The 144,179-nt window shown below is 37.2% G+C and overlaps 5 protein-coding genes and 2 long non-coding RNA genes across 14 annotated transcripts in view; 6 read left to right on the top strand and 1 right to left on the bottom strand.

Moving 5' to 3' along the window:
• The first annotated feature begins 71,616 nt into the window (after nt 1-71,616).
• LOC110910892 (polyubiquitin) lies at nt 71,617-74,298 on the top strand. The gene is made up of 2 exons (XM_022155465.2): nt 71,617-71,775; nt 72,739-74,298. Exon 2 carries the CDS (start codon nt 72,739-72,741, stop codon nt 74,110-74,112), a length of 1,374 nt encoding a protein of 457 aa, XP_022011157.1. The 5' UTR covers nt 71,617-71,775; the 3' UTR covers nt 74,113-74,298.
• A 3,341-nt stretch (nt 74,299-77,639) lies between these two features.
• Nucleotides 77,640-79,781, top strand: LOC110913357 (replication protein A 70 kDa DNA-binding subunit B). The gene is made up of 8 exons (XM_022158193.2): nt 77,640-77,755; nt 78,105-78,232; nt 78,330-78,414; nt 78,498-78,561; nt 78,741-78,952; nt 79,025-79,340; nt 79,441-79,521; nt 79,614-79,781. Exons 1-8 carry the CDS (start codon nt 77,640-77,642, stop codon nt 79,779-79,781), a joined length of 1,170 nt encoding a protein of 389 aa, XP_022013885.2.
• A 17,327-nt stretch (nt 79,782-97,108) lies between these two features.
• Nucleotides 97,109-103,509, top strand: LOC110910889 (CRIB domain-containing protein RIC10). Its single transcript, XM_022155464.2, has 5 exons — nt 97,109-97,375; nt 97,505-97,631; nt 97,723-97,820; nt 97,946-98,030; nt 102,980-103,509. The coding sequence occupies exons 2-5, from the start codon at nt 97,574-97,576 to the stop codon at nt 103,171-103,173; spliced, it is 435 nt and encodes a 144-aa protein (XP_022011156.1). The 5' UTR covers nt 97,109-97,375; nt 97,505-97,573; the 3' UTR covers nt 103,174-103,509.
• On the bottom strand, nt 99,669-101,871 carry LOC110910890 (phosducin-like protein 3). 8 transcript variants are annotated; one of them, XR_002576554.2, is made up of 6 exons: nt 101,512-101,871; nt 100,938-101,081; nt 100,684-100,839; nt 100,189-100,491; nt 100,010-100,081; nt 99,669-99,934 (listed from the first exon to the last, which is right to left on the bottom strand). XR_002576554.2 is itself a non-coding variant. In XM_035984203.1 (4 exons), the coding sequence occupies exons 1-3, from the start codon at nt 101,683-101,685 to the stop codon at nt 100,701-100,703; spliced, it is 450 nt and encodes a 149-aa protein (XP_035840096.1). In that variant the 5' UTR covers nt 101,686-101,869; the 3' UTR covers nt 99,669-99,934; nt 100,684-100,700. The 8 variants fall into 8 exon arrangements, 2 of the variants coding, with proteins under 2 accessions (XP_035840096.1, XP_035840095.1); XR_002576556.2 differs by having other exon boundaries at nt 99,669-100,081; nt 100,189-100,384; nt 100,473-100,491; nt 101,512-101,870; XR_002576557.2 differs by lacking the exon at nt 100,010-100,081.
• Nucleotides 103,510-104,836: 1,327 nt separating the features above from the next.
• LOC110914839 lies at nt 104,837-105,448 on the top strand. The gene is made up of 2 exons (XR_002578636.2): nt 104,837-105,210; nt 105,292-105,448. It is a non-coding gene; the product is annotated as an uncharacterized LOC110914839 (long non-coding RNA).
• A 17,613-nt stretch (nt 105,449-123,061) lies between these two features.
• LOC110914838 lies at nt 123,062-124,414 on the top strand. Its single transcript, XR_002578635.2, has 2 exons — nt 123,062-123,414; nt 124,185-124,414. It is a non-coding gene; the product is annotated as an uncharacterized LOC110914838 (long non-coding RNA).
• A 14,070-nt stretch (nt 124,415-138,484) lies between these two features.
• The window catches only part of LOC110910886 (homeobox-leucine zipper protein MERISTEM L1), a 5,980-nt gene continuing 285 nt past the window's right edge, over nt 138,485-144,179 (top strand). Inside the window, exons 1-12 of the mRNA XM_022155463.2 lie at nt 138,485-138,751; nt 139,338-139,551; nt 139,951-140,068; nt 141,061-141,249; nt 141,358-141,804; nt 141,889-141,990; nt 142,167-142,367; nt 142,476-142,650; nt 142,765-143,036; nt 143,121-143,216; nt 143,285-143,662; nt 144,042-144,179. The exon at nt 144,042-144,179 is cut by the window's right edge and continues 285 nt beyond it. Of these exons, the coding sequence (XP_022011155.1) occupies nt 139,352-139,551; nt 139,951-140,068; nt 141,061-141,249; nt 141,358-141,804; nt 141,889-141,990; nt 142,167-142,367; nt 142,476-142,650; nt 142,765-143,036; nt 143,121-143,216; nt 143,285-143,650 (2,166 nt within the window). The 5' untranslated portion in view covers nt 138,485-138,751; nt 139,338-139,351 and the 3' untranslated portion in view covers nt 143,651-143,662; nt 144,042-144,179. The remainder of the gene's footprint in view (nt 138,752-139,337; nt 139,552-139,950; nt 140,069-141,060; nt 141,250-141,357; nt 141,805-141,888; nt 141,991-142,166; nt 142,368-142,475; nt 142,651-142,764; nt 143,037-143,120; nt 143,217-143,284; nt 143,663-144,041) is intronic.

Raw genomic sequence — 144,179 nt, 5'->3', positions numbered from 1 at the left:
TTTTGACAACTAAACATTAACTATGTAATATCCAAAACATTTTGACCAATTTACACAAGTTAAGTTCGTAAGCGCGTTGAGGGCGATACGGAGTCTTCGTTCCGAGTGTAGCGTGGCCATTTAAATTGGAACTTTACCTATAACAGAACAACGGGAGTTATTATCATCTATATATGAATACATCATACTAACATAGATTCTAACTTCCAACAAACACGATAACCATACTATCTATCATTTTCATTCCTGTTCTCTTTTTAGACTAATATTAACATTCTTTTGTTTGACCCGTTCATGGTATAACATCATACGGCAGGGAGTCCCGGTAAGTCTTCGGGAAACACATCCGAAAACTCGTTAACGACTTTAACATCTTCTAGCCTTGAAGTGCCTTTGTTGAGGTCTACCACATAAGTTAGAAACGCCTTACTCCCATTATGCACATACTTAATTGCTTGAATAATAGAGCAAAGTTTTGGGTCGACATCCCTTTCCCCTTGGATACTCACTTGCTTCTCCCCCCCCCCCCGGGTGTTAAAATGTGTGACTTTTCTTTGACATTGAATTTCGGTATGGTTATGAGCTAACCATTCCATACCTATTATAACTTTGAATTCTCCCAAAACCATAGGTATAAGGTCTATATTGAATTCTTCATCCTCTATAACAATCTCACAATTTCTATACACATCAAGCAACAAATAGCTCTTACTATCGGCTATTTCTACTTCTAAGGGCACCGACATCTTTTCAATTACAAAGGAAGAATGGTGTATAAGCTCACTTGATATGAATGACCTACTAGCCCTAGTATCGAATAATACGTACACATGCATCGAATTTAACCAGAATATACCTGACACGACATTCTGAAACATTCTTCCCCGAACCTTTGGGGTCTCGTCCTTCTTTCCACCCTTATCCGTCTTCTGTTGGAGTTTTGGGCATTCCGCTTTTATGTGACCCGTTTGAAAGCAACTGAAACAAGTTCTCTAAGGATTGGGACATTTATAGTACGGATGTCCCTCTTGACCACAGTTATAACATCCCTTCTTGCCCATCAAACACTCCCCCGTGTGAAGCTTTCTACAACTCTTACATTTGGGCATACTACCCTTTATCCTTTCTTTCTTGCCATGGTCTTGAAACCTCGGCTTCTTTGACGGCTTGGATTAGTGGTCCTTCTTATTAGATCATCTTGTACCGAAACTCAGTTGATATTCAATACCTTTGCGTTTATACGTTGAATCTTTCTCGTGCCTATCTATATCTCGGTTTGCTTTCCCGGTTGGATTCCGCACAACCGGGTCAGTTCGTATACAAGGATTAGGCGACTAGATCCTCCGCTAGTTGGACCTTCACCCTCCCGTCGTAACGTTCTTGAAACCATTGTTCACTTGCTCCGATATCTACTACAATCTTTAAAAATAAATCTTTCGGTAGACGAAACCGATTCCTAAACGTTTCGTCAATGTAGACCGGATTTTCCATAAAATAATCATTCATTAACACTTTGTTGGCATGTATACGATCACGATCCACCATTTGCTTCTTTGTTCGGCTCAAACGTTAAAGTTCGTTGTACGCCATCTCGGTGTCATCGTCGGAAGACGAAGAGCTATCAGTGTCTAGCGGAAATGTACGGTTGGAAATTCCATTTTATGTAGAGTGTAGAGATGGTATTTTTTGTGGATTTAAAGGTTAAAGTGAATGATTTGTATAATGTACGGGTGGCGTCGTTTAACTTTCGGTAGTCTATGCATACACGCCAACTGGTAACGGTACGGGAAGGGATCAATTCATTCCTTTCGTTCATGATCACCGTCATCCCACCCTTCTTTGGGACGACTTGGGTCGGGCTAACCCATGGTGAATCGGAAATAGGGTATATCACCCCGGCATCTAACAACTTAAGCACTTCCTTCTTAACAACCTCTTGCATGTTCCGATTTAGGCGTCGTTGAGGTTGCACCACCGGCTTATAGTCATCTTCCATGAGTATCCGGTGGGTACAATAGGCGGGGCTTATGCCCTTGATATCCGAAAGACGCCATGCAATGGCTTCCCTATTCTCTCTCAACACCTCTAACAACCTACCCTTTTCTCCCTCCTCTAACTTAGACGAAATAATAACGGGAAACTCGGACCCCTCACCTAAAAACGCATACTCTAAGTGGGATGGGAGAACTTTAAGTTCTAATGGGTTGGGCTTCTCTAGAGGTGTACTCCCACTCTCACTTTTGATCTCACTCAATTCTAGCACTTCGGGGACTCACTCGTCCTCTTCTACTTCCTCACCCTCACTCACAACCTCCTCTACCTTCTCAACTACCTCATCTATCCTACTCTCAACTAGATCGGCTCCACTAATATAGTCAAAGCAATGGTCGACACAAGATAAGAAAGACTATATGAAATAGACCGAATGACAAAGACTACTAAGATCATCGGAACCACTAGGATGTTCCATGGAGCGTGCTATCTCGAAAGTAACTCTCTCCTCACCGACTTGGAGTGTGATTTTCTCGTCAAAGACATCGATGATGGCCTTGGCGGTACACAAGAATGGGCGTCCTAGAATGATAGGTACCTTCTCGTCGGCTTCCATATCAAGAACGACAAAGTCTACGGGAAAGACGAATTTATCCACTTTGACTAGAAGATTTTCAATTATGCCACGTGGATACTTCACCGACCTATCGGCTAGAGACAAAGACATGCGTGTAGGGGACAACTCTCCTAGACCTAACATCTCATACATGGAATATGGCATTAGGTTTATACTGGCTCCTAGATCGGCTAGGGCCCTACACTCGGTATCACTCCCAAACAAGCACGGGATGGTGAAAAGGCCCGGATCCGTCAATTTTTCCGGGACCTTATTCAAGACTACGGCGGAACATCCTCCACTAAGGGGGATGTTAGAAACCTCTCCTAACCTATCCGTACGTTTTAGAAGATCTTTTAAAAATTTTGCATATTTCGGCATTGATTGAAGGGCTTCTATGAAAGGAAGGTTGATCCTAAGTTGCTTAAAGATTTCTAAGAATTTCCCGTACTCTTTGGAATATGTTTGGTTTTTAAGACGGGAAGGGAATGGAGCACGGGAAATATCAACATTAGGTGATGGAACAACTTGAATGGGCCTCTTTTCTACACTCTTCTCACTTGAAGGCCCCCCGGTGTGTGCGGTACTTGCTAGGATTAACCTAGGTTGCACTTTACCGGGCGCCACCATTTCAATCTCTTCATCTACGGGGTCCTCATCTTCTATCTCAACACTCTCGGGTCTCACTACCTCTCCTAGGTCCTACCACTACGGGTTGAAATTGCCTTCAAAGTGCCAGAAGGGTTGGGCTTTGTGTTGCCCGAGAATTGACCTGGAGGTCGTTCTTGCAACTGGCGTGCAATATCCCTAACTTGCCTTTGAAGGTCTAAGAAATTCGAATGATTATTCTTTAAGAAAGTAGCGTGTTCCTCTAAGGTACGTTGGGTAGCTTGATCCTTAACCACTAGCTGGGTAAGAAGTTCCTCTATCCTAGACAAACTACCATTTGACCCCTCATTCCTAGGTTGAACCTCTTGGTTTGACCCCTCACCTCTGAACTGCCCACCTGAACCTGAACTAGCAAATTGACCTGTTTGACCCGACCCCCCACTAGAATAGAAACCTGGCCCCCTGCTTTGATATTGACCTGATGGAAAACCGGGGGGGGGGGGGGGGTTACCTGAAGAGCGATAATTGTTAGCACGCCAATTAGAGTTACTATTATTGAACGGGTTAGTTGGACCCCTATTTTGACCCGCTATATACTCGACCTGTTCTAGGGTAAGGGTTGGGCAATCTACGGTGTCATGACCACCTCTACAAACTTCGCACCTATCGACCTTCTTCTTAATTTCTAGCAACTCTTTGGTGATATAGTCAAGTTGAGATACTACCTTTAAGTCTGAAACGACTTGGTTTACTCCCCTAGAAGATGAGGAAGTAATCACAGGATTGGAATTCCTGCTGGTAGCACTATGATCTATATCAGCATGAGCGAAGCTCTCAAAGAGATCATTGCAGTCAGCCACAGTTTTCTTTCCCATTAGGTGGCCTCCTGCAGATGTGTCGAATCGGGCCTTGCACTCAGGGGTAAGACCATTGTAAAATTTTTCTACTAAAGCCCAATCCGACAGACCATGTTTGGAACAACGTGTGAGTAAAGTTTGAAACCTCTCCCAAAAGTGATATGGTTCGCCAGGCTCCATTCTGAAGGAATGGATCTAATCTCGAAGGCGAGAGGCCTTCGCAGGTGGAAAATACTTAGCAAGGAAGGCATCCCTAAGTCCAGCCTAAGTAGTGTAAGTACCTGCTGGCTGCGAATCGATCCATGTGGCTGCGCGACCAGCAAGCGAAAAGGGAAAGACTTGGAGATAGCAGGCATCAAGATTAACACCTTAGATGCTGAAGGTGCTACACAGACGAGTGAGACGGTTGATATGTGCTGGCACATCCTCATCATCACGACCATGGAACTGACAAGAGTTGTTAATGGCAATCATGATGTATGAAGGAATTTGCCAGGACTTATCATTGGTGATTTCAGGAAGGGTGATGGGTGAGTTTGCGGTAAAACCCGCGGTGGAGCGTTGGTGGACGGTTTGGTTATGAGCCATTTGGTGAACTGGTGGTGGACTAGGGTGACTGGAGGGTGGTGGGGAATTGTGGGGTGATGACTTCGGGGTGAAGTCGTAGTTCGGTGGTTTAGATTGAAGTGTAGAGTCAGAAGGGGCTGAAGATGAAGTTGAAGATTTTCGAACCTGAAAATTTGGTGTGGAGAAGGAAGACTTGTCAATTGGCGGCTTCACTGGTCCCTGCGAACGCGTGTGGGGCATGAACTGCAAAACCAAGAACAAACAAGTAAGACAACTCCAACAAAAGACTCGAACAATACGAAAAAGACACTAGAATTACTTGGACTCCTACGACTCACAAACACACAAAGAGCACGTAATGATATCATTTGAAATCCAAACGAAGCAGTTAACGCAATTGCCAAGAATCCCCGGCAACGGCGCCAAAAACTTGATGTGGAAAAAGTAGTTCAACTAAATAAACTAAAACAACCCTAATTTAGACTCAAGTAATAATAATCTAGACTCTCTAACTCGAATAACTACTCACCGGCAAGTGAACCGATCGACTCTAGCAAAGAAAAGTAAGTCCGGATGTCGAACCCACAAGGACTCTAATTAATTACGTTAACGACTCTATTTAGACTAGACACTAACACGACTTAACAATTATTGTGTTTTAAGGGGGGGGGGGGGGGGGGGTTTACTAAAATCCTAAAATTGAAATAAAAAATGGAGTTAAACTAAGATACGAACGAAGATTAAGGTTTGATTCAGATGAGATTAACGACTACCTAGACTTGAATCCAGTTTAACAAGGAATGGACTTCTAACGGTATTATTGTTGTATGGAGCCGGGATCGTAAAATACTAAACCTTAAAGTATTTCAATGCTAAGACTTCCCGACCCTTCTCAGGAAGAAACCTAGGAAACCCTACAAGGCTGTTGTGAATACCGACTATTAGACTTCCTCTCAGTCCTCTAATGATTCTAAAAGTGCCCTGATACGACTATCTACCTCTCAGCGCGACAATCTAAGGCAATTCTAGGTTCTGACTTGGTTTACTAGACACAAATGTAATTAGGGAACTAAAACCGACTTCTCTCAAAATCTATCTTAGCTATATATTTCACTGAGATCTAATAACTAACTCGAGCCTCTCAGCGACAAGTTAAGCAGAATATTTACTTCTAATTGTATTTTAGTTACTGTTTCTAAGGTTATCGGCCGATTTACCCAAAGATCACCCGAACCCGCAAGGATACAAATAATCAACACAAATTTATTATGCGAAAGACATTCACCAAAATCTATGTGAAACAGTAAATAATCAACAATCGAAAGTAAATACGCACACGCACCAAATCAGAAACTCTAGAACACTTTACTTTCAGAAATCAATCCATAATTAAACAATCATAACCGTTAAAAGATCCAAACTTTAATCAAACCATTGTCTTGTCTAGGTAGTATCTAAGGTTTAGCCAAGACACATGTTGTCTATAGCAAACAAATCAAGTTCAACACAAGAATTCATTGGAAAAAGTATCGAAAACACGAAATTAAAGAAAACCGGGAGATAAAACCCGAACAATCTTCACTTCCACGCTCCAAGCTTCAACCGTATGATTCCCGCAAGCTTAAACACTCCGAAAAACGTGAAATCTGCTCCAAAAGTTGCCCTAGGGTTTCTTGGTTCGTAACCTCTTTAATGATAATGATTATCATTCTTTAAATACCAAACCCTAATGAATAACAAATGATTCTCGAACTACCACCCAGTCGCGCTACGCGACGGGCATCACCTTTTATGGTCGCGCAGCGCGACCATGTGTAATTCCATATTTTCTTGTTCAGTTGCTGGCGCTACGCGACTGTGTCTTCTCCCACCCGTGGCGCGACGCCACGGGCATATTTTCACAGAACTTTGCTTGATATTTCCAGCTCTAACACCCCAAAACTTTTCAAAATAATTCTAACACTTTTAGACTTGTTCCAGGATGTAATGTTTCAGCACTCTAGCTTGTTTCCACTCAATTTCCAGCCGATTAACATACCAAGACCTGGAAAACCGAACTTTGATCAATAGCACGTAATTCTAAATAAAACTAGACTATAAACAATGATAAACTATACAAAATATACACGAATAAAGGATGTATTTTGCAATACATCAGATACGCTCACAGATATGAGCGATAGAGATTTGAATGTGGAGCCAGATTATTAACCCTTATTTATAGGATTAGAATATATGGTTTGATTTTTGATTTTTGAATTTTGAATGTGGAGCCAGAATTTTGAATCTCGACAGATGTTTATTGGGAACTGATGTTTGATTATAAAATGTTGAGGGCAGATGTTTAAACAAAAGTTTAAATGATATTTTATATTAGGCTTTATGTGGGCAGACCTTTCCTCAGCAGACGTTTGGATTTTGAATGTGGGCCAACTTTGAATTTTAAAGTGATTTATATATTAGGCTTTATGATGTAATAATGACATAAGAAAAGCATTGTTGGACAGCCTCTCCAGCTGACACCTCAGCTTTTCTTATGTCATTGGGATTTCTCCTTTTATAGAAAGTATAGATAGATATAGATACTATATAAATAATTTAAATATTAAGAATATGACAATTATATGTATTTAGTCATTTAGATACTAAGCCCTCGATGAGCTTTTTATTTGAATTGGCTTACTATTATATTATACGTATGAATACTATGTGTCCATAAATAGTAATTAATAAATTTTGAGTATTTGTTGTTATTTTTATTTTCATATTTTATTCATTTAATGTGATTTTCAGTAATAAATAGGAATTAATAAATTTTAAGTATTTGTTTTTAAGGAATACATAACCTGGTTAATCACAAGTCATGTAGTAATAAGGAAAACATGGTTAAAAGCACCCTTTATAAACCTGGGTAAAGTTGAGGGACTAAAATGGTTAAAATGAGAAATGGGTTTTATTTATTAAATTTTAAAACACCAAAACACACACCTTTGTGTGTGTTCTGGTCGCACAAACCACAGGAGCCAAGAGAACTCTCAAGCTCAAACCCTAATCAACATAATCTCATCAAACTAAAGGGGCAAATCAAGTCCAAATCGAAATCTAAGCTCAAATTAGTAATCACCTCCATGAAGGGATCATATGAAATCGAAAATTTGGCTTGCATGATTGATGCTCGTATGAAATTAGGATGAAATCATGTCTAGGAGTAAACCCTAGTCAATAGTTTGTTGAATTAGTGCTCATAGATATGAGATTCATAACCACCCATTTATGTGTTAAATGGGTTTTGTAGAAATATGTTGAACACTAGAATTATGATTGTCAAAATAGTGTTAATTGAGCTTATGAAGTAAGTCTAGATATTGATGTGTAAACTAGATATTTGAATTTGTGAAAAATGTTCGTACATGGCAAAAGTAACTAGTTATGAACTTGATTATGAATGTGTAAAAATCATGTCCTTTAGGTGTTTGTTAAAATGCCTAAATGAAAGTTAAATGTTAGAAATTTGGAGCAAAAACGCATATGTGAAAGTTATGGCGAAATATGCGTTATGTGAAATAATTAGAGTTCTAAACAAGTTGTTGGTTAAACTCTATAGGCAAAGGAGTCGAATCATCAAGCGGAAAGCCGGGCCGGATACGCGCTTGAAAGGAAAGCTCTAAAGGTACGTAACTATGGTTTTGTTACATTATGCTTGAGTATGGATTGTAGTTAGTAGACTTTGAATTAGCATAATATGTGAATTTGGTATATTGTTAAAGTGACGAAACTCACTAGACAGGTCAAAATATTGGTTAGAATAAGTTTGGTATGTTATTGAAATGGTGGTTTCCATTAGACAACCAAACGGGTTAAAACAATGTTCAATTTGGTAATGTTGAAGTGACTTGAATGTCACTCGTTGAATATGAATTATGAAAGCGTAGGCTGAGGACGGACACACCAGAAAGATTAGTTTTTCTTAAAAGAACCCATGATATTGGGTCAAAAGTTTAGAATCATAATTTGTTGAAATCTCATAAATAGACATGCTTGAAACATCGATAACAAGTGTGACACATTGCGCGCATAAATACATGGAATGGAAGTGATACGCCAAAGTTCACAAGCCCGGGGAATGGGTAATTATGTTTAGAAACCAATAATGATGAATAATGTAAAGTATGACATATAACTAAACGGGTCGAATAAATAAAAAGGGGATTTATAGGCTATCAGCTTATAAACCGGATTTTTATGCAAATAATGATGGTAAACGGGTCCGTATTTAAATTACGGACACATAGGAAAAAGAATTACGTAAAACGGACATGTAGAACGAAAGTTATGAAGTTTTAAAGTTAGGATTTTGGTTAAAGTTGGAGCTGGGCAAGTGCAGCAGCAAACAAACGAAAATTCTGTTGAAAATAAGGCATCGCGTCACGCGACACGCGACACCCATCCGTTAATATCGTCGCGTCGCGCGACAGGGGTCGCGGCCCGCGACAAATCAACTAGCAATCCCTCGCGGCCCGCGAGGGCTCGAATGGCTGCAAATGGTTTGAATTTTGTTTATTTAACTCATGGGACTTGTTTTAATATATTTTAAGTTATCAAAACTAACTTTCATGTTGGTTTTGTATTTAGGTGATCGTAGTAAGCACTCGGATGAAAATCAAGCATGTATCAAGAATCGAACACTCATCTTTTGAAGCTTCCGCAATGATCTATCTTGTTTTAGTTAATGTGAATCTTGTAAACACTCGATACTACATTTTGAATGTTTTAAAACTAGTAGGGATGTTAACTTGAATACTTTAATCATGTATGATCGTTAACTTAACCAAGTTTTTGTAAAGTCACATTTTTATATAAGAGAAGTGATTGCCGAAGATGGCCGATGGAGGTAATGATGTTGCAAGTTGCAAAAGGTTAATTTGTTAATGGTAGGAGAGTATACTGAATTGTTAGTGTTAGATTACTATATATATAATTTTAGCATGATATTAAAATTACCGATATCCCACCTCGATAACCGATATCTCAAATATCGGTCCTTGACCGATATAACATTATTAAAATTACGTGTGATATAGGTTTATCACGGAAGAAAACTCTGCCACCCCGGGTGGCCTAACCGAGTCTCGATAACATTATTTCACATGTAAGTGGGCTGGTTTGGATGAAATATGAAAGTTATGGGTGGCTTTACGTAAAATATAATATTCTACAAGGGTCATTCATATTGATTGATATTCATTCATAATAATCAATGTTCTTAAACCCGGACCGGACTGGCCGGTCCGACAAGTCGGGCCGAGATCCGCTGCTTACGCCGGTCCGATTCCCCACAACAAACCGTTCTTGCAGTTGGCCGGCGGTTCGGCCGGAAATTCAGTGAATGGTCGGACTGGTTTCAGTGAGCTCTCAAACTTGCCGGCAACCTACAGTGACCTCTCAAACTTTCCGGTGGGAAAAAAAGCAAAGGGAAGAAGATGGAATAGATTTTAGGTTTTAAGCTCTCAAAATTTCAGATGAAAGAAAGAAAAGTAAAGGGAAGAAGATGGAATGGGTTTGGGTTTTGTGCCTTTTATTACCTTGGTTCAATAGATAAATGAATAAAAAAATACTAAACTAATCTAGTAGACTGACTTTGAAATGACCATTCGGTATCATCTTTAGAAAATGACTGATCCATTTTTCTATGTTAATATTTATTATTAGTTTTATGGATAGATTTCTTTATTAATACTTAATTAGTTTTATAGATAAAAAATTGATGGGACAGATTTCTTTATTAATATTTATTAGTTTTATATATAGAAAATTATATAGCAAATGTTAGTATTTGCCCTTTTATTATTTGATTACATTATTACATGTTTTTATTTATTTATCATGTAGTTGGCTTTAGTTCTTTATACAACTTTCTGTCATAATTTTAGGGGGTGTTTGGGATTGCGTTTTCAACCTGATTATTTGATTATTGTGTTTTGAAATCGCAAAAAATCTATTTTGAGTGTTTGGTAAAAAATTAATAAAAAGTGATTTTTTACGTTTTGTAGAGTTCAAAACGTGATAATCCATAAGTAGGTCACCCCTTGCTGCAGGAAAACGTGATAATCCAAAAACTGATTTTTTACGTTTTCACTTATTTATTTTTTTGAAATATATATACTTGCCAAACACTCAAATAGTTGATTATCTGATTATTGTGATATCAAACAACATAATCAAATCCAAACAATGTTGATTATCTGATTATTGTGATATCAAACAACATAATCAAATCCAAACACTATCTTTCTGCAGCACGTTTTGTTACAGCTAATTATCTGATTATGATTATTCAAAACGCATAATCTATTTTCAAAACTCAACCCCAAACACCCCCTTAATCATATTGTAAAAAATATATAGCTTGTTTCTTCAAAAAGTAGAGTTATAATTTTAGAAACATAATTAGGTACAAATATTATCATCCGGTTCATAATCCGGTCGAACCGGTCAGACCGGTCCTGAAAACATTGATAATAATAAAGTAGGAAAGGACGGGTGGACCTAGATCTAGATCTGGATCAAGAACAGAACCAACCACTTCCTCTTCTCTCCTCTCCTCTCGTCGATTCACTATGATGTTATGGATTCTTCACACTCAGATCGCCTGCTGCTGCTGTATTTCTCAATTATCATCAGGTAAATCAAAATCAAAAGTTGTATGCTTTCGTTAGATCTGTCACCTCTCGTACGTTAAGATCTACATAAATACTAATAAAGATGTTAAATTGAAACTGGTTTGTGCTCTGAAATACAATTTGTGTTTGTGATTTTTGCTTTTACTAGACTTAATTTCACCAACTAGGAGACATACCCCCGTTTAATTGATTTGGAGATTCATCGACTTACCTGTTTGTTTGTAAAGGAGATTATTATTTTGATGGGGCTGTTTATTGTAATTGAATATTTGATATTTCAAGTCCCTCATTTTAGTTTAAGATCTCTAGTCTTTTATGATCAAGTAAGTATGAGATTGAGATTACAAAAACTTCAACTTTACTCTTCATTAAACAGAAAATCTCGTCTTTTTAGCTAGCTGATACTGTGGGATGAATAACTTTATCATTCCAATGTATGTATAGGGCTTATTTTCAGCGAATAATCAGTTATAGTTCTCTATCTCCTTTGGGTTTATTACTCCCATCCTCTTCTGTCTAGTCAACCGATTGAAAAAATACAACACTTCTAATGAATGACTCATTGTGCGTCGTGCCAGTTGATTCTCTGTTATGTATCCATGTTTTAAGTGAGTGAATGCATTAGTGTTTTGCTAACATAAGAGTTGTGATGTTGTTGTATGTATTAAAGGTTTGGCTCTTATTATCTTAAAGCTTACTTATACATGCAGCATGGCCAGGCCAGGAAGGTACCAAGAGGTTCTATGGATCGCTAAACTGATGAATTTAGGGTTTGAAAAGGAGATGTTTGAGCGTGAGCATGGATATGCTTAGTAACTAACTAAACTAACTTGGTTAATTGTTTTGTTTCTGCTTCTGTTGGAGTTTGCTCCCTGATTTTGGTGTCTGCTATAGGTTTTGCACACAAGCATACGAATTAATAGATGTGCGTTCATTACCAAATTGCCACTTTCTAGGCCACCATCATGGAAACTCATTACTCACCGTGAATGTGAAGTTGAAACTTCTCATGGTACAACAATCAAGAGTACCACCATGTTTCAGGTATTATTTGAATCTGTATTGACATTTTGTTTGTGCCTTCTGGAAGGGTTCAAAAAAGCCAGATGTTCTAACGGACGCACTGTGTTTGTTGGAATAGTTAACGTTTTGTGCTTTCCCTAACTAATGCGCGTTTATTGAACTGCGAATGAAGGAAGGGAGTCAACAAAATCATCCTAATATTGGCGATTTATTCATAGAAGAGTCGTTGAATCCATATGCAGATGACCCTTATGCATTTGACTAGAGGTAATATCTGATACCTTACATGAAAATAATGTGTTCCTAAACTTGGATTTAAGGTTCTCTTATGCGTTGAGTTGATGAGAAAATATTACATGACAGAACTGCTTAGACAAATATGAACATGCACCATATCTTTTGCTAATATAATAAATAAAACATTTTGGGGGTCACATGGCACATTCTCATGCCACTATTTGGTGGACCCAGTTTTCTGTCGTCTTCGGGTTTTATTGACCCGATTATTTGCAACAAAGATTAAACCCATGTATGCAAAACACCTCTGCTCAATCACAAACCCTAGACTTCATCTTCGTCGTTTCCCTTAGACTTCATGAACAAGTGACGGCCATCAATCGGTTTTGTTTTAATTAATAGCAGTCTAATCTTCTTCTCACTTTGTCCGCAATCACGGTAAGTTTATTTTTCCCATTCGTTTCAGAATGCCTACTGATCGAGAAGCCATCGAAGAAGGAAGAAGATCGGAGATGGGGTTCACCAAGTCCGATGTTGATGCTGTTCTATAGACAATTCCGTGATGTTTTGTCGCGTGATGAACATTCTTGGGTTTCTTCTTTTTATGCATCAGCAAATCCCTTGGTAAGCTTCATTTAATTCCACGAATAGTTCTCTGTTTTTTTCTTGAACGTCGACATATTTTTGAATCATGGATCATCTGTGCTTGAATTGCCTAAAAGTTGAGTTTAAAAAGTCAAAAATTAGATATATGTGCTTCCAAGTTCATGTTTCATAAATCATACTTAGATAATTTATTTAAGAGAGACTAACTGCTCTGGTTCAATTTTTATTTTGCATCTTTATGTTAAATAAAATTTGTTAGTTTTTGTGTCGATTAAGTGGTTTTTTTTTTCTTTGCAAAACTCGGAGATGGATTTAAATACATATACATATGGTAAAATGACCATTGCAAAGGAATCTGTTTTGAGTCACAACAATTTTTCACATTATTAGGTGATTTAAATGCCATGATTTCTATGCTTTTGATTCCCTGAATCAACTTCTCGACAGTTGGTTTTATTGTTGCTACATGTACTGGTTTTTTTCTATACAACTGCTTACACTTTTCCAGTTTCTTCGATGTCTTTCTATTACATTCAGATTATTTGTATATTTTTATGTGAGTTAGATTGCACAGGCTGTATATGATTGGTTTCCATTACCGTTAAGATTATTTGTATTTCTCAACATCTATATCCTTTGATGCATTTATTTTGTTTAAAAGGGTTGATTATGAAATGTCCATGATGTTCTGCTTGCAAAGTAACAAGGGTCTTGGCATGTAATTTGAATAACGGGAACTAAAATTCTTATATTCTATTGATTGTCTACTTTTACTAGCCACTGTTTTGGTACTTGTCTTTTTTTTTTAATCCATAACTTGGTTAAATTGTATTAGTTATTATGAGTTCTATATGTCTTGACCGGTGCCAAGTTCTTAATTTTCACACGATATTATTTTTTTATAAGTTAGAAAAGTGCGCTTTTTTTTCACTGTTTGTTATCAAAGCATGCTGCTAAAATTACTTAAATAGTTACAAATATCTATTAGGTTCTGTATAGTGATACAAGTATCACATAACCTTTGTATTTTAGTGAATCAGTTAGTGACACACGGATAGAACATTACATATAACTATTACACTTTATATGAGTCAACAGGATGAACCGTTAAACGATCTGCTCATTGATTTATTTTTTCTTTCTGTTTTCTAAATCGGGATTTTTGAATGTTGTAGATAGAAGAAATAAAATCGTTTTATGTGTACTATGCCTGATGATGCCATGTTCTTGTCATCTCACAGGAAAGCAGCTCAAGCTGGAAGAGAATTTCACGGTGCAAACAAGGAAAAATTAGGTGTGTAGCTTCAATATTATTTAAATAAATGTTTCTGTTTTGTCCTGTTTGGGGTAAATGTAAAACAACACCGGGTGTCGGAAGTAAGGTAACTGAATTATACGTTTCTCATGATCTAGTCTGATATTGATTGTCCTTGTGTGGGGATTGTCTAAAACATTTTTGGGATCAAGTTCAACAGTGTGTAAATGAATAAATTCAAAGATTAATGTAAAATGGGTGGGTCTGGCCTGTTTACTGATGGTAATTCACTAGAAGAAATCAAGCTTTCTTTGTTGCACTCATAATCTAATAAACATACAATTGAGTGTGGTGAACTTGATGGAGTTGTGTTAGGTTTATGGGGGCATGCCACCATCAATTTATGTTACAAATTCTTCTAGGTTTAGTGGTTAGTTTAGGTAGGGATAGTCATTTGGTAGCAAAAACACAGTGGATTAGGAGATTAGGAGTATGTTTTTTAGTTAAACGGCAAACCAGTTAAGGTTCTTTTTTTTAAATAAACAATACCACCGCATCTAGAATGTGACTCTCTCATTGCAAAACATGAGATGAGTATTTAATAGGGAAAAACTGGCTTAAAAGAATCCTTCAATTGTCTTAAAGTATTTTTCTTTTCTTTAATTTCAACTACATTATGGGGCACTGTTATGATGAACTGAAGAAGGACAACCCAATTTCACTTTTGACTATTTTGAATTATTACTATTATATATATTATATTATATTATGTTATTTATTAGTTTTATATATCAAAAATTATATAGCAAATGTTAGTATTTGCCCTTTTATTATTTGATTACATTATTACATGTTTTTATTTATTTATCATGTAGTTGACTTTAGTTCTTTATACAACTTTCTGTCATAATTTTAATCATATTGTAAAAAATATATAGCTTGTTTCTTCAAAAAGTAGAGTTATAATTTTAGAAACATAATTAGGTACAAACATTATCATCCGGTTCATAATCCGGTCGAAATCCGGTTCATAATCCGGTCAAACTGGTCCGACCTTTGACCCTGTAAGGCGACCGGGTCGACCTCCGGTCCGGTCCTGAAAACATTGATAATAATAAAGTAGGAAAGGACGGGTAGACCTAGATCTAGATCTGGATCAAGCACAGAACCAACCACTTCCTCTTCTCTCCTTTCCTCTCGTCGATTCACTATGATGTTATAGGTTTATAGGACGTGACAACAGAAGCTGTTTCTCCGATGGGGTTGTCCTGAGCAGCAGCGGCGCCGGCAACGAGAGCAGCGGTGGCAGGGGATTCGGTCAGCAAGTAAGTATCTGAACATGTGTTTGGCTAATTGTTTCGAAAAGGTGCAATTTGTATTTTCTTGGTCAGTTGTATGTTTGTTTTAAGTTCTTTGTGATTTTTGATCGAGAAATAAACGTATAGATCTCTAGTCCCTCATGTTAGTTTAAGATCTCTAGTCTTTTATGATTTGTGATTCATCGACTTACCTGTTTGTTTGTTTGTTTGTTTGTTTGTAAAGGAGATTATTATTATTTTGATGGGTTTGTTTATTGTAATTGAATATTTGATATTTCAAGTCCCTCATGTTAGTTTAAGATCTCTAGTCTTTTATGATCAAGTAAGTATGAGATTGAGATTACAAAAACTTCAACTTTACTCTTCATTAAACAGAAAATCTCGTCTTTTTAGCTAGCTAATACTGTGGGATGAATAACTTTATCATTCCTATGTATGTATAGGGCTTGTTTTCAGCGAATAATCAGTAATAGTTCTCTATCTCCTTTGAAGTATTGATTCATATTGAAGTATTGATTTTCAGGCAAGACACATTAGTCAGCGTCTTCTTCATGGACGAGATCTGTTCCTCTTTTCCCTTCAGAAGGTACCATTCGGTATTGAAGTATTGATTCATATTTCGATGAATATTTATAATATTTCAAATTTAGTCAATGTTGAGTTTGATTATAAATTAAGCGGCACATCTAACATGTCGTACTTTTATAAAAATTGCTTCATGTTTAAATATTAATCAAATCTTGAATGATTATATTGTTATATTAATACTTATTATGTATAATGATGAATAGGTAAAGCTTTCGTTGAATGATGTTGGAATCAAAAATCTCTAGTTGGATCAAGTAAAGCTTTCAGGCAAGACACATGGAGGATTATGGTTGTCTAAGTAAGGCTCTACAAAAAAGTGGCTTGTGTTTGAGGTCTCGGATCGGATTAAGTGAAGGCGCCTTTGCAAATACTTGGTAGTTAGATTTAAATATGGTTGGAACCCAACTTATGTCGTTTTAACCATATCCGTCTCGGCATTGTATTAATTTTTATAGTTTTTTTCGATATGACGGTATAAACACTACTACAAAATGTAGTATAAGACGATGTTGAAGTTTTATTTTAGACGGGGTTAAAGCAATAACACCGTCTTAAAATCAATATACATATCTGTTTTGGAATGTAGGGAACCAAACATTCAATCAGTGAATTGGCCATGAACTAGTCTAATGGTTCTTAAACATTTCCTCCACAACCTCAAGGAAAATATTTTTGGGTTACCCAATGAGAACGAAAGGGTACCAAGTTTACGACTTTGAAAGTAGGTGTAGAATCACCTTCCATACATCACCCCACATGAACATTGACCACTAATGAGAATGACATGAACAAACAAGACCATTAAGGGAAAGAACAGATCTCGCCCATCACATCTTAATGACTACACGGTCGAACTCCCGCCATCCATACCCCAAGCACTACCAACCAAGATAGGAAATCTTTATTTCCTATAAAAAAATTACTAATTCACACAATGGTTTGTTAGCGGTAATCAATTTTAATTATGAGACCAGAGGGGATGATGAGGGTGTGCGGGAAGGATCACCGCATAAGGCCCATATATAATAGGGTAATTATGGGGAGAAATGTCACACCCCTCCAAAGCCCCACCCCGCCTTGGAGGCGTGACATGCCCAGGATCATAGCCACCAATCATATTGAACAACGTATTTAAGTAAATAAAACCAACCCCAATACAATTGGTGTCAAAACATAGTTTGAGTTTACAGCGGAAGCAAAACATAAGTTTAATATAAGTTTTCCCACAACGACCATGCCTCCTTGTGCAACCTCCTTAAGCTAGGGACCTAACGACCTGCAAGGCATGTAACAACGAGTCAACAACAAAGTTGAGTGAATTCACAGTTGGTTCACTGGCTTACTAGCCTGTATCGCGGTCTCCCAGACATGTGTGCGAAGGTTAGTATCCGTATCATATCGTATCGTATCGCATCGTGTCGTGGCCCTACCGGCATGTGTGCGAAGATTAGTGGAGTGGCATCCTACCTCTGGAGGATGGCCATGCCTTGTAGAAAGTTTGTGAACTCACCTTTGTTTTTGCTTCGCTTGGTTTGCCTATCTTCTTTGATTGTGAGGGTATGGGATAGAGTTTAGCCTACTGATAAGCCTAATAGTCTAATGCACACGAAATTAGGTAAGTAACCAATACAGCATTTACGACAATTCACGAGATTAAACCCTCACAACGATTAACAAAGTGCAATACTTAACAATTCAGCGGATTCACAACGAATAACAGAGCATAGTCCGAATTTGGATAATACTCAAATATTCAAGTCGAAATCACGACGAATAACAAAGTATAAACTCAATTTGAGCAGCACTTAAACAATCGTTGGATAGTTTCAATCGATCGGACGTTGAATCGTAATAGCGATCGAATTAATACCCTGAATCGTAGCATCAATTAGTGATCGTGTGTGTTAATTGTAGTATTTTGACTATAACTCAGCGTAGAATTGGAATTTCTACGTCGAACGAACAACAGGATGCAAGTGCCAGGCCCTTCTATTTATACACAAAAATTGCACCTCCCGCTAGTCGCGGAAGAATCCGTGTCGCGTGCCTCGTGTCGCCTGTGGTGACATTTTTAGGGTAGGGTAGGTACGTGTCCAACTAGCTCAGGTGAGTCGACAATTCGTTAAAATTCAATTTCCACGTAAATCTGTAAAGATAATATCAACTAGGTTTTACCCCCCTGAGTTTTAGGGGCCCTAATCCTGATTCTGATTGTTCTGGAAATCTTAGGGTTTCTGCAGAATCACTTGGGTTTCTCAATTTGGGTTTCCTATTAGACTAATAATAAATAGGACTTTTAGTGAGAGTTGCTACAAGAAATCCCACCCCAATTAAAAAAACTGAAGAAACCCATTAAATGGCTCTTGTTTTGCCATGTCGATTATGTAACAAATGTCTCTAAGGGCATTTCTGGAACTTCACTCTAATTTCACTTTATCACTTTGTACAGAGTAGTGACATACATCTCTCAACTTTAACATCCCATTCATATATATATATATATATATATATATATATATATATATATATATATATATATATATATATATATATATATATATATATATATCTTCTCTTCTTTAACACATCACTCATATCTCTTTCTTCTTCAATAAATTTTCTCAATGTTTTGAAAAGAAAAATTTACAAAAGGAATCAGAGATGAATACCGAATCCATTGTTTTTATTTAATCGGATCTTGTGATGATCAAGCAATGTTTAAATGTCACACCCCGATTTCCACGTGTATCACCGGTGGGCCCGGTGGGGGATTACCGTGACGTAGTTGGCAACAATATAGTCAAACCACACAATTATATGAATGCACAGCGGAAGCATAAAGATAAATATAATTCAACCTTTTGAATGTAATATCAAGTGTATTACAGAAGTCGAATTGTATCCACAGGGGATCATAAATAAAATAAAGTATTGTTCAGTCAAATACAGCATCAAGTTTGCGAGACTATTCGTGATGCTAGGAAGCTATTACCAGCCAATTTCGTGTAGTACCTGCACTTAATCTTTTGGGGAAAATACGTCAGTTTACACTGGTAAATACGTTCAACTGACACATTTGAAAATGTTTATTAAAATTGATTTGAATGCACGAGGCACAAACTCTTTTATAACTTGGGAAAATTATTAAAATCTTGTGAACGAATTACATGTCCTTTTATGCGTTCAGTAGCCCGGATCCTATCCGGGTTAAAGATTAATAGACACACCACATTGCGTAAAACCGTAGTGTAAAAACCAACGGCTACGTCTTCTAATAATAATAATGTCGACATAATATACCTGGTGTACGCCTACACCGGGATGTCGAGGTCGTGGCCATTTCGTAAAATGATGCCAAGGATATCCGGGACAACGGTCATTAACCCCCCAAAGGCTTTTAAGTAACAAGACTGTTTAAATGAGCCGATCACATTATTCAATTAACCACCTAAGCGATGGAAGATATGATGCTCAATCAAGCGGTATTAATATACCGTATCCCAAGCCCGTATAAGGGAAAATAAGTTAAAGTATTTACCTTTGCAAGTATATTCCTTAATGGATTACGTCACAGATAGCTTTTACTGGGGCTCCTATTCTGGAACGAAGGTTTTAATTAACCTATTAGAATCCTAACGGGTCTTTATATTGGCCGTAGCCTAGACCGGTTGGTTCCGAAATATAAATACGGTTTAATCGCGCGAAAAGGCGAAAACCGAGAATGGAGTGTGATTCTGACCCAACAAGTTCAGAGACTTGTTTTATATGGGTTTAAGGTTCACACTCTGGATTTCGGGGTCAAAATAATATGGTTTGACCCATATCGGCTAATTTATGAAAACTAGTCTCATAAGCCGAATCGTGCGCGCAATAGGCGCAACGGGTAACCGTAGGAGTCCTACGCTTGTTTCCTAAGTTAATATGCCTTAAAGAGGTTGTGGCATCAGTAGGATACCTTCCGTGATGCCCATAACGAGTTTTAGTTAATATATCGCCCCGTAGGGGTTTTTCGGTCATTTTAAAGATTTTTAAAGAGCTTTTCGAGTTCTACAGGAAATCTGAGTTTCCCGAACAGTTTATATAGTCCAAAATACTTTAATTATTATTTAAAATCAGTAGCAACTGGAATCGGGTCAAAAGACCTTGTAGAACTCAAGTTTTGGCCGAAAAGGGCATATTCGGTATTTACCGAACCGTAGCCATAACCGTAGGTTATGAGCAAGGTAAAAATTATTAAAAATCTTTAAAATTCCAAAAATATTATTTTACAACAGTGGGTAAAAGTTTTGGTGACGAAATCTTGGTTTAGTTAGGCGTTATGCTAATTGCGCCGTTTATTACAAAAGTTTACTTTAATTGCGCTATTTAGCATAACTCCCATTCTAGACCTCGGATTGACGTGAAACTTTAAGGACATGCTTATAATTTAGAAAGCAAGGTTATGGTCCGTTCACGTGTCCGAAATACTCGTTTTATTCTAAAAAGGGCGTTACGGTCAACTTTTAGGCGATTAACGGAAATGCGTAAAAGACTCGGACAAACAATGAACCGGTCATAGAGGTCTATACCATCATGTAACCTGGTCCTAATAGAGTCCTAAGGCATATCTTCATTGTACTAAAACGGGTCAGAACTGAAGTCAAAGCAAAAGTCAAACTTTCGCGACATTCGGTTCCGAACCGGGTCAATATAGCAAATGGCCGAATCAAACGAGCGTAAACAAGTTTATATACTTAATATCATGTTTTATGAGTGTCTAAACAGGTTGCATATCATTTATATCACAGATTATGCAAGAATCGCAAAAATAGCTTTCTGTTGACTTTTTAAGCATTCGTTTGACTCGACATTTGAGCTAGTTAGAGTGGTGATCAGAGGGAACCCTTTTAGAGGTTTATTACCCACATGAATACCAACTCATAACTACTTTTGATCCGTCATAAGACTGAGCCATTACGGATTTATTTTGAAGTCAAACCGTAGTTACGACGGTTTGGTTTTTAGCTACATTACTAAGTAAAATTGAACCACAAAGGATCTAAACGACTTACAGAAGCTTAGGCTTGCTTAGAGAACAGGGAAGAACACTTGAGAGCTCTTAGAATGATCAGTAGTTGAGTGTTTGAGGTGTGTGTTGGTTATGAACCAAACATGCCTATTTATAGTGTTCAAAATGCCTTAAGATCATTACACATTGGTCTACAGCTGGTCATGGATGATGGGCAGGTGGCCTAGAGTGTTATGGGTCGTGTAGGGGGCGCCCATGCCTCATTTATTGATGGTTTGATCGTTCACTAGCTCAAAAGGCATAAAAATCCAAGGTTTCTGCATCTGGGCGTCCCACGCGGCCCGCATGGAGGATCCATGCATTTTGTACGCGGGCCGCCTGATGTTTAAAAATCAGGCGCGTATCTTAGGGGGCTCGCGGCCCGCCTCAACTTAACCCAAACTCTAATGCGGCCCGTGAGAGGGTTATTTTCCAGAGATTTTAAATCTTTTGTAATGATTATCAGAATCTGGTAATTAATAACGAAATCTTTCGTAATTATTAACCTGACCTTTCGGGTTTGAAGGGGTAACTTTGCGGTTTGGCCCTCGATTATTTACAACTAAGGGCCTCATGTTATTTACCCGCATTGTTAAGTCCCCGGTTAGTGTATCAATTATTCGGAAAGCCTTAAGTTTCATTGTTGACGCTTTTAACCCTTCTCATACGAATTCGATCATAACTTTCTCGTTTTAAAACGAAATCTCGCGGAATTTATACAGTACATTCTAGTGAGCGTATAATACTGTTACAAAGCCTCGGGAGCGTTAAAGGGTCACTCAGAGGTATAATTAAACATGTTGACACAGTTAACCCCTGTAGCTTGTAATCTCTCACTTTCTTCCGCGTTTCGCTTCCGTGCGATCCATGATTTATTCGTTTGAAGGTACAAGCACCACTTAGGGTTACTATATAGTATATTTACCCTTGTTTGACATTTATAACCCTCGAATTTATATACTTTCAAGGTTTGTCAATATTAGTCCTTTATTTAATATCAATGCCACGTGTAAACAAATGACACGTGTTAACACATCATTGGACACCAAAAATTCGAGGTGTTACATTAAAAGATCCGATGCTTGCGTGAGTCAAGATCCAGCGATTTAAAAGATCTGGTGCTGGTTTAAAGATATGGTGGTGGAAAACAAATCCGGTGGTAAACAAATCAGGTAGTTAATCATTCGTATTGTTCATATTTTTAAAACATAGTTATAAGAGTGTGTTTTATCGTTTTGTGTTGTGTAGATCTAAATTTTTTAGTGACTGAATAGTTTATCTTTTTGTGTTTTGTGAAGTTGTGGGGGTTTTGCATGTGTGTTTGAGGGCTTCGATGATGCGATTTTTTTGGTTCAAGAAAAGTGTGAATCAGTCACCAAAAGATCCGAAACAACAACCAATATCTAAACCGAACATCCAAGATCTGAAAAAAAAAATTGGTGTGGTTCAGCGACCAAGATTCGAAAGCGGACAACAACCATCTAGATCAAGTATGTTTTTAGGTTTAAGAAAATATTGTTTAAGAGATCCGGTTTTCTTATGCGTATTTGTTTAAAATTTTAATTATGTTTCATTTTCTTGATTAATTTATTTTGATGTCAATTGTGGATTGAAATGGCACAAAAAGATAAGTAAAGTAGATTTGGTTACTGTTTATTTTGGTGTTTATCTTTTTAAATTAGTTGGGTGTTAATAGATAGAAACATACTTGATTTTAATTATTTGACGTTATAAATCTCCAAGATCTAGTCATTTCTTTATTGTAACACAATGTAACAAGGTGTTAGAAATGTAACAATCAAAGCAAAAAATGTCTGTTACATTTTTTTGTGTTACAAAAAATAAAGTGCATTATTACACTTTTTCAGATTATTGTAAAAATAAAGTGCATTGTTACATTATTTTTCTTCAGATTATTGTAAAAATAAAGTGCATTGTTATATTATTTTTCTTCAGATGATTGTAAAATAAAGTGCATTGTTACATTATTTTTCTTCAGATGATTGTAAAATTAAAGTGCCTGTTACGAAAATAAAGTGCGTTGTTACATTTCTTGTGTTACAAAAACAAAGTGGTTGTTACATATGTGACGTAAAACTGATCAATACAAAAATGTATGTTAACATTTTTATGTTACAAAAATGAAGTGTGTTATTACAAATGTGACGTAAATTTATCATGTAAATATGTAGGTTACATTTTTACGTAATATAAATGTCGAGGTAAATATAAAAAAGAAACAAGATCTGATGTATATTAAAAGAAAATGAAAAAAAAAAGAAATACATGAAAAGTAAAAGTATGAGAGAGAGAATATACAAAGTCAAAAAAAAAAGTACACTAATTTCTCTTTAATATGTCAACAATGATTACTGAAAATTGAAAATAACAAATTATTATTCTCATAATACCCATAATACCCTTGATTGTACTTTTGTTATTATTTTAATAAAAGTATTATTACTTTTACAACAATTTGATCAGCACCATCTATAACAACTAATCAAGGGTAGATATAAAGTTTTTTGAGTTTCTTTAACTCAATAAGGTTTTCAATTTATCCTTTCCCTATATATATATAGGGGGAGGTTCATTTGAGAAGAATCTTCTTGCTTGAAGAAAAATAAATTAATCTAGGCCCTATATTTTTTTGATTAATGGTTGTGAAACAAGATATAATTTTTGTCTAATTTTAATTAATGTTTTAATTAATAAGGGTAGGATAGACATTTTGATGTAGAATACTAATAAATATTAAAAGAGTTACTCAATTCTTATTAATACCACCATAACTTGCTCCTTCACCACCATTAATGTGTTGGTCCTACACCAATTTTATTAGAAATGACCAAATTATTTAAAAGTATTGGGGTCCTACACGTATTTTATTATGAGTCGTAAAATTATTTAAAAGTGTTCGAGTCCTACACATTATGTACCTTACACAACATTGTTTTTTATGGTGTAGGAAACGTTGAATATGTAGGATCATGTGCATGATTGTTTCTATTGTGTAAGGTGTAAAACTATTTTATAGGATGACTCATTTAATGATCATGGTTCATTAATTTGAATAGCAAAAATAAAGAATAAACTCATTAAATGATTTAATCAAATTACCTTTGTACCCTTTATTCTTTTTATTCTTAATTTATAATTTCTTCTCATTTGAACTCTCCACTATATATATATAGGGGCTGGTAAACGTACAAATGCGCTTATCGTACATTACGTACGCTACAATCTCAGCCGTCAGATCATCTTCCCGCATTGAAAATAGCATGTTGTTTTTTTGTAACTATTTCGCATGTTGGTTTTTTAACATGCGATTTCTTCAAAATTACCACATGCGAAATTGTTACAAAAACCAACATGCTATTTCATCAAAATTATCATATGCGAAATTGTTACAAAAAAACAACCTGCTATTTCATCAAAATTATCACATGCGAAATTGAATTACCACATGCGAAATTGTTACAAAAAAACAACCTTCTATTTCATCAAAATTATCACATGCGAAATTGAATTAACACATGCGAAATTGTTACAAAAAAACACCTGCTATTTCGTCAAATTTATCACATGCGAAATTATTACAAAAAAAAAACAATATGCGATTTTCATTGCGGGAAGATGATCTGACGGCTGAGATTGTAGCGTACGTAATGTACGATAAGGGAATTTGTACAGTACCCTTTACCTATATATATATATTGTGTGTGTGTGTGTTAATTTAAAAAAAGTATTATACCCATACCAACCCTAAGATAGACCTATTTACAAAACAATTTTTATGGTTTAGAAGTTACCCCATTGACATTAGGTTTAGTGAGCAATACCAATTTGATTTTAAAAAATATTAATAATAAAACATAACGGAAGAGCACATTTTTTTGAGCTCAAATAGGGTACATGAATGACGTGATGTCGTGGTCACAATCAAATTTAATCCCAAATACAACTATAGATAGCGGTAATAGGGTATCGAACTCAGGGAGTATGTGGAAAGTGTGTTGATTTTATAGCTTTGCAATTAACTACAATTAACCTAATTTGCAGAAAAATAAAGATCAATGAGTTGGATTGTTGTTTTCGAAAACTAAATTAATAACTAAATTGCAAATCATAGAGTGTTTTTGTAAACAGATTAGGAACAAGCGACCATCCTAGATTTCAGGTTTTAATCCACACTAATGTTTATGCTTACTAGAAAGAACCACATAGACATGGCTCGTGTTTGATTATCTGTTTGTGATGAAAGAGAACTAAGTACTCGGATTATAAAATGCGAGGTTGTTACTCGATGATCAATTGACAATTATCCAACCCTAATCCCTCCCATGATATCTCGATTGCCAGCGGCACCAAGAACGTATGGTTTAGGTTAAAATCAAACAATAATCAACAATTTACAAACAAATATCCAAACACCATAATAAATCAAACAAACATTCAAAGTTATTATTCTAGAAATTCAAGCACAAACATAGTGTTTCAAAAGCAAACCTTACATCTAGGATGATCACCAAAAGTTTAGCCACGCATGACTTGGTACATCATCTTCACACAACGATTAATGTTCATACGAATCGAATACACAAACCGAATGATAGAAATTGTCTAAAACCAAGCCAAGATAGCCAAAATCGCCCCCAAGGTGTTCTCTAACCGTCCAATGATGAGAATACATGAAAAGACACCATAAAACTGATTAAATGAGGGCAGTTACGTTTTCCTCGCAGCCTCCACCGTAAATTACGGTACCACCGTAAGTTACGGTGGACCAAAAAGTGTTACGGTGGGTCTCTACTGCCTTACGGTGGTCGAAAAATGCTGGGGTCTACCGTAAATTACGGTACCACCGTAATTTACTTACGGTAGGCTTTAGCATGAAATTTTGTTTTCAGCATAACTTTTTCGTTTCAACTCCGTTTTCTTCACCGTTTTCGCCTACGTTCTCGTAATTTCGTCCTCTATAATGCTATATTCTTAATTCTTCAGTTCTAAGAAATTATTTTCTTCATGTATGCTCCATCTTTCAATCTCTAGTCCAACCGCGCCTATTCCGAAGCTTCATTTCCACACTTTTAGGCTCCGAATGTACCTGAAACATAAGCAACCGTAGTCATCTAATTCAAGACAATTACATGATTAAATGAGGGATTAACTTGTCATTTAACACCATTAAGGGTTGTCCTATGGACCACCCGTCACATCCCCACACTTAACCGTTGCTTGTCCCAAGCAACCCATCAAAAACCATTTTCAAATGCACAAGCGATCAACATAAATCAAGCGTAAACATGTTATCCTTTTACTAACCCCTTTTTAACACCCAACCAATGCACCCCTCGCTATGTCTCTCATCTCGGCAACAAGTAAGCACTAGCAACTATGAGCTAGACACACAAAAGGCAAACGGGTGGTTCACAACTATAGGCTTGTACCTAAATCGATCCTTCTCCTAACAAGTGCCAAACATGAATGCAAATCAAAGGGCTTTTAGGTTGTAACGTGGCTAGGTGTACGGGTAGGAAATGGAATATATATGTAGTAGCGAAGGACTTAACCCGGTCTTTTATTACACAATGAAACAAACAATAAACATGACATAACTTCTATATACAAGACAACTCAACATCACTTTTTTTTTTCTTTTTCATTGCTTTTTCACTTTTTTTTTCTTTTTTTTTTCATTGCTTTTTTTCTTTTTTTTTTCAATCAAATATTCAACATAACACTATAACATATCTACACACTACTAAAACAACTACTAACACTATAAGACCGGGTTAAGTCGGGTAAATTTTTGGGAAACTAGCTAAGGGGTAACAAATGATCGGCTTTTAGGCACAAAATGGGCAACTAAATGTCCAAACCCCCGCCCCTCTCGCAACCATGCTCATATATATAATTAATGAGGTCCAACCCCCCAAATCCCACACTCGCACTCACCAAGACGAGGCTACCAAGTTGCCGTTATCCTTTTTACATTCACATTCAACTAAGGACTCAAACCGTATCAAGGCACAAGTTCTTATGCACCCCCACCCGTTGCCACTCTCATCAAGACAAGTATTATTTATTTACATGTGTGGCTTCAACTCTCACCAAGAACAAAAGGTATTAAGGGTTGCCGGTGCATCATTTGGGGTTAATCCATGGTGTTCAAATTCTCACATTGTTTAGCTTGATTTAAAAATTTTCAAAAACCTCAAAATTTCTCCCCATCCCCACACTTGGGATACATTGACCCCAATGTACGGTTTAGGGAAGATTTGATCGCTTAACTCTTTAACATCACCCAAAAGCTGTTCAACTCAAACCACAAATTTCTTTTTGTTTTTTTTTATATATATAACTAAAAACACCACCAACTTTCACAATCCATATACACATCAAACACATTAAACACCACCCATCCTCCCAACCATAAACAAAAGCAAACAACTAACTACCGAAATTTCAAAGCTAAAGAACATAACAAGACTAAGGAAAGAGTACATTGACCTGGTGAAGTTTGACACAACCGATGTTGTAGACAATCCGACTTCCTATCATCACCTTCACACAACTCTCCGCACATCTTCCCCACACTTATCTAAAAACACCTTGGGTTGCCTCCCAAGTAGCGCTAAAGTTTAGGTCTTCAGCCCGACCGTACCTGATATGTCTCAAGGTGGTCTCAATGCACATTCACCTTTTTCGTTGCTGATGTAAGCACGGGGTTTGATTCTTCTATTGCGTGTGTGCTTTGTCACGTCCCATCTTTCTTTGCAAAATTCTTTAAATCCACATTTTCCTACCGAATTTCCAACAAATGCTCGGTAGTTTACTCTCCACTTCACTACTTCGTTTTTTGTGCCCAACAAATCCAAACTCTCCCATAAACATAACTTATGAATGAAATCTCCCACATCATGAAGTGCCACCTTCCTAGTTTCTAAACATGCATCCTTAACACTCTTGGTTTCCATAACCACCATAGCCGGAGAGTTGTAATCAACTTTGATTGGTTCGTCAAGTAAAAGGCCCTCAACTTTGCTCTCCATAGGTGGTTCCTCCACAATAATTTCAATTGTATATTCCTCATTTGGCCCTAATAATTCAGTTTCAAGTTCGGGAGGACTCACAACCTTTTCTTCTACATCATCCATAGGTGTCATTTGTTCAATCTGCACATATATCCAGTGTTGTTTTGCTTGACGTTTTTCCAATATCGACGTCCCTGGCCTCATCTCTTTCACCTCTTTTGGTAACAAATCATATTTCCATTCCAAAAGTTCTACTCGTTCCTCCATTGACAAATGAGGTTTTGTTAATTCTTTTTCAACATGAACCATGTGTCTCTTTCTCATCATCTCGTCAAGACTTTCAGATTTATGTGACTGATAGTGCAAAGTAGGTTGTTGAGTTACACATTCATAACCATACTGATCAAATGTATACTGAGCATGATAATAGTCTTGATCGTACATCTGAGGGTCTTCATATGAAAGTTGGTAATATTCATCATAATAATCACCGTAATCGTACTCCTCTTGGTAACTCATTTCCGGATCAAATGCCAAAGGTGATAGCTTGTGAGAGCTCCTAGTACACATGCACCTGTCAATACCTGCACACTAACACACCCAGCGTAAACCAGAAAAATAACAAACTTAAAAAGAAAGAAAATAACACACGTTGCGCACTACTCCCCGGCAACGGCGCCAAAATTTGACGTGATGTCGTGGTCACAATCAAATTTAATCCCAAATACAACTATAGATAGCGGTAATAGGGTATCGAACTCAGGGAGTATGTGGAAAGTGTGTTGATTTTATAGCTTTGCAATTAACTACAATTAACCTAATTTGCAGAAAAATAAAGATCAATGAGTTGGATTGTTGTTTTCGAAAACTAAATTAATAACTAAATTGCAAATCATAGAGTGTTTTTGTAAACAGATTAGGAACAAGCGACCATCCTAGATTTCAGGTTTTAATCCACACTAATGTTTATGCTTACTAGAAAGAACCACATAGACATGGCTCGTGTTTGATTATCTGTTTGTGATGAAAGAGAACTAAGTACTCGGATTATAAAATGCGAGGTTGTTACTCGATGATCAATTGACAATTATCCAACCCTAATCCCTCCCATGATATCTCGATTGCCAGCGGCACCAAGAACGTATGGTTTAGGTTAAAATCAAACAATAATCAACAATTTACAAACAAATATCCAAACACCATAATAAATCAAACAAACATTCAAAGTTATTATTCTAGAAATTCAAGCACAAACATAGTGTTTCAAAAGCAAACCTTACATCTAGGATGATCACCAAAAGTTTAGCCACGCATGACTTGGTACATCATCTTCACACAACGATTAATGTTCATACGAATCGAATACACAAACCGAATGATAGAAATTGTCTAAAACCAAGCCAAGATAGCCAAAATCGCCCCCAAGGTGTTCTCTAACCGTCCAATGATGAGAATACATGAAAAGACACCATAAAACTGATTAAATGAGGGCAGTTACGTTTTCCTCGCAGCCTCCACCGTAAATTACGGTACCACCGTAAGTTACGGTGGACCAAAAAGTGTTACGGTGGGTCTCTACTGCCTTACGGTGGTCGAAAAATGCTGGGGTCTACCGTAAATTACGGTACCACCGTAATTTACGGTAGGCTTTAGCATGAAATTTTGTTTTCAGCATAACTTTTTCGTTTCAACTCCGTTTTCTTCACCGTTTTCGCCTACGTTCTCGTAATTTCGTCCTCTATAATGCTATATTCTTAATTCTTCAGTTCTAAGAAATTATTTTCTTCATGTATGCTCCATCTTTCAATCTCTAGTCCAACCGCGCCTATTCCGAAGCTTCATTTCCACACTTTTAGGCTCCGAATGTACCTGAAACATAAGCAACCGTAGTCATCTAATTCAAGACAATTACATGATTAAATGAGGGATTAACTTGTCATTTAACACCATTAAGGGTTGTCCTATGGACCACCCGTCAATGAATTCTCAGAGACCACTGGATGAGCCCAAGACTTTTAAACAAGTTGTACAAGATGAGAAATGAAGAAAGAAATACAAGCACTCGAGGCGAACAAAACTCTACGTGAAGAACGCTTTTCTCCATGGCGACCTAAGCGAAGAGGTCTACATGAAAATTCCTAAAACTTGTAGACTTAGAAAGTCAATCTGTGGTCTAAAGTTTCTCAAGGTCTTGAAAATTCCCTGATTTCACAAATAGCCGTCTTAATGCAACAAACTGAATAACTAATCTTGTAGATAAAACTCTATCATGTTTGACACACAATATACACACATTGTTCGAACTTACTTCAACAACTTGAATAGCTGACTTGCGTAAAATTCTATGGTTCATGGCGGGTTAAAACAGGCGATGATCGAAAGAGTCATTCCCCTGATGGCACCCTTTCTGGCCCCATGTTATTTGAGTCTAAACTAAAATGATGGTTGTAAGTGAAATTTCTAAAAGTTCAGTTATATGATTCTTTGGAAGATTTTACTTTCGGGCAATGAGATCAAAATAAGTATACACTATGTATTCTACAAGTTAAGTGTATCTAAGATGGATTAAACATCATTGTGGTGGGTTCTCCATTGCTTTAGATCATATATGCTTTGAAATTTTGAATCCATATCAAGGCAATCATCATGTCTGTTTTTTCTTCCTTGAGGATGTCATATAAAGTCTCAGACAAATTCTTATTCATCCTCTCGTAGAGATCTAAAACATGTTTTCCTGTAACTATTTCAAGCAATAGAAAGCCAAATCCGCCCGTAAACATCAAGCTTTGTGGAAATCAAACCATTTTCAACAATTTGCTGCTGCTTAGCGCATCGTCATAGATCCGGTCACTTGCAAACTCTTAAATAAGGTACCATCTTGATATGAATCAGAGTACTAACGGGTTGGATTTTTCAAATTGAAACAAAATGGCCAGGAAACGGTAATTCGAGATACAGAAAACACCACCCGAACTAATCTTTGAGCAAATCCTAAACTCGAATCAAGATACAACTACACCACTCAATTCTAATTTAGATTCCAAAGAACACCATTCAAGTTTGCTATACTTGAACTAGGAATGGATAAAAATATGTTTATTCAAACATAGAGAAAACATAATTTTATAGTTTATTTATTTTTTAACTTGATCTTTCTTTTAGTAATAACTTGCGTTACTTTAAAAAAAAATTCTAAATTCACATCTATGTTTATTCCAAGTAAATTTGCCTATGCGTTGTGACAATACGTTATTGAGAAGAAAAAGAAGAAAATGTATAATTGTAAAACATTAAATAGTTTTTCTTGCGTCTCATTTTATATTATTTTTGACTAATTAATTAGTCATAAAGGCTATCATCATTCACACTAAAATTTTTGCCTACACACATCAAAATTTATCCTATACGTTTTGAAATTTATCGTACACAAGTTAAAATTTATCCTAACATCTCGTAATTTATCCTACACTTTAAATTATTATTTTTTTCTTCTTTGGAAAATTATATTTTTGAAAATAAGTTACAAATTTAATGTTATTAGCTATTAAAAAGGAAGACTACTAATTAATAATCTATCTAAGTTTACCAATATACCCTTACACTAATATTAAATACAAAAATTAAATGAAGCATTCTTATTGGTTGAAAATTATTCTTTTTTATTCTTATAAAAAATTTCTTCTTATTTGAACCCTCCACTATATATGTATATATATATAATTATTGTATTATTTTTATTTATATAAAAACTTTTACAATTTAAAATAGGGTACATTACATAAATATATGTTATATAGTAAATAATAACATCATAATAGATTTTTATATAGTTTTATGTATATATTTCTCAACACACAATTTATAAATAATATTATCTAACCATGAGGAGGATGTGACCAAATTTGAGGCGGAGCCAGATGTGTCGCAGCCTCTAACCCCTACCCCAGGAGCGGGAGCCGCGAGCCAGTCAAGTGGTATCGGTGTTTATTAATTTGGCAGCAGAAATGAGACATTAAGATCATAGTTAGGAAATAATTTCAGAGTTTTAAAACACCAAAATTTTATAATAAATAAATGGGATAAAACCCAAGTTTCATTCATAATACATTTGTAGGGATAAAACCCCAATTGCTAAAAACATAAACTTTTATTTAGGTAACTTTTATAGTCACTTCTTTAAGCCTTCAGTGCTCCAGGCTGGCTTCTATTAGCTTCACATTAACTTGCCTGAAACGCGTTTTAAAAAGATTTTATCAGCAACAAATACTGGCGAGTGCATCCCAATTTAATCAAAACAAGCTTTTATAACTTTACAGTATTGAGAGAGATTACAATGTTTATATCTACCAATATACTCATTCAGTATTTGTCATGTTGGCAGTTCCATGACTGTGGTCATGTTACTCATTGGCTAACTCATTGTCCAATAGTAACGTTTTACTAGTAGTGTATACAAAACCCCACATACCGACAACAATTGTAGAATACAAAGACTCAATCACTGTAACTATAACTGAAAATATTTGAGGTTTTGGTAAAACAGTTTGGTAGAAAAAGAGAATGACTCACATTGTAGACTTAGGTGTTTCTATAGCTTCGGGTTGCTTTTCCTGATTATTTTCTATTAAAAACAGACAATGCACAAGTGTTAGTAAGATAACCCAAATCACATTAGCCATACAACACGAGACAGAACTCCAACGAACTTAGTCAGGTAGAGCCTCGACATGCGTTACGGAGCACTAGATCAATCGGGTAGGGTAACGAATTAGTGATCGGGGGTTAAAATACTTACAACGAGGCAGATCTTCGTGTTTTAGGGGTATAATACCAAGTAGCTTTTAGCTATAATAGGGGCTTTGAGAGAGAAAGAAAATGAACAAGAATGAAAGGCAGGGGTCTGCCCCTTTTATAGCTGAAACAGAGGTCTCTCACGCCCCGTGAGAGCCTCGTCTCTTTCCTTTGCGGCCCGGGTGGGGCACCCTAGCTACGGCTAGGGTTGCCTTCTCACAACATAGACTTGCCACACATAAGACACGTGGCGCAAGGGGAAGTCCGGCAACCATAGGGGTCTCGCGCCCCGGGAGCCACCTGGTGGACTCGGTCGCGGCCCGCGAACGACCTAAATTTAATATTTTATTTGATTTTTATAAAAACTAAACTTATATGAGTCTAGTTCTCGTATACGGGTGTAATTATAGCGTTTTTCAAGGGTTGTTATATCCTCCCCACCTTGTTTTAAATCTCGTCCTTGAGATTCACTGGAACAGGTGTGGATTTTTCCTTTGCTTTTCAGACTCGAGTTCCCATGTATATTCTGGTCCTCTCTTCGAATCCTATTTTATTTTGACCAGAACTAATCTCTTGTGTTTGAGACTCTTGATTTTTCTATCTTCGATCCGAATGGGTTTCTCTATAAACTTAAGCTTCTCATTTACCTCTATGTCCTGAAGAGGTACCACTAATGATTCGTCTGCTAAGCACTTCTTGAGGTTACATACATGAAATACATCATGTATTCCTGCCATTTCCTCTGGCAGTTGTAGCTGATAAGCTGCTAGTACTATTCTTTTGATAATCTCAAAAGGTCCAACATAACATGGGCTTAGCTTTCCTCTTTTAATGACAACTCCTTTCTATGGAGAAACTTTTAACAATACCTTGTCTCCAACTTGAAATTCCAATGGTTTTCGTCTGTTATCTGCATAACTCTTTTGACGATCTCGTGCTGCTTTTAGTCTTTACTTGATTTGAATAATTTTGTCCGCTGTCTCTTACACTATCTCTGGTCCAGATAGTTTCTTTTCTCCAATCTCTTCCCAACAGACTGGAGTTCGGTACTTTCATCCATAAAGGGCTTCAAATGGTGCAGCATTAATGCTGGTATGATAGCTGTTGTTGTAGGAAAATTCTATTAATGGTAAGTGATCGTCCCAATTTCCTCCAAAGTCAATTACACAGGCTCTAAGCATGTCTTCCATTGTCTGAATTGTCCTTTCGCTTTGTCCGTCCATTTGAGGATGATAAGCTGTGCTTAGATTCAACCTGGTTCCCATTTCTTTTTGGAAACTTGTCCAAAAATGAGATGTAAAATGGCTATCTCTATCAGACACAATGGATAAAGGAATTCCATGTAATGAAACTATTTCATTTACATATAACTTGGCTAACTGTTCCATACTGAAAGTTCCTTCATAGGTAAGAAATGAGCAGATTTGGTTAACTTGTCTACAATCACCCAGATTGTATCATTACCTTTTCGTGTCTTGGGTAATTTGGTAACAAAGTCCATTGTTATCAATTCTCATTTCCAAATTGGCATTTCTAATTGCTGCAATAACCCTGAAGGTTTCTGATGTTCAGCTTTAACCTGTGAACATGTTAGACATTTAGCAACATAGTTTGCTATATCCTTTTTCATTCCTATCCACCAGAAATTCCTTCTTAAGTCTTGATACATCTTATCACTACCGGGATGTATCGTATACTTAGATTTATATGCTTCTTCTAAAATTCGGTGACGTAGGTTTCCTTGGATAGGTATCCGTATCCTTTTCTTATAGAATTTTCAAATTCCATCTGCTCCTTGGTCTAATTCCTTAATCATTCCTTTTAAACCTTCAGCATCGTCATTAATTACTTTTTCTTGTGTCTTTCTAATTTGCTCATTTAAATCTATCTGCAGATTTAGTCTAAGAGCGCGTATTCGTTTTGGCTTTTCATGATACTTTCTACTTAAAGCATCAGCTACTACATTAGCTTTTCCTGCATGATACTGGATATCACAGTCATAATCACTAAGAATTTCCATCCAACGTCTCTGTCTCATATTTAATACCCTTTGCCCAAAAACATATCTTAAACTCTTATGATCTGTAAATACAATGAACTTACTACCATAAAGATAGTGTCTCCAAATCTTAAGGGCAAAAATTATGGCTCCTAACTCTAGATCGTGGATTGTATAATTCTCTTCATGTTTCTTAAGCTGTGTAGAGGCATAAACTATAACCTTTTGACATTGCATCAGCTGTAATAACTCTCAGTAAAATTAATACTTATTATGTTAATTGCCCAATAAGGAAACCCTAATTAAGAAACCCAAGTAATATTACATTAACCCTAAAATTTTCAGAACAATCGGAATAAGGATCAGGGCCCCTAAAACTTAAGGGGGGTAAACCCTAGTTGATAATATCTAAACAGTTTAACGTGTAAATCGAATTTGCATGCAAGACCAATTCAGCAAACCTACTGGGACACAAGGCTACCCTAGGGTAGATTGGTGCCTCTCGCGACACGCGACAGGACCAGTGTCCCCTGTCGCGACACGCGGGGGAACCAAAATCTCAGTATATATAGAGGGGGTTGGCACTTGCATTCTGTTGTTCGTTCGACGATCAAATTACAAAATACGCTGAGATATAGTCTAATTACTACAAACACACACGAATCACGAAACGCTGCCGCGATAAACAGGGTAATAACTCGATCGCCATTACGATTCAACGTCTGATCGATTGAAACTATCCAACGAATGTTTAAGTGCCACTCAAATTGGGTTTATACTTTGTCATTCGTCGTGATTTTCGACAGGATGTTTGAGTGCTGCCCGAACTCGGGTTATACTCTGTCATTCGTTGTGAATCCACTGGATGTTTAAGTATCGCACTTTGTCAATCGTTGTGAGGGTTTAATCTCGTGAATTGTCGTAAATGCTGTATTAGTTACTAACCCAGTTTGTGTGCATTGTTATTTAAATTAGGTTAAACAAGGCTAATCAGTAGGCTTATACACTGCTCGTTAAATCTGCAATGTGAGTCATTCTCTTTTTATCAACTGTTTACAATACTCCAAATTATTTTCCAAAGTTATAATTACAGGGATTAAGTTTTTGTAGTCTTCAATTACAGCCGGTATGTGGGGTATTGTACACATTACTGCTGTTTTTATCAGTTTAGGTGGGCGTACCTAAATCATGATACGTCACTTTTAGGTGAACGGACCTAAATAGTGATATACGTCACTTTTGGGTGAACGGACCCAACAGTGATATGACCACAGTCATAGAAACGAGTCGAGTGACAAATACAGTGGGTAGTTGGTTGACATATAAACATTGTAATCGCTCTTAATACTGTAAATTATAACAAATGCGTCGTTTTAAGTAAAATGAATGATTCACTCAGTATTTCCCGCTGACAAAACCTTTTTCAAACATGTTTCAGGTGATCTGTTGTGATCCAAGAAAAGTGCCGTGAAGCACTACAAGCTTAGAGAAGTGGCTCAATATAAAGAAACATGTTTTGAGAAATAAAGATTTCCCAATGAAATCATGTTAATGTAAATTAACAGGGTTTATCCCTAAATTATGTAATAAAGTAAACGTGCATTTTTAGTATTAAAAGATCCTTTCCGCTGTCGCCTAAATTAAATATCGCGGGATTTCCTGCCCCACGACTCTGGACCGGGTCAAACCGGGGCCGAGGGCCGTGACATGAAAAGGTGGTATCAGAGCCACTGATTTAAGCAAATTAAGTATTCAGCAAAATACTTAATTCTACTGATTGCCATTCTGTGATTATGTGTTTTATTAACTGACTATCTGTTAATTACAGTATGGGTAAACAAAGACTTTCGGCTATCTATCATAAATTAGATACTTCACCTAAAGAAAAAGGAACTTCATCAAAATACCCATCAGAAATTGTGGAAGGAATCTTTGTCCGTAAGGCACAATATGAGAATCCTCTTACCCTAGAGAAAAGAAATTCGATTATTAGGAAAAGTCAGGAAAAAGGAAAGAAACCACAACCAAAGAAAGTGAGGTTTAATCTGGAAACCCAGGAAATAGGCAATAATCCACCTTAGGAAGATAAATTAGATGAAAAATAGGCAGATCTTTATATGCTAGCAACGGTAGCAGTAAATAGCAACCTTTAGAAAACTATTAGTACCCAGAACCAGTATTAGCACCAGTACTACCTACAAGCCAGAAGCTCTGAAGAAAAGTTATTTCTGTAAATAAATAAGTCCTAGTGCGTTTCAAATTTCAGTTATCCTTTGTATTAAATTAGTCACACGGTATACAATAAGACTTAAATATTTATTTATGAAATTTTGTTATAAAATTTTAACTTAGCATTTTTGTGCATTTTGCATATATGCTAAACAGCATGAATGAGTTATCTGAAGCCCTTCAGAATCTCAATCTCTATCCTGTACCAATAGAAGTTTCCAACGACTTCACTGGTTACATTGCTGATTTGGAGGAACCTATGGAATTTCAAGCTCCACCTCCGGAGAAAGCAAAACCTAAGAAAAGAAGAAGATATGTAGGATGGAGGAAAGTGCGTAGGAGGAAACCAGCAACTAGGAAACTTCCCAAAATAGAAAATCCTATGGATAAAGGAAAAGGGATCGAGACCGGAGAGAGTTCCAGGCCAGCAGGGATAGAAATCGGGGAAAATTCTAGGCAAACGGGAATGGAAATCGGGGAAAGTTCTAAGCAAACTGAAGACTTTCCATTTCAGGTGGAATTAGATCATCTACTGGCAAGCTGTGATATCATTAGACCCATCACCAACAATCTCTACCCTTATCCTGCTGAAACCCAACTTCCAGTGAATTTGGAACCAGCTATTCCAGACCCTCTGATCCACACCCAACCTTTAGGAGAAATGGACGAGTGGTGGACTAACGATTGGGAGTTTCAAAACCTTCTTAATAATCCTTATACCTTTTTCCCTCAGTTCGACCCAGAACCTATCCCGAACCCACCAATGAGTAACGAAAACTTAGCCGAACTCCGTCAGTTTGGCGAAGAACTGATAGGTACACGGAATAGGATCCGGGAAATGGGAGAACAAATCTCCTGGAAATACGACGAGAGGGAACGTCGTTCCTAAAATGCCAGTTGACAAAGGAATAGTGAGTTGGAAGGCTGTATTTGTATAATAACAGTAGTAACAAAAATATAACTCTGTAAAATAGCTCAGGAATAAAACGTTGTAAGATAAACAGTGTGTACGGATGCCTAATATAACCTATAAAATAGAAGTCGAGAAATCGACAATTTTGGCTATATGTGTGTTGTAAAAGTTTATGTGGTTATGTGTAATTGATTTGTATATTTGATTATTGATTATTTGACACTAATAATTTACACCTATAATAATTACCAGATGGAAAACGCTGGTAATGAACCAGTTAATGAAGTAAATCAATCTGAGCAAAATCAGGAAAATCAATTTATGACTAGGCAAGATATCGAGAATATCGTTGCTCAAGGGATAGCCAATGCTATTCCAACAATCCTGGCTGCTGCTCAGAAACCTGCTGAACCGCAATAAATTATTCCTAGTAAATGTACTCAAGAAGATAACTTCAGTAATAGCGTAAACGGAGGCGGCAATAATGATAATCACAATAATGATCCACGGCAAGCCCCACTCCCTAAGAAAATGAAAGCTGCAACACCTGGTTGCACTTACAAAGAATTTCTTGCTTGTAAACCAGCTGAATTTGCAGGCAATGAAGGGGTAACTGCGACACTGCGTTGGTTAGAGAAAACCGAAGCAGTACTTATGATAAGTAAATGTACTGAAGAAGACAAAGTTATGTATGCTTCGCATCTTTTCAAAGAAGGGGCGCTAGAATGGTGGAATACGGTACTTCAAGCCAAAGGAAGCAATGTGGCTTATGCCATGAACTGGGAAGAATTTAAGCAACTAATGGAAAGAAAATTCTGTCCCGAATATGAAAAGGAACAAATGGCAAATAAGTTCCTGAGCCATCGTATGGTAGGTATAGATTGTCGAGGATATACTTCAACATTCTTTGAATATGCGAGAGTGGTACCAAATCTGGCTTTGCCAGAACCGGTGCTTATTTCCCGTTATATTTGGGGATTAATTGGAGAGATCCGTAACATCGTTAAAGCTGCGAGACCACGCACCATTGACGACGCTGTGGAATTAGCTAATACGCTAACTGATGAACTGGTGCGCACAAGAGAAGAAGATCGAAAGAAGGAGTTGGCTCAAAAGATTACCCAAGGATTTTGTATGGGTAATACTAAGAAAAGAGGAACGGGGCAATCCTCAAATCCTCCTTTTTGCAGAAATTGTAGGAAGAAACACTTTGGAAGGTGCAATGTGACCTGCAACTTTTGCAAAGCTATAAGACATCGGGAAGAAGAATGTAGAAGGAAAACAATAATCTGCTACAACTGTGGAGAAACTAGACATTTTCAAACAAAATGCCCTAAGCTAGTTAAAACAACAGATGACAAAGCCAAACCGACCGATAGAACTATCAAGAAGAATGCACGAGCATTCCAGTTGACTACTCAAGAAGCAGAACTCATTCCAGATGTCATAGCTGGTACGTTTTTAGTCCACGATGTGTTTGCAAAAGTATTATTTGACTCTGGTGCAAACCAAAGTTTTATAAATACTTCGTTCTGCCAAGCTCTTAATTTACCTTTAACCACCCTTAGGCAGATTTTTACAGTCGAAACGGCAGATGGAAATTCTATTAACATAGATAAGGTTTTGCAAGAAGGAAAGATAGAACTTTTAGGCCATAAGTTTTCTGCAAACCTGTTACCCATGAAGTTAGCCGGGTTCGATGTAGTATTAGGAATGGATTGGTTAGTAGCCAATCATGCTAGAATTCTTTGTGATAAAAATTCCGTAGAAATTCGTACCCCCACAGGAGAAATAATTTTAATTACAGGAGATAAACCTCGAAAGCAACTGAAATTTATTTCAGTGATGAAGTTGGTCAGTTATTCAAGAAAACAAGGAATGGTGTATATGATTTCTGTAATCATTAACACTAAGAGTAAGGACCTTCAGAAAATCCCAGTAGTCTCAGAATATTCTGATGTATTCCCAGAAGAACTACCTGGATTACCACCTGATAGAGAAGTAGAATTTAGGATTCATCTAATTCCTGGAACTACACCAATAGCCAAAGCACCTTATCGGCTAGCACCCACTGAAATGCTAGAATTGAAAAAGCAGTTAGATGAATTACTAAGCAAAATATTTATACAACCTAGTTCATCCCCTTGGGGAGCACCAGTGTTGTTTGTGAAAAAGAAAAATGGATCGATGAGAATGTGTATTGATTATAGGGAACTGAATAAGGTTACAATTAAGAATCGATACCCATTACCTAGGATTGATGATCTTTTTGATCAACTCCAAGGAGCTAGGTATTTTTCTAAGATAGACTTACGATCCGGATATCATCAATTGAAAGTACAAGAGGAAGACATACCTAAAACTGTTTTCAGAACAAGGTATGGTCATTATGAGTTTACAGTTATGCCCTTTGGACTAACGAATGCACCTGCAGCATTCATGGACATGATGAATCGGATCTGTAAACCATATTTGGATAAATTTGTAATTGTCTTCATCGATGATATACTTATTTATTCCAAAAGTCAGGAAGAACATTGTGAGCATCTACATGCACTATTAACTTTGTTAAGAAAGGAAAAGCTGTACGCCAAATTCTCGAAGTGTGAATTTTGGTTGCAAGAAGTGCAATTTTTAGGTCATGTGGTGAATCACGAAGGCATTCACGTAGATCCTGCTAAAATAGAAGCAATCACCAAATGGAAAGTCCCGCAATCAGCTTTGGAAGTTAGAAGTTTTCTAGGCTTAGCCGGATACTATAGACGATTTATTATGGATTTTTCTAAGATAGTTGTACCCTTGACTAAGCTGACCTGTAAAGCAGTTAATATTATCTAACCATGAGGAGGATGTGACCAAATTTGAGGCGGAGCCAGATGTGTCGCAGCCTCTAACCCCTACCCCGGGAGCGGGAGCCGAGAGCCAGTCAAGTGGTATCGGTGTTTATTAATTTGGCAGCGGAAATGAGACATTAGGATCGTAGTTAGGAAATAATTTCAGAGTTTTAAAACACCAAACTTTTATAATAAATAAATGGGATAAAACCCAAGTTTCATTCATAACACATTTGTAGGGATAAAACCCCAATTGCTAAAAACATAAACTTTTATTTAGGTAACTTTTATAGTCACTTCTTTAAGCCTTCAGTGCTCCAGGCTGGCTTCTATTAGCTTCACATTAACTTACCTGAAACGCGTTTTATAAAGATTTTATCAGTAACAAATACTGGCGAGTGCATCCCAATTTAATCAAAACAAGCTTTTATAACTTTACAGTATTGAGAGAGATTACAATGTTTATATCTACCAATATACTCATTCAGTATTTGTCATGTTGGCAGTTCCATGACTGTGGTCATGTTACTCATTGGCTAACTCATTGTCCAATAGTAACGTTTTACTAGTAGTGTATACTGTCACACCCCCAAAATCCACCTGCGGATAACACCCGCTTCGAGGGCGTGACTGACCAGGATCCAGCCACCAATTATACTGACTAATTGAGTTGATAACAAAAGTAACACTTACTAACCATGAGATTAGCAATTATCAAGTTCAGTGTTCAAAGTTTTAAGTTCAGAGTAAATGTAGCGGAAGCATAATTAACAGTTTTAAACAATGTTCATAAAGTAAGCATAATAAATGCCCAACACACGGGCAGACGACCACTACACATCCCAAGTAGCTGCTCCAGTCACTGGCCACCTGCAAAGCATGCAGTAAAGGGGTCAACAATAATGCTGAGTGAGTTCACTAGTTGTCCAGTTTTAATTACCAAAAACTTGTTTCACCAGTTAATTTATCCGTTTATACATGTCATGGGGAGCTACCCCAAAAGTTAGCGACTAAACTGTTTTTCCAATACCGAACACTAGGTAACCGTTTGCGTTTCCGCAGGATGCCCCGATGTCAATGTTCTATCATCATTGACGGATGCCTGAGTACATTAGTTCACGACCGATCCCATACCATGGCACGGTGTGAGGCTGGTAAGACCTAAATAGCGCTATCAACTAATAACCCGTTCGCCTGGCACCGGCGACTAATCGGTATTATGTAGTAGGGACTTGAGTGATAGAGTTGCGTTTAGTGCCGTTAGTTGCATTCCGTATAAACAGTAATTAACTAAAAAGGTTTCCCAATACAAGGGAAGATAAAGTAAGTTTGTTTCCCAATAACTAGGGAAGGAATGTAGACGGTATCCCCTTTACAAGGGGATAGGGTTGTTTCAGTCTCGTGTCCCAAACCACCGGGACGCATGCTTTTAAGTTGTGAACTCACCTTGGGTTGCTCGGTATGATACGTTACTTGGTTAAGTATGTGGGTCACCACGTCCTAACATGGTTACCAAATATGGGTCAAGTTGGGTACAAGTAAACACGTATAAAACACACTTAACATAAATGCAAACAACTACAGTAATAGGCATACATGCAGTCCAGTCAACAGAAGGTCCAACATACAAACAGTGGGGTTATTGGGCCTAAACAGTAACAGATACACAAGCAGTCCAGTTAGCAAATAATCCAACAAGTTCTTTGGCCCAATAACAGCCCAGTCGAGACAAGGGTGACTCGCAACCAAGGTTGCGACTCGCAACCGAGGTCTCGGTTCGTCACGTTTTGATTACGAGTCGCAACCGGAGATTACGACTCGCAACCAGCAGTTCTGACTCGCAACCGGACTCGATACGCGTTGATTACGACTCGCAACCGGGAGGTCTCGACAAATCCTGCTGTGGTCTCGAGTCGCAACCAAAGATTCCGACTCGCAACCGTGATTACGTGCACATGAAGACCTTCTAGAACCTGTCACCTTGTACGAACCAATAGAAATGCATTTTTATGAAACAATTATGTACTATCCACTAATATTCCACCAACATGTTTTCTTGTCTAAATTATCATCAAAACAGATCAAACAAGTATATTCAAATATTCATCACATATTCAAACTGGTCATCATGTATGGTTCTCACATCCAAACTCATTCTCGACATTATGACCCTATAGCTATATCATCAATCTCATGAATATTCCTAGACCCATCTTCAATTATTATTCAATAAAACTCATTCATTTTGACTTAGTCGCCAATCGGGTGGCAACAATCCTATTACGAAATCATCTTTAGCAGGTAGGTTTCATGATGGAAATCACCACTTACATTCCAATAGCAACATATAATAGTTTATACAAGCAAATCCCAATACAATCTCAGACAAAACTTGACTAACTATGACAAACCCAATATCCACCTAAAGTTACCATTTAAATAGATAAATCCGTTCAACAGACATTTGTGTTTGACCCTAACTAACGAAAATAGCATCTTAGCATTTTATTATCATATAAAATCATCAAATCACAAAGAAAAATAATTTAATCAGTTTCAAATATAACTTCTAATCACTGTATGCATCTCACAAGCAAGCATTTATCATTCTTAAGCAAGTTAGAAAACATAAGGGTACCAGCAGTAGAATAGCACTGACCGAGAGGGTTTTGAACATTGTTGCCGCTGTTACACCCACTAACCGGAGCTCCGACAGCCGCCGCCGTCGTCGGCTCCAGTCATCACCCTCCTTAGCTGCCACTTGCTGTCCCGAACCAGAAGTACCCGGGCCTCGATCGACTGAACCAGTCACGGCTGACTTGTCACCCAGAAGAAAAGGAACGAGATGAAGAGAAACAGAGAGGGTTTTCTTACCGGTGAAATTCATCAGGACCGGAAGTGCCACCACCGTCGCCATGGCGGCGCTGCCATCTCTGGTTCCATTTGCGCTCTTTTTCTCTCCCTTAAATCTTCGGAGGCGGATGAAGGTGCAAGGGGTGTGGAGGTGCTGTGAAATGAGACAAATAAAAAGGGAAGATGTGCTTTGTGAGCGTGTAGAATGGTATAAGGAGGGAAGAAGGGTTTCAGGGGTTTGCTTGGTTGGCCATGAAACACCGCCGGAAAGTTGGCCGGAATATATCTCCGGCCGCCGGAGATTAGAGAGAGGGCAGGAGGTGTGCAGCTGGGTTTCTAATAAGGTTTTGGGGTTTATGCAAGAAGGAGGGAGGTGGGGTTTAAGTTTATTTAAAGGGTAGGGTTTTAGGAGAGTTGGGTTGGGCTTTGGGCTCGTGTGAAAGGACCCGCATACCCAATTGCCCGGTTTAAATCGCGAATGATTATAGTGGTTCAACTCGTTTATCTCGCCGCGATTTGATAATGATAATAATAATAATAATAATAATAATATCAATAACAACGACAATACTAATAATAATCAAAGGCTCGTCTCTCGACGGTCCGGATCGAGGTTTCGAGTTGTCACATTCTCCCCATGTTACTGGAATTTCGTCCTCGAAATTTAAGCAAAGGTCACACGATGCACTCCATATGTATACATAGATTCCATTACTATACGCAGATACAAGCAGTTTCACGAAGGTCCACAAAACGAACATATAAGACACATAGTGCATAAGGTCACATAGCACGTAAACAGCACGTAACAGTCACGTAGCACAAGATCCACAGAGTTTGTACGTATTTCACATAGTATAAAATTTCACAAATTTAATTGTAACATCCAAGTAATGTACCGGAAAACCCGAAGTGTCACATTATCCCCAAGTTTCAGAAATTTCGTCCCGAAATTTAGCGCACAGCCACTGACAAGCTAGTGTGTTTAAACGTTTTCGTGGGGTGTCACATCACCCCCTGTTGGTTTGAATTTTCTTTCCAAAATTCAGCTGTAGCCTCAGTGCTGGAAGTAACGTTTGCAAACAACTGGGGATACCTGCGCATCATCTGGTTTTCCCGTTCCCAGGTAAACTCTGGGCCACCGCGTGAGTTCCAACGAACTCGGTCTGTTGGTTACACTACGCTCGAGGGTGTTGATTTCTTGATCCTTGATCTCAACCGGTTCCTTAGCGAAGCGTAGTTTGTTGCTGATCACAAGTTTCTACAAAAAGAACAACTAATGTTTCGTCTGACAGGCATTTCTGCAGATTATGTACGTGAAAGACGTTGTGTACTGCACTCAGCTCTTCAGGCAGGTTCAGTCTGTAAAGCTACCTTACCGATCCTCCCGGTAATTTCGAATGGTCCAACATATTGCGGATTAAGTTCGTTTAGTTAGTCAAAACATACCACACCCTTCCAGGGTGAAACTTTAGGTAGAACCCAGTCTCCGACTAGGAATCCTAGAGGTTTCCTACGCTTATCCGCGTAGCCTTTCTGACGGTTTTTGAGCTGCCGCCATGCGTTGTCTGTCCTGGGCAATCCTACCCGTTGTGTCAAGTGCAAGTTTTGGGCCGGAAGTTTGGCTTCCGCCCAACATAGGGGTGACCGGCATCTGCGTTCGTGCAATGCCTCCAATTGTGTTGCCTGAATGCTAGTGCGGTAGCAGTTGTTAGAAGAGATTTCTACATAAAGGAGGTGTCACTCGTATCTAAGGTCAATACACATGTTCTCAACATGCCCTTGAATGTTTGGATGGGGCGTTCGGCCCGACCACCAGTTTGTGGGCGATACACGGTGCTCATGTCTAACTGTAAGCCAAAGGTTTTTGTATTCAGTCCGAGACGAATTGGGTACAGAACGTAGGTTTCAATCAAAAGTGATAGAAGTTGGCACTCCATGCCCCCACAGCTACTTCTATTAAGTAGGTGGTTGTAGGTTCGAAAACTTATCGGTTTCTTTGGTTGCGCGACGATACAAGCAGACATTTCACCAATGCCTTGGATAGGATAAGGTAAGATAGAAGCACCTCATAGAACATCTTTCAATTGCTGGAGTTGTGGATTATTGTGCGCCTTCCTAATGTTAGGTGATACCCCTTTCGAGTCAAAATCGTGAGGGGTTTCGCGTATGGTCGAGAAAAGCGGGCTTTTGTGACGTTAAAACGTTGCGCGTTGAAAACTTAACACATACGGTTTTTGTAGAATCCCAGGGTAGAGCGTAGGAGTCATCCGGATTCCCACTAGTTTTCGGAATAGATTCAGTCGTCGCTGAAAGGAACAATCGTAGGATGGAATAAATTCGAGCGTCGAAACTAGGTGTTGATCGTATCGAGTTCAAAGAACAGTGCTTGCGATACCCGTTACCCCCGGGGTATCCTTGGCTTGTCTCTCCAACAAGTAATATTCGTGGGAAATAGTCCGCCCAAACGAGGATTTGTGCAGAGGAGAGTAGGATAAGGATCATGGAATCTGTGAATAATAACACGAGTAGGGAGATAATGCAAGAGGGGTAGTCATAACTGCCGCCTTCAACTTGAGACAAAACATGAAGGCTTTGGGATCGGCAATAAGGATTTATCTAACGCCAATGAGGTAGCTGGTCGTATACAAGTTGTATATAGTTAGAGAATGTCGCTTGCCGATATGGGGCGTTACGTCAATGTGATTAGCACAATATGAAGCGGCTAGAGAGGAATGACCATCACGCGGGTCCGTAGGTCTTAACGTCTACAAAGACGTCTAGCAGGATATGATTTCTCAGATCGGTAGGGAAACAAGTTTCGAGCGGATTAGTCTAAGTCATGCAATTGAGCCTGAAGTAGTGCTTGCATAGTCGGGGGGGGGGGGGGGGGGGGGTTGATGTGAGACTGCGGAAACAGACCTTCGAAAAGGCATGATTGAGGTAGATGTTGCCATATTTCAGAGTTTATGAGGTTTGTCGACTAACGGTCTATCTTGCTGAATTCATAATTCTGGAGAGAAATCAGGTCAAGGTTTCCATATGAAGAAACGTGGATGCCGTGATTAAGAAACGATGGAAGTGAGGATACCGTCTTAAGCAATAAACATTGGTTCGTACGGAAGCTAGTGAAAGGATTCGTAGGATTAGAAAAGTCGTCAAAGAATAACGGTTATGGCAAATGAAGGATAAGGTAAGCATCAAGGTCACCGTACTCGTCGGTGGGTTGACTGGCTCGTATCCTTGTCTAGCCACGTCTTCAAATACACCGGTTCGTAGGAAGGATATCAACTTGCTGGGTCTTGGGGCGTGCTAAGATATGAGCAAGGATTAACCATGTAACGAGGAATTAGGAGGAAATAACTTCGTGGTCGATGGAGAGGTAATGCGATTGCTGGCACCACAAAGAGAAGCACACACCACCCAGGTTTTACGTGTTGGAGACGTGTGAACATAAACTCGAAAGGTGCAGACTTACCAGCAAGTTTCAAGAATCCAGGTGAGCAGTCGGGTGAGAGGACAAGTCCCACTACTTAAGGCGGGAAAAGAAATATGCAAGTAAAAAGGATGCGAATGACGCTGTTTCCCTTTCTAACATCCCATGATGTAGGGGTGGCTCCCCTTTGTCGATTCGTTCTGGTAACTTCTCTATGTGTTTCGTAGCAGGCCTCTCTTAGGTAAGTATATCGAGTAACCGTTCACCGCGTCGTTTCGTCCCAAGGTGTACTTATTGAGCTGGCCGTTACGCATTTCCGCACCATGATCAATTGTCATCGCTTATGTCCTGATTGATTCGCAAGGGCTGGCTCCCATGAGCCGCTGACTAGGGTTAAGGATTTGATTGGAGTCAATTCGCTGATGTTCGTTGTCGGTGACTAGGGTCGTTCAAATGCTGAAGCCAGTAGGGTACTACGTTTACCCTCTTGTCCACCGTTCTTGCAAGTTGACTGAGTAATACATGGTATGTTGAGATAGTGTTGCAGAAGTGATTGCACTTCGGGATTTAAGACGTCAACACGTTAAGTTCCAGCAAGCGAAGAAAGGTGAGAAGGATATAGACCAATCATTGTCGTTTCAACATCCAACCCGGGGATGTTCGTACAAGCACCTAATGTTCTACACAGTTCGCTAGGCGTTCATATGGGTGTTCAGGTGATACTCGATAGCCTCGAGATTCGAAAGGGTGCAGTGAGAAGTGAAAAGATCGTGTTCGAGTAGGAGACAATCATTGCTACGGCTCCTATGGACTGTTGTGTCTCTCATCATACAAATAACGAAACGGAACCCCTTTTTCACTTGTTAAGCCTCACTGGGACTCGCATGCACCCCACATTATTATTATGTGTGCACCCACAATAATATTGTGATTTGCATGCTCATCTCAGCTCCTCCTAACTCGTGTCAAATGGTTCCCCAAACTCGAGTGCCAAACAGAGGTTATCAAAACGATAAATTCACAGAAAACACAGCATGAGTGTGATGTCGTAATGTAGCGAGAATGAGATAGAAGAGAGAGGTGTATCTATCTAATTAGGCACACTAGTATGTATAGCTAAACAGGAAACATAAAGCAAACAAGTAAACACTGGTCCGAGCTATGAGTCAAAAGTGTCGAGCCTTGCACTTGGAGTGTAGTGTCGTCGCGAGTCACGGGTTATAGTCTGGTTTTTCTCAAAAAGATTTTCCCCTTTTTAAAACCAAGTTCACTATAACCAATGGCTCTGATACCAATCTGTCACACCCCCAAAATCCACCTGCGGATAACACCCGCTTCGAGGGCGTGACTGACCAGGATCCAGCCACCAATTATACTGACTAATTGAGTTGATAACAAAAGTAACACTTACTAACCATGAGATTAGCAATTATCAAGTTCAGTGTTCAAAGTTTTAAGTTCAGAGTAAATGTAGCGGAAGCATAATTAACAGTTTTAAACAATGTTCATAAAGTAAGCATAATAAATGCCCAACACACGGGCAGACGACCACTACACATCCCAAGTAGCTGCTCCAGTCACTGGCCACCTGCAAAGCATGCAGTAAAGGGGTCAACAATAATGCTGAGTGAGTTCACTAGTTGTCCAGTTTTAATTACCAAAAACTTGTTTCACCAGTTAATTTATCCGTTTATACATGTCATGGGGAGCTACCCCAAAAGTTAGCGACTAAACTGTTTTTCCAATACCGAACACTAGGTAACCGTTTGCGTTTCCGCAGGATGCCCCGATGTCAATGTTCTATCATCATTGACGGATGCCTGAGTACATTAGTTCACGACCGATCCCATACCATGGCACGGTGTGAGGCTGGTAAGACCTAAATAGCGCTATCAACTAATAACCCGTTCGCCTGGCACCGGCGACTAATCGGTATTATGTAGTAGGGACTTGAGTGATAGAGTTGCGTTTAGTGCCGTTAGTTGCATTCCGTATAAACAGTAATTAACTAAAAAGGTTTCCCAATACAAGGGAAGATAAAGTAAGTTTGTTTCCCAATAACTAGGGAAGGAATGTAGACGGTATCCCCTTTACAAGGGGATAGGGTTGTTTCAGTCTCGTGTCCCAAACCACCGGGACGCATGCTTTTAAGTTGTGAACTCACCTTGGGTTGCTCGGTATGATACGTTACTTGGTTAAGTATGTGGGTCACCACGTCCTAACATGGTTACCAAATATGGGTCAAGTTGGGTACAAGTAAACACGTATAAAACACACTTAACATAAATGCAAACAACTACAGTAATAGGCATACATGCAGTCCAGTCAACAGAAGGTCCAACATACAAACAGTGGGGTTATTGGGCCTAAACAGTAACAGATACACAAGCAGTCCAGTTAGCAAATAATCCAACAAGTTCTTTGGCCCAATAACAGCCCAGTCGAGACAAGGGTGACTCGCAACCAAGGTTGCGACTCGCAACCGAGGTCTCGGTTCGTCACGTTTTGATTACGAGTCGCAACCGGAGATTACGACTCGCAACCAGCAGTTCTGACTCGCAACCGGACTCGATACGCGTTGATTACGACTCGCAACCGGGAGGTCTCGACAAATCCTGCTGTGGTCTCGAGTCGCAACCAAAGATTCCGACTCGCAACCGTGATTACGTGCACATGAAGACCTTCTAGAACCTGTCACCTTGTACGAACCAATAGAAATGCATTTTTATGAAACAATTATGTACTATCCACTAATATTCCACCAACATGTTTTCTTGTCTAAATTATCATCAAAACAGATCAAACAAGTATATTCAAATATTCATCACATATTCAAACTGGTCATCATGTATGGTTCTCACATCCAAACTCATTCTCGACATTATGACCCTATAGCTATATCATCAATCTCATGAATATTCCTAGACCCATCTTCAATTATTATTCAATAAAACTCATTCATTTTGACTTAGTCGCCAATCGGGTGGCAACAATCCTATTACGAAATCATCTTTAGCAGGTAGGTTTCATGATGGAAATCACCACTTACATTCCAATAGCAACATATAATAGTTTATACAAGCAAATCCCAATACAATCTCAGACAAAACTTGACTAACTATGACAAACCCAATATCCACCTAAAGTTACCATTTAAATAGATAAATCCGTTCAACAGACATTTGTGTTTGACCCTAACTAACGAAAATAGCATCTTAGCATTTTATTATCATATAAAATCATCAAATCACAAAGAAAAATAATTTAATCAGTTTCAAATATAACTTCTAATCACTGTATGCATCTCACAAGCAAGCATTTATCATTCTTAAGCAAGTTAGAAAACATAAGGGTACCAGCAGTAGAATAGCACTGACCGAGAGGGTTTTGAACATTGTTGCCGCTGTTACACCCACTAACCGGAGCTCCGACAGCCGCCGCCGTCGTCGGCTCCAGTCATCACCCTCCTTAGCTGCCACTTGCTGTCCCGAACCAGAAGTACCCGGGCCTCGATCGACTGAACCAGTCACGGCTGACTTGTCACCCAGAAGAAAAGGAACGAGATGAAGAGAAACAGAGAGGGTTTTCTTACCGGTGAAATTCATCAGGACCGGAAGTGCCACCACCGTCGCCATGGCGGCGCTGCCATCTCTGGTTCCATTTGCGCTCTTTTTCTCTCCCTTAAATCTTCGGAGGCGGATGAAGGTGCAAGGGGTGTGGAGGTGCTGTGAAATGAGACAAATAAAAAGGGAAGATGTGCTTTGTGAGCGTGTAGAATGGTATAAGGAGGGAAGAAGGGTTTCAGGGGTTTGCTTGGTTGGCCATGAAACACCGCCGGAAAGTTGGCCGGAATATATCTCCGGCCGCCGGAGATTAGAGAGAGGGCAGGAGGTGTGCAGCTGGGTTTCTAATAAGGTTTTGGGGTTTATGCAAGAAGGAGGGAGGTGGGGTTTAAGTTTATTTAAAGGGTAGGGTTTTAGGAGAGTTGGGTTGGGCTTTGGGCTCGTGTGAAAGGACCCGCATACCCAATTGCCCGGTTTAAATCGCGAATGATTATAGTGGTTCAACTCGTTTATCTCGCCGCGATTTGATAATGATAATAATAATAATAATAATAATAATAATAATAATAATATCAATAACAACGACAATACTAATAATAATCAAAGGCTCGTCTCTCGACGGTCCGGATCGAGGTTTCGAGTTGTCACATATACAAAACCCCACATACCGACAACAATTGTAGAATACAAAGACTCAATCACTGTAACTATAACTAAAAATATTTGAGGTTTTGGTAAAACAGTTTGGTAGAAAAAGAGAATGACTCACATTGTAGACTTAGGTGTTTCTATAGCTTTGGGTTGCTTTTCCTGATTATTTTCTATTAAAAACAGACAATGCACAAGTGTTAGTAAGATAACCCAAATCACATTAGCCATACAACACGAGACAGAACTCCAACGAACTTAGTCAGGCAGAGCCTCGACATGCGTTACGGAGCACTAGATCAATCGGGTAGGGTAACGAATTAGTGATCGGGGGTTAAAATACTTACAACGAGGCAGATCTTCGTGTTTTAGGGGTATAATACCGAGTAGCTTTTAGCTATAATAGGGGCTTTGAGAGAGAAAGAAAATGAACAAGAATGAAAGGCAGGGGTCTGCCCCTTTTATAGCTGAAACAGAGGTCTCTCACGCCCCGTGAGAGCCTCGTCTCTTTCCTTTGCGGCCCGGGTGGGGCACCCTAGCTACGGCTAGGGTTGCCTTCTCACAACATAGACTTGCCACACATAAGACACGTGGCGCAAGGGGAAGTCCGGCAAACATAGGGGTCTCGCGCCCCGGGAGCCACCTGGTGGACTCGGTCGCGGCCCGCGAACGACCTAAATTTAATATTTTATTTGATTTTCATAAAAACTAAACTTATATGAGTCTAGTTCTCATATACGGGTGTAATTATAGCGTTTTTTAAGGGTTGTTATATCCTCCCCACCTTGTTTTAAATCTCGTCCTTGAGATTCACTGGAACAGGTGTGGATTTTTCCTTTGCTTTTCTGACTCGAGTTCCCATGTATATTCTGGTCCTCTCTTCGAATCCTATTTTATTTTGACCAGAACTAATCTCTTGTGTTTGAGACTCTTGATTTTTCTATCTTCGATCCGAATGGGTTTCTCTATAAACTTAAGCTTCTCATTTACCTCTATGTCCTGAAGGGGTACCACTAATGATTCGTCTGCTAAGCACTTCTTGAGGTTACATACATGAAATACATCATGTATTCCTGCCATTTCCTCTGGCAGTTGTAGTTGATAAGCTGCTGGTACTATTCTTTTGATAATCTCAAAAGGTCCAACATAACCTGGGCTTAGCTTTCCTCTTTTAATGAATCTGACAACTCCTTTCTATGGAGAAACTTTTAACAATACCTTGTCTCCAACTTGAAATTCCAATGGTTTTCGTCTGTTATCTGCATAACTCTTTTGACGATCTCGTGCTGCTTTTAGTCTTTCCTTGATTTGAATAATTTTGTCCGCTGTTTCTTACACTATCTCTGGTCCAGATAGTTGCTTTTCTCCAATCTCTTCCCAACAGACTGGAGTTCGGTACTTTCGTCCATAAAGGGCTTCAAATGGTGCAACATTAATGCTGGTATGATAGCTGTTGTTGTAGGAAAATTCTATTAATGGTAAGTGATCGTCCCAATTTCCTCCAAAGTCAATTACACAGGCTCTAAGCATGTCTTCCATTGTCTGGATTGTCCTTTCGCTTTGTCCGTCCGTTTGAGGATGATAAGCTGTGCTTAGATTCAACCTGGTTCCCATTTCTTTTTGGAAACTTGTCCAAAAATGAGATGTAAAATGGCTATCTCTATCAGACACAATGGATAAAGGAATTCCATGTAATGAAACTATTTCATTTACATATAACTTGGCTAACTGTTCCATACTGAAAGTTCCTTCATAGGTAAGAAATGAGCAGATTTGGTTAACTTGTCTACAATCACCCAGATTGTATCATTACCTTTTCGTGTCTTGGGTAATTTGGTAACAAAGTCCATTGTTATCAATTCCCATTTCCAAATTGGCATTTCTAATTGCTGCAATAACCCTGAAGGTTTCTGTTGTTCAGCTTTAACCTGTGAACATGTTAGACATTTAGCAACATAGTTTGCTATATCCTTTTTCATTCCTATCCACAAGAAATTCCTTCTTAAGTCTTGATACATCTTATCACTACCGGGATGTATCGTATACTTAGATTTATGTGCTTCTTCTAAAATTCGGTGACGTAGGTTTCCTTGGATAGGTATCCATATCCTTTTCTTATGGAATTTTCAAATTCCATCTGCTCCTTGGTCTAATTCCTTAATCATTCCTTTTAAACCTTCAGCATCGTCATTAATTACTGTTTCTTGTGTCTTTCTAATTTGCTCATTTAAATCTATCTGCAGATTTAGTCTAAGAGCGCGTATTCGTTTTGGCTTTTCATGATACTTTCTACTTAAAGCATCAGCTACTACATTAGCTTTTCCTGCATGATACTGGATATCACAGTCATAATCACTAAGAATTTCCATCCAACGTCTCTGTCTCATATTTAATCCCCTTTGCCCAAAAACATATCTTAAACTCTTATGATCTGTAAATACAATGAACTTACTACCATAAAGATAGTGTCTCCAAATCTTAAGGGCAAAAATTATGGCTCCTAACTCTAGATCGTGGGTTGTATAATTCTCTTCATGTTTCTTAAGCTGTGTAGAGGCATAAACTATAACCTTTTGACGTTGCATCAGCTGTAATAACTCTCACTAAAATTAATACTTATTATGTTAATTGCCCAATAAGGAAACCCTAATTAAGAAACCCAAGTAATATTACATTAACCCTAAAATTTTCAGAACAATCGGAATCAGGATCAGGGCCCCTAAAACTTAAGGGGGGTAAACCCTAGTTGATAATATCTAAACAGTTTAACGTGTAAATCGAATTTGCATGCAAGACCAATTCAGCAAACCTACTGGGACACAAGGCTACCCTAGGGTAGATTGGTGCCTTTCGCGACACGCGACATGACCAATGTCCCCTGTCGTAACACGCGGGGGAACCAAAATCTCAGTATATATAGAGGGGGTTGGCACTTGCATTCTTCTGTTCGTTCGACGATCAAATTACAAATATACGTTGAGATATAGTCTAATTACTACAAACACACACGAATCATGAAACTCTGCCGCGATAAACAGGGTAATAACTCGATCGCTATTACGATTCAATGTCCGATCGATTGAAACTATCCAACGAATGTTTAAGTGCCGCTCAAATTGGGTTTATACTTTGTCATTCGTCGTGATTTTCGACAGGATGTTTGAGTGCTGCCCAAACTCGGGCTATACTCTGTCATTCGTTGTGAATCCGCTGGATGTTTAAGTATCGCACTTTGTCAATCGTTGTGAGGGTTTAATCTCGTGAATTGTCGTAAATGTTGTATTAGTTACTAACCCAGTTTGTGTGCATTGTTATTTAAATTAGGTTAAACAAGGCTAATCAGTAGGCTTATACACTGCTCGTTAAATCTGCAATATGAGTTATTCTCTTTTTATCAACTGTTTTACAATACTCCAAATTATTTTCCAAAGTTATAATTACAGGGATTAAGTCTTTGTAGTCTTCAATTACAGCCGGTATGTGGGGTATTGTGCACATTACTGCTGTTTTTATCAGTTTAGGTGGGCGTACCTAAATCATGATACGTCACTTTTAGGTGAACGGACCAAAATAGTGATATACGTCACTTTTGGGTGAACGGACCCAACAGTGATATGACCACAGTCACGGAAACGAGTCGAGTGACAAATTCTGTGGGTAGTTGGTTGACATATAAACATTGTAATCGCTCTTAATATTGTAAATTATAACAAATGCGTCGTTTTAAGTAAAATGAATGATTCACTCAGTATTTCCCACTGACAAAACCTTTTTCAAACATGTTTCAGGTGATCTGTTGTGATCCAAGAAAAGTGTCGTGAAGCACTACAAGCTTAGAGAAGTGGCTCAATATAAAGAAACATGTTTTGAGAAATAAAGATTTCCCAGTGAAATCATGTTAATGTAAATTAACAGGGTTTATCCCTAAATTATGTAATAAAGTAAACGGGCATTTTTAGTATTAAAAGATCCTGTATTAAAGACTTCCGATGTCGCCTAAATTAAATACCACGGGATTTCCTGCCCACGACTCTGGACCGGGTCAAACCGGGGCCAAGGGCCGTGACATCAGCACACATCCATATCCTAATTTAGATGCGTCACAATAGACTACAAAGTCTTCAGTTCCTTCTGGTAACGCGAGTATCGGTGCATTGGTTAACCTTCGCTTTAAAATCCTAAATATTTCCTCCTGTTTTGGTCCCTATTCAAACTTAACTGATTTGCAAGTCAGTTTGGTTAATGGAATGGCTATTCTAGAGAAATCTTGAATAAAATGTCTATAATATCCTGCCAGTCCTAGAAAACTTCTTACTTCCGTTGGTGATTTAGGGACTTTCCATTTAGTAATCGCCTCGATATTTGTGGGATCCACATGAATTCCTTCATGATTAACCAGATGTCCAAGGAATTGCACTTCTTGCAACCAAAATTCGCATTTTGAGAATTTAACATAAAGCTTTTCCTTTCTCAATAATGTCAGAAGTATATGCAAATGCTCTGCATGATCTTCCTTACTCTTGGAATAAATTAAAATATCATCTATAAAGATAATTATGAATTTACCCATGTATGGTTTACATATCCTGTTCATCATGTCCACAAATGCAACTGGGGCATTGGTTAAACCAAATGGCATGACTGTAAATTCATAATGACTGTACCTTGTTCTGAAAGCATTTTTAGGAATGTCCTCTTCTTGTACTTTCAACTGATGATATCCTGAGCGTAAGTCGATCTTAGAAAAGAATCGGGCTCCTTGAAGTTGATCGAGCAGGTCATCGATTCTTGGTAGTGGGTACCGATTTTTAATCGTAACCTTGTTCAATTCCCGGTAATCAATGCATATACGCATCGATCCATCCTTTTTCTTGACAAACAGTACCGGTGCTCCCCATGGTGATGAACTAGGCTGTATAAAACCTTTTTCAAGTAGTTCGTCCAACTGTTTCTTCAGTTCCTGCATCTCCGTTGGTGCTAGTCGATATGGTGCTTTGGCAATCGGTGTCGTTCCTAGTATTAGGTGAATTCTAAATTCAACCTCTCGATATGGCAGTAATTCAGGTAACTCTTCTAGAAAAACGTCTGAGAGTTTAAATACTACAGGAATATCTTTTAACTCTTTTCCTTTAGTGTTAATGATTACTGAAATCATACATACCATTCCTCCTTTCCTTGCATAACTTGCAGCTTTCATCACAGAGATGAACTTTGTGGTATTCGTTGGTTTGTCTCATTTAATTATGATATTTTCACCATTTGGTGTACTTATTTGCATCGACTTTTGATCACATAAAATACTGGCATGTTTGGCTACCAACCAATCTATTCCTAATACGACATCAAATCCGGCTAGATTCATTGGAAAAAGATTAGCAGTAAAATTATGGTTTAGAATTTCTATCCTTGCTCCCTGCAAGATTGCGCTTATCTTGATAGAATCTCCATTTTCCGTCTCCACCAGACAGTCTTATTGAAGTCTAGTTAATGGTTGGTTGAGAAGTTTGTAGAAAGAAGTATTGATAAAACTTTGGTTTGCACCAGAGTCAAATAATACTTTAGCAAAAACATCATTAACTAAAAACGTACAGGTAATCACATCTGGAATCATCTTGGCTTCTTCAGTTGTCAGAAGGAATGCTCTGGCATTCTTCTTGGGTCCTTCGGTTGCCTTAGCTTTGCTGGTTGTCGCTAGAGCTAGTTTCGGACAATTCGGTTTGATATGACCAGCTTGTCCACAATTGTAGCATAATCTCATGCTGGCTTTCTTCCTGCAGTCTTCTTCCTTATATCCAGATAATTTGCAGAAGTTGTAGTATATTGAGCACTTTCCTGAGTGCTTCCTTTTGCAATACCTGCAGCAGGGTGAAGAGGAAGAACCTGCTCCTTTCCCGCAATAGGAATTACTATAACGAAATTCTTGGGTAAGCTTTTGAGCTAGGTTCTTTCTCTGGTTTTCCTCTTGCAAACGTACCAACTCATCAGTCAGGGTGTTAGCTAGTTCCACTGCTTCTTCTATGGTTTGGGGTCTAGCTGCCTTGACTACGTGTCTGATTTCACTGATTAATCCCCAGATGTAATGGGAGATTAATACTGGTTCTGATGAGGCCAAGGTTGGTACTATCCTAGCATATTCAAAGAATATGGTAGTGTATTCCCTGCAGTTTATTCCAATCATTTTATGATTTAGGAACTTATTAGCAATTTGTTCCTTTTCGTGAGGAGGACAGAATTTTCTATCAACTATCTCCTTAAAGTTGGTCCATTCCATATTATAAACCCTGTCACTTCCTCTAGATTGGAGAATGGTATTCCACCACTCTAATGCTGCATTCTTAAATAGGTTAGAAGTATACATGATTTTATCTTCATCCGCACATTTACTTATTTTTAAGACTGCTTCTGTCTTTTCTATCCCGCGCAAGGCTAAAATGGATCCTTCATTGCCTGAGAATTCTATTGGTTTGCAGGCCAAGAATTCCTTATAAGAACAACCATATGAGATGGTCCTTCTTCTTTTTGGAATAGGTGCTTGGATAAGTGGTCCGTGATTTTCGTTCACACTGTGACTTGGTTCAGTAGGTGCACGTTTACTTCCGATTACAGAATTATTATTTTCTGCTTCTTTAATAGTCTTGATGATATATGGCATAGCATCTATGATTCCTTGTGCTACTATATATTCGATGGCACTTTTATTCACTTGGTTCCCGTTATTATCATTATTCTGGTTTTCCTAATTTACTTTGTTGTCCATCTGAATTGCAAACATTTATCAGGTATTAATATCACAGAATAAGATTAACACACACAAACATTCAAACAGATTGAACCAAAAACGTCGAGCATTGCGACTTACTCTTTTTATATATCTTATATGCATCTAGTACAAATTACAACTGGAACTTAAATACTAGTAACTATGCATCGGTATATATTGGTTTATCTAGTTTAGTTGATATCTTTTTATCAAGGTAGCAAAATTACACACACACACACACACACACACACACATATATATATATATATATTATTTTAGGTGCTGGCTTGTCTAGAATTGCATCTCACGCTCGTCATACTTCCAGACGAGTTTCTCTCCTATCTGACGGACCCGATTTCCCTCTTCAACTAACTCTTCACTCTTCACCATATGAGTTCTCCGTAAGGGTATGGAGTATTCAATATATCCTGGTTTGGTTTGGTGCGGGAATTCTAGAGATCTCATTGGGGTCAAATGCTGGGATCGGGAATTGGTTCTCCTGGTTTGGTTCTAGCTCCATGGGTTGGTTGGGAAATACGGGTAGAAGTTGTGGTTCAGCTACTTGATTAAGATTAGGGTCTGCTGCTGTATTTGCTAACATGTGGAAATCAGCTAGTTGCCTATCAAGTTCCTTCTCCTATGATGGTCTAGCTTCCTGATTTTGGGTATTCCTCTCTCTATTTTCCTCCTCCCATGATGGTCTAGTTTCCTGGTTTTGGGTATTCCTCTCTCTATTTGCTATTGCTCGCTGTTGTTGGAATTTTTCATTCTTTTTCTCCTTTCATGAGCTCCTCTACTAAACCAACCTCTCTTTTCAGGGGGAAATGGTTCCTCGGACTGTGCCTTAAAAATAAAGATCCTCAGAATCAGCGGTGTATCCTGAAGTTGGCTGGGATGAGGTTCCTTCATTCTTTGGGGAATGAGGCAATTGACGGTAAGCGTCAGAGGTACCTTGCTCACTCATACTGTAAACTAGAAATTGTCAAATAACACAAAATAATAATATACATATTTACACAGAGTCACATAAGTTATTTCCTAACACAATTGGTTAAAATTTAGGTATTAACAGGACACCTAAATTGCTTAAACCAGTGGCATGGCTCTGATACCACCTTCTGTCGCAGCCCCCGACCCCTACCCTGGAGCGGGAGCCGCGAGCCAGTCAAGTGTAATCGGTGTTTATTAATTTGGCAGCGGAAATGAGACATCCGGATCGTAGGTAAGAAATAATTTCTGAGTTTAAAAACACCAAACTTTTATAATAAATAAATGGGATAAAACCCAAGTTTCATTCATAATACATTTGTAGGGATAAAACCCTAATTCCTGAAAACATAAACTTTTATTTAGGTAACTTTTATAGCCAGTTCTTTAAGCCTTCAGTGCTCCACGGCTGACTTCTATTAGCTTCAAATTAACTTACCTGAAACGCGTTTTAAAAATATTTTATCAGTAAGAAATACTGGCGAGTACATCCCAGTTTAATTAAAACAAGCTTTTATAACTTTACAGTATTGAGAGCGATTACAATGTTTATATCTACCAATATACTCATTCAGTATTTGTCATGTTGGCAGTTCCATGACTGTGGTCATATTACTCATTGGCTAACTCGTTGTCCAATAGTAACGTTTTACTAGTAGTGTATACGAAACCCCACATACCGGCAGCAATTGTAGAATACAAAGACTCAATCACTGTAAGTATAATTGAAAATATTTGAGGTTTTGGTAAAACAGTTTGGTAGAAAAAGAGAATGACTCATATTGTAGACTTAGGTGTTTCTATAGCTTCCGGTTGCTTTTCCTGATTATTTTCTATTAAAAACAGACAATGCACACGTGTTAGTAAGATAACCCAAATCACATTAGCCATACAACACGAGACAGAACTCCAACGAACATGCGTTACGGAGCCCTAGATCAATCGGGTAGGGCAACGAATCAGTGATGGGGGGTTAAAATACTTACAACGAGGCAGAGCTTCGTGTTTTAGGGGTATAATACCGAGTAGCTTTTAGCTATAATAGAGGCTTTGAGAGAGAAAGAAAATGAACGAGAATGAAAGGCAGGGGGTCTGCCCCTTTTATAGCTGAAGCAGAGGTCTCTCGCGCCCTGCGAGAGCCTCGTCTCTTTCCTTCACGGCCCGCGAGGGGCACCCTAGCTACGGCTAGGGTTGCCTTCTCACAACATAGACCTGCCACACATAAGACACGTGGCGCAAGGAGAAATCCGACAACCATAGGGGTCTCGCGCCCCGCGAGCCACCTGGTGGACTCGGTTTGCGGCCCGCGAGCGACCTAAATTTAATATTTTATTTGATTTTTATAAAAACTAAAGTTATATGGGTCTAGTTCTTGGAAACGGGTATAATTAGAGTGTTTTTCAAGAGTTGTTATAAGATGGTTCATGGCTAGTAAACTAAGACGATGATCAAAAGAGTATAAAGTAACTAGGGCATAGTTCTGCACCTGATGGTACCTTTGTGCCCCCATGGAAGTCGAGTCGAAACCAAAACCAAAACGATAGTCTTAAGTGAACTTCTAAAAAAATAATAAAAAGCATTGTACCTTGGGGCAATGGGATAAAAATAAGTATGCATTATGGTGCTTATTTATGCCATTTATATCCAATTTTTTTTACGGATAGATAAGTTTAATTCAAGATGAGTACCATGAGGCATGAAGTTGATGTTATTGACTTCTCGCGTTGCTCCACATAAGATAGAAGAAAAGGTTGGTAATTTGTTTATCCACTAAATATTATTAATTCCTTGTCATAAGATAGAAGAAAAGGTTGGTAATTTGTTTATCCACTAAATATTATTAATTCCTTGTCATAGTTACGTTAGATACATTTGCTTATGAATTTGTTTGGTTGACTTGTGTTTTTTTATAATTTTTGTAAAAATTAATTATGTTTTTTTTGTTAAACCACTACACCCCCTTATGAATGAGTAGTTTAGCTAGTGTCTTCTTGTATTTGTGGTCGTTAGTTGACGACCTTACAATAACTTTCGCGCTTTTTAGTTATTCCATTACACTTCCTCTATCATTATTACGGGCTGAATCAATGTAATATTTTTCAACAATCATTACTATACTAAGGGGGGGTGGGGGTGCTCCAGTAGCCATCACTCACCACACCTAATCACCAAACGCCACATCATCAAACCAAATTCTATCATCACTGATGGATTTTAGTGGGGGGTGTCTATCACTAGTGATGAAATTTTTTTTTGTTTAATAATAAATTAAGATTAATAATTTCTTTTAAATAAAAAACAATATTACTAGACATATTTTAGGTTACAACTTAAAAAAAGATACATATAGAATACCTACTACTTGTCCGAATCCGGGAATTTCAAACCTAAAGAACCTACAAGTTCAATTAAATCATATCTCAACCGAAAGTGAAGTTCTTCATTGTGCAAGTCTTGTTGGATATTTTCGGGAATGGGAGCTTGTGTGGGAGGATCTGGCACCCAAACTGGAGATATTGCACGTCCATCTTCTTTAATTAGCATATTGTGCAATATGATACATGTATATACTATGTTATGGATTGTTTTTTTACTCATTGCACGAACAGGTCGGTTTAGTATGACCCATCTACCCTTTAAAACATCAAAAGCACTATCAACATCTTTTCTTGCCGATTCTTGCAACTTCTTGAACGCCTTTTCTTTAGCCTCGACAGGAAATGAAAGAGCTTTCACAAAAACAAACCATGATGGGTAGATACCATCCACAAGAAGAAAGGCTCGTCCATAATCTCTTTCGTTTACCATAAACGGACAAAAGGGTGCGATACCATCTGTTACGCTTTGAAACAAGGGCGACGTGTATAAAACATTGATGTCGTTGTTTGAACCAAGAACATCAAAATATGAATGCCAAAACCTTAAATCATTCGACGCCACTGCTTCAAGTATGATGGTCGGTCTTTTTACGTCACCCCTAACATACACCCCTCGCAACTCTCTTGGACAATTTCTCCATATGTGTACAATCGATGCTACCGAGCATCCATGGAAAATGCCATCTAGCCTCATGCACGGCGTAAATACGTGTGATGTCGTTTCTCGTGGGTTTACGAAGAAACTCTTTGCCATACAATTTAATGATCGCGTTACAAAAGAATTGCAAACATTGACGTGAAGTTCTTGCCGACATAGCTAAGTATTCATCAAATCGGGAGGGTTACCTGTCGCTAGTTGGCGAATGATGAATGTGCATTTTTGTACCGGCGTGAAACTTCGTTTGCCCCTCCCGTCGTAATGTTCTTGAAACCATTGTTCACTTGCTTCGATATCTACTACAATCTTTAAAAATAAATCTTTCTGTAGACGAAACCGATTCCTAAATGTATCCGCATTGTAGATCGGATTTTCCACAAAATAATCATTCATTAACACTTTGTTGGCATGTATACAATCACGATCCACTATTTGCTTCTTTGGTCGGCTCAAACGTTCAAGTTCGTTGTACGCCACCTCGAAAAATTCAAGCGTGGCATCGTGGAAGACGAAGAGCTATCAGTGTCTAGCGGAAATGTATCGGTTGGAAATTTCATTTTATGTAGAGTGTAGAGATGGTAATTTTTTTTTTTTTGGTTTAAAGGTTAAAGTGAATGATTTATATATAGTGTTTAAGGAGTTTTTTTTATATAAAATTCAAACATGCAACGGTCCAAACTCCTCCAACCTTCAAAAAAATGCAACGACTACTCATTTCTTCACGTGTGATATACTCAACGCGTTATAAACACCACGTGTGGTGGACATGGGTGGCGACGGTGTTCCTCGCATGGTCACCGGCCACCACGGAGGCGCCCAACTCCCCTAAGTATCTAGTGCCACCTCATAACTACCAAAACCAAAATTGACTTCACCACCATACTTTTAATTTCACCCACAATCTGTAGGACAACCTAATAAAATCCAACCCCAAGCTTTATTATCTTGTCAAGAGCTTTGGTGGTTGCGGTGGATTGAACTCGACGATTAGGAGGCTTTGTGTTCTACACCCCCCTGGTGAGAAGAAAACTGTCAGTCCCACCCAGGCCCCACCTGTAAGTATGTGAGAGGAGGGGGTGTAGAAAGTAATAGGGGGGTGTGTATAGTAACACCCTATTACACATACACATTCATCCTAAAGCACTAACATCTTACATCCCCAAGCCCAATTTGTATATATCTGAATTAGTATTCTTTTACTATTTTATTTATAATCATTATTATACACCATATTATATTTGGAAGTTTTTGATAAACTAACGTTCTTTGTAACTTATTTTTTTTATTTTGTTATATACTATGGTAAAATCCAATGTCTACCTACTTTAGAAAATAAATAACTTGTAGTTAGTTATACATATATAATCTATTTATAATCAATAATATGTATTTGTAATCTCTAATCTGTAATAATAATAATAATTATAAGGAAAAATAACAAGTTTTGTCATTTATCTATATACCCATTTTCAGGGGGTGTCATTTTTAACGAATTTTGAGAGGTTTTGCCCTTTATAAGGAACTAGGTTATAACCCCATGTATTACACGGGTTGAATAAATAAATTTTATATACTAAATAATAAAACAGTATATCTTTAGAAACCTTCTTTATTGCAACGGTTGAATAAATATAATTTTATATATTAAATAATAAAAAGTTATATTGAATAAATCTAATTTTATACATCAATAATAAAAAGTTATATCTTAAAAAACCTCATGTATTACATAATTTTGTAGAGTGAAAATAAAAATATTTAATATATTTACACAAAGTTCGGTTTTCGTGAAAAAAATAGATTATTCTGTTGTTGCAAAATTTGTTAACGAAGTCTCAATAAATTTAACCCCTTTATTTAAAACTACGTAAATGTATAAATGATAAATAATATTAGTTAATTTTATTTTAAGTTTCGTAAAACCTGTTTGATACCAAACTAAACAAAATGGTCAAATATATAGTTAAGATCAAATTAGATATTAAGTTTGAATGTCAAGTAAATAGATAAATATAAAAGTAATAATTAATTCAAATAAATAATAGAGTAAATTACGATCTTGGCCCCCATGGTTATATCACTTTTACCCTTTTAGCCCAAAAAATAATTTTTTAACATCTAAACCCCCAACGTCTTTTTTTCTAACCTTTTTGTCTTTTTTTTCTAACCCTCTTGGCCCTAACATGTAATGGATGGGGTTAGTGTTAGGGGCCAAAAGGGTTAAAAAAGAAGACGTTGGGGGCTCAGATGTTAAAAATAACATTTAATGGATGAGGTTAGTGTTAGGGGCCAAAATGGTTAGAAAAGAAGACGTTGGGGGCTCAGATGTTAAAAAAAAATTGAGCTAAAAGGGTAAAAGTGATATAACCACAGGGGCTAAAATCATAATTTAGTCTAAATAAGAAGATTAAATTTAATAATAATTATCCATAAGATATTAAACTAAATAATATTTAGTAGAAGGATTATCAATAATTAATTAGAAAAGATTAAATTAAAAAAATAATTATCTATAAGAAATGTCCTAATATGATGACAAGTGTCCTAAAAGTGGTTTCTTTTATTATATAGTATAGATATAGATTTTGTTGCACGAACACGACACGAAATCTTATCGTGTCAGATTTTCGAAACACGAACACGAACCTATTAATAAACAGGTTACACGAACGACCTGTTAAGACACGAAAAAATTACCAACATATCATACAACCTGTTAGGACACGAACATGACATGTTAAGACACGAATACGACCTATTTAAGACACGAACACGACCAAATTGGGGAAGCTGTGAACCAAATTGGGAATGGTGGTATTTATGAGAGAGATTTAAAAATTAGGGTTTGGATTATGGAAAAAGAACCACGTGTGTTTGTGTATAAGTCATCCCAAGCCCCATGACTAATAACCCCATGTCCACACCCACATATAATTTTTTTTAAATTTTTAATTATTAACATGTACCTAACAGGTCTTAACAGGTTAACGGGTATTAACCTGCTTAGACACGAAACCTGTTAAAGTCTTATCGTGTCGACCTGTTTTAGATACGAAACATGTTAAGGTCAATCAGGAAACATGATAACTTCGTGTTATCGTGTTCGTGTCAGAATTGTCAGCCCTATACTAAAGACTTAATAATCAACATCCCGCTCCAACGCGCGGGTAAGCATAAACTCGTTCCTATACAAATTCCAATTCCAAATCATTTCGTGAATCAAACGCCACCTAAGAAGATATTAATCTCATAATCAAATTATTATACCAAATCATTGATCTGGGCTTTGTATTACTCAAATTAATGTTGTTATATTTTTATAAAACGTATGGGCTTGCTTGAACCAGGCTCAAGGCATGAGTGAACTTTTTTTAAATAGCTAACATAGTCAATTTCAAGCACTTTTGGGACACCAACTGGATTAAACGCAGTACTTTGAAAGTAACCCGAGTCCACCTGCTCGTAGACACAACAGTAAAGTTACTGGTAAAACCTGTTGGTTTCCTTAAGTTTTCTGTCATTGTCCACTAATGCCTTATTCTTCACCAAATTAGAAGTTGAACCTGCGTAATACAATAAGGCTATGTGATATACTTTCACGCCCCTTAACTACACGTACTTGACCCTCTTTCACTTCACCTCACAACAAGGAAATGGTTTAACCCCCATTAACGCCCCTTAAATTAAATAAAATACATATATATATATATATAGCATGTTGTGTGTGTGTAAATTTTGCAATGCTTGCTTCTCTCTCTCTCTCTCCTAGTTAACTTCTTAACATATGAAGCTTTTAATGACTCTTAACACTCTTCAGGAGCGGTATAACAAGTGTTAACGGATGCCAACTAGTATTAACACGTATGGATGTTGAAGAACCAAAGAATCGAGTTAAGGCCGGAGCCTGAACCGAGGGTTTGGATCTTGTGAGAGAACTTGGGAAAAGGTCCTGCAAAACAGAAAACCGTTAGGCTCGCCGCAGAGATGGGAGGGCCCCTCTGCGACCACCCTTTGGTGTGAGGATAAGTATTGGTAGAGAGAGAAAGTAGAGAGAGAAAATAAGGACGAAGGTTCAGAAAATCGTACTTGGCTTTGTACTTGATGGGGTATTTATAAGGGTCAACGGAGGTCCGTCCTCGGAGTTAGGAGGGAACGGGTATGTCAGATATGTTCGTTCTCAGCGGAGTCCGGTTCGTCCCAAAGGATCATATCCGGCCTCGGATATGTATCTTCAAGTCCCCCAGTTTGTTAGGTTCCGTAAGGGACTTAGCAAAGTGCTTGTGTAAGTTGTTTCGTTTGCATGACGTGTCGTTGCTGGAGTGGTCCATATTAAATGGCATGGCGTGATTTGAATGGTGCTGAAGTGGCGTGGGCGATTGAAGTTACTTGATTGTTAGTCACCTACATGTGACGGTTGCGAAACCCTATGTTGGGAAACGTGAGGGTCAGTTGAAGTGACGGCTCGACTTGACCACCCCGTAACCGACCTATTCTTCTTATAAAAAGCAACTTTTACCACTTCATTTTTACCCTTTTTTCTTCTCATCTTCTTCTCCTCCATTGTTATCCTCTAGTTTTTTACTTAAACTCATCTTCTTCAAGGTGCGTCTTTTTTTTTTTTTTTTGATAATATGGCTCCGGGTAAAGACAACCTATCGGATAGTGTGAGCTTGCTTACCCAACGTCAGTTGGATAAGTTTATTCGTGAGTATAGGATTCCGTTAGATTTGAATCCGGTTCTTCATTCACAGGAAGAAACCATTTATCCTTTCCGTCAGGGAAAGTTTCCCTTTTACACCCGCGTTTGCAATTTTGCAAATTACCGGATCCCTTTCTCTAGGTTTTTGATTAGGGTACTTTAATTTTTTCGAGTCCATATTTGTCAAGTTAACCCGTTCGGCCACAGCCGCATAAGTCATTTTGAGATCTGTCGAGCCCTAGATCGGAGACCGGACCTGAACGTTTTCCGGTACTTTTATGAGTTTATTACTGCCGGAGATTGGTATACCTTCGCGCATCGGAAGGGTATACCTTCCCCGTCTTCCAACAAAAGGTCCAGCTTGAAAAAATGGAAGGATAATTTTTTCTGGCTGGACGATCGTTGTCTTCCGGAGGATATGGGGTGGCGTTTTAAGGACCAGACGATGTCCTTCGACCTGGGTGACCTGGGTGAGGACTTTGTCTTCGACCAGGAACTGGCGCGTGCTTTGATTGAGCACAAATCTCCTATCCGTCCCCTTCATGAACACTTTCTTTTACTGGGTCGACTTTGTTTTTCTTGGAGCGAAGGGGATAGGGATTGGCCGGTTATTCGCCGAAAGCGTGATCGTAAGTTCCGGCCCTTTACCTCCCCTCCGGCACTTTTACTTTTTGCTGATTTACTGACTCCTTTTTATGAAATGCAGGTGTCATAATGTCTCTCCGGGATGCTCTGAAGGTTCCTAGCTTTGATGTTTTTGATTTCGACCTGGAGGACCAAGGTGAAGATGAAGCTCCTTTAATGAAACAAGTGGCCTCTTCAGCCCAAGAGATTCGTCCTGTCGTTCCTCAGAACACATCCGAACAAGCTGTTGCTGACACCACTTCATCTGTTCCTACGCCCATTAAGGATACGGCTGGTTCTTCCGGATCTCAAGCTGGAAAGAAATCGATTTTAGACGATGTGGATAGTGACCCGGAGATTCGTAGTTTGGATGAAGCCCTCGAGTATCGTCCTTCTTCCGGCTCTTTGAAGAGCAAGGGTATTATGCACGAGGTGGATCCGCAAGCTCTTGTTCGTAAGATAAAAACTGAGTCTGTTCAGATCCGCTCCTCTGACCCTCTTCCGATGCCGAGGGTAAAGAAAGTGAAAAAAGGTTCCTCTCGCTCTGATGGCGATGTGATGATTGAATTAGATGAACACCTGACTGGTGGCAAGTTTTCTAGGGAAGAAGCTGCACGAGCTCGATCCGAACCAACCCCTACCTTTTCCGGTGGTTTTCTTCTTACAATTGAAGTGGAAAGTATGGAGACGGAGATTCCTGAGACTGCGGGTAAAGAGAAGGAGAAAACTCATGATGGACCGAAGGCGGTGACTTTCTCAGGTACGATTTTGGACTCGTCTTTGGGTCCGGACCGTTTTATTGATGACGAGGAAGATCAAGTGTCCTCTCTTCCTCCGTCTTGGTTCGGACCTGAGTTGATGTCCTTTTTTCGATATGCAGATGTGTTTTCAGACGATATGGAGATCGATCATGCGACAGCTGAAGAAAAGTTTATTCCGGATTGGGATATCCGAAATAAAGATTCGGTAATGGATGAGCTTGTTGCCAGGACACTTCTTTTCAATATTAGCACCCCGCTAGACCATGCTCGGAGCCGAAGGATGAAAAACCAGGATTTGGGGGCCGCGGTTTTGGCTAATCAAGCTCAATCAAACATTTTTGTGACGGAGTTATACCGGAGATGGGTTGAGGCGGAGTCCGTAAGGGAAAACTTGGAGAAAGAAACTCGTTCTCTGAAATGTAAGATTCAGAGGACTCCGGAGACGGAGAAAAAGATTACCCAACTCACTTCAGATCTCCAGGCTCAGCAAGAGAAAGTTAAATCCTTGACTACTCAGAGTCAATCATCACAGGCGGCGACTGCTTCCGCGGCTGAAGACAGGGATAGAATGGCCGCGGAGCTAAAAAATTTCTCTGAGTCCATGCAGAAGAAAGATCAGGAGCATAAAACGGTTTTGGCGAAGATGGAGGAATCTTTCAATAATGCTCGTCTAGCTTACGCGAATATGATGGCTGGTACGTACCTCATTCGTTATAATACTTTTTTCATTATTATTTCTAACACTTTCTTTAGAGCGGGATGTGCTAAAAACAGGGGAGGCTGACCTGAAGGCTCAGATTGAAGAGATGAAATGTAACCATGAAGCCGAGGTTGCAGAGATCAAGAAAGAGGATGCTATCTTAAAGGCTTCGGTAGACGATCTCCAAGTAACGAAGACCTGGCTTCTTTCGGAAGGGGCACAACTTCTTACTAAAACCATTCACAAGGGCCCGGAGATGACTGCCGCTGTGGCCGCTGTGAATAACGCGATGAGCGCCGTAGGTGTCAACTCCGGTCTTCACAATGGCTATCTCCATGCTTTAAAGAAAAAGACTCCTTATGCAGAGGTTCCGATGTTAAATCGTAACGCAGTGGAGAAGCTGAATGCGGCGGTCGCCTGTTTTGACTCTCTTGTTTTTCCGGTGGTCGAAGATCTTCCAAAGTTGATAAATGAACCGTTGTCCAAGATAAAGGAGGCTCTTACTTTTGCGAACAGTGGATCTTCGAAGGAATGAAGTGGACATGCCCAGCTTCTTGGGGTATGCACCTTGGTTAATTTTAGTTGAATAGTTGTTTCCTAAAGGTGGACATATTCGGTCATTTTGGGATACGCACCTTGTTTTATTCCAGGATGAATGTAATGATGTTATTACCATTTTGTGTTCATGACAATTATCCTTTTAATATGTACATCCTTTTGTACTTTCCGGTTGTGTAGTTCCAGTTTAATTTTGATGTAACCACTTCTTTGTACATGCGTCCATGCCTTTGTGTTTACACCTTTAATTTTTTAGAACGTTCTTTTTTAAGGTATGGATCCAATTTTATTTTTCTTTTTTTTTTGAGATAATTTTTCGTGAAGGAAAGAATACGAACAATGCCAGTTCATTCTTACCTTTTAGGGTTAGCTTCGCTGATTCGGCCGATTGGTATATATTTACTTTGTGTGTTGCAATTTTTTATTGATAGAATTTCTACGTGTTCTATTTAATCCGTCCGGAATATGCTTTTCCGGTTGACACATGGTAAAACATTTAGAATGATCTGCGGGTAAAAACCCTCCGCAGTTCTTGGAAGTACATAAAATTGACGGTGCGGGAAAAACCATCCGCGTTACAAGGAATTAAAAGTGACGGAGGCCGTAGCCTCCGTTTTACAAACTTATTTCAAAATGCGAAAATTTTCAAAGAAAACACTTCTTGAGGTGTGCCCCATTCCAAGTGCGGGGGACGGGGGTTCCGTCCATCCTGCTGAGCGTATATGCACCATCTTTGCCTGCAATCTTGATTTGATAGGGGCCTGTTTTCGACACGAAACATGTTAAGGTCAAACACGAAACATGATAACTCGTGTTATCGTGTTCGTGTCAGAATTGTCAGCCCTATACTAAAGACTTAATAATCAACATCCCGCTGCAACGCGCGGGTAAGCATAAACTCGTTCCTATACAAATTACAATTCCAAATCATTCGATGAATCAAATGCCACCTAAGAAGATATTAATCTCATAATCAAATTATTATACCAAATCATTGATCTGGGCTTTGTATTACTCGAATTAATGCTGTTATGTTTTTATTAAACGTATGGGCTTGCTTGAACCAGGCTTAAGGCATGAGTGTACTTTTTTTTAAACAACTAACATAATCAATTTCAAGCACTTTTGGGACACCGACTGGATTAAACGCAGTACTTTGAAAGTAACCCAAGTCCACCTACTCGTAGACACAACAGTAAAATTACTGGTAAAACCTGTTGGTTTCCCTGAGTTTTCTGTCATTGTCCACTAATGCCTCATTCTTCACCAAATAGAAGTTGAACCTGCATAATACAATAAGGCTATGGGATATACTTTCACGCCCCTTAACTACACGTAGGCATCACATCACGTACTTGACCCTCTTTCACTTCACTTCACAACAAGGAAATTGTTTAACGCCCATTAACACCCCTTAAATTAAATAAAATACATATATATAGCATGTTGTGTGTGTGTAAATTTTGCGATGCTTGATTCTCTCCCTCTCTCTCCTAATTAACTTCTTAACATATAAAGCTTTTAATAACTCTTAACACTCTTCAGGAACGGTATAATAAATGTTAACGGATACCAACTAGGATTACGTGATACAAGCCTTCCTCTCTAAAACTTAAGAAAGTCACCAAAAAGAAAGTCAAAGACGGCAACGGCAACCCAGAAGCTACGTTCTCTTTCTAGATTCTATGCCCTACCTACCGTGTGGTGCACAACAACTTGACCCCCATCATTGACTCTCCACCGTACACGTGTCACGATACCATTTGTTGGTCTCCTACCACTTACGTAACATTAATATTCCATCCGTGACCGCCTCTTCTTCATCATCCTATAAATTCACCTTCTTATCTCTTCCGCTTTCATTCGTTCATCATCATCACAATTAACAACAATCCAAAGCAATCTTCTCTCATATTCTTATCTCTTCCTGTTTCGCTTCGTCTCTTTCAAGGTATCTATCATCCTTTTCTCTATATATCTCTTCTTGATTATTATGTGTTGTCAGATGTTAGATCTATTTAGATTTGGAATTGTGTGATTGATTATATGATTTAGAATTTTAGATGCATGATTGATCTTCGTAATCATATGAGTAATCGTTTTCAGCGAGACGGATTGTAGATCTGGACGATTGTAGGTTTTTACGAGTTGTTATTGGATCGTTTGATGATTGTTGTTATTTGTTAGTTTGATCTGTTTAGATGTAAAATTGTGTGAACATAATAACGGAGAGATGACTTGTTGATAATCGTTCTCAACGAGACAGATTCATGTTTTACTCTAGATCTGGCTAATGTGAATTTGTGTGTTTAATTATGTTTTGTATGTATTATATAGTGAACCTATGAAGATATGGTTTGATGCATGATTATTGATATGAATAATCCTACGAGTAATCGTTTTTTACAAGACGACTTGTCTCTCACTGTAGATCATATATGAGTTGTTCTTGGATCATTCGATGACTGTTGTTGATTGATTCGGTTTTTCTGTGATGATATGGTGGAACTTAATAATGAAAAGATGTTTTAGATGCATTATTGATTTGATAATCTTGAGGAGTAATCGATTTTAACAAGACATATACGAATTAACGAATTATTGCCTTTTTATTTGTTAGTTTGATATGATTTAGGTATAATTCGTCCTGTTTGATTCCTTTTTCTGTAATGATATGATGAACTTAATAACGTAGAGATGTTTTCGATGAATTTTAATTTTAATATTTGTTAGTGTGATTTTGGGTAGAATTCGTTGTGATTTGGGTGTTTGACTTAGTCACTAGTTCATGTTTGATGATCTTACTTAGTACTTCATAATTTGCTTTGTTTCTCATTCCAGCCCATCTGATTTAAGTTATTGATGGTATAATTTATTGCTTAGGGTATTAATCTGTTTGTATTTTTTAATCCAGATGCAAATTTTTGTGAAAACTTTAACCGGAAAGACCATCACCCTTGAGGTAGAGAGTTCCGATACAATCGACAACGTTAAGGCCAAGATCCAAGACAAGGAGGGGATCCCTCCAGACCAGCAAAGATTGATCTTCGCCGGAAAGCAGCTTGAAGACGGCCGTACCTTAGCCGACTACAACATCCAAAAGGAGTCAACCCTTCATCTCGTGCTCAGGCTCAGAGGTGGAATGCAGATTTTCGTGAAAACTCTTACCGGCAAGACCATCACTCTTGAAGTTGAGAGTTCTGATACAATTGACAATGTCAAGGCCAAGATTCAGGACAAAGAAGGCATCCCACCAGACCAGCAGAGGCTTATCTTTGCCGGTAAACAGCTTGAAGACGGCCGTACTTTGGCAGACTACAACATCCAGAAGGAGTCCACGCTCCATCTTGTGCTCAGGCTTAGAGGAGGGATGCAAATCTTCGTCAAGACTCTCACCGGGAAGACGATCACATTGGAAGTTGAAAGTTCCGATACCATCGACAATGTTAAAGCCAAGATCCAAGACAAAGAGGGGATCCCACCAGACCAACAGAGGCTGATCTTTGCTGGTAAGCAGCTTGAGGACGGTCGTACTTTGGCAGATTACAACATCCAGAAAGAATCCACCCTTCATTTGGTGCTCCGCCTCAGAGGTGGTATGCAGATTTTCGTCAAGACTCTGACCGGGAAGACCATCACGTTGGAAGTCGAAAGCTCTGATACCATCGACAATGTTAAGGCCAAGATCCAGGACAAAGAGGGGATCCCACCAGACCAACAGAGGCTGATCTTTGCTGGTAAGCAGCTTGAGGATGGACGCACCCTTGCCGATTACAATATCCAGAAGGAATCCACCCTCCATTTGGTGCTTCGTCTTCGCGGTGGTATGCAGATTTTCGTCAAGACTCTCACTGGGAAGACCATCACTTTGGAAGTTGAAAGCTCCGACACCATTGACAATGTGAAGGCAAAGATTCAAGATAAAGAAGGGATCCCGCCAGACCAGCAGAGGCTTATCTTTGCAGGGAAGCAACTTGAAGACGGCCGAACCTTAGCCGACTACAACATTCAGAAGGAGTCCACTCTTCATTTGGTGCTTCGTCTTCGAGGTGGTATGCAGATTTTCGTGAAGACTCTGACTGGGAAGACTATAACGCTTGAGGTGGAGAGCTCGGATACAATTGACAACGTGAAGGCGAAGATTCAGGACAAGGAAGGCATCCCACCGGACCAGCAGAGGTTGATCTTTGCAGGGAAGCAGCTGGAGGATGGACGCACTCTTGCAGACTACAACATTCAAAAGGAGTCCACCCTCCACCTTGTCCTTCGTCTCCGTGGGGGTAATTGAAGGATTTAAGCTTGTCTTATGTTTGAACTCTTGTGAAAGGTTTCTGTGACGCTACTTTTTAAGTGTTGGTGCAAATTTAAATAAAATCATGGTTCTATAAATACGATGTTTGTATGTAAGTTTGAACACCCAAGTTCATTCAGGTTTCAACAGATGTGCTTATTTAAGTACACATTGGCCACGTCATCAAGTTCTCGTGTTTGTGTTGCTTTGATCTTTAGTTGTTCATTGCACGTACTTTGGTTATTGAGTTGTACAATTACAAGTACGGTTACAAAAATCTTTTTAGATACACATCAGGATGATTATCACAAGACAAATATAACAATACTGATGTTGATTGAGCAAAATATAAAAAAAAAAGCCATCATACTAAGGGGCTGTTTGGCTAAGCTTATTTTAGTGACTTATTTACTTATTTACTTTTTAAAAAGTTAAAAAAGGTGTTTGGATTAGCTTATTATGTGAGAGGAATAAGTAAATAAGTCATTCCAATAAGCTTAGTCACTTTTTAGATACACATCAGGATGATTATCACAAGACAAATATAACAATACCGATGTTGATTGAGCAAAATAATATAAAAAAAGCCACCATACAAAAGCTAAGTTTTAGTCGTGTTACTAGCCAAATTTATATAAATGTGTAACATACTCTTTAAGATCCATATAAAGTTGAACTCAAACCACTTTATTTTCCCTCAGCCACCATATGACTAGAAGACATTCCAGACGACCCCTTTGAAGACATTTAGGCTAGGATCTTCAACCTTACTATATTAGAGGCCGCAGACAATTGCGATTTTTATACAAACGTCATTATTATATGCTAAACGTATAAACAACCAAAAATTTCTCAAAATGGGCATTATGTCAAATCTATAGCTCACACAATCTTTCCTCACTTAAGTGTCAGAGCACAACACAAGAGGCTCTCACGGTATCTCCTGCTTGTGTAGTGTGGTTAACGAGTTGTACATCTATCTCAACGACACTTTGAATATTTCACCATTACACTTCAAGACAAAAGTTATATAAGAGTTTAGTCGATGATCTACGAAACTGACCTTTTATGTAGAAACTTTTATGCCATTTAGGCATTTACCCTAATATTATTTGATCATACAAATATATGAAGCCCAAACCGACCCGTAACAAGGATACGGGTTGTGATTGTCAGCACTGCTTTCTACGTATATAATAATTCCCATATGATAATCAAAGCCCTTAGTTATCCTTTTTGTATAAATGATTAACAAAAATTATCCTAATATGATCAACAATTTGTTTTATGTTTTCTTTGTTATCTATACTATCTATAAAAGGAGCTTAGAAGCTGACATCACTTTGCTTACTTGTCATGATATTAGCTATGCCACATAGGATGCCATATAGACTCCGCTGATGTCATAAATCCGATTTTGTTTTAATCATTTTAAATCTCAATGTATATACAAATCAAGTATTTCAATTTCAAAAATTACAAAAATCATGTTTATTTTAGGAGGTAAATTTGAAAATGCATGGGGAGTTGAATCCCCATTTAATGCACATCATATCACCGTCTCTTTCTTCTCAATTTTGAAACATATAGCACAAAGCTTTCTTCATTCAAATTTCTACATTTCTCTCTTTCTTCATTTCAGGCGTTTTCTCAAGAAAATCTAGGGTTTCTGTTACAAAGCATTTTCGGCAAAATGTCATCGGAGAATAAATCCGTCGGTGAATCACAGTGTTTGTCACTCAGTTTCATAGACGATTTGAATCCATCCAAAGATATGTGGACTATCAAGTGTCGAATCATCCGCAAATGGATTCAGCCCTTTCGGATGGATCTCGTGTTGATCGATGAGAAGGTATTAGTATTTGTGTAGTGATGATTCTCTTATTTTACTGTTTTAGTGTTTATACAGAGATGATTCTCTAATCCCCATGATTTTGGGTTTGTTTTTTATTTCTAAGCTTCTTGGTTGTGTAATAGATGTTTGTGTTTGTGTTCTTTGGACAGTTTAGGTTTGTATTTTTTCTGATACTCTTACATGTTTTAGGGTTAGATATAAAGGACTGAACATGAATATTGTTTAGTTGGTTATTGATCATCGATAGATGTTTGTTCTGTGAAAGCATAAAGTATGTTTGTTTTAGTGTTAGATGAGTTTAGGGTGAGTTATAAAGAATCACAGATGAAAAGTTTTTTGAAGTTTTAATCTTGGTTACATGAAACGAAATGGAAGGTTGTTTTTGAAAGTTTTTTGTGATTTACTTTTGTGTATATTTTGTGTTCTGAAAAGTATGTTTTGTTTTAGTGTGTATTTTGTGTTTTGTTTTAGTGTTTCATGTCATGAAACTGAGTTTAGTTGGTTATTGATCATCGATAGATGTTTGTTCTGTGAAAGCATAAAGTATGTTTGTTTTAGTGTTAAATGAGTTTAGGGTGAGTTATAAAGAATCACAGATGAAAAGTTTTTTGAAGTTTTAATCTTGGTGACATGAAACGAAATGGAAGGTTGTTTTTGAAAGTTTTTTGTGATTTGTGTAATTTACTTTTGTGTATATTTTGTGTTCTGAAAAGTATGTTTTGTTTTAGTGTGTATTTTGTGTTTTGTTTTAGTGTTTCATGTCATGAAACTGAGTTGAATATTATTTGGTCTTTCTTTGTTTTAGTCTTATTAAATTTGATGGTATGGTATCTTACTAATTGTTTCTTTGTTTTGTGTTATTTGGGCTTATCTATATTTTCTGGAAAGTATGTTTTATATTTTTTTTGAGGTATCGTTTGGTTGTTTATTTCTAAACTTCTCAAAAGTATGTTTGTTTTAGTGTTGAGATGAGTTTAGGGTGAGTTATAAAGAAAGAAAGATGCATACTTTTTCTCTTGGTGACATGAAATGAAATGGAAGGTTTTTTTTGAAAGTTTTTTTGTGATTTGTGTAATTTACTTTTGTGTATATTTTCTCTTTGTATATTTTGTGTTTTGTTTTAGTGTTTCATTTCATCAAACTGAGTTCAATCTTTTGTGTATATTTTGTGTTTTGTTTTAGTGTTTCATGTCATGAAACTGAGTTGAATATTATTTGATCTTTCTTTGTTTTAGTCTTATTAAATTTGATGGTATGGTATCTTACTAATTGTTTCAGAAGTTTAGAAATAATGAGGTATCGTTTGGTTGATTATTTCTAAACTATGGTATTTCACTGCAATGGTCAGGGTCGTAAAATTCAAGCAGGTATTAAGGCTCCATTGATACCTGTGTTTATCTCTCAACTCCATGAGGATGAGGTTGTTATTCTATCCAGATTTGGTGTTGGAGAAAACAATGATACCTACAAAGTTGTTAATCATGGTTACAAGATTAACTTTTACCGTTGTACGGTTGTTACACGTGCCAGTAGTTGGGAAGGGGTTGATTATGGATTTAACTTCATGGCACATTCAGAAATTCTTAAAGGATAGGGAAAGAATCTGGTCACTGTTGGTAGGACTGTTTCTCATAGTCTGATATATATTTCGCTTACATTTTTTAATCTGATGAGTGTTGCTATGTTTGCCATTTTAGATGTTGCTGGAATTGTTGTGTCGTGTGGAGATATGGAAGTCTTTCCGAATGAAAGAAAAAGGATGAACTTTGATCTTCAAGATGTGCAGTAAATTTTTCTATCCCACTTAAATAAATTTGTTTGTGTGTTATTATTGTATTTAATTAATGTATTGAGGATTCATTAAATGATTTTTCTTATTTATGTTTTTTTATATCTGTTTATGGTTCTTTAATGATTATGTTATTATTAGCACATTCATTGGAAATAATGTAAAGACAGATTGTTGTTTTATTATTGTCTTTAATTAATGTGGGAGTTGGACATTCATTGCATTTAATACAAAGACAGATTAAATCATTGGCATTATTTATTGTGACTGATTATTGTTCTTTTAATAGATAGTATAAATTTTAGTGGAACTTTTAATGCTGTTTTTTTTATCTGTTTGTTGTAGGGGAGAAGTAGTTCGTTGTACTTTGTGGAATGGATATGCACAACAATTTAATGATTTCTTGACGCAAAACAATCCGATTGAGAATGTCATGGCTGTCATTCAGCATGTGAAGATTAAGCTGTGGCAGGGTAATTTACATTTGACTGATTCATTTACTTTAGTGTTTGCAATGTGTTTTTTTTCATTTGTAATGAATTTGTTGTATATGTATATTGTTACATGCAGGACAATATACCGTTCAGAATGATAAGTTTGGAACTCGACTGTTTCTCAACGAAGAAATTCATGAGGTTAATGAACTTCGTAGGAGGTACTATTACTGAATTATATTTCTTATTTTTCATATTTTTCTTAATACGAGTGTGAGTATTAACACGAATGTTGTTTTCATAGGCTTTTAGTGAAACACTTTGAAGCTGGTGCTTCTTCTTCTCAAACCATTCTTTCATCTCAGAGTGTATTTCCAGTCCGTCAAGAATTTCTAATTGATACTCCTAAGAAACATGTTGATGAAATAATTGAGATTGAAAGCATATGAATATTTCTATATCCATTCAAAGTCATTTAATTTCCTTTACTGTTTTCTATGTTTTATAATATTAGTATGTTAATAAAGTTTTGTCTTTCATTTTGTAGGTAATGTCATGTGTGGTAGTTGCAACGATCAAAATTGTTCAAGAAAACTATGGGTGGTTTTATCCGGCATGTCAAAACTGTAACAAGAAGGTGTTGACTAAAACTGAATACTTACAATATGCTAAAATCATTTCTGATGAGGTCATGAATCTGTCTCCTACTTCATTGGTTTGTCCGAAATGCGATAAAGAATGTACATCGATAACCATTAAGTAAGTTAATGTTGCTTTTTAGGTTTATTGCTTCCTATAATGTGAATGTAATTTAACTACTATTTATTACAGGTTCAAGGTACATTTGAGAGTCCAAGATGAAACCGGTAGTATCTCTTTCGTGATGTTTGATAAAGATGTAACGAAGCTCATTGGTTCAACTGCGAGTGATATAAGGGAACGCCAAGTGAAGGCCAATGATACTGAGAGTTTTCCACATGAAATATCTCGGTTGGTTGAAAAAAAGTTGGCTTTTAAAATTGAAGTTTCTGATTACAACCTTAACCATGACTATCATGTTTACACTATCCAAAAATTATGTGATGATCCGGACATACTTGCTGAGTTGGTTGCTGGTAATGGTAATGGTCTTGAGGTTGTTGATGAGGTAATAGTTTTTGGATATCTTTTATTGATGTGTTTTTGGTTTCCTGTTTTTGTAGCTTAAATAACTTAGTTGAATTTTTTTGGTAATATTTTGATAATAGGTGTTTAGTCAAGAAGGTTCAGAAATCAAAGTTGAGAGATTATCCGAGTCCTCACAGATGGCTGGTGCTGCTATTTCAAAGGTGAATATGGATTCTATGATTTTGTTTTTCTTGTCTGTAGATTATATTACCTTATTTGATACTTTAGTAGTTGTTTTGTGATTTAATTCAAGGATGTTGTATCTGTTACCGCCGACTCTTCTATTGTCGAAGCCGAGAAGGATTCGGGCACCAGTCCGAATGGTAAACGTTCGTTGCAGGATGTGGAAGGTCAAAATATTGGGGAACTGTCTTCTAGCAGCAAAAATAATCGGAAGAGGTCATCTAGGGTTAAAACCTAGCTCCTTTCATGTCTTTATCTTTTGATGTTTAAGCGAGTCTAACTTTTGGTCTGTACTTAAGTATGTGTTTTTGGAAGTTGGGTTGTTGTTGGTAAGTGTTAACTACTGAAACAGTTTGTATGTATGTGTTAGATGTTGGTAAGCCTATGAACTTGGATTGTGTGGTAAACCATGATGTTTCATTACAGCCATAATCCTTTATTTTAAAAACATTTTGCACGTTTCATCCTTTACCTCAAACCCAGTTAGAAAATTAAGTTAGTCCTGATCACATGCTTCACACGTGAGGGTATTTAAGACCATTCACCTACCAACTACCCCACCATATAAGTACCCACTTTTCTCCCCCATATCCCTAATTATCCAAACCTGCAACTCTCTTCACAAAAAAAAAAAAAAAAAAAAAAAAAAAAAAGACACTTTCTTCCCTCTTCTGCATAAAAAGTTTAGAGTTTTGTTTGTCCCAACGGATCATTCTCTTAGCTTCAACAGCCACAACGTCTCCACAAGATAAAGATAAATCATACTTCACAATTTGTGGATCAACTGTCTCGAAAGCTTCAAGTCCCAACATGCGACTAACAGCTTCATGTCTCCTTTCTGTCTCAAGATTAAGATTTGGATCAGCTTGAAAGCCCAAAATCAGTTTGACCTAACCTTTTTCATAAACTTTTCTTTTGAACTAATGGGATCCAGTTTCACTTGATCAACATTAGATAAAGTCTTCTATACAGATTCAGATATGGTACGGACACCAAGTTTTTTTGTAGATATCCACAAGCTTGGTTCGGGTGAGAGTTTTGTGAAGTACCAGCAACACCAGAAGCAGAAAAGATACAAGAAGAATTCGACATAGAGGATTTTTGTGAAGAGAGTTGCAAGTTTGGATAAAGCCTAATGAGAGTTTTGGGGGAAGAAAAGGGGTATTTATATGGTGGGGTAGTTGGTAGGTGAATGGTCTTAAATGCCCTCACGTGCGAAGCATGTGATCAGAATAACTTAATTTTTTAACTGGGTTTGGGGTAAAGGATGAAACGTGCAACATGTTTTTAAAATAAAGAATTATGGTTGTAATTATTGAAGTTAAAGACTATCTACTGCAACCCGCTACAAACATAAAAGACGAAAAGTGTAATTTGCCCAAGTACTAATCAATCGATTTTCACCAACAAGCAGATTTGTTTGTTATCCTTAAGTGTGACCGTGTAGGACTTGTTAGCAATCCATCAACGAATATTGATGGGTAAACAAGGTGCGGATATAGACGTCACCATGCGACCGATACTGAAGACTGGTAAATATTTCACCTACCGTGGGTCGCCGACGATAACCACACATGTTACATGTTGATTAGCAATAAAATATTTTAGATAAGCATAAATTTTCTTCTTTCTTAGATAATCAATCCTTCAATTATAAGTGACGGATCATTAACGGCTATTTAAATTTAGCTTTTTTATTTTGGATTTTTTACTATCTAGTGATCAACGATGGACGCGTGCGTCAATAAAACTTCTATCGGGGATTCTTATTCTTCCAAGTAGTGTTAATGGTCATGTAAATATGTTTTAATTCTTACGTATATAAAATAATATAAATAAGTGTATTTGGTTTTCTTTTTAATTAACATATTAATCTATAAAATGAGCTATAACCATTATGGAACATAACATTTTATTTTTTAACATAAAAAATAATTTTACATTATGGTAATGTTGGATCATAAAAGAAGCATTATATCCAATACTTGTATACAACTACTACATTGGACCCGTACGTCGTGGCTATACGATAAACAACATATAAATGGAAAATAAGAAAACAAACTTGGTGTGTTAAACCGCAGAAAAAACATAACCGAAATATATAAAAAAAAATAACGTTTCTATGTGAACCCACACGTTACAACAAAGGTGTTAAAAAAATATTCGAAAGCTTATATAAAAAATCAAACCAGTAAAAAATTAACGCGGTTATAAAGAAAAAAATATATAAAAAATATTTCAGTTAATTTAAATATGAGATGTAGCATCTTAACATATTTTCAGTTTGATTGTATTTAGTTAAAAAGAGGTTAAAATTAGAACAAATAAAAAAGTAAAAGAAAAGTGCCGTTTGTAAGATGGATGAAACTCGAAGAAGCAAAATGAAACTGATTTTTTTTAAACTGATTTTTTTTTTTTTTTTAAAAAAAAGGCAGCAAAAATCGGGTTAAGTGAGCGTTTCTGAATTTGAACCCGGCCACCAACTTTTTTTATTATTATTATTGCTGCTGTCAAATATTTATAAAGAGGAAAATAGGGATTTTTTTACAACAATAACTAAAAGATGTAAATTGTAAGAAAATGGATTTTTTTTTACAACAATAACTTATAACTAAAAGATGTAAATTGTAAAAAATAAATAGCAAACCATGTGAGTACCACCGATTTTGGTACTTAAGGTTATAGATAATGGGTGGGGTTCTAGAGTGAATACTAATGTATTTGCGAACTGAGTGATCAACAAATTTTGGCCATTGATTTACACACGTGGATGGCTAGGATTTTATCATCAAATCGTAAAATATACTAGTGTATTTCATCATCAAATCCTGGCCATTAATCTACACACATGTATGGTCAGGATTAGTTCGCTCAGTTCACAAACTACACTAGTGTTCACTCTTGAACCTCATCCTATAGATAATATAATAATGAGAAATTATCAAAAAATATTTTATTTAATTAAATGTTGCGTTTTCTATTTTCTTTCGACACAACATTTAAATGTCCATGGATTTGGATCACATCCAATGCCAAACATATGTAAATATATGTGAGTGTTTTATATGCCAAACACACGTTACGTTACGATCTTATATTTACAAGCTAATGAACAACATAAATGAACCGTTTAGTTTTGAGCGAACCAGATAAAACCAATGAGAAACCACAGTACTTGTCTCTTTCTTGGTGTCCCAGCGACGGTTTTACAACCAATCATACGTTCAAAACATTATGTAAAAGGAGATACACTCACTTGTGTTCGTAATGGAAATATAAGCGTCATTGTTATTTTTCTCTGATTTATACCATCTTGTATGCATAAAAGTTTAATACAAAGTATATTCTTATACTGAGAAGTGTCTGATATTATCTAACCCCATTATTAATTTAGTATAAGGAGTTCATTTATAACGTATTTTATATATGTTTAGACCATGTGTAGTGGTTTAGCTCAATAATGCCTCTACCATGGGGCGTTTTGCGACACGTGGCAGTCCAGTCAGCATGGGGCATTATTGGGGTTATTGTAAAAGTGGCGTAATGGGAATAATGCCCAATAACGCCCCTTCCAATATTAAACAATTATTTTTTATAGAGAGGAGGTTAAAAAAAAAGAAACTACTAGTTGGACCACTCTCATTGGCCAGTCAAAATGGTCTCATGCAATTTTTAGCGTTGTTTAAACCACGCTGAATCAAATTTTTTTCAAAAAAACGCCCCATGTAATGGGTTTCGGGCGTTTTTTGGCCTATTTTTTGAATTTTTTAAAAAAAACGTCCCACTACAGGGGTCTTAGACACAGTTTGAAATTGATAATAAAACTAAATTTAACAGTCGATTTTAAGATAGATTTATGGCAACTGTAGTTTCACAAGCAATAGCTCATAAAACATGGCACCAACAATTACCCTATATATTAAAAACATAAGTCTTTCAACAGTGTAATATGCCACGTGTATATTAAAATTAGAAGGGTAATATTATCCTATACATACATTATCAAACGGGGGAATAGTACCAGGCAGCTGCCTAGCACTCCCCCATTGGACCAACCATTTACTATATTATATTTCTTTCGTAATTACGTTTTTGCCCCTGTTTAAAATTTCCGTTTTGCCCTCAGTTCAAAATAAAATTACGCTTTCGTCCTCATCTCAAAATTACGATTTTGTCCTCAATTCAAAATTACGATTTTGCCCGACACTCCTCTATTGAACCAACCAGTTTATTATTTTACCAAATGGAGTAATAGTGCTACCCGACACTCCCCCATTGTACCAACCATTTACTATATTATATTTCTTTCGAAATTACGTTTTTGCCCCTGTTTAAAATTTCCGTTTTGCCCCCAGCTCAAAATAAAATTACGCTTTCGTCCTCATCTCAAAATTACGATTTTGCCCTCAATTCAAAATTACGATTTTGCCCGGCACTCCCCTATTGGACCAACCAGTTTATTATTTTACCAAATGGAGTAATAGTGCTGCCTGACACTCCCCCATTGGACCAACCATTTACTATATTATATTTCTTTCGAAATTATGTTTTTGCCCCTGTTTAAAATTTCGGTTTTGCCCCCAACTCAAAATAAAATTACGCTTTCGTCCTCATCTCAAAATTACGATTTTGCCCTCAATTCAAAATTACGATTTTGCCCGGCACTCACCTATTGGACCAACCAGTTTATTATTTTATATCCATTTTAAAATTACGTTTTTGCCCCTCTTTAAAATTATGGTTATGCCCCCAGCTCAAAATAAAATTACGCTTTTGTTCCCAGCTCAAAATTACGATTTTTCCCTCGATTCAAAATAAAATTGTGGTTTTGCCCTCAGCTCAGAATTACCTTTTCGCCCTCAGTTCAAAATAAAATTTTGTTTTTGCCCCAGCTAAAAATTACGATTTTGCCCTCTGTTCAAAAATGTGATTTTTCCCCGTTTAAAAAATTATGATTTCGCTCTCAGTTTAAAATTACGTTTTTTCCCAGTTCAAAATAAAATTATGCTTTTGCCCCCAACTAAAAATTACGATTTTGTCCTCGGTTCAAAATAAAATTGTGATTTTGCCTCCAGCTTAAAATTACGATTGTGCCCTTAGTTCAAATTTATATTACGTTGTTACCCCAAGTTCAAAATTACGAAATTGCCCCTGTGAAAATTTACAATTTTGCCCCTGGTTCAAATTTACAGTAATGCCATCATTTTAGCTTTTGGCAAATTACGGTTTTACCCCAGTAAAAAAATACAACTTTCCTTCAGTTAAAAGTTACAATATTGTCATTGTTTTAGTTTTTTTTTTTTATCAAAACTATAAAAGTGTTTTTTTAATTGGTTGACTCGATTTAATTGTTTTTCGTGTCAATGAGCTGCCTAACACTCGCTCACGGCTATCGTCCCGCAACGCAGGCGGAGTATTAACTAGTTCAATTAATTTACTTACATTATTTATTATTTAATATTTAATTTATTAATATATGGAGTAAAGTCATTCTTTTAGGTGTTGAATATACAGAAAGAAAATGAATATTCCTTTTTATGCATTTTATTTTAGAGAAAAAGACATGGAATTAGTAGGGTATATATTTGCAAAGAAATAGACATGTTAGTAAAGCGAATATGTTTTAAATGGTATTTGTCCTAGAAAATCTTGGAACAGCTGTTAAAAAATAAAAATAAAATAACATTACATATGATTGGGTAAGATATCTTATGAAATTAGTTGAAATTCTGCTTATATACCTATAAGTTATAAAATTCATAAAGAGGGTTAAAAACTTTTAAAAAGATGGAGGTTTTTTTTTTTAAAACCTCAAATATTCACTGTCTAGACAATGCATTTGAGCAATCTAATTATGACATCTACCTTCATCCTTAACCATCCATAAGCACCCAATTAATGCTTTGAATTCTAACATTTTTATTTTAAAATTAAAATTTACATAAATAATTTGTTAGAAAATATATCGCTACACTATGGGTATGTTTGGCAAAAGTAGCTGGTGGCTGAAAGCTAGAAGCTGGTAGCTGATGGCTGGAAGCTGGTAGCTGTAGCTGGTAGCTAGTAGCTGTAGCTTTTTAGATATATTTGGTGTTTGGTAGAGTAGCTGGAGCTTTTAATAAAATGTATAAAGTGACCAAAATAGACATAACTAAAAATTTAGAAAGTTGGTGCATTAAAAAGTTCCTTATTTTTAGAGGTTAAATTAGTCAATTTTTCCCTAAAAGCTTGTAGCTTCTTCTAAACGCTACTACTAGTAGCTTTCAACCAAAAGCTTCAAGCTCCTAACCTAAAAGCTTAAAGCTCCTTCAACCAAACAAGACTTTTTATTGGGTATGAGCTTTTTCTTAAAAGCTTAAAGGTAGAAGCTCTTAAAAGCTCCTAAAAGCTCCATGCCAAACATACCCTATAGAAAATTTATTACAGCTAAAGACTTTGTATTAAACTATAATAATTTAAACAGCTAAAGACTTTGTATTAAACTACTATAATTTAAACAGTTAATAAATACATATACATAATTAGAAAGAAGAAGATTTGTCTCAGGATAGCCAACAAATATATATATTAAAAATTGGCCAACTTGCATGATCGATGCATACGTTGCATTTAGAAAATCAAAGATTTAATCGACGTGACTACAACTAATTGGATAAAATCAAATGATTATTTGAAAACATGTATTATTATTAAACTTTAAAAATATAGGTTTTATGACACTTCAGCACGCCAAGTGTACGAAATGAATACATATAACTTTATCCACTCTGAACCTGGCTTAAATAAAAATATGTATACATGCTTTTACAAAAATATAAATTCCAAACAGAGTCATCTAGCCGATATATTTTAATTGACAGTTGGGATATCACAGTTTATTATATTTCTGGAACATTCCCGTTTCTGTTAATTAGGCACAAATCTTTATTATGTATTAATTAATTGGGTTGAGTTATAATACAAAGTATTTAAAAATAAGAAGTGTAAGAAGCCACTAGAGAGTGACAAGTGTCCTAAGAGGAATTAAATGAAAAGCGTAATTTTGTCTACAAGAGAAAGAGAATATGCACATGCAAGTCACATGTTATTCCCCCCCCCCCAATTTTTAAACGTCCGTAACTTTTTTATACATCATTTAATCGAGCGTTTTTTTTATCTTTAATATGAGTACCATATTGTTATGTTTTTCAAAAAAAAATTCAAAAACCCAGTTACATATTACACAATGGACATGATGTAAAACACAATATAAAGTAGATCAAAATCACAATCAATCACAACAGATAAAGACACAATGGACAACATACTAAAACACAATGACCATAACGTATAACACAATGGCGATAACATATAACACAATAAGTATCAGACTAAATAAAAACACAACTGATGACAACAGAAAGACACAATGGAGAGCAGATGAAGACACAATGGAAAACAAACTAAAAACACAATACACAACAAACTAAAACACAATGAACAAAGATAATAAAAAAATTGAACAAATTATTAAAACACAATGGACAACATATTAAAACACAATGAATAACATATTAAACACAATGACCTGAACTAATAACACAATTTATAGAAAACCGAAATATAACACCATCTTCATTGTATCATATATTGTGTTATAGGTTCTTAAAAAAACGCAATGGATAGAACCCAAATTAACATTGTGTTATAGGTTTTGATAATAACACAATGGACATGATGTAAAACACAATGTAAAGTAGATCAAAAACACAATCAATCACAACAAATAAAGACACAATGGACAACATACTAAAACACAATGACCATAACATTTAACACAATGGCGATAACATATAACACAATAATATCAGACTAAATAAAAACACAATTGATGACAACAGATAAAAGACACAATTAATGACAGCAGATAAAAGACACAACGGAGAGCAGATGAAGACACAATGGAAAACAAACTAAAAACACAATACACAACAAACTAAAACACAATGAACAAAGATAATAAAAAAATTGAACAAATTATTAAAGCACAATGGAAAACATATTAAAACACAATGAATAACATATTAAACACAATGACCTGAACCAATAACACAATTTATAGAAAACCCATATATAACACCATCTTCATTGTGTCATATAATGTGTTATAGGTTCTTAAGAAAATGCAATGGATAGATCCCCAATTAACATTGTGTTATAGGTTTTGATAATAACACAATGTATAGAAACTCTACTGACCAAAACCTAGTTAAAAGACACAATAACCTGAACCTTCAACACAATGCAAAAAAAAAAAAAAAAAAAACCAGTAAAAATGAAAATTTTTATTTTATTTTATATGATAATATGGTACTCATATTAAAGATAAAAAAAACGCTCGTTATTATGGTGAAATTTTTTTAAAAAAAATGTCGTATGAAAAAGTTATGCACGTTTTAAATCGATGGGGGAATTGGCATGTGCCTTGCATGTGGAGAGAGAAAATCTATAAATATAGGATTCCCTTTTATGCCCTTCTATTATCTTCTTTTCCCTACAACAAATCTCAACCCTCTAAATCTAAGATCAATGGACTAGAATCCTTCTTATCCTTCTTATTTATTTTATCCTTTGTATTTCATCCTAACCTTTAATTATTATAATAGTTTAATAGAAAGTCTTTAGCTGTAATAAATTTTCTATGGTGTAGCTATATTAGAACTGTTTAGTATATTTATTAGTTATTACTTAGAATGTTATAAGGAAGACGGTTACGTAACTGGTTTTTTTTTCATACACTTTTTTTTTTTAATATGTAAACATGTATTTTCATTCATACTTGTCAAGTTACATCAAAACAAAAGGGTAGACGGGCAACAAGCTGCGCCAAAACAAAGATGATTTGATCAAGCGGTTGAGTAAGAAACATTCTTGAAAATGTCGGATTACTATCTTGTGTTCGTCTTATACAATGCTCCAAAACAAAGTATGCATTTTGTCATTAACTTATCTAATACGTCACATTATTTAAGTTTATTTTAATTATACACTTGTGAGTATTTTAAAATTAAATTTTCCTACCCGGCAAGCAATCCCGGGTGATAACATGTCATACAAAGAAGTATGCCTCCCCAAACAATGAAGCAAGGATGGCACCCATGAACAAATAAACTTATCTTTAATTTTTACTGTTTTATTAATGGTTCGTTTTCTTTGTGATTATAGTTCTTGAGGATTTCTTTCAGCTTCGTCTTACCTTTTTCGAGAAGAGGAACGTAAGTTGGATATTTTATGTTACATTCTCTATTGTTCATGAAATTAATTGTTAAAGTTTTAAACCTCGGATTGACGTGAAATTTTAGGGACATGCTTAGAAATTAGTAACTAAGGTTATTGTCCTTTCACATGTCCAAAATTCTCGTTTTAAGGTCAAAAGGGCGTTATGGTCAACTTTTAAGCTTTTAACGGAAATGTGCAAAAGACTCAGACAAACAACGAACCGGTCACAGAGGGTTATACCAACATGTAACATGGTCCTAAGAGAGTCCTAAGGCATATCTAAATCATACCATAACGGGTCAGAACTGAAGTCAAAGCAAAAGTCAAAGTTTTGCGACTTTCGGTTCCGAACCGGGTCAAAAACAGTAAATGGTCGGATCAATCAAGCTTAGACTAGTTAATATACTTATTATCATGTTATATGAGTGTTAAAACAGGTTACACACCATCTACATTACTGATTATGCATAAAATCGCAAATTAGCATTCTGTTGACTTTTTCTAAGCAAGTTTGACTCGACATTTGGACTAGTTAGAGTGGGAATCAGAGGGTGCCCTTTTAGGGGTTTAAAGCCCAGATGATTACCAACTTATAACCACCTTCGATTCGATCAATCACTGGACCAATAGTGATTAATCATTAAGTCAACTGTTACTTACGACGGTTTGACTTCTAAGCTAAAACTAAGCAAAAACTCAACTAAGAGAGATTGAGAATACCTACCAAGGTCTAATGCACTATTAGAGATGGCTTGGGTCTGCTCTTATGCTCCAGGAAGCTCCAAGAAAGCAGATGGAATGAATGATCACAAAGTGTGCAAGAATGGGCTTTATATAGTGTTCATAAATTCATGGATTGTTGACAACAAGGTCTACCATTGATGTTTGATCACTAACAAGTGTCCCTAAATGTCTAGGGGATGCTTAGGCAGCTCTTGGAAGTGTTTAAAGGCAACATAAGTCGTTTACATGGGCTGAATAGGCACAAAAACGATTTTCTGCATCTGGGCGTGTCAGGCGGCCCGCGTAAGGCCTTCACAATGTTTATGCGGGCCGCGTGAGCCTTCAGATCTGATTCCAAATCTTTTCATTAATTGCATGTTGGCTCCTGGTTCTTCGAAAGGTCAACTTAACTTATCTCTTGCACTTTGACCCCTTCCAAATTACCTACAAAGGCCCCTAGACTTTTACCTATCATGCTAAGTCCTTGATTACCTTGTTATTACCCGAAAAGTCTTAACTTCCAACGTTGACGCTTTTAACCCCTCTTGTACGAAATCGATCATAACTTTCTCATTTTACAACGGAACTTTATGAAATTTGAATCGTGCATTGTAGTGAGCATAATTTACCTTTACAAAGCTAAAAGGTCACTCAGAGGTATAACTTAAACATGTTGACACATTTAACCCCTGTAGTTTGTAATTTCTCACTTTCTTTCACAATGAGCTTCGTACGATCCATGAATCATTCGTTTAAGGGTATAAACATCATGTAGGGTTATTGTAGGGCATATTTATCTATTGTTGACATTTCGAACCCTTGAATTCACATACTTTCTATGTTTGTCAACTTTAGTCCCTCTATAGTATTCATTGACTCGTTCAGGCTTATGACACGTGTCAATACATTATAGGACGCACATTTTCGAGGTGTTACATACAATGTCTAGAAAATTTACATTTTTAACGAAATATATTTTAAATTTATCCGAACATGCTAGTCCTTTCAAATATCTTAATAAACTTATTTTTTCTTCTAATTGTATAACCACACATCTAGTTTTCAGTTTTGATTTTTAAAACGAGTTTTGATGTGTTGTTGATATAGTGGTACGTCCACAGTTCCAAGTTTAATTAAATGTTATAATGAGTTTGGTTATGCGGTACCATTCCACATTACAACTAGACGTGTAAACGAGCCGAGCGGCTCACGATCGACTCGAGAAAAAACTCGAAACGAGCCAAGCCTTATTGAGCCCGAGCCGAGTGTGAGCATAAAATTAATAAAGCCCGTTTATTTATCGAGTCTGAGCTCAAGCCTGGCATATGAAGCTCGTTAGGCTGGTCAAACGTTATCGAACCTTAGTGTAATATTAGTTTTTATTAATATTTAATAACATTTACCCTTATTTACAGTTGTCTAGTAAACGAGCCGAGCCGAACTTATTTAAACTTATTCACGAGCAGGCCTGGACATAAAAATAAGTCTGTTTAGCAAACAAGCCCGAGCCCGAGCCCGAACTTCACTTATCGAGCTCGCGAGTCTAAACAAGTTTATTATTTATATCTAATATATTGATTAATGGATAATAAACGAGCCGAGCTTAAGCTTAAGTAACTACGAACAAGCCAAGCTCGAACTCTCATAAGTTAATTGACCCTAATTACAATATTGTGTCTATAATGTTGGAATTATAAATCCAACTTATATTTATTGTTGTTAAAACTGATTGTACATTTAAAAAACACAATTCACCTTTCCTTAAAATACAAGCATATAAGCAAGTCATGTCTAAGACCATATATAGTGGTTTAGCCAAATAATGTCCTCACCATGGGGCGTTTTACGACACGTGGCAGTCCAGTCAGCATGGGTCATTATTGGGGGTTATTGCAAAAGTGCCGTAGTGGGAATAATGCCCAATAACGCCCATGCAATCATTTCACAATTATTTTTTTTTAAATTTAAAATAAAAATTACACTACTTGAAATAAAAAAAAAAACCGAAAAAAAAGAGAAAACAAAAAAACCGAAAAAAAATAAACTTAAAAAAAAGAAGATGATCTAGAGTCCATATTTTTCCCGAATTTTTTGGCGATGCATTTGCGCAAGGATCAACGCGTCGCCTTGTAGGTGGCCGATCGGTTTAGACAAAAACTCAATGTCCTTTTCCATTTGCCCCACCCCTTGCATCTCGTTAAACTTTTTGGTTTCAGCCACTCGTTCTTTCATAATCTCATAACGTTGGTGGCCGAGGTCGCGAATGTCATGGAGACGACGATTCATCTCCTCGAAATCTTCCTTCAACTCGAGATCGGAAGACGACTCCACCGTTTTTTTCCCGGTTCGCTTATCCTTTCTTCGGGTCAACTCTTCTTCAAGTTCCTCGTCAACGTCCACCACCTCATTTAGATCGACATTGCGAGCATCCGATGTCGGTGTTTCAGGGTCAACGGAGGATGATGTTTTTAACCGTTTAGCTCGACGTCTACTACTAGATGTCATGGCACCTACTAGCGCCCACTTTGGACTTTTTCGTAGTAGATCCCAACACTTATAGTACGGGAAAGGACATTTCGTTTTCTCGTACTCGTCCAAAGTCTTCGTTAAAACCCCGACGTCACCTTCACCGCTCGAGCGATTATCGTAGTTACGTTGATACACTTCTTGGAACGCATGACACTTGTTGTTGATGTCGGTCCATTTGCTAGAAATGGAATCTTTGTCCCGATGCTCGCCTTGACCCCACGTGCTATAAAAGAGTGCACGAACCCTATCCTAAAAAACGGGGCCCGTTTGAAAGTTTGCTACAAATTGAGAAAATAAAAGTAAAAATATAAGTTGTATGTTAAAAATAAAAGTAAAAATATAAGTTGTATGTTAAAAATAAAAGTAAAAATATAAGTAAAAAATAAGTAAAAAAAATATAAAATTTACCAATTTCGTGGTCCTCTGAAACGTCGAGCCACGCCCGAGTCAACGTGAATTCCTCCTCCTTCGTCCATTTAAGGTGAGTATTTTTACGTCGAGGTTCGTCCTTTTCTTTCTTCTTATGCGACCTTCTGCCGCGTTTCGATTTCTCTGGCACCGGTTCGGGTTGCGTCTCCGGCACGACATCGACATCGGGTTCGGCTTGTTGTTGTGAAGGTTGCGACCCGCCGGCTTGACCATAGCCGAAGGTGGGAGGCACGAACGGAGTGGCGCCACTCAAGTAAGCCGCGTACGTTAACATGCTCGGGCCCATTTCTTGAAGGTTAAACGTGTGTTGCGGTTGGGTTGTGTTCGGGTTCATGGGTCTTGCGGGGACACCAAAGGGGGGTCGGAATGGATGCATGTTTATATAAAATATAGAAGAAGTAGGAGAGAAAGTGTGAGTTTTTTTTATAAAAAAATAGGAAAAAGTGGGTAGTATATATATAGTGGGTAAATTTTGGAATTAAAAAAAAATAAAAATATTAAAGAATTGACCGTTGGCAACGGTCATATCTCTTGCCCCTATGCACAATTCAGCGTTTTATTTAAAACGCCAAATCACTTTTTTTTTTTCAAAAACCACGCCAAACAACGCCCTATGTAATGGGGGAGGGGGCGGCGTTTTTCAGCGTTTTTTTTTAAATTAAAAAAAACGCCCCACTACGGGGGGTCTAAGAACATTTACTACATTTTTAATATATTTTTAATTTATCCGACCAAGCTAGTACTTTTATAATTTCTTAATATATTTTTATACTATAAACTTAGTAATAAACCACTTAAAAGAAATCCCACTTAACTTTATAACCAATAACTTTAAACTTGATGTTTATCCCTCAAATAACTTAATAACATCGGCGGTAGCTTTAACATTTGAGTCATGATTCCATGTGTTAAGCTTGAAGAAACAGCTTCTTCTGTTTGTTGATGTTATAACTTCATAGCAAAGGGATTACTATTGTAATAGCATGCTCATATGTTCATCCACACAAGTTATACACATTTTGTTCTTACAAGTTACACCACTAATTAAAATGTGCACATATGTGAAGCTCCTTGAACAGAGGTAACTTTATTAAAGTAGATAACTAATATGTCCAACTAGTTGATGCTTCGCCCGCATTGCGGGGCAATGGCTGAATAATTCTCAATCAATTAAAAAAAGACTACTATAATTTTGGTAGGAAAAAAAACAAAAACGATGATAAGACCGTAATTTTGAGCTCAGGGTAAAACTGTAATTTTTCAGGATTAATGAGCGAGTGTTAGGCAGCTTCTTGACACGAAAAAAATTAAATCAAGTAAACCAATTAAAACAAAAAGCCTTTATAGTTTTGATTAAAAAAAAACTAAAACGATTGGAAAAACATAACTTTTAACTGAAGGCGAAATCATAATTTTAATTCAGAGATAAAATCGTAAATTAAATGGACCAATGGGTGAGTGCCAGGAAGCTGCCGGCATGACTGTAATTTTACACTGGGGGCAAAATTATAATTTCACCAGTAAAACAAACAAAAACGATGGACAAAATGTAAATTTAAGTTGAGAGCAAAATCGTAAATTGGCTGTGAGAAAAAAAAACTAATGGCAAAAGTATAAATTTATACGGGGCAACCGAGTGCAAAATTGGAATTTTTAGCTGGGAGCAAAAGCGTAAACTTATTTTTAAGTGGGGGTAAAAACATAATTTTAAACTGATGGCAAAATCGTAAATTCAAGTGGAAAAAACTAATTGCAAAACTGTAAATTGAAACGGGGCAAAATCGTAATTTTGAACCGGGGACAAAATTGAAATATTTAAATGGGAGCAAAAGCGTAATTTTATTTTTAAGTGGGGATAAAAAAATAATTTTAAACTGATGGCAAAATCATAAATTTAAAGCAGGATAAAATCGTAATTTTATTGAGCCAATAAGGAAGTGTCAGACAGCTGCCTGACACTATTACCTCGCCCCCAATTTCACCCACCAGGTGAAAAGAACTATTGCCCTCCATTGAATTTGTATATGTTGAAAATTCTATTTTCTAAAACTTGTTTTTATTCCTTAAAATTAAACGCATATAACCAATTCAGCTTACTAGGGATAACAACTTCAGCTTACGAGCCCATTGAAATAGGAATAATCAATTAATCATCAACCTCATGAGAGTGATTATCCCTATTATATTATATATATGCAATTGAGGTATGTTCTTAGTAAGAGTACCTTTTTGCTTTTTTATTTATTTACCTTTTTTCCTTTTGTTTTGTAGTAAAGGTCTTTTTGCTTTTTACTTTTTGAAGTTAAGGTGGTTTACATTTTAAGTCGAGTAAATTACGTTTTTGGCCCCTGTGGTTATATCAGTTTTACTATATTGGTCCAAAATAAGAATTTTTAACATATATGCCCTTATGGTCCCTATAACTAACCGTTTTGGCCCCTAAATCTAACCAAACCCTAACTCAGGTTAATTATTAGGCACATGATGGGCACATGATGGGTAATATGGTAATTTCACCTCCCATCATCATCTAACCCAGATTTTTCAAGAACATCATCATCTTCAACCCAGATTTTTCAAGAACATCATCATCTTCAACCATCATCATCCCCAGATCTTCATTTAAATCTAACCCAGATCTCATCATCTTCAACCATCATCATCATCATCCCCATATCTTCAATTAAATCTAACCCAGATCTTTAACGAACATCATCATCTTCAACCATCATCATCATCCCCACATAAACTTCAAACACAGATCAAACCCCTTCATAAAATTCAAAAGTTAAACAAAAGAAACAGAGCAGTACAGTCAACAAGCACGAGCATCAGAAGCAATACAGTCAACAAGCACAAGCAATTGGAGCATATTAGGCAACTAAACGAAATCATAAATGACTGACTTGTGATTTCTAATCGAGCATATTAGGCAACTAAACCAAATCAGTCGATTCGCTCATATAACAGAAGAAACAGAGCAGTACGGTCAACAAGAACGAGCATCAGAAGCAGTACAGTCAACAAGCACAAGCAATCGGAGCATATTAGGCAACTAAACCAAATCATAGATGACTGACTTGTGATTTCTAATCGAGCATATTAGGAAACTAAACCAAATCAGTCGATTCACTCATATAACAGAAGAAACAGAGCAGTACAGTCAACAAGCACAAGCAATCAGAAGATCAGATGATATGAGTTCAATCCCAGATGTAAGGGCTATTGAATATTGGGGGAAATCGAAGATCATGGGCTGCGGATGAGGTGGGCTGCGGATGAGGGGATGATGATGATGGTTCTTCATCTGGATTTGCAGTGCAAAAAGTGGAGGATGAGGGGATGATGATGATGATGATTGAAGATGATGAGATCTGGGTAAAAAGTGGAGAAGGTTGATGGGAATTTAGGGCTTTTGTGTGTATATATATGTGGGGGGGAGTTTGACCCACTGTCATCACCAACGTTGCTAGTAAATTAAATAATGCCTAAACAAAAGATAAACACAGATCTTCATTTAATTTGTTTTTAATATGTGGGGGAGGGGAAATTAACATATTACCCATCATGTGCCAATAATTAACCTGATTTAGGGTTTGGTTAGATTTAGGGGCCAAAACGGTTAGTTATAGGGACCATGGGGGCAGATATGTTAAAAATTCTTATTTTGGGCCAATATAGTAAAACTGATATAACCACAGGGGCCAAAAACGTAATTTACTCTTTTAAGTCCTTTAATTTTGTATGTTTTACTTTCAGGTGTTAAGTTTTGTCTATGTTAAAGATTTCTTGGTATAAATTCGAGTCTGTCTTCGTAAGTCCCTTAAGTTTGTATGTTTTACTTTCAGGTGTTAAGTTTTGTCTTTTTTGTCTTTATGTTAAAGATTCCTTTGTATAAATTTGAGTATGTCTTCGTTTTGTGTCTCCTCATGGTATACGTTTGTCTTTATCTTTGCTTATGTTCTACGCCATGTGGCGGCATAAATTCACGTTTTTATTTTACGATTTCTCCCCTACGTTTTACGTCACATGGTGGTATAGATTCACATTATTTTACGAGTTTCCCTAGGTTTGACGGTCGTTTGCTTACTACTTAGCACGATTTACTACGTATGCGCCCGCAACGCGGGGCTTGAAAACTAGTTTAATAATATTTTTGATGTTAATATTGACAACAAAAAAATCAAGTTTATGCTTTATTGTATTTTTGGCTCGAAAGTTGCCACGCGATGAGATGAGCTAAGGTGGAAGGTGAGAGAGATACTAGGTGGTTTCTCGAGTGCTGCTGCCAAAGGGGAGAAAAAAGAACGAAGGAAATAGGATACGCGGGAGGCTCGAGATAGAGGAGACGTGACTCTGTTGGACTAGCGAGAACGCCACCCTACTCTCCATAAAGCGTCAATCGTACGTCACACTTCAATGAGATATGTGGTTCCAGTTCCCCCACTATAATAAATACGAAAAAAAGAAAAAAAAAATACAAATAACTAAAACTAAAATATTTATTATGTTTTAATAAAATAATTTATTATACATGATTAACATCCATAATTTATTTATTTAATAACATTAAAACTTAAAAGGACTACAATATTATGACCTGTCCATGTCTTCCAAAGCCACACCTCACCTTCTTGTTAAAGATCTTTGTGGTTCTCCATCTTGCTTCCTTTCTCTCTTCTGTTCTTCAACAATATATTCTCCATACTTAAAACCCACCAATATTACCCCACTTTTAACCAAAGGGTCTTCTTTTTCTTTCCCAAATTTCCTCTCTTTTTTCTTGATTTCCTTGCACTCTTGGAATTTTAAAGGAAATGAAGAAGAATTCAGAGCATGAAACGCAAAGAAAAGAAACGACTTTTTGGTTAAATACCCTGTAACAAGAAGGTAATGATCTTGTTATTGTTGTTGTTGTTGGGGTTTGATACAGAGAGATTGTGTGCAATGTGAGTTGAATGCACACCAACTGTTTGATGAAATGCTTGACTTGTTTTTTTTTTTTTTTTTTTTTTGCAGGAAAAAGAGTTGCATTTGTTTAATTTTCTAGGCTTTTTGGTGTGAGTTTTCCTTGTAGTTTCCATAGCCATGGGGACTAAAATCAAAGGGGTTTTTAAAGGCTTCAAATTCATCTCCCAAATCTTTGGTAATTTATCTGTTTGTAAAGTCAAAATTAGGGTTTTTTCTTCGTTTTTATTGTGAATTTTGATGGGTTTTATGTGGGTTTTCTGATATAGTTGTGAAGGAGCGTGAGATGGAGATTGGTTACCCAACTGATGTTAAACATGTTGCTCATATTGGCTCGGATGGTTCCTCAGGCAGTGCTCCATCTTGGGTAATTTTTTCATTTTATTTTTTCATAAAAAAATCCATATTTTTATACCCAATTTAAAAAAAAAAATTAAAATATTTTATGAAAAATTTCAGATTATTTTAAAATATTTTATGAAAATTTTTCAGATGACTGAATTCAAGACAGCCCCTGATTTTGCTGCAACTTCTATTGGCAATTCTGGTTCTGCTATGTCAACATGGTCTTCTCAAGGTATTTGACCAGAAATTGACTTTTTAAACCGTTATGCTAAACATACCTCTCCATTTTACTAAATGAACCCTTCTGTCAAATGGGTCGTTATACGGGCGGTATAAAAGGGTGACGATCATGTGCTACATCTTATACAGTCCGCCATTTAGTCTATAAAATAAGTCAAAATTAATAGGGGGTGCATTGAGTAACAGGGTACGTTTAGCCAACCCCTTCGTTAAATTCTCATAGTTTTGATCATGTTGATGTTATTATCTTATTGTTAGGAGGATAAATTAGGAACAAATTCAGTAGGTGAAATTGGAATGATTCTGCTAAAAGTAACACATTAAATTATGTTTTATTATAGAAAATAGAGTAAATTACAAAAATAGTCCTTTATGTATGTCACTTATTGCAAACTATGTCACTTATTGCAAACTGTGTCCTTTATCTTCAATAATTACAGAAAACGTACTCGATGTTTGCAAACCCTTGCAAGTTATGTCCTTTAGCCCTAACTCAGTTAATTTTTTGTGGTTAAATCTGACCAAATGGACCCCACATGAGGGTATTTTGGTCATTTTACTCTCATGTGGGGTCCATTTGGTCAGATTAAACCACAAAAATACCCTAATGTGGTGTCCATTTGGTCAGATTTAACCACAAAAATTAACTGAGTTAGGGCTAAAGGACATAACTTGCAAGAGTTTGCAAACATCGAGTATGTTTTCTGTAATTATTGAAGATAAAGGACACAATTTGCAATAAGTGACATACATAAAGGACCATTTTTGTAATTTACTCTAGAAAATAAAAGTTTGAATAGATCAAAATAAATTCTTGATAATATTAAGAATAATAAAGGATACCATGTGGGTACTTTATGATTAATTTCAATTTTGAAGAAGATTATTAGGGGAAATGTGGGCCATTTCACGGGTTTGGAAAAGTTTCTTGAAGTAAAGATGGATTTTGTCCCTTAGTTTGTCCATAACAGTTTCAACTTCTTGTACCTTTGGAAGAATGAGTTGTACCCTTAGAAACATGACTTGTTTTTATCAAAAAAGGTGACTTGTACTATTTGGAAAATTGGTGTTTACTCAAGATTCTTAGCTTCAAAGAGATTTGGCTTTATATGTCACAAGATCTTATTGCTTTTAGAGCACATGAACACACACATGATATATCCAAAAATGTTCTTGAAAGAAACATTATTTTTTGTATGTTTTCTTTCCCTTTAGTTTGAGTCCAAAATTATGTTTTTAAGCCTACAATAGATTAGGTGACAATACTAGGGATGAGCATTTGGTATTGGGTACCGGTACTGAATTTCTCTCACCGATTTTTTCGGTACCGGTACCCACTTTCGGCATTTTCGGTACCGGTACTTTCGGTATCGGTACCGGTAAAATACCAATTTTTACCTTCAAATACCGGTAACCATTTTTGACGATTTTCGGTACTGGTACCGGTACCAAGCTCATCCCTAAGATATGTTATTTTAATGAATTTTTTTTGGATAATCAAATGTTTTAGCCGATAACAACGAATTCATCTCTTTTATGTGTTTTAGTTTTAACTAGAAAACAAACCCGCGCGCGTTGCGCTGCGGCCAACGAAATTGACGTGTAATTGATAAGATTTACAAACTCCACATACGATTAACCTTATCATACTTCGTTTCTCATCTAAATCCGAGTAACAACTATAACTACAATGAAACTTTATATTAATGTGCTTGAAACTTTATATTTAATAAACCAAAATAAACCTACCATTGGCGTTTCTTTAAGTTCATATATTTAAAAAACCAAAATCTTTAAGTTCAGCTCGCTTTGCTTCTTCCTCTTCCGCATTTCTTCTACATAGATCGTCATCCTCCATGCGCCGATTGTATTGCAATAGGTGATTTCTGAAAAAAGCTGAATAATTAAGCTCATTAGACACGTGTACAAATAAAATGACAACAAACATTAATTGTTAGTAAAATTTGTAACGTTTGGTTCGACGACTTATCAACTGTAGAGCCCATGCTTTAAAATGCAGATCCCAAACATATTCATCAAAGACTGCATTACCATTTTGAATAATTAAAAGTAAAATCAATGTCTGAAAACACTTGAAAAATAGCCATGTATGCAACGATTAAATGACAAAACAAATAATAACAACATACGAAGACACTTGCTGATGCCGTGAGTGCGGCCATGCCGTTGGCTTTGTTAATTTCGGCAGTCTCAGAGGTTTCATTCACGACATCGAACCTTCCTTCTCCTTTTAGTAGTCATCTATTTTGTGATTGAAGAAATCCCCAATTTGAAAATAAGTGATTGGATTGAACATGAAATTCAATTTGGTGGCTGTATCAGTGTCTGGAACGGTAAGACATATTAAAAAAATAATTTCATCCTAACTAAACTAAGCGAACAACAAACAACAAAAGAAATGAGGAAAGCACACATGTTCTTCAAGGATGAACCTACAACATCAGGAAAGCTACGTTCAGCATCAAAACATACAAAGTGAACAGTGAGTCTAATTATCCTACAAAAAGGCCATTTACAATATTGCATTTCATTTATCGATTTAAAGAATTTGATCCGAAATAATGGCCGAAACCAAAGGTAGAAAAACTGTGAACAACAATTGAAGTAGAAAATAATGGTCGTACCTAAGTGCAATCGAGCTTTAAACTAACACAGTGGGAAGATTACAATCCGGATAATTAGGAATGCAATCCGTCGACAAGATTTGAACAAACTTTGTTGCTGGATACACTGTTGCCAGTTCTTTCACACATTGCATTAGAACACCACATTCAGGATACCTGTTTAAACATCACTACTTCTTAACCAACTTCTAATAACAAACAACGCGCATTAATTAACATAATCACCAAAAAGATTACAGTAAGTAGTTAATTACCCATCTTTGTATAACACAACAACCACCCACACATCTGATGAAGCTTGTGACACCTCATGAACAAAATTCGATCCAGAAATCGGTATGATTGAACCAAACTTTGCGATTTTCACATCTTGCTTCATCTCAGCTAACTTCTGTCTCCTTCAAGAACAACAATGAAGAACTAAAATCCCGAAATGTGTAGAATGTACTATTAATTAACTATATATATTACATAGGAATCCAACAAAGATAATTACAATTTACATGGAAAACCCAATAATATAATATCTCTTAATCAGTAAATTCTAACTAACAGGGGTGTGTGCAAAAAACCGAAAACCAAACCCTACCCATAACCGGAAAAAAATGAATCGAACTGTGAATTCGGTTTTATGGGGTTCGGTTATCAGCTCCCCAAATCTTACTTAACTGGATAACCGAACTGAATTCAATAAAATAAACGAACAATAACGGGTTTAATCATAAGTTCAAGCATTATATAATAACGAATCATAACCGAACCTAAAAATTAAACAACCAATGTACATTTATAGAGATGAGGATTATATTATAATTAAGAAAGTGTTACATCAGATTCACCAGAGTCTTGATCGGATAAGAGAGAAGATTGCCGAAACCCTAAGCTCCGCCGTGAACCACCAACCGTTTCCCTACTCTCTCTCTCTCTCTCCAATAGCTTACTTTCTCTCACATATTCACCTACATCACCTGAATGTTTAATGGCGTTTTGAACCACCACCATTGCTGGAATACAGCATCCTCACCGCCACATGCGGCGAAAGCCTAATCCTGCCGTTAAGCACTCCGGAGGTCGGCGACCATCGCCGTCATGAAGCTCCATTAACCCCGTTCAAAAAAATTGTAGAACACCAAGCAAAAGAAGAGAGAGTTGTGTGAGAGATGGGGTTTGTAGTTTGTAAACAAAAAAGTAAAGAAATAGGGGTCATGACTCACCAACTCTATGGGCCAAAAAAAAGATCAGTCCTTTTCAAAGTGATACAACACCTTAAGCAAATGGTACAACTTGCAAAGCACCAAAATGTTGTAAATTAGAAGTATATATAATTGTTGATTTTGTAACATGAATGCGAGCCGCCCCTTAAGTTGAACACACTCGTATTCGGGATAAAGACAATAGATACCGTTTTATGAGTTGTTTTGTATTTTTATACATCATAAAAAGCCAACATACTTTCTTACTTAACACGAAAAAGTTTCTCAATATAGTTTTAGTATATTTAAGTCCCTAAATTGTTTAAAATACTTGTAGTTGTGAATTTTCATTATAGTAAGGGTGAGAGGGGTGGTCAAATCTTGCCATGTCAATTCCCCTCTCTAAGTCCCCTCTTGCACTAAAACATAAGGGGTGGTCACCTCTCTTGGGAGAGGTAAACTTTTTTTTTTAAATATAAAAAACAAAAAAAATTGTGATTGGTTGAAAAGAGTGGGCCCCACCATTATCCAACTCTCTCTCTTATGCGGTGATTATACACCGAAATCAAGTCCCCTCGCGAGGTAAACTTTGATGGCGGCGGTGTTCCCCACGAGGTAAATTAGTTTACCCCATAGTTTGCCGCACCCACACCGTTAACCCTAATGAGTTGTAATCTCTTAAAACGGTCAAAAGTCGATGAAGTGATGTTTAAAGTGTGTCAAGATGCTGATATGGATAATTTTTTTTGTTTTTTTAATCATATAAGATAATATAAATTCATATTAAAAGCAACAAAAAATTGTTGAATTAGTGTTCAACGTTAGCAAAAGAGTCTACATGACATCCACATCAGCAAACATGTTTGCTAGCAGCCGATATCGTTAATTTCACAAAATTGTTTTTTTGTTAAAGCAAATTCAGGGACCTTAAGATGTAGACAAATATTGGGCCAGGTTGACTTTTTCAAGCAAAATGAGAAAGGAATTTTTTTTTTTTTTTTTTTTTTTTTTTTTTTTTTTTTTTTTTTTTTATGGTAGCCTAGCCCTTCTGTATTTTTGGGTATTGTATGGATTCACAAAATTTAAGCTGATTTTGCTTGTAGATTTTGGAGAAGCGATGGGAAGACGACCCATGGATGATACACTTAACGATCCACCACCACCTGTAGACCTTCCAAGTATCCCGAAAAAACAAAGGCGTAGAAAGTCAAAGTCGACATGCTCCCCAAGGTCAACCTCGTCATCAAAGTCATCATCTCGAGCTGCAAAGGTAAAGGCCAACACAGAGACCATGTAAAGTGACCCTGCAAACATAACACGTTGGACGACCGAAAGTTTTTGGAAGATCAAGACATGATGTTAGAAGAAAGTTAAAAAGGCCATAAAAGAAATGACACATAGGGGTATATCTATTATGACCTTAAATTGGTGGGAGAACTGCTACCTTTCTTGTTTTTTTTTTTTTTTTTAAATTTTTTTTCTTTTTAATTTATTTTTGTATTTTTAATTTGTAATTTTGTCCCCTTTGGGAATGCACAACAAAGAATCAACATGTACAAAGTTAGATTCTTTGGTTGTGATGTTGGAAAAACTAATCTAGCTTTTGGAAATGTTAACATGCTATTTGTTTGTATATACAAAAACCACTAGTAACCATCATCACTGCTGCAACCACCATATCCACACAAACACTATTAGTCCATGTGTAGTTCCATCTTTGAGCATAGTGCCAGGGGTTATAATTCAACACGTGATATATATAGCGGGGTTGTGCGCGCTGGCGCGCTCTCTCTCTCTCTCACATATATATAGTATAGGGTTCATTTGAGAATCACTCTTATTGCGAGAACCATGAGAATATTGTGAACACAAAAAAAAAAAAAAACCTAAAAACACATTTTTCTTTACATAAAAATCGCTATTTTTCGTTAAAAATAATCGAGTAACAATTATCAAAAGGAGAAAGGTTAACAGAAAATTAAAATATATTATGGCATAAAATGACGACTATACATTTCATTTACATGAGGAAAATGACAAAAGGGAAGAGTTTAACAGAAAATTCAAACGTAGTTTGTCAATTAGATGAAAATGACAATAAAAATAAACCACAGGGACCCAGATACAAAAAAGTTTTATTTTTGCAGTGAAGTGACAAAAGTAAGCTAAACTCAAAACGATTTTAACATTTTACTCTTTCAAAAAGTATTAACATTATAAAATAATACTAAAAATAAAATATTAATAAAGAAAAACAAAAGAAAAAGTAAAAAACATTGATATATTTTCCTTTTGTGTTACATATGTTTATATTCATGTTATCTATTTAAAATATATATTTTATATTAAAAAGGGATGTTTAATAGTCTTCTTTTGCTAAAATCCACCTGACCAGTGGGTAGATTACAAATAGCATTTGTTCTCTTTTTTTTTACAACAATATGGTTTTTCTGAGAGTCTTACATTTGGATGGAAATGCTAAAATAAATTTACATTGCAATATTTTAAGTTCCTGTGGTTCATTTTCTACATTGCAATATTTCGACGTAATTCTTTTGTCGTTGATACCGGTGTGTGAACACAAATTGTTTATTTTACATCGTTACGTTTTGATACTTAGAACCGAGTCATAGATGCAACGAACCAAACACATGTAGCAGTGTGCGATGCTGAATTCCCATCGAGGCCCCACTACAGCGCACAAGTTTAGTGGCACTAATTATAATAATTAGAGTAAACTGCCATTTTGTTACCTGTGGTTTGGGCACTTTTGCTATTTTAATCCAAATCTCAAACTTTTTAAATCTGCGTCTATGTGGTTTTACTTTTATTGTCATTTTAGTTCAAAATTTAAAAACCCCTTATTTGACTGTTGAAAGCTGGCTATTTTATCTCTTTGTTTAGGGGCAATTTTGTCCATCTTAATTTATTATAACATTTTAATAACTAAATTAATTATACATAATTCATTTAATCCCTATATAAAAAGCAGATTATATTCCCCCAATTAATCATCATCTTCCCCTCAAAAAAACCCTACCCTCAAAATCGGCACAGATCATCTTCCCAAAAAAAACCCTAATCCTACAACAATCTTCTTCATCTTCTCCCCTGCAGTGCAGTCAAAGGCGTTGGAAGATAGTTATAAATGGAGATATGTGGAATCAAATCCTGTGGAAGAATTTCATGAATTTGATGTAATGGAAGGTCCAGAGGATGCTTTAGATGAATTTGACTTGCATAATGGTGAATATGAAATTAAACATCTAGCAGTTGAACCTAGTAAAAGTAAAGAAGAAGCCGAGAAGATAGCGATTAGATTGCTTGCAGTAAGGTTAGCATCCTTGTAGAAGAAGTTTATTCTTGTCTTGTTTGTAATGCAATGCGTATCCCAACTTTTTTTAGTGTTTTGTAGCGAGACTGTTGATGCATTTGCAGGAGAGAAGATGAAGAAGATTGTTGTGAGATTAGGGTTTTTTTTTTTGGGAAGATGATGTGTGACGATTTTAAGGGTAGGGTTTTTTTTTTGGGAAGATGATGATTAATTGGGGGAATATAATATGCTTTTTATATAGGGGTTAAATGAATTATGTATAATTAATTTAGTTATTAAAATGTTATAATAAATTTAGATAGACAAAATTGCCCCTGAACAAAAAGACAAAATAGCCGGATTTCAACAGTCAAATAAGGGGTTTTTTGTATTTTGGACTAAAATAACAATAAAAGTGAAACGACAGGGACCCAGATTTAAAAGATTTGAGATTTGAACTAAAATGACAAAAGTGTCCAAACCACAGGAATCAAAATGGCAGTTTACTCTAATAATTATGTTATATTATATTATATTATATTATATTATATTATATTATATTATATTATATTATATTATATTATATTATATTATATTATATTATATTATATTATATTATATTATATTATATTATATAAAAGAAGGGACGTTTCAATAGTGTGCCTTCGCTAACCTGCACCATGTGCTTTTGCTAACATACGCCAATGGTTTTTTTAAATCGCTTTTCATTTTGCCCATTACACTTTACTCCAGTTATTTTTTTCTTTTTCTTTATTTACTTTAAATTTCTATACCTAAACTTTTGTAATGGTTATTTTTTGTCATAGTTTTGACGTAAACTTGCTTAATTTTTAATGTCTTTTCAACGTTATTTTTTTACAGAGTGAATACAAGTGCTCGAAACCAAAACTTACATATCTTCCACCATATCTATACCCAAAAATGAATCATGTGAGAGAATGCGAAAAAACCGATCCCCATTGTAGGATTACTACTATCCTTATAATAGCAGCAAAGATAAAAAACTTTACATATGAAAAAATAGTTCCACAACAAAACAGTATGGGCATTTATGATTTTATATTGAGTGATGTAATACGGTTAATTTAAATCCACTATTTGTCATTACCTTAAATTGCACCATGTGTTCTCTTGGATTACCTTAAATGCACTCTCTACTTTTCTATGTATTCGAATCAATTTTGTTTCATTAGATTTTTCTTAAAACTTTATCATATAACTTTTACTAAATTTATAAATAATATTAACTTTATATATTATTTTCAAGTTAATTATGTTTAATCAACATTTTTGTTTTGATTTTTTATATGAAAAGTCCTTTCCAAAGGAAAAAAAAAAATTGCACGGTGTTTTAATTTTATGGTCTTTTTTGGTAGATTTTTTGAATTAGTAGTATAATGTTTTATATAAAAAATACACTTTAAATTACCTTTTTTTTAGTTTTTAAGAAAAGAAACTCATTAAAAAAACATAGATTTCTATGTAGGAAAAAATTATAGTGTCTTTTCGGTATGCATAAGCTATTTCGGATTTTTTTTTTAAACTTTTTGTGGTGTTATAAAAATATAAACAGCAAAAAACATAAAAAAATAAAAAAATCAGTATTTTCCGTTTATTTTCCTTTTCTATTTCAAGTATGTATTCCAGTGAGAGTGAAGAAGGTATCCACAAGAAACGCTAGTTTGGGAGGTAACCCTGGAAACTCTATCCTTTTCTGTTTATTTTCCTTTACTATTTTTAAGGGTATTGCACTAAAAAATAAAAAAAAGCCGGCCATTTTTTTTAAATCCAAGATTCTACGTAACATTAATTCATACGTTACACAAAAACTTGTTTTTTTTTTTTTAAATTAATGGTAGATGTTTTCTTGATTTTTTTTTTGGTGCAACAACTTTAAAAACACGTATATTACATGTCTAATTTTTTTCCAAAAAAAATTGGGAGATGAGAGTTTTGAGAGTTTTCTCCTTAACTTTGGGTTTCTTGTTAATCCTAATCATATATATATATATATATATATATATATATATATATATATATATATATATATATATATATATATATGTATAGAGAGAGAGAGAGAGAGAGAGAGAGAGAGGGGCTCATGCGAGAACCACCCTTATTGTGAGAATCTTAAGAACCAATTTGAACACAACCTAAAATAGCTAAAAAAATCTAAAAAAACCTAACCCCCTGATGAAACAATGGTTAACCGGGCAGGGTTAACACACTGGTCTCGTTAAGAAGGGTTAATCCCTTCCTCTCGAGGATCGCTGGCTGGATCACCGGTGGTTGATCTCCTGCACAAGGAAACAAGCCGTGACTCGTAACAAGGAGGATGGGGTGGGGGGTGCTCCTTGTTACCACTCTCCGGCGTGAGAATCAGTAGTTTGCTTGGGAAGCAAAGTAAGATAGTAGTAGTAGTGAGAGAGTTGTGAGAAGATACCTCAAACCTGGTTTGGGGTTGGTATTTATAGCCGAGGAGTGAAGGAGGATGATGATGGATGGACTGACGACGTGCTGCACCCTTTCAGGTGTGTCAGGCTCGTCGGTTATGGAGGTTATGCCACGTCAGTCCATTGCTTACGTAGCTCTGACAGGTAACTGCCATTGGTGCCACTTGCACTGTGGTGTCAGTACCACTTGCTTGAGTACATAGGATGCGGTGCAAGCCGCATCGCTACGTGCGGTAACATCTGAAGTTACCGCGTCTCCTACTTGTGATCAAGGAATACGCGAGATGCGGTGCTAGCCGCATCGTCGTCTTGCCTGCATCCCTTGTCGTGACGAAAATGTCCGTATTGGTGCGGTGTCAGCCGTACCGCTACGTTCATCTTCTTCTATGCCTAAGGTAAGGCTTTCCTGTATTGATAGAAGTGTTCACTGGATGCGGTGCGATGCCGCATCGCTGTGAATACTTCCGTTTTCATACACCAGATGTGATGCTATGTCGCATCACTCTACCGTTCTCATGTTCCATGTAAGTCCTTCTTTGTTACTAGATAGATTGGATTCAACCCTTGTGTCGACGCGTTCCCGCATGGGCACAAGTAGGTTGTTAGTTAGTGGGGGGTTTGATAAGGGTAATGGTCACTCGCGGTCCATGCTGACGCGAGATCTGGGACCATACCCCTTCAAGTCCCCCCAGTCTAGTGTTGCTGCCACATACAACGTGTATGTGGGAGGAGTACTGGACTATGGTGTTTGGAAGGTAGTTTGGAGTCTGGAGAAGATCCTAGACCATGTGTGGTCTTTTCTGTATGTAAATGAAGCTGGAGGTCCGGAAGGGTCATCTGACGCCTTTTCCGTATCGGTGAAGGAATCTCGTCTGATGCGAGATTCTCAGCCGATTTATGTCACCAGGTGGCCTGCCACCTGTTGTTGTGCCGAAGGTCTCTTGGAGACCTTGTTAGTAATGCTGCACAAACTTCGAACCAACCTCTGAGATGGTGGTTCGAAGGTATGTGGAGGTTTCCCATCCTTTAAAGGTGGTCTTTTCGTCATAGCTCTCTAGTAACCGCACGTTCTTTGCGGTTACCTCGTTGCGTCATTGTTGGCCATGTTTGGTCGAACAATGTATATTCGTACTATGGGTAAATAAACATGGTCATAGGCAAGGGTATGCCCACCATTGTTTATTCTATGCGGCCCATAGTCGGGCTAACAAAGTCATAAGCAGACTTGTTACCGCTGTTCGGACGCTTGTTGTTCGACGAGGGTTTATTTAGAGCGCTGTTCTGCGTTCGTTTTGGAGCCACTTACCTTCCCGCTCCAATACCGAGTTTGCTTTGCAGTAGCATTGTTCGGTGATGTGGAGTGAGCTTGGCTCTTCCGTAGCAACCACTCTGCGGAAGCTATGGTTATGTCCGTAGCTCCTCGTGAGTGTCTGTGGTTTTGCATTACCACATTTGCTCAAAGCGGGTGTGGCTCGGATGTAGCTCTTGAAGGTTCAGGAGACAGGGTTGCTGATGTGCGTTCGCGTGCATACCCTTCCTTCCTTTTGTTAAAGAAGGTGTTCATGTACCCTCTGCGGTTGTGAACCGGACAGGAGGGATTTGAAGCTTGAAGAGAATGAAGGCAATGCGGTTCCCCTGTGTCTGAGATGCGGTTCAGTCCAACGGCCAGCGCTGGTTCTGAGCATCTGACACACCTGAACGGGCTCGTGTGTGACATGTCCGCATATTCCACGTGTGCTCGTGGGTAGTGCGGATAGGTATTATACCCCTTTATAGTGTAGAGATATGTATTTTTACCTATTTTTAGGGGTATGTTAAAAAACGACATGCGGTATGGGTTATGGTGCGGTATACCAGAGAAACCGCATGCCGCTTATAATTGGATAATGTAGTCGCTTTTTGTTGCATACGTGGCTGGACGCACGTGTGAGTTGGTGGAAGTTGGTGAGATCTTCCTGGCATGTGCTGAAATGAAAGGACGTTTGCACTGCCCGAGGCATTAAATGCACTGTAGCGAAGAGTGTAAACGTCTCTTGTGTCAGGCGCGTGGGTGGCCACGCGCGCGTGATAACCGTCAGCGGAAACGGCGCTCGACACGTGGTGTCATACGATTCGCCCTTTTTGAACGTGATCATTTGTTTTCTCCCTCCGCATTAATTGGGATGGGTATATAAGGGGAAACCGTTCGTGGTTTCCCCTCACTTGTTTGAAATTTCAAAAATTTTCCGGTGAGAGAAAACGTGTTCTCTGTCTTCTCCGACGAAATTCCTTGAAGTTCCAGTGAGGGTTTTGGTTTTTCGACTCACGTTCCTTCATATTTTTGATATTGTCTGATGGCTGAACCATCAAATCCACACAATGTGGAGGGTGAAAACCCTGAACAGCCGGTAGTATCGGCTGATGAAGATGAAGATGATGACGTTGACGTTCCCGGTGGTGGGTTACCGGTGTTGAAGTGGTCCAAGGGTGGTTTTAAAACCCTGATGGCCACGGTGCAGATGGCCAAAGACTGGAATGCTACTTACCCACAAGTGGGGGACACCGGTGCCGATGCTCCGGCCGGTTATATAACCTTGTGGGCGGATTTTTTCAACGACGGCAACCTTAGGTTGCCGGTGACGGTGTTTGTGGCGGAGGTATTGGAGTATTATCACCTCCATATCTCCCAACTTAGTCCTTTCGGAATGTTCCGAATTCGGAATTTTGAGTACACATTCCGTGTCCATGGCCTGCCCATTACAGTGGAGAATTTCCGGCGGTTCTACCAGTTGACGGTGAACACCGGTTTTTTCTCGTTTACTCAAAGGCATGGGAGTTTGAAGTTGATGACACCCCCTAAGGGTGTGACAGGCTGGAAGAAGAGGTTCTTCTACGTGAAAGCCTGTGCGGTCTATGCTAGCATGTCTTTCAGGAATGTCAACGTTGGAGTTTCTAATGAAGATATCCCTGTTGCTTCCGCAAAGACCGTGGACTGGTTCTCTAGGCTGCGGCTTATTGAACTCAAGAGGTTGGATAATGATCAACTGTGGATATTGCGGATGATGCTCTCCAGACCGGATAGGAAGGAAAGGCCCGTGTTGCGGGAACAGGGTGGTGGTAAGCTCGTTACCCTTTGTTATTTTCCTTATTTCCTAAGCCTTTGTAATAACCTGCATGCATGTCTCAGCGGATGCGGTTGGCTTGTGGAGGATGTTTGAGCCCGATTTCAAGGGCCAGGTTGAACTGATTGCGGTTGAGCTGAAGAAAGGTTTCAACCTTGAAATTCTGAAGAACTTCCGCGTACCGTCGAAAGCGGTGCTGGATGCCCCGGTTCCGGGAGACGCAAGAGGTACGTCTTACGTGGCATTAGTTTTTTCAGTTTATCTTTTTGACTGGTTCTGTTGATTGTGTGAATCCAGGTGTCCTTGCGGATTTGGGGAAGTTTGAGAAACGCGTCCCCAAAAAGACTGTGGAGAAGAAAACGGTGAAGAAAACCGTGCGGGGTCGTGGCAAGGGGAGTGTTGAAGGCTCAGGTGCCCCTTCTTCAGTTTTTGAAGCCGCAGGTACCTATCAATCTTGTTCTCGGGGATATACCGATTACGTCGTAGTATCTGACACCCTTGAGGGTTTGGGTGTTATAGATAGTGGTGCGGCTGCGGGTGGAACTGCTGTGGTTCCCCCGTTGTTGGAGAGAAAAGGGGACCAGAGCAGAAAGCTGCTGGTGGTGGAGAACCGAAACGGCGGAGACTGCAGACCAGGAGAGTTGCTCCGGCGCAGAAGAAACCTGCCGTTGCTGCTGGTAAGTATATCCCTTTTCCTTGTTTTGTATGTACAATGGGTGGGAAATACTCATTGAATACTCTTTGTATTGCAGAATCCCGAGATGCGGGGTATTCTTTTTTCGACATCCCCGCGTCTCCTCCGCATACCGCTGCTGCGGGTGCGGGTGTATCGAAGGAGACGGTCGCGCCCAAGGAGCCTACGGCCCCTTTTGTTGGGCCGGTTCGCGATCCCCCCTTGGAGAAGACGGTGGAGACGACTGCTGACCGGATTTTTGACACTGTGGACTCCTCGGACAATCTGATCTCTCCTGATGAGGGTGATGGATTGAACTTGAGGTTTTCAGATGCCGGTAAGCAGAAGTCTGATGCTGAGGTGCGGCAGCAGGATGCTGAGCCGCAGAAGTCTCCTGCTGGGGAGAAAGGTAGCGGCTCGTCTGCTGGTGGTGCGGGTTATGACGGGCCTCCAATTCAGCCTGGGGAGTCTGAATTGGAGTATTATTACCGCACATACTTCCCGGGTCGCAGTATGGTGTATCACCGACCCCCCTGGACTGTTATGCAGGGGGACGATATTTCTAACGACCCTGCGGCATGTAGGGAGATTCTGGGTGGTCTGGGCACCCCTTTTGAAGTCGAGCGTGCCCGTGCCGCGCCCCGAGAGCTGCGTATTAACAGCTTTCATCAATGCTGGTAGGGACTTCCATTGTGGCAAATGCCATTTTGGAAGATTATAAGGTGCTGGGCCGCCGCGAGGAAGAAATTGCTCGCATGCGGGCCGAGGCGGAGAAGTTGGTTGAGGCTGCTCGTGCGGGTGCGGAGCAGCTCGAGAAGGACAAGGCTGCTTTTGAGCAGCAGCAACAGACTTCTGAATGGGCTGCCGCTGCCCAGCTGAAACAGGTGCGTACCCTTGCTAAACTTCTTGCTGATGAGCGCAAGAGTTGGAATGAAAAAATGTCCAATGAGCGCAAGAAGTGGAATGCATCGTGGGCTAAGCAGAATGACATTCTGTTTCATGCTCGGCAGGAGCTGACAAATGCCAAGGCAGCGAACGCTACCTTGAGCCAGGAGAAGGCTGCGGCTGAGGCCATTTCTGTTAAAGCGCTGCAGGCGAACGCCGACGCCCTGAAGGCGCTTGGAGAGGCCAAAGAAGCCGGGGCTCGTGCCTCAAAGGCCCTTGAAGAGGCCGCAGATAAGGAGAACCGTGCTTCTAAGGCTCTTGAAGAGGTGAATGCGGAGCGCATTCGTTTGGACAAAGTTGTTGCCAGCCTGCAGGTATATTTCTTTACCTCTGTTGTATATTTCCTTTATTGTTTCGAAAATATTTATCGAGTGAACTGTTTGCTGTTTTTGTAACAGGCTGAGGTTCAGGCCCGGGAGGTCGCGGTTGCAGACCTTACTGCCCGCGTGTCTGTTGCGGAGAAACGGGCTGACGCCGCTGCTGAGGCCAAGGATGCCTTGGTGTCCTCTTTTAACCAGCTGGAAGCTGACCGTGAGTGGTTGCGGACTCACGGCATCGCGCGTGTAAGTATCCGTTGTCTTTGCATTTGCTTGGGTTAGTATCCAAGACTTATGATCCCTTTATTGCAGATTGTTGAGGCTATAATGAATGCCCCTGAGACCGCATCTGGTTTGGATCTGGTTAAGGAACGTGCGCGCGATGCTGGCTTCAAGGCTGGTTACAACCGCTGCATTGGGCATATCAATGTTTTATCCGCAGGCGGTTATACGGATCAGGCATCCGGGTTCCGTGATGTGGATACCGAAGGTCGTCTGAAAGCGGCCGTAGCCTCCTTTTATGATACGCCCCTTGCCTGTGTAGGGGAGCTGGACGATTGTTTGGAGGTTGCGGACTATGTTGACCGCTTGCGGATGCTTTATCCGGATGTGGAAGAGGAAGAACCCGCTGGTGGTGCCGGAGGAGATGCGGGGACCAGCGGTACAAAATAGGGTTTAGGTTGGCGAGTGTGCCTCCTTTTTGTATTCCTCTTGTATAGAATAGGAACTTTATGTAAATTCACTAAGCATCATGTGGATACTTGAATTTTTTGAATATAAAGTTTCTTTGTTCAGTTTGTACAAGTGTTTTTAATTCTTGCATGTCTGAACGTATGTATGCGTAACTTTACCCATTTATGAATGGGGTCAAGTATACTCCATACTTTTGTTGTATGGGTATGCGTCAATTCTGTTATTTACCGTGTGAGGGTTTTAGAATTGGTTAAGCTTTGTAAAAGCTTATATTACCGGAACTCTACCCATTTGTGAATGGGGTCAAGTGTACTCCATACCTTTGTCGTATGAGTCCGCGTCAATTCCATTGTTTGCCTTTTTTGGGCTCAGGAATTGTGTCAAGTGTTTGACAAAACTTGTTTATCCGGCCGGATGAACATGCAAGTCTTTTTGCCTTTTGCTGGCCTATTACAATATTTGTGTGTGGTTACCACTTTGTATGGGTATCTCGAATGAAGATTTTGCCAATCTGTTTTTGGGATACCGCAAAGTGGAACACGCATTTGTAATAGTAATAACAAACAATAATGTATAAAATTGCGTATTTATTTATTTGCAAATGGCCTGCGGCCCGATAGGTTACATAGAGAAATGTAAGAACATGGCTTACATATAACAGCGTCAAAGCTGTTGTGCATTCCATGTGCGTGCGATAGGTTCGCCTTCTAGTGTTTGCAATCTGTACGCGCCTTTCCCTAAGACCTCTTTGATGAGGTAGGGTCCTTCCCACTTGGGGGCGAGTTTGCCTGGGCGCTCGGCATTAGATGCCTCATTGTCGCGTAGGACGTAGTCTCCTGGGTTGAAAGTACAAACGCGGACGCACGCGTTGTAGTACTTTTCAAGTTTGGATTTATATTTGGCCTCATTGATGGCAGCGTTTTCGCGCCTTTCTTCCAAGAGGTCCAAATCGATCCTGCGTTCCATGTTGTTGTCTAGTTTTTCAATAGCCAACATTCTAGGAGAGGGGAGACCTACTTCTGCGGGGATCACCGCTTCTGAACCGTAGACTAGGCTGAAGGGTGTTTCCCCGTTGCTTGTTTTTGGGCTTGTACGGTGAGCCCATAAGATACTTGGGAGTTCATCGACCCAGCCACGCCTGGCCGTTCCCAACCGTGCCTTGATCCCTTCGACTAGGCTTTTATTGATACTCTCGACTTGGCCGTTCCCTTGCGGGTGTGCGACTGATGAGAATATGTGCTCAATATGTAGTTCCTCTAGCCATTTTTGAAATTCGTCGGCAGCGAAGTTGGTGCCGTTATCGGTGACAATGCACATTGGTAATCCGAAACGGCAGATGATGTGTTCCCAAATGAACTTTCTTGTTATCATAGCAGTGGTTGAGGCGAGTGGTTTTGCTTCTACCCATTTGGTGAAGTAATCAACCGCCACTATGATAAATTTAACCGCACCTGGAGCGTCAGGGAAAGGTCCCACAACGTCAATTGCCCATTTCTGAAAGGGCCATGCGGTTGTGACGGGGACTAAGTTGTTTTTTGGCCGCAAGGTTTTTGGAGCATGACGCTGACAGTCGATGCACTTGCGCAACTCTTTGACGGCGTGCAGGTGCATGCCGGGCCAGTAATACCCGGCATTCATGATTTTGGCCACTACCATGCGTGGTCCAGCGTGTATGCCACATATGCCCTCGTGTATCTCTCGAATGAGGTATGTGGCATCCTGGGGGTTGACGCATCGTAGTAGTGGCCCGAGGTATGATTTGCGGTATAAGATACCGTCTCCCATTTGATAATGGCACGCTTTGTATTGTAGTTTGCGTGCTTCTGATTTGCTTTCGGGAGTCACACCTGATTGTAGATATGCGATAATAGGTGTCATCCATGATGTTGAACCGTATTGAATGACGTTGACTTGGCGCAGGGGTACCGAAGGATTTTGCAGGATTTCGATGCGTATCTCCTTTGCCAAGTGTTGGAAGCTGGTAGATGCAAGTTTTGATAGTGCATCTGCGGATTTGTTTTCGCTTCGATTAATATGGCGAATATTGAACGAAGCGAATTTGGATTTTAGTTGCAGGACTTGCTCGAGGTAGAGGATCATGATATCCCCCTTTGCGGCATAGTCGCCGCGTACTTGGCCTGCAACTAACAAAGAGTCGACGTGGGCTTCCAGATGTTGCACGCCGATTTTGACTGCTAAACGTAGCCCCGCTAACAGAGCCTCATATTCTGCCTCGTTGTTTGTGCTTTTGAATTCGAGGCGGATTGCATATGTAAGTTCTTGGCCGTCAGGGCTGACGAGTCGCAGACCTGCACCCGCCCCTTCGTCGTTGGAGGCACCATCTGTGAAGAGTGCCCATGTCTCTGAGGAGGGTGGCGTTGGTGCAGGAGTTTGTGCTTCTTCGCATTCTTGGATGCGATTCACCGGTATTTCGGCGGCGAAATCAGCTAAGATCTGGCCTTTAATCGCGGGGCGCGGCTTATAATGTATCGTGTGCGTGCCCAGCTCGATTGCCCATTTCGCTAATCTCCCAGAGATGTCGGGTTTGGAGAGGATCGGGCCGATCCTGTAATTGGTTAGCACTGTGATGACGTGGTTTACGAAGTAGCGTCGCAACCGTCTTGAAGCGTGCACTAATGCTAGCACCAATTTCTCCATTATTGAGTACCTCGTCTCTGGGTCGTTGAGCATCTTGCTGATGTAGTAGATGGGTGTTTGAACCCCCTTCCGCTCCACAATTAGTACCGCAGGCGGATAGGTATAGTATGAGTGGCTCATCCTTGCGTGGTGCGGTTAAAGTTGGGAGTTGTATCAAACACTCCTTCATTTCCCGGAAGGCCTGTTCAGCCTCTGCGGTCCACTGGAATTGTTCTTTCTTTGAACAGCTCCGCAGGGTCTTGATGAACGGATAAGACTTAGCTGCGTGGTTGGCTAAGAATCTGTTGAGTGCCGCTAGCCTGCCGGCTAGCCGTTGCATATCCTTCATCGATGAAGGCGATGGCATGCGCTCGATCGCCTGGACTTTCTCCGGGTTTACCTTGAATCCATCTTTAGTTACGATGAACCCAAGGAATTTGCCTTCTTCCATTCCAAACGAGCATTTCCCTGGATTGAGCTTTATGTTAACGCTTCGCAGAGTTTGGAATGTTCTTTCAATATCTGTGAGCATGGTATCTTCTTCCATGCTCATGACGACCAGGTCGTCCATGTAGATTTCGACACTTTTGCTTATTTGGCCGCGGAAAGTGTCGTTCATCAACTTTTGGTAGGTTAATTTCTGGCATTTTTGTATAGCAGTAATTTCCGGTGGGAGTCCGGAATGCCGTTTTGTCTTCATCCTCGATTGCCATTTGTACTTGATGGTATCCTTTGTAGCAATCGAGGAAACACTTCCACCTGAATGGTGCGAGATTATCGACCTTTTCGTCGATTTCTGGAAGCGCGTAACAATCCTTGGGGCAGGCTTTGTTAAGGTCTTTGTAATCGACGCACATGCGCCAGCCCCCGGACGGTTTTTCTACCATGACTGGGTTGGACAACCAAGTCTGGTATTTAACTTCCCGCAGGATGCCTGCGGAGAGCAGTTCTTCGATCTGCTCTTGCATCGCCTGATTTTTAGCTGACCCAAGGTGGCGTTGGCCTTGGATCACTGGCTTGATACCTGGCATGGTATTCAAGTGATGTTGCGCAATATCACGTGGGACCCCGGTCATGTCTGCGGGTGTCCATGCGAAGATGTCTTGGTTCCTGAAGAGGAGCTGCTTCAGTTGCGCTTTGGTGGTCGGGGACAAGGCGTGACCCAATGTGACCTTTTGTTCTGGGTATCTCGCGTTGAGAACCCATTTTTCTGGCTGGTCGTTGGGGGTGGGCCTTGCGACCTTGGTCGGACGTACTTCGTCCGACATCATGACGTCCCTGCGGGCATAGATTATCGCAACCCCCGATTCGGTTGGGAAACCAACCGCAGAGTGGGGGACCGACGTAATCAGATTGAAATCTCCTTGGGATTCTCTCCCGAGGAGTACGTCATATCTGGAGGTGTGAGGTAAAACCATGAAGTTTACCTCTTCTGTCCTTGTGCGGTTTCCGCTGGAAAGACGCACAGGGAAAGTAATCTGGCCTAGGGGAAAGACAGTTTCCCCTGCGAACCCGGTTAACGGGTAATCTACTGCTTGCAACCGATCTTTGTCCTCCTGGTCGAACTGGTTGAAGCATTGTTCGTAGATTATATCAGATGTACTGCCCGGGTCGATGAATAGACGCTCGGTGCAGTAGTGTGCCAGTTGGCCTGAAATGACGACGGCGCGCCTATCGCGCGGTCCGCCTCGGACCTTTGGAAAGACGACTTGCTCGTCCTTCCAGTTACATTCCGGCCTTCTTGCCGCTTTTCGCGGCCTGCCCTTGCCTCCGTGGATCATGTGGGTGGGAGCCACGTGCATGGTTCTCTTCCCGGAGGAGGTACCTTCGCCATGAGGGGTAATGCGCTTGGTGGGTTTTTGCCCACCTGGCAAAAGATGTTGCAGTTTCCCCTCCTTTAAGGCGCGCTCAATCTCCAGTCGGAGACTGATGCAGCTGTTGGTGGTGTGGCCCGAGTCCTTGTGGTACTCACAGTAGAGTGTGAGGTCCTGATTTTTCTTGGACTTCATTGGTTGGGCCGGTCGCAAGAACTGTGGGTCCGCAAGGAGGACCTCACTTGGCGACATGGTGATCTCGGTCCAGTTGCGGTCCCGAGTTTCTTTCTTTGACGCCCGACTGTCTCGGGCGGGGTTGTAGTTCTTTGGGTCGAACGTGTTGGTTTGCGGGAAGTATGGTTTGGAAATATCACGATTTCCAACGTCCCGGTTGCGTTTATTGTTACGCTTGGACCCTTGTTGGGATGTTTCGGCTTGGGGTTTTGCCTTTGTCACATGCGGTTCGAGTGACCGCTGTGTCTGGGCGTATTTCTTGACCGCAATCATGACATCTTCCCATTTTTTGGGCAAGCCCTCCTTGCCAGAGATGGTCATGATCATCTCTCTGTCTTTGACGGCCCGGATGAAGTGGTTTCGTGCCATCTGGTCTGCCACGTCACCTATCTCCAGGCACTCTTTATTATATCGGACGACGAATGCTTCGAGCGATTCGTCGTTCCTTCGCCAGATGTTCATGACGTCACACGAATCTCGTTCGTGGCGTCGCTGCTGGCAAAAATGTGCGAGGAACTTGGTACGCAAGTCCTCGAATGAATCCAGTGATCCCACTGGCAAAGAATCGAACCATGCCCTGGCGAGGCCCGTAAGGGTCTGTGGGAAAAAATTACACCAAGTGGGTTCGTCCCACTGGCCGTTGATGCCCGCGCCCATGAAGACGTTCATGTGGTCGTCCGGGTCGGTCGAACCACTGTATTTCCCAACGTTGAATGGGAACTTTGTCGTGGTGACATGGGCGTTGGCAATCCGCGTGCCGAACTTGGAATTTTCGGCCGCTGCCTTTGGCCTGTATGGTTCGTTCGCAGGGCGCTTTGCCGCCCTAAGGTATGTGTTGCGGGGATGACTGGGAGGAACATAGTTGCGTCCTCCTGGTCTGCTACTGGTGTCATGCGAATCACCGCGGTAGCTGTGGTCGTCAGGGTCGGTATGACCGTACCCTTCGGTGTATGGTTGTGGGCCCAATCGGCTCTAAATGCCTGGGCCGTGTCTGGAGGTTGATCGTCTCCTGTCCTCGCCATGGGGGCCAAGGCGGGTATGTACCGGTCCTCTGGTGTGGGACCCGTATGAGGAATCATCCTCGTTGAGGGTGTGGACGAACAGTAAGACGATCCCCGTTCTTCACGTCGGCTTCTTGAAGCCGGGCGTGAATGTATCCTGCCGTCGTATTGTAAAATACGGTCAACAGGGGTGTGCGGTGCTGGGGGAAGCCCAGCTCGTATATTCGCTTCAGTACAAGCGCGGTTGTATGCTGCAGTCAGCGTGGCTGCCTGCTGCTCGTACCAGGCATGAACGGTCATGCCTGGTGGGATCACAGATGGGAACTGTGATAAGTCATGTCCGAACATAAAGGAGGGGCTCCTTTGTGTGGACGTGCCAATGTGTCCGGGTTGGGAGGTCGAGGCATTGACCCCTACCGGGTTTGGGATTGGAGGATTTTGGTTATCCGCAGTGTTGTTTTGGTGATCAGTCATGATCGTGAGAGAGGAAAAAGGATGGTTTAGAAAATGCTAAGAGTAGCGGTGGGCGCCAATGATGAAACAATGGTTAACCGGGCAGGGTTAACACACTGGTCTCGTCAAGAAGGGTTAATCCCTTCCTCTCGAGGATCGCTGGCTGGATCACCGGTGGTTGATCTCCTGCACAAGGAAACAAGCCGTGACTCGTAACAAGGAGGATGGGGTGGGGGGTGCTCCTTGTTACCACTCTCCGGCGTGAGAATCAGTAGTTTGCTTGGGAAGCAAAGTAAGATAGTAGTAGTAGTGAGAGAGTTGTGAGAAGATACCTCAAACCTGGTTTGGGGTTGGTATTTATAGCCGAGGAGTGAAGGAGGATGATGATGGATGGACTGACGACGTGCTGCACCCTTTCAGGTGTGTCAGGCTCGTCGGTTATGGAGGTTATGCCACGTCAGTCCATTGCTTACGTAGCTCTGACAGGTAACTGCCATTGGTGCCACTTGCACTGTGGTGTCAGTACCACTTGCTTGAGTACATAGGATGCGGTGCAAGCCGCATCGCTACGTGCGGTAACATCTGAAGTTACCGCGTCTCCTACTTGTGATCAAGGAATACGCGAGATGCGGTGCTAGCCGCATCGTCGTCTTGCCTGCATCCCTTGTCGTGACGAAAATGTCCGTATTGGTGCGGTGTCAGCCGTACCGCTACGTTCATCTTCTTCTATGCCTAAGGTAAGGCTTTCCTGTATTGATAGAAGTGTTCACTGGATGCGGTGCGATGCCGCATCGCTGTGAATACTTCCGTTTTCATACACCAGATGTGATGCTATGTCGCATCACTCTACCGTTCTCATGTTCCATGTAAGTCCTTCTTTGTTACTAGATAGATTGGATTCAACCCTTGTGTCGACGCGTTCCCGCATGGGCACAAGTAGGTTGTTAGTTAGTGGGGGTTTTGATAAGGGTAATGGTCACTCGCGGTCCATGCTGACGCGAGATCTGGGACCATACCCCTTCACCCCCCTCCCTTGAAAGCTAAATGCTAAAAACTAAAACCCCCAAAAAACCTAAAGACCCCCCCTCTACCCCAAGCTAAAATGCTAAAAACTAAACCCCCAAAAAACCTAAAAAAATCTAAAAAAATTAAAAAAAATCTAATTTTTTTTAAATATTTTTATGCTCAAATTGCTACTTTTAGTGACCAAAAAAGAAAGCATTTTTTTTTAAAAAAAAAATTTCTTTTTATTTTTGGCTTCGAAAAGTAGCGATTTTTATATAAAAAAATATTAAAAAAATTTTTGTGTGATTTTTAGCTATTTTTAGACATTTTTGATGTGTTCACATTGGTTCTCGCGGTTCTCACAATAAGAGGTGGTTCTCACATGATCTTCTCCAGAGAGGGGGGGGGGGGAGGCTATAAAGAAAACCCACTCGAGTTAAAAAAACTTAAGAAAACCTTATGTAATAAACATTTTTTTTTTCTAAAAAATTAAAGAATGTAACATACATGTTTTATAACGTTTTGAGCCAACTAAAAAAGAATATACTAGTTTTTTTTTAAAGTTGAATATTTGTAAGTTACAACTTTTTTTGAGCACATGTTACATGTAACACATAATTTTCAACTTTAAAAGAAGATCTAGTCAACAGTTTTTTTTTTCTTAAAATTTAGCAAAAATGTTAAATTCCCTATTTTTTAAAGAAAAAAAGGGTTTGTTATATAAGGTTTTCTAAGTTTTCTAAATTTAAGTAGGTTTTCTCTGTATACTTGTGAGTGATATATATATATAGGGAGAAGATTATGCGAGAATCACCTCTTATTGAGAGGTGAGTGGGGGGGGGGAGGGGGGCTATAAAGAAAACCCACTCGAGTTAAAAAAAACTTAAGAAAACCTTATGTAATAAACATTTTTTTTCTAAAAAATAAAAAAATGTAACATACATGTTTTATAACATTTTGAGCCAACTAAAAAAGAGTATACTAGTTTTTTTTTTTAAGTTGAATATTTGTAAGTTACAACTTTTTTTGAGCACATGTTACATGTAACACATAATTTTCAACTTTAAAAGAAGATCTAGTCAGCAGTTTTTTTTTTTTTTGCTTAAAATTTAGCAAAAATGTTAAATTCCCTATTTTTTTTAAGAAAAAAAGGGTTTGTTATATAAGGTTTTCTAAGTTTTCTAAATTTAAGTGAGTTTTCTCTGTATACTTGTGAGTGATATATATATATATATATATATAATATATATATATATAGAAGATCATGCGAGAACCACCTCTTATTGTGAGAACCGCGAGAACCAATGTGAACACACCAAAAATGCCTAAAAATAGCTAAAAATCACACAAATTTTTTTTTAATATTTTTTATATAAAAATAGCTACTTTTCGAAGCCAAAAAATTTTTTTTTTTAATTTTTTTTGCCCACTAAAAGTAGTGATTTGAGCATAAAAATATTAAAAAAAAAATTTTTTTTTAGATTTTTTTTAGATTTTTTTAGATTTTTTTAGGTTTTTTGGGGGTTTAGTTTTTAGTATTTTAGCCTGGGGGGGGGGGGTGGGGGTTAGGTTTTTTTTAGGTTTTTTGGGGGTTTTAGTTTTTAGCATTTAGCTTTGGGGGGGGGGGGTTAGCTTGGGGGGGCGGGGGTTTAGGTTTTTTTTTTTTTTTGGGGGGGGGGGGTGGGGGTTAGGTTTTTTAGCTATTTTAGGTTGTGTTCACATTGGTTCTCAAGTTTCTCACAATAAGGGTGGTTCTCTATATATATATATATATATATATATATATATATATATATATATATATATATATATATATATATGAGTTTTTAGAGTGAACACTAGTGTATTTGTGAACTGAGGGCTATAAAGAAAACCCAATTGAGTTAAAAAAAAACTTAAGAAAACCTTATGTAACAAACATTTTTTTTTCTAAAAAACATTAAAGAATGTAACATACATGTTTTATAACCTTTTGAGCCAACTAAAAAAGAGTATACTAGTTTTTTTTAAAGTTGAATATTTGTAAGTTACAACTTTTTTTGAGCACATGTTACATGTAACACATAATTTTCAACTTTAAAAGGAGATCTAGTCAGCAGTTAGTTTTTTTTTTTCTTTTTTTTTGTGCTTAAAATTTAGCAAAAATGTTAAATTCCCTATTTTTTAAGAAAAAAAGGGTTTGTTATATAAGGTTTTCTAAGTTTTCTAAATTTAAGTGGGTTTTCTCTGTATACTTGTGAGTGATATATATATATATATATATATATATATATATATATATATATATATAGGCTAATTATAATGAGAAAACTCATCCCAGTTAAGAAAACTCAGTAAACCCTGTTGTGTGGCTAGGATTTAGCCACATCACCATATGTATAAAGATGCAACCAAGGGCAACTTTGTCATTTACTCATTTTTGTCTGAATATGTATTAGAGAGAGAGAGACGATGCATGCTTTGCTTGTTCTCCTCTCCCACATTTAATGTGATGTGTACTTTGTACTATGCCAACTTTTTGTTTATTTTATGTATGTAACTTTTTGTTTATTTTCTCCTCTCCCACATTTGATTTTCTCCAAACAGAGAGTGGATGAGAGTGAACACCCAGAAACACCATCTACAAGTGTAACAACTTGGTGATGGTGTAGTTCATAATTCTTCTTCTTATCCATCGATCCACCACAAATCATCACCAAACCACTGGTTTTCTTGGCGGATTTAGTGCTTTGAGTGGTTCAAGATCCGATGGTGGTTCCCAGATCCGGCGGTGGTCAACGAATCCGATGTTGAAGATGTTGTTTCAGATGTTGAAGATGACCCCAAAGATGTTCGATGTTTAAACATGATGTTCCAGATCTAGAAGATCCTCCAGGTCCATAAGTGTTTGTTTTCATTTTTTTTTTTACAGATTTGCAATTTTTTGCGTTTTGTAGTTCTTCATTTTTTTGTATTTTGTAGATCTGCAACTTTTTTCTGAATATGTTGTTTTTTTTTTGTTTTTTTGTTCAAGAAGATGAATGTTTTTAATTTCTTGATTTATCAATTTTTTAATTTCTTGATTTATCATTTTTTTTGTATTTTGTAGATCTGCAACTTTGTTTTTTGTTCAAGAAGATGAATGTTTTTAATTTGTTTTTTGTTGTGGTTTGTGGATCTGCTATTTTTTTGTTCAAGAAGATGGAGGTTTTTAAGTTCTTGTTTGATGGGTTTGTTGTTTTTATTATTGATTGCATCAATTTTTTGTGTAAATTTTGTTTCAGATCTGTTCAAGAAGGTGAATAAGTACCGTTTTTTCATCTTTGTTTGCAAATCTACACTTTTTTAGTCTGCATTTTTTTTGTATTTTGTGGATCTGCAATTTTTGATTATTAAAAAAATGCATGTTACATTTTTTCGTGTTACATAAATAATGCACGTTACTGAAAATAAAGTGTGTTGTGTTTCTGGCATAAATTGATAATTAAAAAATGCATGTTACATTTTTTCGTGTTACATAAATAATGCACGTTACTGAAAATAAAGTGTGTTGTTACACTTTTTTAGACTGTTGTTTTTATTATTGATTGCATCAATTTTTTGTGTAAAATTTGTTTCAGATCTTGTTCAAGAAGGTGAATAAGTATGTTTTTTTTTTTTTTTCAGCTTTGTTTACAAATCTACACTTTGAAGATTATGTTTCAGATGTTTGAAGATGATGTTTCAGATGTTGAAGATGATTCAAAAGATGTTTGATGTTGAACATAGTTACATTTTTTTGTGTTACAGAAATAATGTCCGTTACAGAAAATAAAGTGCATTTGATCATGTAAAAATTATATGTTACGTTTCTGTGTAATATTTTATGTTATAGAAATAAAGTGTGTTATTACAAATGTGGCATAAATTGATAATTAAAAAATGTATGTTACATTTTTATGTAATAAAATACAGATGTATATAAAAAGAAACAAAAAAACTGATTTATATAAAAATGAAAAAACAGAATTACATCAAAAGAAATTAAAAATCTGACACATGGAAGTATAATTTTCCCATTTTACCCTTCAAGTACATCATATATATTTAAATATTGAGAGAAAGGGAGAAAAAGTAACACATATCCCAAAATTAATCTTAGCCATCCATGCATCATAATCAATGGTTGTTATTGGGTTTTCAGGGTTTAGTCAACTGGAGTGGGTTTTCGATTTATCCTTGCCCTATATATATATATATATATATATATATATATATGAGTTTCTAGAGTGAACACTAGTGTATTTGTAAAATGAGTGAACAAACGATAGCCATCGATTTACATCATCAAATTGTTGTGAGTGATATATATATATATATATATATATATATATGAGTTTTTAGAGTGAACACTAGTGTATTTGTGAACTGAGTGAACAAACGATAGCCATCGATTTACATCATCAAATTGTAAAATACAAACTAGTGTATTTTCATTATGAAATCCTGACCATTAATTTACACTTGTGTATTGATAATTAAGGGCTAAGATTAGTTAACTGGTTTTCACAATCAAGGGGGTTGTTCACAAATAAACCTAACTCTCTTTCTCTCTCTCTCTCTCTCTATATATATATATATATATATATATATATATAGTAGGAGTTGGGTGGAAAGTGTGTTTTTCCTAGAAAGTCTAGGAAGCAATAAGAACGCGACATGTGGCATTGAAGGAATTTATCTAAAAGGGCATTTATGTACTTTTACAATCTATTTTTATTTTAGGAAATTATCTTCAATAACTAACTATCCATAAATTTCGGAATTTTTTGTTTTCGATTTCTGATCTCACTTAATATCAATCATTCATTCGTTTTCTTGCTGGAATCTATCAGCATGTTCTTGGTACTGTGTTTTAACAGTTTGTTCTTGGTGATGTGTTTTAACAGCAAGCAGATTCATACAGCTGTGTTTTATTATTCAGATTCATACAGTTGTGTTTTAACAGCAATTAGATTCATACAGTTGTGTTTTAGCATTCAGATTCATACAGCGGTGTTTTAACAGCCAGCAGATTCATACAGTTGTGTTTTAGCATTCAGATTCAAACAATTGTGTTTTAACAGCAAACAGATGCATACAGTTGTGTTTTAGCATTCAGATTCATACAGTTGTGTTTTAACAGCAAGCAGATTCATACAGTTGTGTTTTAGCATTCAGATTCATACAGGTGTGTTTTAACAGCAAGCAGATTCATACAGTTGTGTTTTAACAGCAAGCATATTCATACAGTTGTGTTTTAGCATTCAGATTCATACAGCTGTGTTTTAACAGCAAGCAGATTCATACAAAATGTGTTTTATCATTCAGATTCATACAGCTGTGTTTTAACAGCAATTCAGATTCATACAGCTGTGTTTTAACAGCAAGCAGATTCATACAAATGTGTTCTACAAGCAGATTACGACCGTGTTTTCTCTTCCGGCGTTGCTTCCGGCGTTGCTTCCGGCTACTGTGTTTTCTCTTCCGGCGACTTCAAGTCTGCTCCCACCCATCTTGTTCAAATCCCCCCTTTTTTTGAATCTCTTCCCTGCAAACATAAAACACTTCAATGTAGAACACAATTGAACCCTAATCGCCAACTAAAACACAGAACACAATGTCCGTTTGATCTTACGTATACAGAAGTTGGAAAATCTCTTATCTTCATCCATGATTATAGGTATTTTTGGTATGATTTTTGATTGATTTCGTTGTGGGTTTAGAGAGAGAAAGTGAGAGAGAGAGGGAAATTCGCGTGTAATAAGGAAATGTGACTTATTGACGGTTATTTTTGATTGATTTAAAACACTGTTATGACGAAATTGCCCCTTATCATTTAAAACAATCTATTAAATATAGTTAAATATTACAAGATTGCCATTGATTTAATCTCAACCCTTAAACACACCAATCTGATGGACCAGATCGCTTCCTAGACTTTCTAGGAAAAACACACTTTCCGTAGGAACCCTACTCTATATATATATATATATAGAGGCCGGTTAACGTACAATAGGGCTTATCGTACATTACGTACGCGATAACCCTAGCCGTCAGATCTTCATCTCCCATGCGAACTGAGTTGTGCGAATTCAATCTTCCACATGTGATTTTCTCCATCTACACACCCCATGCCATTTTTCACATTACCCCATGCCAACCATTTTTCACATGCGATATTCAATTTTCCACATGCGATTCTACACACCCCATGCCATTTTTCACATTACCCCAATGCTAGCCATTTTTTCACATGCGATATTCAATTTTCCACATGCGATTCTACACACCCCATGCCATTTTTCACATTACCCCATGCTAGCCATTTTTTCACATGCGATATTCAATATTCCACATGCGATTCTACACACCCCATGCCATTTTTCACATTACCCCATGCTAGCCATTTTTTCACATGCGATATTCAATCTTCCACATGCGATTCTACACACCCCATGCCATTTTTCACATTACCCCATGCCATTTTTTTCACATGCGATATTCAAATCTTCCACATGCGATTTTGTCCATCTACACACCCCATGCCATTTTTCACACTACCCAATGCTAACCATTTTTTCACATGCGATATGTATTGAATTCGCACCAGATCTGCGCCTGATCGAACGGCTGGGATGATCGCGTACGTATCGTACGATAAGCGCATTTGTATTTTACTCTTTACCTATATATATATATATATATATATATATATATATATATATATATATATATATATATGGGGTCAGGATTTAGAGAAAATGGTAGAAAGTGTGAGAACGGTGAGAACGCTTATGGATCGTCCGATCAAAACAATCTATGGACTAGATTGGCGTGGTGGCGTTTTTGTAAATAACATCAATTTTATTACGTGGACGCGCTTCATTAAGGGCAAAAAAAGGTAAAACATCATTTCTTACATAAACGCCATTGAAAAATAAAACGTCAAATAAATACAAAACGCCAATTTTATCACTGCGTACTTTTTTCTGTGTTTTAATTTAAGCTCTCTGACTACAAAAAACGCCACAAAATATGAAACGCCATAATATATAACGCCAAACCTTCCATCCGGATTAACACATTTTATGTTATAAAAATAATATCCCGCCTAAACTACGCGCCAAAAAAAATTCTATAAATAGAAATATCTCACCACCTTCCGTTTATCACAAAAAAAAAAAACAAACAAACAATAAACACAGTGATTCCTAAAAAAATACAACTCAATGTAAAACGCCAAAAAATACAACGATGGCAAACATCTTTTCTTTGATACCCAGTAATGTTCTGCATGAAGTTTCGCTGAATGATTTATTACGTGAGTGTAGTAAGATTTTGCTGCATGAGATGGACAAAATTCAAAAAAGAAGGGCCGATGACACCCATATGTCATTCTGTCATCTTTGTTCTTAAAGAAGGTTTGGATGATTAGAAGAGACCTATACCAGTGTAAATGCTACTTTGGCCTCGATGATTATAATGAAGACGACGGGCAGAAAGCATCCACCCACAAAGGGTTGATCTATATCTCCAACATCCACAAAGACACTTCAACACATGAACAAAGAAAATAAATCACGCCAAACCCAAAACGCCATTTATTTGTGACAGTTCTTGTAGCTTCAAAATAAAAAAAAGAGACTGATGACACTGAAGATTTAGATCATAAATTGCTTCTATTATGCTTTTTTTTAAATTTTCTTTATTTGTTGTTTGTTTTGTAATTTCGGTTAATTAACAAACAAAAGTACATTAATACTATAATAAAAAATATAATAAAACGCCAAAATGAGCAAATGCTTGTAAAACGCCATGATGCCATAAAAACGCCCCAAAAAAACTACCAAACTATAATAAAATTATTTTGAACAACTACTATTATAAAAAAAAGCGTGAAACAATGTGCAAAGAATATAAAACAAAAAGTCCAATCGTCATCTAAGCGCCATTGGAAAACAAAACGCCATAATTACAGCCGTCAAGATTAGACGTGTTACACCATAAAAACAGTTGAGTCTGAAAACAAAACACGGTAACTGCAAAAACAGTAAAATGAAACGACGGAAAACATAATTACTAACATTTATTATATTGAAAGCAAAATACTTGGGGAATTAAATTAATTTATCTTTTTCAAAACGCCATAATTACCTGTCATGCGCGGGAAAAAAAGTCAATATAAAAGAAGACCATGAGAACACAAGCTCAAACACGCCAAAAACATTGACTAAAACGCCAAAAACTTTAAAAATGGCTAAGGTTATTGCATGGAGGTTTGAAAGGAAAGAGTAACGATTCATCATAAAGTTCTCTGATAAGAGAATGGTAAAGGTAAGGACAATCAAAGCCATGCTTGGAATGAATGAAGGGGTTCAGAGGGATATCCTGGTCCTTGGGGTTCCAATGGCCAACGATTGTGAAAGAACCCGAACTGTAATAAAAAGACTGAAGAGAAAATTTCAGGCAGAAGATGATGATGATATTGACGATACTCCTCTACCAAAACTTAGCAGTTGGGTGATGCATGAGGAAGAAGGAACGCTTGAAGTGACTTATAAAAACGCGGTGCAATATTCATTTCCAGTGGAAGAAATGTTAAAGACATGGTTGCTATTTATCATTGAACAACTCTTTGATTTAGCACCTTAAAACGGTCCAAAATCCAAGAATAACGAGCCAAAATCCAAGAATACAGTGATATTCAAGAATAGGCTGCAACAAAGAAGAGACGAGCTAATGACGTTATACACAAATCTAAAATTTGATGACGATGAATCTGAAGAAAGTGATGAACAAAGCGATGAGTACATCTCTGATGTAATCCCACCCACGGAAGACTATTAGTTTATTTTGATTTCGTATTATTGTAAATCAGTTATTAACAAAAAGACCCAAAACGCCAAAAAATGACATGGAAAAAGCCATAACGCCAAAAAATTTAACCATGTGACACAAAAAGAATTAATTCAACGAGAAGAAATATGAGAAAAACAGTAAAACGCCAAGTAATTAATGATTCTATATAACGCCAAAATTATCTTGCACAAAAAAATAATGCAGCATGTCAAACACGAAAATCGGGAAAGGAGAAGAATACTAAAAAGACAAAAACCTCTCGGACCCTGATCATGTCCCGCGCCACGTGTTGGGCCAGGATGCGTTCTCACCGTTCTCACACTTTTGGGCGTTTTCTCCTGATCACGTTCCTATATATATATATATATATATGTATATATAAAACCCTTCCGAGTTGTGAGAACTTAAAATTATACAAAACACTTCCGTCAAAAAGATATCTAAGTGGTGTTTTTCAGCCACTTACATCAGCTGTAAAAAGCTGATGACATAAGCATGACATCACTTTTTACAGCATTTACGGCTGCCGTAAATTAACAAAAAACTAGTTTTTTTTGGGGAAAATTTGATTTTTTAAAGATTTTGGGTAATTTTTTTTTTGAAAAAACCTTTCGTAAGGCCTAGTTCTTTCAGTTCTCACAACTCGTATAAGTTTTCATTTTACCCTATCCATCTATATATATAGAGTAGGAGTTGGCTAGAAAGCGTAAGTTTCCTAGAAAGTCTAGGAAGGAGGGAGGTCACATGTGGCTTTTAGTTTTTTATTCAAAAGGGCATTATGGTAATTAATTATTAATTTAATTTTGGAATATTATATATCCTAAACTAACTATCCAGATATTTATGGAAACGTATATCTCTTTGACTATTTCAAATCATTACGATTTTAAAAGGGCAGTTACTTTAAATTACGAAGTTCAAATCATTAACAATTTCTTCATGTTGTGTTTTATCAGTTACTGGGTTCATCACGATGTGTTTTAGAAGTTACTGGTTTCAGTTACTGTTTCATCACAATGTGTCTTATCAGTTACTAGTTGATATGATTTTTTGCATTCTTGATGTTGTATTTTATCCGTTACTGGTTCACGTTGTGTTTTATCAGTTACTGGTTTCATCACAATGTGTTTTAGTAGTTACTGGTTTCAGTTACCATTTCATCACAATGTGTTTTATCAATCAGTTAATGGTTTATATGATTTTGGCATTCTTGATGTTGTGTTTTATTAGTTACTGGTTCACGTTGTGTTTTATCAGTTGGCATTCTTGATGTTGTGTTTTAGCAGTCAGTCACTAGTTCGTCACATTGTGTTTTATCGCTAAAACACACTACTATGAACACATCGATATCTGATTTATCGTTATTTTTTGTATGATTTGGTGTTTTCAAATGTGAGGGATTAGAGAGAGAGAAAAAAAATTGCGACATTTTTGGAGGTGATTTTATGATTGGTAGTTATTTCCTTATTTAAAACAACTTAAATGACAGGTTTACCCCCCAATCAATTAAATCAGCCTATTTTAAAGACATGTATATTACCCAAAATGCCACCAAAATGATCTCAACCATTAAACACACCCATCTGATGGCCTAGATCGCTTCCTACACTTTCTAGGAAAAACACACTTTCCGCAGGATCCCCACTCTATATATATATATATATATATATATATATATAGTGAAAGTGTAATGTATAATATGGCTTATCGTGCGATCGTACGAGATTTGAAGATCGCACGTTATAAACTCAAATCGCATGTTATATAAAAATGTCGCATGGTGTATAAACTTCAAAATCGCATGCTGTTCATGTTAAAAAATCGCATGTTGAAGAAAAAGAAATCGCATGTTATAGAAAGTAAGAAATCGTATGTTATAAAAAAACTCGCATGATGAAAATCAATCTCGTACGCACCGTATGTTAACACAAACTGTACGTTAACCAACCCTATATATATATATATATATATATATATATATATATATATATATATATATATATATATCAAAGTGAAAGTGAGATGAGATAAATGAGGGAACAAATGATGGAAATTTTTTGTCATTATATTATAAAGTATAAATTTGCAACATGCTTATGCATATACATGTTGTACCCTTTGCGCATATACCTTAGGTTTTTCTGTTTGTAACTTTTGCTGCTAAAGACAGGTGTCCTCTGAGGTGTACGTGTCCTAAACCATACATATCTTCTTTCTTCTCCCCCTGGTTATACGCCACAATTCCACCACCACAAGCAGATGGCAAAGAAACCGGCGGCGAAGTCGCGAAGAAACCAACGTGGATACCTGGTTGTTTAATTTCACTTCTCTTACAGATACTTGTGATAACCCACCAACAAACCAGGTTTAGGTTTGCTCTTCTAAGTTTGAAATTCACCTTTAGATGTTTAGTAATTAGGGTTTTGATGCTAACGTCGATGGTTTTTTTATGGTGATGCCGTTGTTACGTATAATTTTTGTAGTGTTTGTTGTTGATGTTTATTTTCTCGAACAATATTTAAACTTTGTCGCACAGGGTATTTGGGCATCTTGTCGCCTCCGATGATGGCCGTTAGGGTTCCGGCAAAATTATGGTCAATCTCCAAATGGTTGACTTCACTGCAGGGAGTTTCAACTCAATGTTCTAACATATGTGCTTCATTTATGGGTTTCGTTTTGTTAAGTTTTGGGGAATTAGGAGCATAATTGACTATAGCAAATCACCGAAAAACGAGTTGAAAGCTGCTCATTGAGTTGGTCACAACTTCTTTGGTGATGTTCTGGATTGAAAATTCTACATGTCTTTTAGGCTCAGTTTAACGAACTAAAGTATACGTGTTCATGCTTATGCCATTGGTCTACAAAGAGGTTCTTATCGACAGTTCACATAATTTTTCAGCTTTTTTAATTCATTGATTTGCTTGTAGGTTCTGCATCAACTTTCTTTTACACCTATATCGAATGAATTCCGCAACTCTGATGTAAAGTGTTTTCCAAAGAACACAAGTTAACTTCTTTTACCTCTTTTCTTTTCAGTGAAGTGTTTTCAATTATTATATAATTGTACCATGTTTTAAAATTGAAAGCATGCATAATGTATAATATGGCTTTGCTGGGAGCATTTTTACTTTTCATAGTGATGAAACGTGCGATGTAGCTTGAGCAATCATGCAAGATTCCCAAGGTGCATTGCTATTACGTTGGTGAGTAAATTATTGAATTATAGATATATAAAAAATAATAAATTTATCAAATATTGGATTCCCCTTTGTTTATATTATATGGAAGGATGCATATGATGACTTTTTTCTATGTAATCTTGTATTCATTAATTTAAAGAATACATGGCTTTGATTAAAAACTGAACGTTATTTGTTCTTTATTCGTTCTTGCAGCAGGTGCTTCCATCATGAGAAGTTGTAGACTTGAAGCCATAATTTTATACGATTAAAGAAGCTCCAGGAAGAGGGATAATGGTTACAATTCGACGTTCATTCTCCCTTGTTCTGCATTGCATAATTTAAGACATAAAAGGGTTCAACGCCAAATTGGTAATATTTCAATTGATTGTACTGACTAAAAAAAATAGCGTTTTTTTTTTCTTATTATATCATGAAGTAGACATGGGTTATAAGTTGAGTGCGTGTGGACAGAAAGCATGCTTAAAAAAAATTAAAATTGTTTCATAATGATTGATTTGAAGGAATTTTTCCTTCATGCTTGTTGTGGTTGTGTATGATTTGCGACTGCTTTGCTTTATAAGCTGTCTACTGATGGTGTTATATACAAGAGTGTTATATGCAGCACGCAACATGGGCGGAGGATAATAGAGGCCCGGGAGTGCCCTGACTCCCGCCGATTTTTCGCGCGTTGTGTTAATTTTAACAAAAATTTCTGAAATTTTGTTTTTTGTAGTCGAAAATATTTGATTTTTAAGACTCCGGCCCCCACCGATTTGGATTTAGAGACCGGCCCAACCGAGTTTCCGTTCAAGCTCCGTAGAAGCCGCTGCAACACTCATTTCAGCAACATGAATGATGATTCTGCTTGAAATTCTAGATGGTTATATCACATTCCAGTTTATTCAGATGTCGAGGCAAAGCTGAGGCGTTTCTTGGTTGATTTAGCGATTGCTGATAGATTACTGTAGTCCAAATGTGCATCACTATCAATAACAAGCTTTTTTATGTTTGGATATATTGATTAGTATGACTACAACAAAACTGTCTGTTGCACTATATATATTTTATGTTTTTTGATTCAAGTTTGTGCGTACAAAGACAGACAAGTGATAATCGATACTGTAGCTGGAATACTGGGAAATGGTAGCGCTTTTTCATGTTCAAAAGGTATTAATTATTCGGGTCATGTTTTATTTCATACACGTTTAGTTAAATCATCATGTACGTCTTTTTGCAGAGATTACTTCTTGAACAGAAACCCGAAGAAGCAGCCGCAGTAATTCAGTTAGATTTCAGTGAGATTCATTTTGTATAGCTTTATTTTGTATAGCTTCGTTTTGTACATCCTTGATATATAGGCTAGCTAGGCGTTGTGACTATGGAATGTTGATATAACAAACACTTGGATTTTATTAAGTATGATACATATGAATGGATCCCCGCCGCATCGCGGCGGGTGATAAATCCTAGTTAATACCATTTTATAATATTTTATCTCAACATATTACTTTTCATTATACACACAATGACAATATACTTTAAGATGATGGTTAAATGCTACTTCAGGACCTAGAAGACAAATTGAAAGAACTAGATCAGCATTTATGTTGATTTGTTAAAAATCTTACTAAGGCCATGCTTGGATGAGGTTATTTTACCTCCTTATGACTTATTGACTTTTTGGAAAATGAGTTTTTATGAAATGCACTTTGGGTAATAAGGTGAAAATGAGTTTTTTGGGCATTGAAAAGAAGAAATGAAAAAGTGGCGGGCTTGGTTGTGACTTTTCTAAAAAGAAGATAAGGAGGTTAGAAAGTCAATAAGAAGAAATGAAAAAGTTCATCCAAATATACCCGAAATGAACTTAGTAAAGGGAAAAAGAGTTCATTTTGTAAAATGAGGAAGTTTGATCTTATATGAAACCTTACTAAAAAAGTTTGTTCTTAGGCTACGACTATCGTTCCAAAAATTTAAATAAACTATTGTTATATTGTATGATGCAACACCAATATTTTTTATTAATGCTAATTCACAATGTTCATTCACGTGTGAATTACAATGAGTTCTCATGTGAGTTTACACTGCATTGTAAATATTATAATTACCCACGAATATAAAAATTTAGCTAATTCACATGTATCCTAACACTGATTTACCGTTTATATGTTGTGAACAATATTAACTGAAAGTAGAAAATGAGAAAATCAGTATAAGTTGACATGTGAAGCAAATGCAAGGTTCACATATTAATCACATTAATCTTCAATCACACTCGAACGTAAAAATCAAGCTGGATCTACTATGTCGGCTGTCTTTAATTTCTGTAAAGAAAAAAAATTAGGTTGGCTTCTTAAAAGAAAAAAAAATAGTTTGTTTTATTTTTTTTAAATGACGTACAATTAAAATGTCGTTAACCAAGTTAGTACTTAATTGATTTCAATATTAAGTATTATTTAAAGAAAATAAATTCGGATGGCTTCTTAAAAGAAAAAAAAAGTTTGTTTTATGATTGTACATAATTGATTTCAAGGTGGGGGATCCTGTAAAAAGTGCTCAAAGTGTGAGAAGTGTATTATAACACTATATATAATACTATATAACACCATATAAACACCGTATAACAATATGTAATACCATATAATACCATATAACACTATGTAACACTATATATCATTATATAACAAATATAACACTATACATCTATCATAGACATGTTATCAGACAAACTATAGTGTTATATAATGATATATAGTGTTACATAGTGTTATATGGTATTATATGGTGTTACATATTGTTATACGGTGTTTATATGGTGTTATATAGTATTATATATAGTGTTATAATACACTTCTCACACTTTAGGCCCTTTTTACACTATCTTTACCCCAATATTAAGTATTATCAAGATATTTTAGTTCTAACCATCACTAGTGCTCTATAGTGACCACGGGTATTTAAGTTCCACTTATGGTGGGTCCGGGTGAGTTTTTCCCTCAAGGTCTCAAGTTCGAGTCTTGGTGATAGGGTTTCTCATTAAGGGGTTTAAATTGGGGATCTATTATGCGAGGGGGCTCTCTAGCGCAAACCCGGTTAAAATAACATATGTTAGACCTCCCGACATTCGCAAATAATTCCCACCTTTCAAATAAAAAAAAGATATTCTAGTTCTAAAAATATCTCGCAAATAACTCACATCTTTTAATGAGGTGTTTGCTTACTATGGTATTTGAAAAAGTAGGTGTTGATGCAAGGAAGAGGAACATACGTAACTTTACCAAATACCTTTTAGTTAATTTCAATATCCTATTTAATCTATACATTATAATAAATAAAAACAAACTTTAGTCAAATTAACGTTCATATAGACTATTAAGTGTCACATGACAACCTCTTAATCCATTATTAATATGTTTAGGAGGGAAAAAACAAAAGTTTGATCACAACATTGTTATTTAAAGTTTGTTCATTGAATCTTGAATATATATTTAAATTTTTTCCTTAATTATGAACTAAAAATTGATGTTAAAAAAGTAATAATATCATTAACATTAAAAACAAATATAATAACTAATTTTTCCTTAATTATCAATTGGATTGAATTTAAAATTTTTGAAGTAGTAAATGGTTTCGACTCTAATTCAAATTTAAATTCCATAATTAATCATTCCTTATTACAAAATTTGATTTAAAATTTAAGATTAAAAACAAATTATTAATATTTATACATTTCCTAACTTATCAAATAATTATATGTTTTTAATCAAATTGTATATAGTAGGAAATCATTTTCGAGTTTAATTTAAATTTAAATTCAGTAACTAATAATAAATTTAAACCAAACTTGATTTAACTAAATAAGTTTAAACCAATTTTCATTTAATAAGCATAATCACCTCATTAACATTAAAATCAAAATTAGTAATGAAACATTTCTTTTATTTAAAATCTTATGTAAAAATTTTCTTTCAACATTGTTAAATAATTAAATTTATTATGAGAGCTACATGGGACTTAAACTAGTTACAAAACATATACTAAAACAACCTAAAGTCTCATATTACTTCTATTTTTTCTCCACCTTTTTACGATTCTCTAGATAAATTTCACTTATTCATGGATACATGCATACATGACACACAGTTAAATTGTGTTAAGCATGTATAAGAGCACACAAAACGCCCACACAAAACAATAAGTTATTACAAGAACACTAATAACAAATCTGAATTGTTTAACTAATATATATATTCGTGGTTTATAAATGTTATACTTTCTTACATACATATGCTATGCTATGTTTACAAAAACTATCAAACTGATTTGTTTATATGTTTTTTTTTATTGTTATCTGTCTACCTGCTATCCTTATGTAATTTGTCCTGTTGATTAGAATGAAAAATTTCGCTTTTGATTTGTGAAAATAAAGAGTTACAAACAATAACCGTTATATGGATACCTTTTTCTTTTACTTTTATATATCTTGTGGGACTCAAAAAATGAATGCAGGGGCGGATAAAATCTGAACTTTTTTAATATAATTTATTTTATCTAATATATTATGAAATGTAAATCTAACTATTGACCTCTTAACGCTTCGATAAATGCTCCGACGGTAGTGTATATTTTGAAAAAAATTTACGTTTTTTTTTTTATTTCGTTACCCTTTTTTTAAATGTTATCTGAATGAATGATTTATTTTGTTGTGCGAATAGCTCAACCTCTAACATACATAATTTATTTTATCTAATATATATGAAAAATGTAAATCTAACTAGTGGCAAAATTTATTAGTTAACTTTCATCTTCAATAATTATAACGATAAGAATGGATAAAATATATTTATTAATTAACTTTCACATTCAGTGAATATATAATATATACTGCTAGTTAATTACAAACATGATTATCAGCAATAGTGCTTTAATTATTTTCCATCTTCACAAAATATAACAATTATATGGGATGTAAAATTTTCTGGAAAAAGGTAAGAAAAAAGGAAAAATTATGAAGACAATCTAAAGAAACGTAGATACTGTCCTAAAGAAACGCTCAATCTCTCTTTTCAAAGAAACGCTCAATCTCTCTTTTCACACCAGGCAAGCATCAAACGAGGTTAACTTCAAGATTTTTTTTTTTTTTTTTTGAAAGGCAAAGCAAATCATTTATTCAAATTCAGGTAACAGATGTTAACTCGGAATTAGTAGATAGTTCACCAGAAATTTTCAACACACGATTACATCACACTGTTATACATGATAAATTAAAATTACTCCAATCGTCCCACGTTAAAGCGTTGTATTTTGCCCTATGTTTTATCCAAAGAAACGTCTTACTTCCTCCTTCAGACGTGTCAGATTCGTTTGCTTCCTATTAAAAACAACATCATTCGTTTGATTCTAAAAGTTTAAATTTATGTTTCATAGAAAGTGACGGAACTAGAAATAGAATCTCGGTCAAAGGGTCCGCATAGAATTTGTTTTAACATATAGTAATGAAAACCCATGCTTTCGTCCTAATAAAATGCAAGAGTCGCGGAGTAATTTATTTATTTTTTACATACCGCATAAAAATTCATGTTTTAATATAAAAAAATCTGGTTTTTGTATCTTAAAATTCACATTTTCTTCTCAACAAACAATAATTTAGAAGCGTTAGCTTCACGTTCTTCTCAACAAACTCATTTTTACATAGCGAACTTTTCTACGTTTGACGATGGACCCTCTTGACCCTTTATCGGTTCCGCTGTTACCTTTATATATATAAGCGCGTAAGTTAGTTTTTTGTTTAAAAAAAATAAATAAATATAGATATGCAATCTCTCTCTAATAGTAATAAAAGCTTCAATCCTTCATTAATGCAATTGCATATCCTCAATACCCTCTGCATTAAATCCTTTCTCTGGCTGTCATATCTTCAATTCTCCAACCTCTTCCTTTCATCCACCCTCCTCCTCCCTCTCCCTCTCTCTCTCTCTCTCTCTCTCTCTCTCTCTCTCTCTAACACACACACACTCTCTATGAGTTGTTCACAAACAAATTAGGCGATCATCCATCATATATCGCCTGAAAACCACTCTTTTTGCTATCTTGAAAGTGGTTTCCCTTGGCATTCATCTGCGAATACCAGATCTTTAACTCTAAGTTTCTACAAAACAAGAAATAAAAAATCCAGTAAGGTTCTTTAACATCCTCTTCACTTTCATATGTAACAAGTTGGATTGGTTCCAACACACAACACATTCAGTTTTAGTTTTTGTGTGAAAAAACAAAGATTATAGTGGTTTGGTTTTTTTTTTTTTGAAAAACATTTTCTATTAAATCGGGGCTAAAATTCCTCACATCAGGTCTTTGTATAGACTACTTAAAAGTACAGACAGATGGGTTGTTAGAAAAAAAAAAAAAAAAAGAAATTGTCATTTCAACGGAGAGAGAGAGAGATTCAAAAGATTAACTAGTCACTAAAAGGTTGACTTTTTCTTCAAAGAATAAAGAGTCCTCAAACAAAAATAAATGTATCTATATATGTCGTTTGTGTTTATGTGTGCAAATTTCTGGTTAATATTTTATATTTTTGTAAGTCTATAATCCTCTCTCTTATTTAATTCAGATTGATTAAATTTTGTTTTTTGATTTCAGTAGAAATGTGATTCGTACCAATATTTATTTCTACATAACTTAAATACACATGTCATATAGTTTTTTGTTTCAAGAAATTTGTATAATCAATTTCAAGTTACACTCTTTGTATCATAAACAGCCTTGAAAGGAGATATGTATCAACCAAATATGTTTGAGAATCTTCATCATCATCCTCTTGGTACACCGGAAAATAATCTTGATATGCTTAGAGATGAAGATCATGATAGCAACATGGAAGCTCCTTCGGGCGACGATCAAGATCCTAATCAGCGTCGCAACAAAAAGAAACGTTACCATCGCCATACTCAACATCAAATCCAAGAATTGGAAGCGTAAGTTATTCAATTTGCCTAATCTTCATTAATTTTGTTGGTTTGACCGATAGGTAACTTAAATCCGCTGATATTTATTAATAAAATTTGCCTGTGTACCGCCCCTTTAATAAAAAAAAAAAAAAAAAAAAAAGTCTCCAACTGATATGTATGCTTTGCTTTAACAAAGCTTAGAAAGGGGCTAAATTTACTATTGATTTTAATTTTATTCTCAAGTAGTAAGAGGATTTCTTTGAAAAAAATCTATTAACTATCGAAAATTGAAGTGAAGGGTGGTGCAACGAATTTTGCTAGACTCCCTGAGACCATCAAAATGTATACAGAAACTAAGTAGAGGAGAACTAGTTTGACCCAGCTTTATATATATTTCTTGATCATTATTGTTTATATTCAATGTAGGTTTTTTAAAGAGTGTCCTCATCCAGATGATAAGCAAAGAAAGGACCTTGGCAGAAGACTATCCTTAGAGCCATTGCAAGTTAAATTTTGGTTCCAGAACAAACGAACTCAAATGAAGGTAACTTGCACAAAACTAACATTTGTGGTATGATGAATAATTAGGGCGAGTTTGTGCACGGACAGATTAATATATTTGTGTGGTAATATATCGTATGATCCCGAATCACCTCACTTAATGTAATGGGTCAGTTGTGAATTAGAAACAAGCGTTTCATTAAGGTATGATTAAGTAATGTTTTATCACATGTAAGCGACGAAAGTCACACGTTGTAACTTTCCATGTAATGTCACATGTATAGGAAGGGTTTTCTATATATGTTCCATGTAATTTTCTAATGGTGATTTTTTTCTAGGTGTTTTAGCAAAATCATAGGCGTTTATAGGAGGGTTTTGAACTTGTTTTGATTTTCATGGAGTTTGCTAGTCAAAGGAGCGTGCTCATTTTTTTTAGTTTTGCAATGTCAATAAGGGTATTCAAACAGTTCGTTCGTTTGTCACGTGAATATCTGAAGTATGATTTTTTTTTAGAGTTAGCTACCTTGGGTAGCGAACTCCCAAGAAACAAAAAAAAACACTCCCAAAAACCTCTTAGAAACACTTATCATTTTGCTAGACCACCGAGAAACTAGAAAAATTCTGTTATGATCTGTGTCAACTGAATGTTCATGTGCTAACTTTGAGAGGACTTCTTTATAATATTGATCTTTGCTTATTAGATAACTTGAACAAAAGTAATTAAGACAAGGTGTTGAGTCTAGTGATCCTATATCAAGAAAAGTTGGTTTTGCTGATTATATACAATCATGCATTACTTTGAAAATCAAACATCAATTGGCTACTTTGTACACATTAATTTATATGTATGTATGTATATATAGCAACAACAAATCTACTTTTTTCTTTCCATTTTCGTGTGTGATGAGTTAATGGAATCAATTACTTGGATTGAAATGTACCTAGATAATTTTGAACAATGCTTGCACTTCCACATGAATTTTTAAATAAGCTATAACTTCTCAAATATGCCTTTTTCATTTCTTTTCTAATCAGGCTCAGCATGAACGCTACGATAACACACAACTGAGAAATGAAAATGAAAAACTCCGAGCTGAGAACATGCGGTTGAAGGAAGTTCTCGCCAATGTCGCGTGTCCTAACTGTGGAGGACCAGCTGCTATGGGGGAAATGTCTTATGACGAACAACAATTAAGGGTTGAAAATACTCGTCTACGAGAAGAGGTATGTTAGTTTTTATCATAAGAATTTTTTTTCCTCACATGTCAAGTGGGGCTTGTATAGCTTCTATAATTTCTTTAAGTTAACCAACCTTATTTTTTCCCCTGATAGATTGATAGGCTATCTGGAATTGCTGCAAAATACGTTGGCAGGCCGATGCTCACTTACCCTGATGCTTCATCTCATGGACCTTCTCGCACCCTTGACTTACCAATGTCAGCTAGTTTTAACCCACAACAAGGATTGGTAGGAGAAACGTTTGGAGCAAATGATCACCAGCTTCTCCAGTCCATGGCTGGGCCTACTGAGAAGCCGGTTATTATTGAGCTTGCTATTGCTGCCATGGAGGAACTGATCAGAATGGCTCAGGTTGGTGAGCCCTTATGGGTCTCAGTCTCAGATGAATCATCTCAAGTGACCTTAAATGAAGAAGAGTATCAGCGGTCATTTCCTAGGGGCATTGGACCGAAACCAATGGGACTGAAATCTGAAGCTTCAAGGGAATCCACAGTTGTCATCATGAATCATATAGCGCTTGTGGAAGTTCTAATGGATGCGGTATACTTTTAATGAATATACAATCTTTTTAAGTCTAACAATCTTATAATTTGTGAACTCATTAATCTAACAATGAATTTTCAGAATCAATGGTCAAATGTGTTTTGTGGCATTGTTTCAAGAGCAATGACTCTAGAAGTACTTTCAACTGGAGTAGCTGGCAGTTATAATGGAGCTATGCAAGTGGTAAGGGGGCTAGTCATTTAATGTCTTGTGGAGTTATACCTTAACTATTAAAAACACCAAATCGTATTGTATCTATATTAACCTTAAAACAACGATCGGTTTTTGTAGATGGTAGCAAAACACCAAATCTTATTGTATATCTATATTAACCTTAAAACAACGATCGGTTTGTGTAGATGGTAGCAGAGTATCAAGTTCCTTCTCCACTCATTGCAACGCGAGAAAACTACTTTGTTAGGTATTGTAAACAACTTGATGATGGAACATGGGTCGTGGTTGATGTATCCTTGGATAATTTGCGTTCATCGTCAGTAGTAAGATGTAGAAGAAGGCCTTCGGGCTGTTTGATTCAAGAGCTTCCCGATGGCTATTCAAATGTACGTACAACTAGTTTTACGTCAAAACTTAAATAACTTTGATGTGCAATAAATGCAAATGCGAAAGTAGGTTAAATTCGCGAATTCATGTTTAATTGCCACTTCTAGGTAACTTGGGTTGAGCATATTGAAGTTGATAATGGGCACATTCATGATATCTATAAGGTGCTAGTAAACTCTGGTCTAGCATTTGGTGCAAAAAGATGGGTAGCATCTTTAGAAAGACAATGTGAACGACTTGCGAACGCAATGGCTAACAATCTTCCAACAGGAGAAGTAGGAGGCAAGTATATCTCAATTTGTTCACATTCTATTCTTTCCTAATTAGAAGAAATTAACAGCTTTTCTAATATTCTCTATTTCATAAAATAAACGATTTTGTTCATTCATTTGATAGTTATGATGACTCTAGAAGGGAGAAAGAGTATGCTAAAGTTAGCCCAGAGAATGGTTTTGAGCTATTGTTGCGGGGTTGGTGCTTCGTCTGCCCACACATGGACTACTTTATCTGGAACTGGTCTGGATGATGTTCGGATAATGACTCGAAAAAATGTGGATGATCCAGGAAGACCTACTGGTCTTGTTCTAAGTGCTGCAACTTCATTTTGGTTACCAGTTCCACCAAGACAGAGTTTCAACTATCTTCACGATGAGAACACTAGGGGCGAGGTAATGATTAACGAAAATCCTTAAAAGATCATATACTTAATTATAATATGCGGTTAGCTTATCAGTTTTATGTTTTATATCAAGTGGGACCCTCTATTAAATTCTGTACTGGTTCAAGAAATTGTGCACATTCCCAGCGGTCGCGATCCAGGAAACTGTGTTTCCCTTCTGCGTGTAAATGTAAGTTCTAAAACTGCATAACACAACTAATGATCATCATATAACTTTCAACTTGTTTTATGTTGTAGAGTGCAAATTCAATCCACCACAACATGATTATGCTACAAGAGAGTTTAACTGATTCTACGGGATCATATGTTGTATATGCGCCAATAGACGTTGCATCGCTGAATGTTATATTAAGTGGGGGTGATCCAGATTATGTTGCATTGTTACCATCTGGTTTCGCCATACTTCCTGATGGACCTGGACGGTATGAAAGTGGAGTTCTTGAGGTTGGAACTGGTGGATCAATAATCACGACCGGGCTCCAGATTTTATTTGATTCAGCTCCTACTGCCAAATTATCACTAGGATCGGTGACGACAGTTAATACTCTAATTAAGTGCACAACTGAAAGGATCAAATGTGCACTAGCTCCTAACAATCTGTGAGCATTATAAATGGTAAGGCAATTATTAACCTCTCTTGATTATGTTAGCATAATAAGTTATTAGCTCTTTTTTACACTGTGCTTTCGGTTAGCCCGTCTAGCTAAGTCAACCTAGATAGCTTTTCCTATTTATCGTCTTGTTTTCCTTTGTCGAATAATAAAGTCTTGTCGTACTCTCTATATATCATTGTTAATTTATGGAATACATTCTATTTTAAAGCTAGTATGCATTCCTAATTATCCGTATTAACAGTAAAGAAAAGGAAAATCATAAAAGGTGACCAAATTTTGTATTATTCTATATACTAAAAGCTATAAACACTAGTTATTATTGTCAATTGTGGTTAACAAAATATGTTCTAATATCTACCCATAATTTGTGTACATTGCAGTGCCATGGCGGGGAAGAGCGAATGATCTAGGCGGGCTATGTTTCTCTTTAATCTTCTCAAACGGATGGATGGAGTCAAGAACGCACCTTGACGATCCATGGACATATGGAGATGGCGTGTTGATCTGATGCAACATGA

The sequence above is a fragment of the Helianthus annuus genome, chromosome 15, assembly GCF_002127325.2.
Source record: "Helianthus annuus cultivar XRQ/B chromosome 15, HanXRQr2.0-SUNRISE, whole genome shotgun sequence".
NCBI classification, from domain to species: domain Eukaryota; kingdom Viridiplantae; phylum Streptophyta; class Magnoliopsida; order Asterales; family Asteraceae; genus Helianthus; species Helianthus annuus.
Note: the sequence above shows the minus strand (reverse complement) of the source record. Positions and strands in the feature narration are given on the sequence as shown.

Coding starts and splice junctions, on each gene's coding strand:
- LOC110910892 (XM_022155465.2), top strand. CDS start 72,739: ATGCAAATTTTTGTGAAAACTTTAACCGGAAAGACCATCACCCTTGAG.
- LOC110913357 (XM_022158193.2), top strand. CDS start 77,640: ATGAGTGTTGCTATGTTTGCCATTTTAGATGTTGCTGGAATTGTTGTG. Junction 78,562..78,740: donor CCATTCTTTCATCTCAGAGT/GTATTTCCAGTC, acceptor TTCATTTTGTAG/GTAATGTCATGTGTGGTAGT. Junction 78,953..79,024: donor TGTACATCGATAACCATTAA/GTAAGTTAATGT, acceptor TATTTATTACAG/GTTCAAGGTACATTTGAGAG.
- LOC110910889 (XM_022155464.2), top strand. CDS start 97,574: ATGGGGACTAAAATCAAAGGGGTTTTTAAAGGCTTCAAATTCATCTCC. Junction 97,821..97,945: donor CAGGCAGTGCTCCATCTTGG/GTAATTTTTTCA, acceptor AAAATTTTTCAG/ATGACTGAATTCAAGACAGC. Junction 98,031..102,979: donor GTCAACATGGTCTTCTCAAG/GTATTTGACCAG, acceptor TTTTGCTTGTAG/ATTTTGGAGAAGCGATGGGA.
- LOC110910890 (XM_035984203.1), bottom strand. CDS start 101,685: ATGGTGGTGGTTCAAAACGCCATTAAACATTCAGGTGATGTAGGTGAA. Junction 101,075..101,511: donor AAGACTCTGGTGAATCTGAT/GTAACACTTTCT, acceptor TGAAGGAGACAG/AAGTTAGCTGAGATGAAGCA. Junction 100,840..100,937: donor GTTGTGTTATACAAAGATGG/GTAATTAACTAC, acceptor ATGTTTAAACAG/GTATCCTGAATGTGGTGTTC.